General features: G+C 42.4%; 1 protein-coding gene across 1 annotated transcript; it reads left to right on the forward strand.

Moving 5' to 3' along the window:
- The first annotated feature begins 3,740 nt into the window (after positions 1–3,740).
- On the forward strand, positions 3,741–49,788 carry LOC125439504 (nardilysin-like). The gene is made up of 31 exons (XM_048508602.1): positions 3,741–3,931; positions 4,639–4,954; positions 6,002–6,083; positions 7,422–7,575; positions 8,763–8,836; positions 12,376–12,471; positions 14,103–14,225; positions 15,295–15,352; positions 17,137–17,210; positions 18,372–18,441; positions 19,780–19,857; positions 21,271–21,391; positions 23,002–23,060; positions 24,083–24,137; positions 25,233–25,337; positions 26,822–26,945; positions 27,306–27,392; positions 28,868–28,987; positions 30,702–30,753; positions 31,243–31,393; positions 33,149–33,276; positions 34,154–34,316; positions 34,486–34,517; positions 37,126–37,264; positions 38,604–38,651; positions 38,833–38,885; positions 42,370–42,453; positions 45,090–45,180; positions 46,421–46,537; positions 48,232–48,321; positions 49,594–49,788. Exons 1-31 carry the CDS (start codon positions 3,741–3,743, stop codon positions 49,786–49,788), a joined length of 3,330 nt encoding a protein of 1,109 aa, XP_048364559.1.
- The last annotated feature ends 94,391 nt before the right edge of the window (positions 49,789–144,179 follow it).

Raw genomic sequence — 144,179 nt, forward strand, 5'->3', positions numbered from 1 at the left:
ACAAAGTGGGCCATTTCTGTCCTGGTGTCCTAAATGTCCAAAGAAATCGCTGGCAATGAGCTTTTGGTACATAAAAACTGAGTCATAAGTCAGTGGTAGATCAAATGCTCTGCATGCAAAAAGTCCCAGGTTCAAAATGTGGCATCTCCAGTTAACAGTAATAAAACAGAGCAACTAAGCCATCAAAATCAATGATTGGATTTCCTTCAACTGACTGTAGCCCAGAAGGCAATCTGAGTACATTCAAATGCTCATGTTTGGATCTTATCTAAGTAGTGGCATATGGTGAACATGCCGCAGTGATTGGTGGGCAATTCTGCCCCATGTTCCTTCCTTGTTTCAGATTCCCATGCCACATGGCCGTTTGTTCATGTAGGGGTCTCCCACTTTGTATAGTCATTTAAGAGAGGCTTCTGGAGAAGGAGAAGAAGAAGAAGAAGAAGAAGTAGTAGTAGTAGTAGTAGTAGTAGTAGTAGTAGTAGTAGTTGTTGTTGTTGTTGTTGTTTTAATACCCTCCCTTTCTTTTCTCTACCACAAGGAGACTCAAAGCAGCTTACAATCACCTTCCCTTTCCCCTCCACATAACAGGGTCCTTATGAGATAGGTGAAGCTGAGAGAGTTCAAAGAAACTGTGACCAGTCCACAGTCACCAAGTAGGATTCTTGCACAGGAGTAGGGAGGGAATCAAACCTAGTTCTCCAGATTATAGTCCACTGTTCTTAGCTACTACACCATGCTGGTGCAGACCAGGAAGAGTCATTTACAAATATTCTTTCTACTTGTGCTATCATGGGATCAAATGCCCAGAATGATCTGATTTATGGGATTGATTTATGGGATGCAGGTCAAGTCTCTGAAGTGTGATGATAATTTTAAAATACTGATTTTTGAACTAATAGTTCTATTGTATGCACATTTTCAAGCAGCCCCAAGATGCTTCAGAAACCAAAGAATGGGAAGCCACGAGAAAAAGATTTTAAACACATCCATGTCTCTTCTTCAGCACAAAAGGGGGGAATTGACCGTCCTTCACCTGAAAGAACAGATCTAAGGGGTAAAGCTGTCAAAGGAATTAATTCTGAAGGTGCTGACAGGATCCAACAGTGCAGGTATTAAAGACTAACTTGACTTTCTTTCCACGGTTACCCTTGACATATAGTAGATGTAATGAATAAAGCAGAATGAAACAGAAAAGGTTGAAAGTGACCTGATGAAAAATGAAAGCATGCTGTATATAAACCATTCAGAAGTGTGTTTCAGATATGACATAAATCAGTTAACAACAACATAGTAGTAGAAAAAACATAAACCTTGTTAAAATGTATATGAAAGTGGATCAGGAAATAAAATACCAAAACAAGGGGCACAGTCATCATTATTTATAGCAGAATATAGTCAACAAAGAAACTAACATAATGTACAGGACCATACTCAAGAAAAAGCTGTTTGGATGTTGTGGGTTTTCCAGGCTTTGTGGCTGTAATCTGGTAATTTTTGCTGCTAATGTTTTGCTCACATCTATAGCTGGCATCTTCAGAGGCATGTCACAGTGAAATGTGTCCTTTGTGGTACCAAATACATCTCAGCATGGCATGCCTCTGAAGATGCTAGCCATAGATGCAAGTGAAACAGAAGCAAAAACCACCAGACCATGGCTACACTTCCTGTTGATTCCGGCAGTGAAAGCCTTCGACAATGTAAAAAGCAACGTCTTGTCTTTTTCTTTTCACCCAGGAGATGAAATGTGAATGATATCATTGCTGTTAAAATTTATGGGGAGAACCTCCCACTGCTGAAGAAATGCAGCAGAGAAGGCTCTGCTTTTTTTAGCCACCCACATAACATGAGAATTTGGGGATATCCTGTCCTGAGTCTCTCATCATGGCTTCAGCTGAGGAGCAGGTTCGCATAGCCATGGAAGAACACAATTCGCAATGTAATTGCAGGGTTGGCAGTGAAGTGCAGGCAAGCAACAGAGATGCTGGGGAATGGGAGGTCCAACAAAATAGACGTTGTGCTGACACCATGACATCACCTCCAGCTAAAATTAGAAGTGACATCACAACAGTTGTGACATCACAGAGGTTCCAGTCCCCCTCCCCAGGAGTGGTGGGGACTGAGGTGAGAGATCTCCTGCCACCCTACAGAGATACTATCTTTATTATGTACAGATATGTGAGTTTATGAAGCTCTCCATTCATATTGGGCACCAGTCAGTCCAATGCCAGGTAAAACTTCATGCATGCGAAATGAATTTGATGACATTTTGATCTGTTGAAGTGAATAGTGGAATCCTGCCAGGTAAAAGGTTGGCCTTTCGGGCATTTAAAGGAATCTGGTTGATCTGTTTAGGTCTGCCTGTTGGGTCTTCCTTGGCGGTTTATGGATTTTTGTGATGCTTCATACCTGAAACTGCTTTTGATGGAGTCAGATCCTTGTTCATTCACTGTCAGTCTTGGCTAGCTGGATAGAGAGAGAGTGCTGTCCAGGGTCTCTATCGCCCATTACTCGATTTTTTTAAAACGAGAGAGGTCGGGGATTGAACTCGCAATCTTCTGCATATAAAGCAGATATGCTACCACTGATGTGTTTTATTTTGCTGCCTTCAGTGACTTATTTCACAGACTGGAAAATAAATTAAGTGATGCTGTTTTAGCCTACATAGGTAGAGATTCAATTGGACTCCACATGACCTTTCGGGCCCTAAGAACATAAGAACAAGCCAGCTGGATCAGACCAAAGTCCATCTAGTCCAGCTCTCTGCTACTCGCAGTGCCCTGGCAGCTCTGATTTTCAGCCAGCCTCTTATCATCCTTCAGCTCTCAACCCCTTCGTATGTGAAATGCCAATCAGTCCCCCAGTGGACATGGCTGCACATGATCAAACAGATTCATATATAGTGGCATACTATCCCTACAGTTAGATAGCTGCTGCTTCTTCTGGGCTTGAACTCCGTGCATTGTTGTGAACCTCAGAATGTCCGATCTGTTGTAAACTTTGGGGTCTATGCAGATTGCTCTGATGTATGATGTAATCTCCTAACCTTTTAATTTTAATCCCACTATCTGTTAAATGTTATTGATCATCATGGCCTCGCTTTCATGCCATTTTACTGGAACGAAACATAAGGGGATGCAAACAGTGTAGCCGGCCAAAAGCTATAAAAAGTTTGTACTGGGGGGCAGGGGGGGGGGATGTTGCATTAAAATGAACTTTGGCTCGGAGCCCTGCATAAAACAGGCTCTTATGCTTATTTTTTTCAAACATAAGCAAAATATAACGCGATCCATAATAGATAAATCAGGTTTTAAAATGGATTATCCTGTTCTATGGGAAGATGCATTAGTGATATAAATTACTCTGTGAACCTCGATTCCCTTGTTCCAGCTTTTGCAGTTGGCTCTTCCACTGTACTATGTATTCTTTGACATAAATAGATGTGATAATGGGACTGTAAACCTTCCCCGATTTGTTGCCAATGTTACTTACGGGTTGCTGTTTTACTTCTACTGCTTTCTTTGTTTCTCCTTTTCTTCCTCTCCTGGAATTCCGCTTTGCTTCTTTGTTTATGTCATAAATGGAATACTCTTTCCAAAGAATCTACAAAGCCAGGTGCAAACCCAGCAGGGAAGCTGATTTGAGCATGGAAATGTGACAGCTGCCACCCAGCAATCAAGGGGCTAAGCAAGAGGCTTTGGAGCTGCATGGTTGGCCTTGCAAATCACCTCAGAGCCTCTACAATGTCTCGAAAGTCAAGAATCATAGACGTGCCTAACTGCCCAGACTTATTCCGATGGATTCAGCAATATCCAAGCAGGGACCAGCAATCACAGGAAAATCTGGACAAAAGGGGCAAGAAGTACCAGGCCAGGAAGAAAAATGAGGGAGATCCAAATATTATCAAGTCGCCTAGTGATTACAAGGAATACAGGTACATGAACGGCCTAAGGGGAAATGGCTCTGTTAAGAGACTAAAGGCACTATAGTGAGCCTTGTCGAGAATCTAAATACCCGTAGGTTCTATTCAGAATTGGTTCTACTCAGCAAAAAACCAGAAGAATAAATGTATAGAAGTATCATGAAGGACTAATTCATGCATTATAAAATCTTCATGACTGCCAGATATGTTTCTATCAGATGTTCCCTGGGAGTTCCTTGCTGGAAACTTATTTCCCAGTTGCATGTGCATCTGATAGAAAGGCCATAGCTTGCATCTACTGCCTCTCAAACATTTGAAAGAGCACTAGTACATTTCTCCAGTGCAACAAATGGCAGCTGTCCAGAATCATTAAGTCAGGAGCAAGTGGGGGAGGGAAGGTTGAAAACCCTCTCTGTAGGGTTGCCAGGGCTACCAACCAGCAGGAGACTGCGAGCAGGGACATTGAAGGTCCCATCCCGTTTCTAAAGCAGACTGAAACAGGTTTAACTGCTAACTTTTCACTCCAGGGAACTATGGGAATTGTAGTTCAGTGACAGTGTCTGATACTCTCTAAATTTTTTCAGTAAACGACAGTTCCTGTGAGTCCTTTTGGAAAGACATGACAGCTTAAAAGCTGTTGAAAAAATAGAAGTTTATTTTGTTGAAGGATGTCTCCAGCCATCAGAGTGATCAAAATATTCGTGCAATTATTCTTGCAGGCACATTAAATTAACAAATGGCTTAAATGTTCTCTTAATATCTGACTTATTTGTTGATGATGAAAATTCATCTGATGAGGAGGAGGCAATGTTTGAAATTGATGAGCTAGAACATCATGGAGCAAAAAAATCCAGCAGACATGAAGTGAGGGATCGAGAAGACATTTCAGGTGAAGAGGAAGGCAAAGGAGCATCTAGTGATGGTACAATGGAAAGTGATATCAGTGAAGAAGAGCACCACATCAGAAACCTTGAAGAATATGAAGAACTGGTTGAAAAAGAAGATGCCAAGAAGATGGGGAGCACAGAAAGGCAGGTATAATACTTTTACTGCCTCAGTCCTCATAAAATATTTGGCCCTTCCACTTATCAAGCAGAGGCAAACATGTAATGTTCACTGTACAGGAAATGAAAGCCAAACACAGTTTATGTTCAGTGTACCTAGATGCACATTGTAAGTCTGAGTTCATGCAGCAGGTCTTCAATAGATTCAGCCTTGGGGAAAAAATCAATTCACTGGGATCTATTTTGTTCCATGATGGAGACTCAAATACAAGCTTTATTTATTTATTTAGGTTTTTTTTTACATGGCACTCTCTATGGAAGCTCCCTGAAGTGCCTTACAACATAAAACATAATAAAAACAAGATGTTTGAAGTTATTAATTAAAACTCAGCATTAAAAACAAAGCCAAAACTGTAAAAATGCAGGCCACTGAGCAGCTTAAAATCAGCTAGTTGGAGCAAGGACATGGAGAGTTGCCATCAGAGTGATAGCATGGCATCACTTCTGGGATGAACCTGGATGTGACGTCATTGCATCAACGGGACATTCTAGGAATCACTGGAAACTCTAATTTTATCGTAAAGCTTCCAGGAAATCCTAAAGTGTTGCACTGATGCAATGACATTACTTCTGGGTTCAATCCAAAAGTGTTATCACACTGTTACTGTGACAGCAATTTTCAACACATTAAAGTAACAGAAGTAGGAACCTATTGTCAGTGTAAGTGCATCAATGTTGAGGCACCATGCAGCAAACACCATCTGCCACTTCACACACTACAACTGCTGAGATATATTTTGAACTTCTGATGACTTCTATCTGTTATATGTTTCTATTATATGTTGAAGCAATAGAATAACACCCTCTGGCAGAAGGCAGGCAATTGCAGTGTAGATGAGTATCCCATACAGAAGACACAGCATAATTCCTGGTTATATGTTGGGGAAAGGCCTTGGGCATTGAAGGTAGCAATGAGAAGAGGGTCTTGCAGCTATGCCCCTAGTTTCATCTGTAAAATGTTGAGGAGATGGGGGATATATACTAATGTGTTATTTATATACTTACATTTTGATTGCAGTCTGCAGCTGCCCTTGCCATTTGCGTTGGCAGTTTCTGTGATCCTGACAAGTTACCTGGACTAGCCCATTTGTTGGAACACAGTATGTAGCTCTGCAACTAATTGGTTTTATGTGAAAATAAAAATGTGACAAAAAGGGTGTATATCAATGACCCCTAATATGGGATCTAAGGACCCCATGGAGCTAACAGTGTGTTTCCTGAGCCACTTGATTCCCCTGAAAGGGTCTCCTCTGCAAAGGAAACATCAATCCTGGTATTTCTCCACCTTGTGGGAGGAGGAGGCATTTCAGAAGAACAGAAGAGGCAATCACCTTTGTTCCATGGTATCTGCAGGGGGCATCCATTTTGAAACACCGCATCCAGCATAGGTCAATGCTTGTCTTAAAACACCTGAGCATTTTCTGGAATCTTTCAGTGCTTTTTAAGACTGGGCTGGATTCTTTTTCTTCCTCTTTTTTTTGGCCAACAAGTCACAACCAACATATGGTGACCTCATGGGGTTTTCAAGGCAAGAGGTGTTCAGGGGTGGATTTCCCATTGCCTTTGTGTAACAACCCTCATATTCCTTAGAGGTCTCCCCATCCAAATACTAATCAGGGCCAATCCTGCTTAGCTCCTGAGATCTTACAAGATCTCAGCTATCAAGTCAGGGTGGACACTCACTACTACTTAAATTCCAAAAGTAACCACAGTCTCAACAAGCTGGAGAGCCCTAGTCTATATTACCCAATATAGTGGTTTAGAAAACAGATTTCTAAAATTATCAAAATGTTATTATCTTTTTTCATTGGGTGGGGGGGGAGCAGTGTTGGTTAGAAAAATCCTATTCATAACATTCAATTAATACACCAGATCAATTAATTAATGGTCTGTACAGTAGCTCACAAACCATAGAGAAATTTTGTCTAGTTAAGAAGAGGGACCTGTATTATCTTCATGCTATGCAATATCTAACAAAATCTAGGGTTGGATCTTGCCAGATTTTTCACTCACTTTCACCCAATCCTCTTCTTTTCCTTATTACAGCCCTTATTCCATACAGCTTTGTCCATGAAGGTTCCATGATCCTCAGCACTGTATCTTTTTTGTTAAAGGGAATCCCATTTTCCCTTTTTACCAGTGGAAAACTTGGTTGAATCCAACCCACAAGGTAGATCCTTCTTTATAATATCTTCAGTTTTCTGGAAACTGAAGCTGAAGCCTGTCAAAGTTGTGCTATAGACCTTAGAAGGATTTAAAACCCTGGGTCACAGCACAACATTTTCCATGCCTATGCAGAGGTCCCAGAGAAGTGGATTAATTTAGGTTGGAAAAATTCATAACACCACTATCCCATGCATGTATCTTAGCATAAAAGCATCCATTAATTAGGGTTCATATATTTTAAATGATCAACCTTTATTGATTTTTTATTTCAGTGGTATTTATGGGTAGTAAAAAATACCCCGAGGAAAATGGGTTTGATGCATTCTTAAAGACCCACGGAGGTACAGACAATGCTTCGACTGGCACAGAGCAAACGGTCTTCCAGTTTGAGGTCCAGAAGAAACATTTTAAAGAAGCTCTCGACAGGTAACTCAGCAACTGATCAAGATTTGATGACTGATCTGTGAAATTAATGTCATAAGCCTAAATTGGACAGATTTGGTCCAGCTCTTCTGGCTGCTGTTGGCATATATGCTGCTGGGGAGGGGGAGAGAAAATGTCATGTCTACATGAACATAATAAGAGGTCTGAAGTGCACAGAAAAAAGCATATGAGATCCCAGTTTGTTACATGCTTTGCTTCTTTACTCATCTATAGCACACTCTTCTATTATGATTTGCCTTTTTGTACTTAGGGATTGTGAGAATACATTTTCTGATGTAGGTAAGCTTGCCATTGTATCTAAGGCCCTTTCCGCACGGGTGAAATACAGTGACCCAGGGATGGCAAAAACACCGACCCTGGGCTGTTGTTCACACAGCAACACTGCTCTGGCCACCCCAGAGCGGCACGAAGCCACTGTTGTAAACCTTGCTCATTGAATGAGGTTTTTGCAAAGCGGCATCTTCCCGTCGGTGTGGTGCAAACCGCACCACTGGGAAGACACCGCTTTTCCCATCCCCTCCACTGCCCTCTTCTTCCAGCGTCACTCTGGAGGGCTGCAGAGACCCACCCACACTGCCCTCCAACCCCTAGAGGTTGGAGGGCAGCATAGGCGGGTCCCTGCAGCCCTCCATGGCGACGTTGGAAGAAGAGGTCAGTGGAGGGGACCGGAGGAGAGGCGGCTCTGTGCAGAGCTGCCTCTCCGGCTGGGGAGGAAGTTGGGACTGCTCGCATGCTACAGTGCGAACAGTCCTGGAGCATAAATTATGCTGGTGGAGGTTTGTTTCCACTGCCATGAGGAAAGGGCCTAAATCCCATGGAAAATAATATAATATATGGGAATACTCTGGAAGACATACTGGATATCAGGTTTGGCTGATCCAAAAGTTATGGAACCTCAATGATCTCTCCTCATTTTATGGGAAGTCTAACAGTCCACTATTGATGCATCCAGATGCTTTTTAAAATAGAGCATAGGTGTCACTCGTGGCCCTCCAGATGTTATGGACTACAGTTCTCATCATCCCCTGCCAGCTGGCAGGGGATGATGGGAACTGTATTCCATAACATCTGGAGGGCCGTGAGTTTGACACCTATGAAATAGAGCATTATTATCCTGCTTTTCAACAGAGGATAACAAAAGTCTGTGTTGCTATTGTTCTTTCTTATAGATGGGCACAATTCTTCATTCACCCACTGATGATTCAAGATGCAATTCATCGGGAAATTGAAGCTGTGGACAGTGGTAAAACCAATATGCTTCGTCTTCCTCTTTCTCATTTTTCTGGAAATGTTGTAGCACTCATGACAGTTGGATGACCTGTCTTTTATAAAGCATCACGTCATTAAAGCAATATTATTTAAATACAATGGACACAATCCAACACAGTTTGAAGCATGCTTAAATATACTGAAATCAAGGAATGTGATTTTATTGATTCCCAGAGCCTACAAAATTAATAATTGTGAAGTTTCAATTTTAAGCACATATATATGATGTAAAGCCCATTAAACCCAGAGGGAGATAAGTACTGAGTAAAGATGTTTAGGATCAACTATAAGTCATGAAATGTAGATGCTCTTGGGTAAATTCTGAGTATTTTGGGAAGTTGAGTGGCAAGCAGAACCAAAAAAGGAAAGTATACTCCTATTTCTAACTCCAGTCGATTCTACCTCAGGATAGAATAGCAATAGTAATTGTGATCTATTTTTCTAGGCTATGTAGTAGCCTGTAACCTCCAGTGCAGCGTAGTTTAAATCCTTAGCTAGTCATGACAATTTAAAAATGTGATTCCCCTTCCCCATTTACGTAAAAAGATATTGTGCATTCTGGCTGCAAAAATCCAACTAATTTTTAAAACACCCATCCACAATGTGTTTACGTTTTCTATCTCCAATCTAACGGATGAACAGCTGGAGTCAAATCCTTTCTTAATTATGAAGGTTTGGTGCAAAGCTCTAACTCTTTGCTCTCATTCTCCATTTATAAAAGAGTAAGCAACCTCATGGGCTTTACAAAAATGCTAAGCGTTTTTTGCACTAATTCTGAACCTAAACAAAGTTATACCCTTCTAAAGTCCATTAAATCAAAGCCCTTTGAAGGGTGTGTCTCTAACTGGAATGCACTGGGGCAGCCTGGTCAAATGTCCTATAGTACCATGGGAAGGTTCAACCAGATCTTATGACAGGTGCCCAGTAGATCGCATTCAGTCGTGTAACACTGAATGCTAGTGCACAAGATTCTGTTTTATGTTCCCAAAATTCCATCACTAACCAAAAGTACTCAAGACTGAACATGCCAGATAAAGGATGGCTTGGTTTTCAGTTCCTGTGGACACCATAAGGAGAGTATACATTTACTCTCCCTGCACAATTGCATCTGTGGGTACACCACCATACTTTCACTCACCTAGTGAGAAGCTGACATTCACTCTTATGAATGAAGAACTAACTACTGAACTTTATGCCTCTTACGCTGACTAGCATGACTTCACTGAAAGGGATTCTACGGGGTGCAAAGATGCAGTGCACCTCCCCTCATACAAACAGACATTTCTGGAATAAATCTAACACATTTCTTGTTATTGGAATGATGGCTTCCGAATGCTAAGACCCAGTCTCTGCCCCATACATGTTCTTATCTGCCCAGCAGCTTTATATCTGATTCACTTTGCTTGATATTCAACATTGGGCCAACAATTTATGTTCTCAAAAATGCACCAGTCCTGCAGCAACTTTGCACAATTATATAGAGTCCAAGGTCCAAAACATCTTCTTAATAGATATTCCAGGTAATATGGATGCTTAGATCTCCACTTTCATATGTTTACCCTGTCTGATTCTTCATCTTGTCTTATTCATCTCTGCTCCACTATTCCACCTGCCTCCTGCTACCACCATAGCCTGTTTTGTCTCACTTTCTCTCACCCTTCACCTTTAAACTTTAGCCTCTGTTTTTTCCATGCAGCAATCCATCCCTAAAATAAATGACATGCTTGGGCTTTCAAGTGTGGATATTACTCTGATTTTGGAAGAAAAAAGGCACTAGACAATTTTTGAGAAGGAAGAGAGTGAAACAGAAAAAGATACTCATAGCCCATATTGGTGTATTACAGGGCCATCTGGGAAGCCTTTTTTTTTGTGCTAGTGCAACATTGTGCTAGCACATGTGTGCAATATATTTAAATGCTAGATTTCAATCAGGAAGCCCTACCCTCCTGTAAAAGATGCTGCCATCATTTCACAACCTAAGGTGGTTTGTGCCAACAAAACCAAAGTAGTAGTGAATAGGAACTGAGGCCCCTTCCGCACACGCAAAATAATGTGTTTTCAAACCACTTTCACAACTGTTTGCAAGTGGATTTTGCCATTCCGCACAGCTTCAAAGAGCACTGAAAGCAGTTTGAAAGTGCATTATTCTGCATGTGCGGAATGAGCCTGAATCTTAGCAGTGCTATATGAATGACCATGGGAGTAAGTTCCTTGGCTTCTACTACTGGGTTGCCTTTAGCTTCTAATGTTTAATAACTATCTGTCATCTAGTGCTCACACATCATCCAGAAGGCCCGTGGTGACCAAGAGCTTTCTCTTCCATCTCCAGATCCTCCTATTTAAGGCTATCGTAATAACATAAGTTGTTCTATAAGGGATTTGGGAGTTGTGTTGCTGCCTGTGTTACTGTTGTTGTGTTGCTGCCTGTATTACTGCTGTTAAACACACAGTTCTGCTGAGTCCTCTAAAGCAGCTGGTCTTCCCAAATTCATCACATCAATTTTACAGAAAAACAACAGCAATGTATTTCACTCCATCATTTCCATTTGTATTACTAATAAAAGAGCGGCCGCGAATTACCGCGGCCGCCATTGCTGGTGGGGAAGGGACAGCCTCCTAGGAAGCTGCCAGGTCTCTCCCATTAAGCCTCTCTTGAGCTGGCTGGGGAGATCAGCTGAGGTGCAGACTCCTACAGGTGCCATACAGAGCGTGGCTGGCAGGCCTCCGAGGAACTCCAGGCAGTGGCGGCTGAAGCCCTGGCACGTCCACAGGGAGGTGGGGCCAGGGTGGCTTCTATTTTAGGCCAGGCCTGGCCTAATGTCCCCATCTTTGCCGGAGAAAACACGTTCCCACCCACTCTCTCCTGTTTTTCTTTCTTTGTTAATGCATGTTACTTGTCTGAGGGTTCCATGGCGGTTGGCGATGGGGACTGATCTTTAGCTTGAGACGGCGGGCAAAGGCTCGGCGTGGAAAACTCCTTATGAGGATTAGGGGTGGAACAAGCCAAGGGGTAACCTGCCCAGACGCAATTTATATGGCTTATGAAACTGGCACCCTGGCAGCAAAGAGCGTCTTCAGGAAGTGGCTGTCAGCCCATCTGGGAAACTCACAGCTGCTCCCAGAAGCCGAGTGAATTTTTTCATCGGCAGAGCGCGCTGAGAAAATCGAAATTTGGAGTGTCTGGGGGGACAGCACTTTCGGGCTGCCCCAAGTAGCACACAGGCTACCTCAAGATCAGACCCCCATGCTGCGCCTTATGCTTTGTTTGACCTTGAACCAATTTTGTTAATAAATAATATTTTACCACACAGAGAGTGCCGTGTTATTTTACAGTGATTCTAGGAAAGACTAGGAGGGTTATCATCTACTTCCCTCAGGCAGCAAATGAAGTACAACCCATATTTCACTTCTGCTTCATATGTGTTTGTGTTATGCAGTCTCCTTTAACAATGGCATATTTCAGAAATGGTGCTCTAAATTTTGTTGCTTAACATGTTCTTTTAAAACAAACAGAATATCAACTAGCAAAGCCTTCTGATGAGAACAGAAGGGAGTTGCTGCTTGGAAGCCTTGCAAAACCAGGACATCCTATGAGAAAATTCTTTTGGGGTAAGTATTATATCCTGAGATTCCCTTAATAGGACGTTACAGATTTAGCAAAGTTTGAGGAATGGGCAATTTGGGGGGCATTGTACCCAATACTTCAAAATGTTCACAAACAGCACTAACCAATTTGGATTCTGCTGTATGGCTTAACAATATGGAGAGAGGGTTTCTTTAGAAAGAAAATTGTTGTTTGGCCCTGCATTTACTATGTAATGTACAACTTGGTTCACACAGAATACAAGCAGGTAAAACTGGTTCTGGAGTATCTCATTTCTTTCTCTATGCAGGGGCTAATGTGGGATGCTTCCCAATTGAAACAAATTTCATTCGCATGATTTTTTCACACATTCAATATGGGTAGAATGAACATACAGATGAAAGATTGTAGCAGGAAGCCTCTGATTTCTGGTCAGCTACCTGCCTGGGATCACATATTTATGGGAGAAAGTTATAAATGTTTGATTTATAAATACAAATAAGAAGGGTTCATGCATTTCCATATTCCAAAGAATGGTCAAGTGGTGAGTCCAGCGTGGTTTAGTGGTCAAAAGCAGTGGACTCTAATCTAAAGAACTGGGTTTGATTCCCCGCTCCTGTATGTGAAGCCTGCTGAGTGACCTTGGGCTAGTCACAGTTCTCTCAGAATGCATCTACTTCACAACGTGTCTTTTGTGAGGGGGGAAGGAAAGGTGATTGCAATCCACTGAGACATCTTAAAAATAGACAAAAGTGGAATATAAATTCATATCCTCTTCTTGTTCTTCTTCATGTTCTTCTTCTTCTTTGTGTCTACAAGAGTATGCCACTGCAGTGCCATTCCCTTCCACTCACGTATATTCATTTTACCCACACTGGATATTTAAATGAGGCTCACAAAACTTGTATGTCAGAGAGAAGGCTAAGCTACATCTCATCTCCATGACTGATAGCTTCTACAGAGAGAACAGTTCAAGGGCACAGTGCCACGCTGCTGTCTGACACGCAGGTCAGGAACAGTTTTATCAGCAATCATTTGCTGATTATGAAAAATATGCTTCAGTCTTACAAACTTCTGTGGACATAAAGACATGCACACTTATGGTGTCTATTTTTGAGTTCATAATGTGTGAGTTCATTAAACATGGCAAGGTAATAGGGGTGGGTAGGGAGAATCCATGAATGAAAGAAAAATCTAGGGACATCTTGACATCATTTCTAAGGTTATCCTTCAATGGCTAATCTGGTGCTAGTTCTTTGAGTGTATTGAATATAAATTCCTTTTGGATACAGTACAGCAGACAGAATGCATAAATGTTTTGTAACAAGTTGCTATTCCTTACTGGATTTTTTTTTATTGCCATCAAGTCACAGCCAATTTATGGTGACCCCATGGGATTTTTTAAGGCAGAGATGGTTTGTCATTGCCTGCCTCTACGCAAAATCCTGTATTTCCTTCATGGCCTCCCATCGAAATACTAACTAAAACTGGGCCTGCTTAGCTTCCCAGATCAGACAAGATTGGCTATCCAGGTTAGAACACTGATGGACTAATTTATATTTTAGAAATGGTTGGTTCCTCTAGAAACTATCTGATCCTATAAGCTAGATTGTTTAAGGATCTTGGAGGCTTTTTTAAAGCAAACTTTAAATTACAGGTAATGCAGAGACCTTGAAATACCAACCACAGAAGAACAGAATAGATACTTATGCAAGGCTGAGGGATTTCTACAAGCGGCACTACTCTGCACACTACATGAATCTTGTTGTCCAGTCTAGAGGTATAAAACCACCTTTTGCTTTACAACAAGTCATAATAACAGTGATGGATAGGCAGATATATTAGGTTAAATTTCAGGAGTCCTGTAATTGTTGGCAAATGTCTTCATTTAGGGGTGCCGTTTGATGGTGCCAGATGCAGTGCCATTACTGTGGTTGAAAACTATGGGTCCTGCCATGAGGCAGAATTTAGTCTGTGCCTACACAGAGCCACAGGAATGAACAATAGCCCATCTGAGACAGTTAAGAGATGCTTGGCTACATTGCTGACTCAGTGGAATTATGAAGGAAGAGTTGAAGTGGAAAATGATGGGCAAATTTCACATACAAGACAGTCATCTGTTCATCTTGGAGTAGTTGCATGATGAATGTATATGTGTGAACTCATGCAGGGTTTGGACACACAGATGTCTCCCCCAGGGACTGACAAACAGATCTGAAAACCTCTTCCTATGTCCAGATGTGCATTGGGAAGAGAAGTTACTGGCATGTTATTCCACACAATGCCACAGAGATAATCACATCTTGCTGTGTGACATGCCTCTTAGGTGCCAGTCATAGAAGTATGTCAAATGTTAGGAGCAAAAAGTACCAGACCATGGCCACCCAGCCTGGAAAACCCACAATAGCCAGTTACTGGCTTGCCATTTTCACATTGTCTTCCCATTGAGGAGCTGCGTGGCATAGTGGTTAAATGCTTGCACTGCCACTCACACAGTCAGGAATTCAAGCCCCCTGTGGGTCAGATATCCTGGCAGCTGGTTCATGGTCAACTCAGCCATCCATCCATTTCTTGGTCGGTAAATGAGTACCTAGCTCATGGCTAGTGGGTAAAGAATAGCCGGGGAAAGCAATGGCAAACTACCCCACAAAAGAGGCTTGCCTACGAAATCACTGCTTGTAGGTGGTACCCCAGGGTCGAACACGACTGAAGGGGAAACTTTACTTTTACCTCATTTTCACATTGTAAAATATACAGAGGGTTGGATCCAGCCTAACACCTTAACTTTGTATTAGCAAGATCATTTTTCTTTCTATCTTTCCATTTTGTTTTTCCATCTTCCATTTTAGAAACCCTGGATACCTTGGAAAAATGGGTGACAGAAATCTTCTCACAGATCCCCAATAAGTGAGCTACTTAATATTTTTTTTTTGGAAGACATATGTGAGCCTGCAAAGTTTCATACACATGCCATTTGTTCCATTAGAAATATGAATAAGAAAGAACGTTTTCAATTTCAGTGCTTTCAGAAGGTATCATTGTAAGACAGTTTATAAGTTCCTGTGGCTTTTAACTAATCTTATCTTTTTAATAATAGGATGTGTCTTTTCCGTGTCCTATTTTTTGGATTTTTGCAGTGCCAAGGAATAAAACCTAAGGAAGATAATATAGGAGTGAAAACATTAGATGTTCAAGATACCAGGGAAAGTACCGATGGAAATTGCAGATGCTAGGCTTTCTTTTAATTAAAAATGTTATAGAATTACAGTCAGACTAATATAATTTGTTCCATTCTATATTTGTTCCATAGTTTTTGCAGCCCCAAGTATTCATTTAACATCCTTCCACTGAGCTGTTGGGAATTTCTATGAACTCTTTTTGCATGACTGTACCATGATGCACATTTCACTATGTATGTTGTACAGAGGTGTATCTAGGGAAAATATAGCCTGTGCAAAATCTGAGTTTTCCACACACACCCACACACACACCCACACACACCCATATAGGCAGCTGCCCTCCCCCACCATGACCAAACAACTTTTTTGTACCAGGTGAAGTCAGTGTATGAACGGGGGGGAGAGGTGTGGGGGGCCATTTTCCACTCCCCGCGTGACTAAATGGCTGCAGCCCAGGACTTTTGACCCCATATGTCCCCCTAGGCGGTACCCCCCTGATGTTATATATGTTTGTGTGTATTTGCTACAAATTGCAATCTGTGTTTCCATAGTATTTCCATAACAATAATGTGTACCCAACATATACCAACTACTGAATCAGACTATTGGTTCATCATGGTCAGTACTGCTACCAACACTTCCAACTGTTCTCTAGTGTGTCCACTGTATGAAACAGAATGTCAGGCTGGATGGACCACTGGTCTGAAACAGCTGGACACCTCTTACAACATACAATTTGCAATGCTAGTGGTGAAGCTAGAGAAGTGAGCTATATTTGTCATGTTCTGATGTTCTGAAATAATCAGTTCTAGGACAGATGTGTGTGTATATATGTGTGTCGTCAAGCCACAGCTGACATGGCGACGCCGTAAGATTTCAAGTCAGCAGACATTTAGAGGAGAAGTCGATTTATGGCTACCAATCTTGATCCTCTTTGATCTGAGAATGCAAATGCCTTAACAGACCAGGTGATCGGGAGCAACAGCCGCAGGAGGCCATTGCTTTCACATCCTGCATGTGAGCTCCCAAAGGCACCTGGTGGGCCACTGCGAGTAGCAGAGAACTGGACTAGATGGACTCTGGTCTGATCCAGCTGGCTTGTTCTTATGTTCTTATATTCTTATGTGTTTTGCCTTTGCTTGCCTCTGCATAGTGTCTAAGGTCAGTGAAGGAAACACAATTCATGATTCAAGGAGTTTTAATAGGGCAGGGCTGATATCTATCATGTTGAGCATCAGACTGCAGTTCTAAAAATACATTCCTCACAGTAATTCCTTCTTAATACATTGGGACTTACTTCTGAGTAGATCTGCCCAGGATTTCCCCCTAAAAACCAAGTTGATCAGTCATATGAAAGTGCCTTGAATGTACTACAAGTGGATTCTGGTTTCCTACAGACCTGCCTATTTTTGCACAATGGAACTGTGAACAGCATATATGTTTTGCTTTGCTATTCATGATTTTAAGGTATAAACCCTGAACATAAAACTTCATAAATATATATGTTTTAAGTGGTATGCCCAGACCAACTTTCAATCATCTGCTGGACCCTTTTGACACGCCTGAATTTCACAAGCTTTACAAAGGTAAGCATATTTGGTCATATTTTCGGTATTGTTCAGAGAATCCTGAAGGGATATTTTGTATCAAATTGTAGTCTTAATTCTTTTTACGATGTTGTGTAATGACTAAAAAGCAAGCAGGAAGTCCCTAGGTTAAATGTGTCAGTCATAAACTCGTTGGCTGTGCTCAGACATCACGAGGAGCCATCAAGTAATTAAATTAATTAAATATATAATTGTCTAAATATTGGCCTCTCTACTGACTATCCAGCAAACCCAGATTTTTGGCAATGTCTGAATACAGGCACCTTGATTTGTTTCCTAGCACCATTGTTACAAATACACATGTAAAGGCAATAATATTACAGCTACTGAGGCAAACTGGGATATGAATCTGTGAGCCATATGCTGGTTTCACAAATTAAAATAAGACATATTTTCATACTTTTTCTGAAGTGGCTGTGTGGTTCAGGCAAAACACTCTGAGGTCCCTTCCGCACATGCAGAATAATGCACTTTCAATCCACAATCAATGCACTTTGCAGCTGGATTTTATTGTGTCGAATAACAAAATCCACTTGCAAACAATTGTGAAAGTGGATTGAAAGTGCATTATTCTGCATGGGCAGAAAGATCTAGATTTTGTTCCCTGCCTGCCAGTGGAGAATAATCATATTGCCTCACTTTATTGGGATACTGAAAAGATCAATGTAATCATAGAATGCTTGAGACTACAGTGTTGTGTAGTGGTAAGAGTGCCTGAACAGGATCTGGGAGACCCAGGTTTGATCTCCCATTCTGCCATGAAAACTTGTTGACTGATCTTGGGACAGTCATACACACTTAGCCTAACCTAGTTCATGGGGTTGTTGTAAGGGTAAAATGTAAGGTTGTTGTAAGGGTAAAATGGAGAAGGGGTTATTAACCGACTTAACTGGTTACTAACCATCCCCACTGGGAAGAAAAGTGGAGTATACGTGAAGTAAATAAATTACAGCACATAGAAAAGTATTATTTGACAAAAAAAATGCTGATATGGCATTGCTGGTGTTGTGGGTTTAGAACATTTAGCATGCTTACTCCCATCGTTGCCTCTCTGACTCCTTGCTTTTGTCAATTTTACCAGTACTGCAAAAATGTATATATGTTTGAATAACTACAACTGACATATTGCTTCCTGTTCAGTTGTTCCAGTCAAAGAAGTCCATTGTTTGAGTATCACTTGGGCTCTTCCACCACAAGAAAAGCATTACAGGTAAGGAGCCATATTAAAGGAAAGAGCCCTTGACATGGTCCTGTAAGCAAATATCAGAATCCATCTAATGAGCTGCAATCTTAATGACCTTTCATCAGAGGTGTTCCTCCCATTTTGGCCTGCAGAGGGTGCATTTTTAGGCTAGCAGCACCAAAATTTCAGGGATGTTTTTGGAGACTCTCCTGATGCTATCACCCAGGTTTGGTGAGGTTTGGTTCAGGGAGTCCATTGTTATGGACTCCCAAAGGGGGTGCCCCATCCCCCATTGTTTCCAATGGGAGCTAATAGGAGATGAGGCTACACATTTGAGGGTCGATAACTTTGGACCCCCTGAACCAAACTTCACCAAACCTGGGAGGTATCTTCAGGAGAATCTTTTACTGATACCACCCAGGTTTTGTGAAGTTTGGTCCAAGGGGTTCAAAATTATGGACTCCCAAAGGGGGTGCTCCATCATCCATTGTTTCCAATGGGAGCTAACAGAAGATGGGGGCTAGGGGGGAAGGGCAAGGAGATTGTAATCCCCTTTGAGTCTTCTACAGGAGAGAAAGGGGGTTATAAATCCAAATTCTTCCTCTTCTTCTATTAGAAGAATTCATATAATCTGGAATTGGGACATGGACTGCAAAAGTTTCCATTTCCATTTTACTTTCCAGTTTTCCTCTTTTCCTTATCCTGTAATTTCAGGCTTTGTGAACCTTTGGAATCTGTCCCATCCCTCGTGACTTCCCTGAGAATTTTTAACTAGAGATATCAAGGATTTAATATGGGGCTTCCTACATGGCAAGCATGTGCCCTGCCGCTAAACTACAAGCCCACCCCAAAAGGTCGAAGTCAGGATTTAACTCCCTGCACCAATCTACTAGATTTTCTGCAAAAAATTAAAAAATAACCCTCAACACATTAATTGGTAGACACATAAGGCACTTTCACACATGTTGAAAAATGCACTTTCAGTACACTTTTGAAAGTGGACTTTTAATGCACTTTTGGAAGTGCAAGGGGATTTTACCATTTCACATAGTAAAATCCAACTGCAAAATAGAGTGAAGGTGCATTAATAAGCGTGTGTGAACGTGCTAATAATAAATATAAGGGGATTATTGTCCTGTCACATTTGTCCCAGCCTGCGTATTTATTGCCAGAATTCCCCACTTGGAACAATTGCCTGTCCCAGCCTGTGTATTTATTGCCAGAATTCCCCATTGGGAACATTCTCTCATAACCTTTTATTCAAAGCACACATTTTGAAGAGGAAAACAGACCCTGCTTGTTTGGCATGTTACTTCTACATTTACTTGGGAGATTTTGTTTTCAAAAATCTTTTGATATTTTTAGGGTGAAGCCTCTTCATTACATCTCTTGGCTGATAGGACATGAGGGCAAAGGCAGTGTTCTTTCTCTCCTCCGGAAAAAGTATGTCCAGCGGCATGTGGCATTAAAGGGTGAAAGGGAAAGCCACTGTTTTGATTGTTATATCCTGTTTTATTGCAGCTCAAAGCAATTCGGAATGAAACTTAAAGCTGTTACCTTAAAAATACTGTGAAATAATAACAGAAACAACCCAAGTCTAAAAGTCTATACTTGCCACTATTTCTGCTTATCTCCTACCACTCTGCTACAGGGGCATATCTGCAGAAAAGGTCACTTGGGGCAAGCTTTCGAACTGCACCTCTCCAAACCTCTTGCGATGTGATGTTATGCCCCAAGATCTCATTAGCCTTTTTTGCTGCTGTATCACACTGTCTGTTCTTATTTAATTTATTGTCCACCTGAACCCCAAGATCTTCTCACACGCTAGAACTCAGTAGTGTATCCTCCATCCAGAGAGAAAGGGGGAGAGCAAGAGAGACAAGGAGGGAGGAAAGAGAGACAAAAGAGAAAGAAGGAGAGAGGAGAGAGAGGGGGAAAGGGGTGGGAGGTAGGGGGAAGACACAGACATGGGGAAGAGAGAGTTTTGATGGGGAGGCTAAGGAAACGTTGCCCACATTCTTCCATACCACTGCTGCTGTCACTGCCACAAAAGCCTTTGGTTGCTTTAAAATTAAACTCAATTTGCTTCCAGGAGAACAGCACCAAGCCTGGGAAGAGATTTGGGACAGGGGCAAGGCCAAAGAGGGCACTCCTTCCCTGGCCTTGTCCCCATCCCCAGTTTTCATTCATAAAACTCCCTGCCCAGGGAGCTCTTCTTTTCCCCCTTGCTTTTAAGCATTCTAGAAGCAAGGTAATTAAGAGTCTTTTTGTTGTTTTTCTAGCTTTTGAATTATTTTATTCATGATTTATTTGCTATTGTCTTTATTCTGTGGTTTGGTTGCTGCTCATATACTGCTTAAGTTAGGGTTCTCGGCTTTTTTTTCTTGCTAGTTGTTATGACTTCTTGCTTTTGCGTGGTGTAGTGGTGAAGAGCAGGTGCACTCTAATATGGAGAACCGGGTTTGATTCCCCACTCTGCCACTTGAGCTGTGGAGGCTTATCTGGTGAACCAGATTAGCTTGGCACTCCAACACATGTCAGTTGGGCGACCTTGGGCTAGTCACAGTTCTTCAGAGCTTTCTCAGTCCCACCCACCTCACAGGGTGTTTGCTTTATAGGGGGAGGGAGAAGGGAAAGGAGATTGTAAGCCCTTTGAGTCTCCTTACAGGAGAAAAAGTGGGATATAAATCCAAATTCTTCTTCTTTTGTTGTTTTTTAAAATTCATTTCACTGTTTTAATACCATTTGGAATGTATTTGTGTAAACCACTTTGCCTGCCATGTTATAAGCAAAAAGCAAGATATAAATTTTCTAAAATGAAATAAGGAAACTAAAATGTATTTTATTTTCTATTAGTTTTTTAGCCTTATCTCTATATGGAGGAAATAATGAGACCGCATTTGAACAGAACTCAACATATTCCATCTTCAGCATTTCTGTCACTTTGACAGACAAAGGTTTTGAATATTTCTATGAGGTAATGATCTTGACACTGAATTATGATGAAAAATCAAACATGTTTGCATAACTGGCATACAAAACACAGATTTATTAATGCATTATTAATTCAAATCCAACCACATTAGCATTATTAATTCAAATCCAACCACATAAAAGAGTGATTCAGTAACAAAATGATTCAGTAATCATTTCCTTCAGTATATACTGCAGGCACCACCATTAGTCTACTGAGATCTCATAAGGATCAAGTCTTGAGAGGTACTTTGGAATAAGTTTAATTATATACATCTGTTCCCCTATGTTAGAGCCATTCAGTTTTGGATGAAGCTCTGAGCTTTCACATCTGGCATATGTCCTCCCTGCAGCTACCAGTACATTTAGTGTTATCTTTTATAAACCATGCTGCTATTATGGGTTGGATCCTACAAACTGTGAACAGAAAAAGTCCATGGAACAGATCTATCTCCTCCATCTACTACACCATCCCAAATTTCTGCTCCAGAAACAAAGAGAAATATGTAGTGATTTCTTGCTCTATTTCTGGAAGAGATTGTAGAAGAGGGAAATGGTTGATTTGTCTCAGTTTCCCCTCAAGCAACACCTTCGTGCTGTGTTCCAATCTGTTAGTTTATGGTCTCCTAACTCCTGTGAGCAGCTTTTAGGGGGATCTTTGAGGCTTCAGGGGAACAGAGAAGGGAATGAGTTTCTTTTCATTAATTCCTTTTGTGAATGGTTTGTAATATCCAGCCCTATACAGTTTACAAACATTATAAGGATGTATGTTTGGATTACAAGGTTCCACCTCAGTCCTGGAATCTGGCCCTTGTTCACCACATTCTAATGAAGTCCTGTTTACCTTGATACAGGGTTAGATCCAACCAACTTTTCCACTACAACAAAAAGAGGTAGGGTCCTAGCTGACCACCAGAATAGCTATGCTATAGCTATGGGACAAAAGTCAAGTTGACTGGGGACTAGGGACAACAGGTGTGATTAGGGGAAAGGACCAGCTGGATTCAACCTGTTGCTTGTAAAGTTTTGATATTTTCCTGTCAGGGAATGCACCCAAATCATATGTGCCCTAGAAGTGTGGCAATGTGTAAGTGGTTTACTTTAGTACAAATTTATACTGTGGGGCCCTAAGCAAAAGGAAAATATCTTTTATTGCCTTAAGATGGAAAGTGAAAGACAAAAATGGAGGCTGATTATGAAATCATATAGGCTGATTCCGCATTGGCCAAAAAAAGGTAGTGTGAAAATGGTGTGAAAACAGTGCAAAGCCTTTTACACCATTTAAAACCTTTTACACTATTTTCACACAGCTGGTTTTGGCCCATGCAGAATCCACATCATGACTAGAGTGTCAGACTAGGATCTGAGAGCCCCCCAGGTTCACCTGATGCTGCCATGGAAGGTTATTTTCTCTCATAATCTACCTGACATGGTTATTGTGGGAATAAGATGGTGAAGCTGCCTCAGGTCCTTATTGAGGAGGTAAACAGGGCGTAAATAAACAAATAAATAAATAATAGGTGCATTCTGCAACAAGGTGAATTTATAGAAGCTTTTTTCGCCGGTTTGTCATGGGTTAAAAGAGATAAATAAGTCTATTTCTTCTGTCATCAGGTTACTCATCTTGTTTTCCAGTATCTGAAGATGCTACAAAGAACAGGGCCTGTGAAAAGGTGATTTATTTAAAAAATCTTTTTAAATGTGTGGTAAAACTTAATTGGCATTTTCCTCTTTCTATAGTGAAGAATTTTCATTTCCCCTGCAATATACTGAAGATGGCGTATAAGTAAAAAGTAAGATATGTACATATCTTTTCCACATTTCTTTGGAAAAAAGTAACCAGTCCACAGTTGTCAACATGAGGTGCTGATTTCCCTTAGGATCTGTCTAAATATACAAGCTTACCTATTTGATTGTAGAGTGAAATGATGTCTGGTGCTGTTGTAAATCTAACATTGTAGACAGAATTTTGATAAGAGCTGAGAGGCAATACTTTTTCATAAACTCTATTTGCACAGCTGACCGTTGACTGACCGTAGCTTGCTTTTTTCAGTTATACAAGTACAAATTTGTTTTCGTGCTTTCACTTACAATTAATCATAGATTGTCTCTAGACCGATCAAAGTTGTCTTCACAATGTCATGGGCCACCTCCTGGAGAGCAGTGAGTCTTTCCCATCACCCATTACTTTATCCTTTTCAGTGGAGATTGTGGGAATTGAATCTGGACCCTTCCCTACACACCACAAGGCTCAAGAAGTTCTACCCTGCAATCTTCATGCATATTTTACCTAGAGCCAGGGCAAAACCATTCCCACATGCAGGCACTGGTGGAGATTGAGCTGCTTTTGTAGAGTTTGCCACTATTGCAAGATTTCCCATTCCTTCTCTGTTCAACAATGCCAATAGTTACTTAGGAAAACTATCCGTTGATGTTACTTTGTGCTACCTTTTCAATTTGGTTGTTTTTTATTTATTTTTTATTTATTTATATTTATATTTCGAACTTGTAGGCCGCCTCTTCCCCAAGGGGCTCGAGGCGGCTTCCAACATGGCTGTTCTCCGACAGCAAACTCAACAACACAATTTAACACTCTTAAAACCAGCAGCAGTCACATAATTTAAAACAACTTAACAATATAGCTGTTTTTGAGAAGCAAAACATAAAAGCATTGTGATTTTCTTTTCCCTCACAGAATATGGGAAGAGATCCAAAAGATTGAAAGCATTGGGTTTTGTTTCCAAGAACAGGTATTGTTTGAACTCTCCCCATGTTTTCTCTTGTGTCCAGATGGAAATACTGACGTTTTCATTGTCTAGCTTGGTTGAGATTTCTCTCTCTTCCTCTGCACTCCCCACCCTCTCTTGTTAGAACATTGAAATATGACATTCTCCTGGAGACGATCTCGGGCATCTTGGATGGGTGATTTCCAACCTATACTCACTTCCTGTGCCAGGCTTGGCATCCATCTTAGGTCCTCAGTATTGTTCCTGCCTCAGACAGGGAGGGCAGTGCTTGTCAGGGGCTCCAAGCCTTTAGACTGAAATACCACATTCTAGTAATATCCCCACCACCACTCAAGAGGCAGCTTACAATGCTGTACAAATCTTAAAGAAAGAGAACTGCAGTTTTAAAAAATGAGTCCATTCTGCTCTTCTAAATTTTTTGCAGCACAAACAAGAGAATCTTGTGGGCAGATTTGGCCCAAGTTGTTATCCAGGTCCTCAGGTGGTCAAGATGCCACAGAGGACCTTTCTAGAGGATGTTTGGAACCATAGTTTATTTATTCATTTAATGTATGCCTTGCTTTTCTTTTTAAAAACAAACACTCAAGATGGCTTACAATATTAAAGTTCATACAGAACAAGTTAAGAATAGATGACAGCTGTTAAAAATTAACCATCACTGGGAACAGGTTTAACTTAAACAGGCCTTCCATAATGCTAATACTGGCAAGAAGGAACCATTTGAATTAGGGATGATTTTTTGCTTGGTCAGCAAACCTTCTTTTGTCCTCTCCCAGCTGTTCCCAAGCATCCATAAACATCTGGGGGCAGAATTTCAGGGGGCATGGCAGGTGGTAATGGAAGAAAGGAGGTCCAACAATTCCTTTCAGCAAGCACCACGGAGCTTTTTAATTTTATTTCCTTCATTTATATTCCATACTTTTCTCTCTAGTGGGACCCAAAGTGGCCAATCTTGTCACCTGCTCCATTTTATGTAGCATGTGATCCAAAGTGTAAACTAAATGGCCCAAGCCCACCAAAGGCTTCAAAGTAAACTCACAGGTACATCTTTCCTTCAGTTTTTTGGTGACGTCTACACTATGTTTTCCTTGCCTTCAGACTGGCCCAATTGAATACGTAGAAAATATTTGTGAAAACATGCATTTCTTACAGAAGGAGGATTTGTTAACAGGAGATCAGCTCTTGACTGAATACAATCCAGAAGTAAGTGGGCCCTATCTCTGTTTGGTAGGAAAAAAGTTACACACAAAAATTGCCATAGTACTGTAACAAAAAAAAATCAGTCTTGGTGAACTTGCACATATCTAGATCTTTTTCGACCTAGAAATGGGTCTCAATGTTTGTCTTTTGCTCTTTTAGAACATGCCCACGTCCTTCCAGTTTCCTGCCTTATTTCACACTCAGAAATGCAGTAAGGCCAGTGGAAAGGTGCATGGTTTGCATGTGACTGATCCCAGATCTAGTATTTGATAACTCCACATGAGGAAACACCACAAAATGCACATGCAGTAATATTAAATTAATATTAATAATGCTAAAATATGATGAAAATCGTCCTGGAAGAAACCTCTACAGTCTGAAAGTAAAAGTCCAGTCTCTGTGTAGTCTGTACTCCTGAAACTGCACATTGTAAATATGGGCATTGCTATGGAGCTTAACATTCAAACTGCCCCAATGTCTGGGATATCTCAAGCCTGTTTTTGGAAAACCAGAGGATGAGGGTTTTGCAGAATTAAAAAGGAGGTAGCTAGTGAAAACTGTATCAAACATGTATTTCTTAACTTAAATTAGAACAGACAGATTTAAATCCAGTAGCACTTTAAGACAGATTTAAGTCCAGAGATTTTTAGAGTGTAAGCTTTCAAGAGACAAAGGTCCATTTCTCAGATACCTAATCTAGCTCTTCAACATGGCTACCCTGTCCAATCAACTTAATTTTTTAAATGCAGCTGTAAGCAGACTTATACCTGTCTCCATCCATTGAAATCAATGTTTCCATGGCTGAAACTCAGTTCAGGGCTGTATTATTAAACTTTAGAACTGATTTTTTTTCTTGGTGCACAAATTAGACAGGCAGCATTGGCCCAGCTTTTGAGAGTGTTTATTTTACGCAGAATCCCTACAGTCTTAAGAAGAGTTTGAAGAAGAGTTTGGATTTATATCCCCCCTTTCTCTCCTGTAGGAGACTCAAAGGGGCTTACAATCTCCTTGCCCTTCCCCCCTCACAACAAACACCCTGTGAGGTAGTTGGGGCTGAGAGAGCTCTGAGAAGTTGTGACTAGCCCAAGATCACCCAGCTGGCATGTGTGGAAGTCTACAGGCTAATCTGAATTCCCCAGATAAACCTCCACAGCTCAGGCGGCAGAGCAGAGAATCAAACCCAGTTCCTCCAGATTAGATACACGAGCTTTTAACCTCCTACGCCACTGCTGCTCCTGTAACCTCTCTATGTAGCGATAAAACCTCCAGAACATTATTAAGAATTGCCCTTAGAGGTATAAGTTGTGCAAGCAAAGCAATGTATTCTGGCAGGAAAACAATAAACATATCTCCATGTTAATTTCCCATCTCGAGTTGTGTGATGACTTGAGAAGGGAGAAAGGCCGATCCACGATACTATAGAGGATGGAACTAGTTTTTCCTAAGTCTTGCTAAAGTAAAAATGAGACATTGTTTTACATTTCTAGGTAATTGCTGATGCTATTAACTATCTCATCCCCCAAAAAGTCAACCTTTTCCTGCTATCGCCAGCCCATGAGGGTCAGTGTCCTCTGAGGGAAAAATGGTTTGGAACTCAATATTCTGTGTCAGGTAAAACAAAGGGTTATGTTTACTTCTGTAGTTGTAAAAAAAAGGTGGTGAGGGATCTAATGATCTCATAGTGAGGGCTCATTTTTAATTCAAGGCAAAATGTTAAAAGTTGGGATCAATGTATTCCTCTATAATGCCCCATACACATATTAGAAGAGAGTCACAGAAATTCTTCTGCCTTGAAAGTTATATGGGAGGGTGTATAGCTTTAACCTCTTCCACCCAGCTAGGATTTCAGTGGGCTTGTTTACATGTAAAATGGTAGCTTTGAGTCATCTTTGTTTCTTGACATTAACCATTCTATGCTAAGTGACTCATTGAGTGTTGGGCAGCTAAGTACATATTCTCTTATGTCTACAGACATTGATGGATCTTGGAGCAACCTGTGGAATACTGACTTCCCATTAAATCCAGATTTACATCTGCCTGAAGAGAACAAATATATAGGTTGGTGCTGTTCAGAGAATATTTTGTCCTATTATACTCTGTTCCACATAAAGATATTAGTACAGTCAGTTGAGATGCAGTGGCTAGGAAAATTGTATGCTTCTGCATTAGAATATAGTTCTAAACAAATATGAGAATTATCATTCATTTTTATATACTGCCTTTGTCAAAACCATTATTTTGTGCATTATTGAAGATGGCACTTTGACAGAAGAGCATTTATAGTTCATTGAACAAAATGTATTTTCACTTTCAAACAGATGTGGGGAGCACAACTAGGTAGACACTAGGACAGGCAGAGCATTCTATAACAAAGAAGTTCAGCATGTTTTGTTCTGTGGCAGAAGAATATACGATCTACTAACATCTTTATGAGAAGTATAGTTGAGTCATTGTGAGTACATTGATGGAATCAAAGCTGGAAGACAAAATCAGACTCCAGCTCCACCATTAAGCAATGAGATAGTTTTGGATGAATCATTTCATATGTTGGTACCCCCCACCCCATTCCATCTGCACAATTGTGACATCAAGTTTTTCATGTATATAGTACTCTGAAAATACCATAGATTAATGGACAGTTTTGCACATGTTATTATGTGACACATAAGGACCCCACCAGGCATGGCAGTTCTCACCACAGCCCTCCCAAAGGTATGAGGTTTTCTTACTATGGTTTTCTCTGGGTAGGTTACAGGATAGAGAAGTAAGCTCAGTTAACCAATACATTTGGTTAATAGGCACCACCTATTTCTGGTGTCAATATTTAACATGCGGTCCATGTTTCCCATTGCTGAAGATGCAGCAGACAAGTCTTTTCCAGTGGTGGCACCAAGGTTTTTGAATTCTCCTTCTGGGGAGGTCCATCCTTTAACCTTTTATGGTGGTGGAAAGTTCCATCAAGTTGCAGCTGATGTACGGTGACCCTAAAGGGTTTTCATGGCAAGAGATGTTCAGAGGTGCTTTGCCATTGTCTGCCCCTGCATCACAACCCTGGATTTCCTTGGTGGTTTCCCATTCAAGTCCTAACCAGAGCCAACCCTGGTTAGCTTCCTAGATCTTATGAGACTGAGCTAGCCTAGGCCAGCCACTCAGGTCAACCTTTACACATTTCCCTGAGGAACGGTCTCCAGGTTGAGTGCTTCATCCTCTTCAGTTGCTGTTGTTATATTTTCCCAGTTGTATTTAAATACTGAATGGATTTCAGTTTTATGTAAGCCATTTTATGGACCAGAGACATAAAAAAAATAGCAATATACATATTTTAAACAGGAAAAAATAATTTGGTTTGGATATCCTTATAATAATTCTTGTATACAGAAGCAAGACAATAGTTTTGTAGATTTGGAGCAGTTATTTGCAACTCTGCATTTTCTCCAAAGATGTAGGAATTAGCAGCTTCCTTTATACTTAGTAATGTAAGATGAGCATGGGTGTCAAATTTATCAATGTTTCTAACTTTACCCTTACACTAGCCACAGATTTCTCTTTGAAGAAATCATCTGATCATGGTACTAAATATCCACACAAGATTTTGGATACACCCCGAGGCTGCTTGTGGTACAAAAGGGACAATAAATTTCTCATCCCTAAAGGTAAATTAATACATGTGCGTAACAAACGCTTACATCTGCAAGTGTAGTAGTAGAGCAACTACAAAGAAGTCACCCTTTTCCATATTAGCTTGAAAGGGCAGCCAAGGCTTTGGTTTCATATGGAAGCAATCAGCACTCTGGAGAGCTCTTACGGTTACGAACAGACTTTAGCAGGAACTGCAAGGCGGGAGTTAGAACATAGGAGTTCCAGTTGACACACAGGGGGTACAAGACGAAGGCTCAGCAAAAAGTTAAAAGACAAGTAACTACACCCGAAACTTTGCTCTGGGAGGGCGGGAGGACTGTGTAAGCTCTGACTTCTCCATGGATATCTGATGAAGTTAATCTGATCTATTACACTGTGCTGGCATTAACATGTATTTATATTTTGCTACTTGTTAGTCAATCTAGAGCCAATGTTTCTATTATCCAGAACACAATGGGTGTCAACTTAGCCAAGACTGCCCCTACAGCATCCTAGGCCAGGGGTGTCAAATATGCAGCCTGGGGGCTGGATTCAGCCCCTTGAGCGTGTTATCAGCCCACCTGAGCTAGCTGAGGCACACACACCCCGCTCCCGATCTGGCCTGCTTTGGGCTTGTCAGGCCAAATTGAGAGTGTGGGAGGAAGTTGCCTCAGCTGGCTCACAGGCCTGATAGGGGGCTCTGATCTGGGCTGGTTAGCCTGCCATGAAGTCCCTAGCCAAAGCAGCCACACACACACCCTTCCCAGTGCTGATCTGGGCTGGCGAGCTTGCTAGGGGCTTATCAGCTGAGGCAGCCTGACCAAGTCACATTTATGTCATATCCAGCCCTCATAACAAATGAGTTCGACCCCTCTGCCCCATGCAATATGTATAATTTATGCCCACATGATCAGATCTAGCCCGTCCTTGAGGGGTGTGGCTTTGGTATACTATGTAACCATGTGATCCACCATAAGTTTGATATACCCACTTGGAATCCACTTCCTATGATGCAGTTCCATACCACTGTGGAGTGCCTGTAGATGGCACCCCTAAATAGGAAAGAAGGGTCTCGCCCTCTTAACTAACACCCATCACGAGGAAGTATGTCAGTTGCACGGGTTGCTTTACTCACAAACTATACAGGGCATAACATCCAACTAAGATATATGAAGTTGAATGTACTGAATAGTGCACTTTCAACCTATTTAACACACTTTCAATCTACGTGTGGTGTAGTGGTTAAGAGCGGGAGCACTCTAATCTGGGAATATCCACTTGCAAATGATTGCTAAAGTGCACTGAAAGTGGATTGAAAGCACTCTATTCATCTGTGAAAGTACCTTTGAATTGCAATAGAAATATCAAACATTAGAGTAGAGTAAATATTTCTGCACAGAACCCAGAATATCCCAATTGTTTTGGGAGCAGATGAAGCACTTTCCTTTTTTAAACGAGCTTCTATTTTGAGTGGTTCTTTATATATTTTAGATTTAATGACGTCTATAGTATCTATGGTGAGTTTTGAGGAGGAATTCGAAGGTATGAAAGAGGGTACAGCCACCTAAGTGTTCTGATAGGAATCATGGGCATAAGGGCCAGCAAGTGTGAATAATCAAAAACCATGTAAAGGAACACAACTATGTGTCATCTTATCAAAACAAGTCTGTTGATGCAGACCACCAGGAGCAAGCTGTTTGTGCAGCTATGATTCTTCTGCTCTTTTCCATCCCATTTCTTTTTCTTCAGCTTTCATCTGTTTCCACCTTGTGTCTCCACTGATACGGCTGTCTGCAACAAAGTAAGCATTGCTTTCCCCCTTTTTTACACTATTGTAAATTTATGGAAAAATTGCAAACCCTATTGTCTGAATCATAGAAATGTGAGGTAGATAAAACTCTGTCAACATTCCAAATGATTTAGGAGAACAGGGAAAATAGTAGAAAATACCTGTACCATTTGGGTAGGTCTGGATGAACTAATTTGTTTAATAAATTGAGGTTTCTGTGACCAAATAGACTGTGGCTAGTGCCGTGGAGAAACCACTTAAGAAACTTGCAGTATGCTACCTGAATCGATAATATTAGTTACCGCTATGTCCCTTCGATGTTTTCTTTTTGATATTATAGGAAACAGGAGTAACTATAGATAGACTTTTGTAGTGTTCAAAGTTCTGTCTGTGCAATGAACTGGCACTGTACTGTTAGCCATGTCTATGTTTGTCTACTACCCCATCGATGTTCTTTGGCCTCTGTTGTTATGCCATTAGTCACCTTTTTCCTGTTTCCAGTATGGTGCTTTTCGATACTTTTGAAAGTATCCTTATTCACAATCTTGCCGAACTTGCATATGAAGCAGATCTTGCACAACTGGAATACAAAGTTGTAGTAAAAGAACATGGCCTGGTCATTCGCGTGCAAGGCTTTAATCACAAGCTACCAGTAAGTACTCTGCTGATCCCTCTTAATTCCATTGAATGGCACTGTAGGGGGAGGAATAAGACACAGAGGATATTCTTCGGGCATTTCCAGTGTTCCTAGATGAATGATATCATAGATAAATAGATGAAACTGTTCTCTTCTCATATGGTTGAACCAGAATTGTTTATTCTCCAAGACCACCCATCCACTAGGTAGACCTATGCAATCATCTAGGGTACCAGGGCAGAGGAAACCAACCCACTCTGTCACTATCCCATTCCAGCATGGCTCATGTTCTCTCAGGCAGCTCGATTCAGAGGCGGAGAGGTGAACGCACCATAGGACTTAGTGCACCATAGGACTCAGCACCAATGCAAGTGTCCAACCTGCCAGTGCAAGAGGCAAACGCCCCGCAAAGGAGGAAGATATGCAGGCGGGCAGGTGCTGCATGGTTTCTCGGCACCTAACATTGGAAGCCGCCACCATTTTCCAACCCTGCCAATGCAGAAATATGTCTCGGAGTGGCAAGAGACATTCTGGCAGAGTTCCAAGGGATGGAGCCAACTTCAGCTGGCTTCCCAGCTTCCAATGCCCTCCCAGCCCCTGTGCACCTACAGAGCTGACTTTGGATGCATGCTTCATTTTTTGTGGTGTACATCTATTATTCCCTTTGGTGGGGAGGGGGGTTGTTAGCTGGCTGGTGTTTTCATGTCATTTTTGGGCTTCCTGTGTCACAAGAAGCCCTTTGGAAGTGGCGCTGTAGTGATGCTGTCCCCACCCTCGCAGGAGATCTGGACTGAGCTGTAAGTCACCCTTATGACAATCTCTCATGTAATCAACAAGGTAGATACATGAGAATGCTGCCTTTTGATGGAGTTTGGATGAGAGGGAGGATCAGAGGTGGGATCCAGCAGGTTCTCACAGGTTCCCAAGAGTAGGTTACTAATTATTTGTGTGTGCCGAGAGGGGGTTACTAATTGGTGATTTTGCTGTGTGATTTCTGCCTTAGTTACGCCCTCCTCTCAGCAGTAGCATGCAGAACTTGAAGCAGTCTAGCAGGAGGTGCACCAGCGTGCGTGGCAGCCTGCGCCTGCGTGCACTCGTTTCCCGCCCAAGGACCGGTGCAGCGGCTGCGTCCTTGCCACAGCCCTGCCCCGGAATGCCCTGCCCCCAGAATGCCTGGCCACGCCCCCACCATGCCCCGCCCAGCCCCACTGGCGCTACGCCACAGTTTGAATCCCACCACCATGGGAACCTGTTACTAAAATTTTTGGATCCCACCACTGGGGAGGATAGCAAGTTTTCTTAAGGTTTACTCCTATATTTCAGTCCAATCGAGGGCCTTAGATACCAACAAGGTTTGGGGGAGTATTAAGATTTTGAGAATCAAAGCTCCCTTCTTCTGATACCTTGACTCTCAAAAGCTGATAACCCCTCTCCCACTTTTTTCGGTTAATTTCTAAGGTTCTCCTGGACTGGGATCTAGCTGTTGTATTGCAAACCAACACGACTACTCTCTGAAACTATCTTTAAAGTTTACTGGTAAATGTCAGAACATTCTGACATTTCTTCCTTTCTAAAGATTATTACTAAATGTCAGGATTCATTGTCTTTGTGTAGCCTACTTCAGCATATGGCTCCTCTGCATTTGGGGGTCGTCTATTTCTGCTTATTTTCATGAATTTTAGAGGACCTATGAGGAGATATGTGTTAGTCTTTTACTGGGCCAAAATGATTTTATTAATGTTAACGATATGTCCATTTCCCCCCTCCCAGTTACTTTTTCAGTTGATTATTGACCGCATAGCTGACTTCAGTGTTACGCTATCAGCCTTCCAGATGATAACTGACCAACTGAAAAAGTCATATTTTAACCTTCTCATCAATGCAGAAACACTGGCAAAGTGAGTGTCTTTGTGGTGATAAGAAATTATCATCGTCAAGAATAATAAGAATTATCATTATGAAGAACCCAGTGATATACATTTGTTTCTCTACAGAATATATGCAGAATGAGCCATACTGGGTCACATCAAAAGACTATCTAGTCAAGCATCGTTTCCCCAATAATAGCTAACCTGAGGCCATTACGAAGACTACAGGCAGGATCCTCTCCTACTACTTTGGGGAGGATCCAAAGGTGCTCTGCTGTTGTCATAATAGAATAGTGCCATGGTAGGGACAATTTTGCCAGTCCTTCCCACTACAGGCCTACCTTTGTCCTCCATTCTGCTGGAGAGATACCCTAAGCAGATTGCCATGGGGCACAGTGAGAAAGGGGAGTGGGGAAGTTCTGTTCCATGCACTGTGAGCTCTGCTTTAGGTCCAACTCACTACAGACCTACCCCGAAAATAAGCCCTATCATGATTTTTCAGGATGTTTGGAGGAGGCTTAAAATATAAGCCCTACTCCAGAAATAAGTCCTACTGGTAGTTACCGATCAGGATGGTGTGATCCAACAGGGTGCTCCCTGCCAATGAGGATGCAGCTTGCATCACAGGTGATAGGGAAACAACAGGGCTGCCGAGAGCCCGCCTTAATAAATTGTGACGGTACCGTATTTCCCCTAAAATAAACCCTACCCTGAAAATAAGCCCTAATGCATGTTTTGGTGCAAAAATTAATATAAAACGCTGTCTTATTTTCTGGAAAACATGGTACCTTCCAAGTACTTTAATTCTTCAGTATGATGATAATACTTAAGAGCTCAGGGTGATTTTTTATGAATGTTCAAGCCTTTACTTTACTTTACTGTTCAAGCCTTTCTCCTGGGTTCGCAGAGATCTACGACTGACAGTACTGGAACATGGCAGATGGTCTTTGCTAGACAAATATGAGGTTGTAAACAATGGTCTTTCTATGGAAGCTCTGGTAACATTTGTGAATGCTTTCAAATCTCGCTTGTGGGTCGAGGGACTTGTCCAAGGAAATTTCACTAGCAATGTAAGTATAGAGTTTGGATTGTATTTTCATTGAAGGTGAACACTTAGCATTTGTGTGCATCATTTGAATTTCATTGTACTCCAAAAGGCTTTCCGCTATTTTGTTTTTGTGCATGGAAGAAAGTCTTTTTCACCTTAATAAAACTCACTGTTTACCATTTATCTCATAGGAATCAAAGGAGTTTCTGAACTATATTGCCGAGTAAGTATTTGTGAATGACCCTTTCACTTTTAGATAATGCCAATCAGTCCCTCCCCCCCACCCACCCCTGCCACACACACTTATTCTTTGTGATGTTTTATTCATACTTACTTAAACAGTTTTACATCTCAAAAGGGACAAAAAAAATCACCAAAAACAAGTACATTTTCGGTAAGGGTTCCCAAGTGTGTCTGCACCAAGTATTAACACTAAAAAAATAAAAATACAATACAAAACACATTACCACTTGTTTATTCATTTCATTTATTATTTGATTTATATGCCACTTGTCCTCAAAATGGTTCAGGACAGCTTACAGAAAAAAAACAATTCAAAACTCCATGCAATTAAAAAGTTGAAATGGCCCCATAAAATAATTCTAGCTAAGGAGAATGAAGGCAATAGGAAGGGAAATGGGAAAAAGGAAAGGCCTGGCAAAATAGCCCCATCTTAGTGGCCCTGCATGGACAAAGGCCCATTCCACTCCTAAATTCTGTTTTGACAGCTTGATCTTGTAGCTTGATGGAATTCACCAGCAGAGTACCACCAGCAGAGAGCCAGCATGGTGAAGTGGTTAAGAGCAGGTGCACTCTAATCTGGAGAACAGGGTTTGATTCCCTACTCTGCCACTTGAGCTGTGGAGGCTTAACTTGTGAACCAGATTAGCTTGTGCACTCCAACACATGCCAGCTGGATGACCTTGAACTAGTCACAGTCCTTCAGGGCTCTCTCAGCCCCACCCACTGCACAGGGTGTTTGTTGTAGGTGGGGGGAAGGGAAAGGAGATGTAAGCCCCTTTGAGTCTCCTTACAGGAGAGAAAGGGGGATATAAATCCAAACTCCTCCTCTTCTTCTTCTCTTCGAGCCTCTGAGTTTGACCAAAGGGGGCTCTTTCCTTGCTCTATAACAACATAGGTAAAATTGGGTCTTTAAAGATCACACTGATCTCTATTACATCTTACTTTAATAAGTCCCTAGCCTTTGAAACCAGTAAACATCAATTTATTTTATTTTCTGTTTTATCTCAATAACCTATCAAGGGTTTTCAGTTGTCCAAGAATTTCGCTAAATTCTTTTCTTTATTGGCGAGTTTGACCATCTTGGCCAACTCTAATACCTTCGCCCACTATTTGTCAATTGTAGGTATAGCTGGATTTTCCATTTCTGCGCATATTCTTGCTCCTGCTGTCATATATAAAAACAAAGTTCCATATTTCTTTTCCAAAGATCTATCCATACATCACAAGAGATAAGCCTCAGGTTTCATTTGTAGATTAGTCATTAAATCTTAATTATTGCATGTATTAAGCTTCAAAATTCCTTATCTTTTCCACAAATCCACTACAAACTATGAAACATCTATTCTTGATGATCACATTTCCAGCAGTTATTTGAAACATTTTTATACTTATTTTTTCAGTTTATCTAGTGTCACATACCATTGGTACATCATATAATACATTTGAACTTAATGTATTTTAAGCCCCTTTGATTGCATATTCTCCCACTGTTTAAATTGGACATCATACCTAAAGTTGGCAGCCCATTTTGTCATACATTCTTTCCCCTGTTATCCTTCTGTTTCCAATTTCAACAAAAGTTTATACATTTTAAAAATAACACGTTCATCATTTGTACATAATTCCTTTTCAAATTCTGTCTTGATGTCATCAAAAACACACAATTTTTTAGCTAAGTGGTAATGCAAGGGGAGAGAAATACCATGGTGTAATTGCTGAAATGTTTTGAAAAACTCTTCCCTTTCTAAATTTTAATAAAAGGTAAAGGTAACTTGAGATGTAAAAAGTGAATTTAAACAATTAATTTTGCTTTTGAAATTTTATTGACATGATAGGTAAATGGAGATTCCATGTTCAGAGGCTAAGTACATCACAAGTATTACAAACATCTTTAAATGCTTTGCCACTTACAGTTTTGTTTTTCGTAACCAGTTAAATTTAGTATTACAAAGCATTTTTTTGAATAAATAAAATCATCTTCAGAATTTCACAATAAATAATTGATCAGCTTTGGGACATAATGTAGGCAAACTTAAGAAATGAAGTCACATTACCTTTAAATAGTGAGAATTAATTTTAGGCTTGGAAGTTAAGCGTCGGATTAATTTTTACCATTGAAATCAATAGACTCCAAAGAGCATAACTTGTGTTGTCATATGTCATTATTTGTTTTTCAAACATAAATATAAGGGCCATGATCTAGCAAAAATAGGCACTTTTACACTCCATTGACGTCAATAAGAGAAAGAGAACTCTCACATTTAAATCAGCAGTATTTAAAGGTACTTAATTTGGCCTAGATCATGTTCAAAATACTTTTCTCCTTCAGCTTCAGTGCTGAAGTATGTGTGATATTGATCATGTCAATAATCTGATTAGAACTCTGACTAGTGGTTAGTGGCTGGGTAACTCTGGTTAGTGGCTGGGCAAGAGATCTTCTGAGAGCCTTTAGTTTCATGAAGAAAGAAAAGTGGAGATATGAAATAAATAAGTGCTAGTGTGAACGGTGGGACTGGAATAAGTCTTTCTATTTTGCTTTGAAGAACCAGTGGTTGTTCACCCCTATGCATGTTATTATTCTCTTCAAGTAAACTGCAATTCGTTCCACTTGGACACCCATGTCCTGTACAATTCCGGGTGATAGATCTGCCAGTTAATCACTTCCTGTGTAAAGTGAAATCCCTTCATGTAGGAGATGCAAACTCCATTGTCACTGTCTACTACCAGGTAATGTGTTGCTAATCTGGGCCTATTAAACTTGTATTTCGGATTTGGAGAGTTTTGCAATGAATTCTCCCAGTTTGTGCCTCTGTTAAGTCACTCTTAGCCCAACTCTTGTACAAAATGTGACTGATACGTTCTTGCGCCAACCTTCTCTGCCATGAAAGCTTGCTTGGTGACCTTGAGCCAGTTACACATTCTCAGCCTAATCTACCTCACAAGATTGTTGTGAGAATAAGATGGAGGAGAGGAGAAAAATGGGATATAAATAAAACAAAAATTAAAATTAACACCAAAGATCCCAGCCTTTCCAGAAACAATGGAGGCTTAGCAATATCCTCAATAACAGTGGTTCTCAACCTGTGGGTCGCGACCCCTTTGGGGTCAAACAACCCTTTCACAGGGGTCACCTAAGACTCTCTGCATCAGTGTTTTCCATCTGTAAAATGGATAAATGTTAGGGTTGGGAGTCACCACAACATCAGGAACTGTATTAAAGGGTCGTGGCATTAGGAAGGTTGAGAACCACTGCTCAATAGCTTAATTTTCATCACCACAAACAATGGGATGTTAAAGATGGACCCCATTGCTCTGTCCAGCTTTCCTGGCATTCAGTTCTTCTACTGCCTTTGCAAAACAAGTTTGGAAAAGGAGGAGAGGAGGAACACTGGTGGCAGGAAAGGCTGGAGAGAATGGATAGTTAGCAGGGAATCACTCTCAGAATTTCAGAGAACTCAGGAAAAAGGTTCAAGAATCTTCTGGAAGAACTTGGAAAAATGGGACATATTTAAATAGGGGCTTTGGCCATTTCTAGCAGAGGGATGCTTATTCAAGTTTATCTTTTTTGTTTCCTCCCTCACTCAGTTTTGTAAAATGTCCTAGTAATTCCTGGAATTATAATGCACCTCCTGGAGTAAGCATGCAAAATATATTCTAGACCATATAGTCAACAGTCTGTGTGAGACAAAAGTGATACTCCACGAATTTTACTGCTCAATGGAACTGACATTATGGCCTAGAAAATAAAAGTTCCTCAGAGAATGTATAATTGTGGAAGCAATTTTCTGAAGGCAGGTAGCTTGAAAATAATAGCCCTCAGAACTATTTGCACGTTACAAAATTTTCATGTCTCCTGTGAGTCCTGTTGATGAAATGTGATCTGCATACCTCCTGCTCAGGTATTCCCAGGTGTGCAGGGTCCAATTCAGATCAAGACCGCAGTATATATGCAGAAGGGCTTGTGCCTTTCTCCTAAATTTACTTTTCTAGATTCATTATTATGGCGGCTATGAAACTTTGTGCTTCACAGAAAAATCATTAACCTCTCACGTCTTTTTTTTTTTAGACTGGTCCGAGGAGTATAAAAGAATCTGCACTCATGGAACTACTTGTGGTATGCTTTGATGCTCTCTTTAATGTGCACCTTCAGAATTTAAGTGTTCAATGTTTATATCTCACCTTAGGATCATGACCATCAGAGAGCTTTGAGGTGGTTCTTTGAGATTTGTTGTTGTCTTGATGTGTGTTGTATGGCTCAAGCTAAATGTTCACATAGAAATCATACTGCATTTCAGATGCACATGGAGGAGCCATGCTTTGATTACCTGAGAACCAAGCAAACCCTGGGGTGAGTTTGCTGCTTGCAGAAAGCCTTGAAGTTAACATGAGGATCACTGGGTACTTAATTGGTGTGAGCATTCCCCATCATTTCGTAATGGATATATATGAAGCAACTTTTCAAATCGAGGTTGCCAGCTTCTCAGGTCACTTTATTTTCCAGATACCAATTTGTAGAACACAAAACAACTCAAATCTTATGGACTATTGGGCTCTAGAACAAAGACATCATCACACAGAAAGAACTTCAGTTATATGGAGCACTTGAGATTGGATAGTATCAGATCCCTGACAAAATGTGTTTTCAGAAAGCCTGACAAAATGTGTTTTCTGAAAGAAGCAGTTTTTGGTCCTTTGAATATCCTGAATGCATAGAAAGAAGCTATACAGTACATGTGTGTAAAGCATGTTCCTTAGCTTAAATCCAGCACAGTGCTTCCACAGGTGGAAGGACTTCTGCCCGTGGAACACAGCTTCCTTACCTCTTCCCTTCCATTGTTGCCTGAAGTGGCCCCTGAAAACAGTGCTCCTGAGTATTTTGCGCTCCAGCAGAACTCTGTGTTTGTGTGTGTGTGTGTGTGTGTGAGTGAGAGAGAGAGAGAGAGAGAGAGAGAGAGAGAGAGAGAGAGAGAGAGAACTGTGTACAACAGGAAAAAATCCATCTACCCAAGGAAATGCTATATTTTTAATCTAATCTTAGGCCCCTTCCACACACGCAAAATAATGCATTTTCAAACCACTTTCACAACTGTTTGAAGGTGGATTTTGCTATTACGCACAGCTTCAAAGAGCACTGAAAGAAGTTTGAAAGTGCATTATTCTGCATGTGCGGGATGAGCCTTACAGTAAATCTATGGGTTTAAAAAAAACTATACTGATTAAAAATCGGGAGAAAAATTGTACTAGGGGGATTGAGGTAAAGGTATTTGGAAACCAGGTGTTTGTTTTTACTGACTGCCAATTGGATTTCTTTTTAAAAACTCGATTTCTTTTTTTAAAAAAGACTCTGCCCACCTAACAAAATATCTCACAGCAGTTCCAGAGCCAAAGAGTAAAAATGTTGAAGTCTATTTTACCCGCATATGAATATAATAATGTCAGTGGTGGGACATCTGAAGAGTCAGCACAATAATATGGCATATGACAGTATTGTTTACTTTTTATTTTATTTTTGGCTGTCAACATCATGGGATTTTCAAGGCATGAGACATTCAGGGATGGTTTGCCATTGCCTTCCTCTACATGTCATGACAACAAATATCTGCATAATGACAAATATCTGCAACTGGTTGTCTGCTTCAAACAGCTGGTTGTATATAATAATGAATAATAGATGAAAAAGATACATGTGATATAATAAATGAAAAAATTGGTTGGACCTAGTGAAATATTATCATATTGTTGCTGATTTTTTAAAAAAGGGATCAAAATGGCTACCTGCAATTTTTACTTATTTACTGAAATTACAGTATTTATTATCATTATAGTTGTAATTAATTAACAAGTGACTTAAATTTATGTTAAGTCCTTGAATGAAATCAAAGAGATTTTTCTGATAAGGGTATAACTTAAAAGGAAGAGAGCCAATGGACAAAAGAGGAACTCAACTGAATTCAGAGCTCAGGTACGATCACTCTATAAATGACAAGACAGAATGGCCACAAGTTCATCTATTTGTTTGGTACGTTTGTATTCCACCATTCCTCCAAGCAACCGAGAGCAGTAAAAATGGTGTTCTCTTTACCATTTTATCATCAGAATAACCAGTTGAGATAAGTTAGGCTGAGGGAATGTGACTGCACAAATGTTACTGTGTTACTATGATGAACCTCCTTTTGTATTATTCATTTTTCCTCATGAACCACCACTATAACTCCAGAAACTTATGAATGGACACTTGGGGTTGTTGTTTTTCTGTCCCACAGTTAAGATTATGAGGAATCTGCCAAAACTGTATATATAAGGCAGAATATGGCATGAGAAGCTTAATGAAATAAAAATTGAAACTCTTTTGGGGGAAATGGTAAAGTCAGGTTGTCAGGGAGGTTTCAAAAATAAAGTTGGCAGGCAGCACAGCAGGAATGAGGAAACTTAGGATTCTTATAGATATTTTGTGTTTAGAATGTAGCTGATGTATTTCAAAGACAGGTGCTAATACTTTTGTGAGATAGAAACACTTGGCAGCCACTGCTTAGTTGAACAGACATTAGTTTCTTGGCAACAATATTTGTAACGTTGGTGTAATCAGGAACAGAGCACACAATGTACCAGTTTTCATCCTTAAAACTGGCTAGGGACCGTCCCTTTTCTTTGGAACTATTTACCTTAGGCGGGTTTCCGCCGACGTTGCCAGTGCGGCTGAATCCATCGTGCTGGGGGCGGTAAAAACGCCGCTTAGCCAGGCCGCTAGTTACACTCAAGATATACGCCTTTGCTGCTGCAATGCAGCAAGCTGGCTACCTGAGATCGCGCTTCACTCCCAGGGCGGCCTCAGGCCGCCCAGCCTCTAAAACAACTACCGCTTTAAAGGGGTTGTTGTTAGAGGAAGCTGCTCTTCCAGCCGCAGCCTTGCTGTCGCGAGGCACCAAGGGCCGGGCTGGGGAAGACGGCTGTCCTCCGTCTCCGCCCTCGCAGTGTCCTCGACTGGTAGCCTGCTGGGTGCGTGCGCAGCCCCGCCCACACTGTCCTCCGACCTCCAGGGGCTCGGAGGGCAGCGTGGCGCATGAGCTGCGACGCCCAGCAGGCTAATGCGGCGAGGGACACCGCGTGACGTGGGTCAGCGGGAAAGTGGGGCGTAGAAGCTGGCGGCTCCGCCAGCGGAGCCGCCTGCCATCTGCCCCGGCTCTCGCCGCGCTCCGCCCGTTCATGCGAGAGCGGAAGCATTTCTATCGCCACCCGCTATACTCTTTGGCGGCGTGAAAACGCCGGAGTGCCGTAATCGCGAAACGGCCTTAGAGAAGTACACTCAATTAACTTCTCTTACTCAGGATCCAACTGGTGGCCTCTAACAGTCAGTTTCTGTCATTCTCCAGCTACAACCTGTAGGTTTTTTTTCTTGGAGCATTCTGTCTCTTAAAGTTCCATGACTGGGACAACACACTAGTATTCAACTGTTCACCACAGTTAGGTATCCAGAAGATTGGAATTTGAACTATTGTCTCCCAAGTCCTGGTCTGATGCTCTACTGCTACACAACACTAGAACACTGTTTGGAAGGAATTAAGATCTCAGTGGCATTTGGTTCTGACCAGAATGATAAGAGGGTTAGACTTTCCCTCTCCCCTGTCGTCAGGTTTTATGGCTATAATGACATCGTTTAGGCAATAATTCTAATGGTGCTGTCCACCAGTTTATTAAGCCTGGCTTCCATATGTGTTAAATCGGCATGAGGGGAAATAGATTTTGACAAATAGCTCCCATATAGTAATTAGTAGTTACAGTGAAAATAGGATCATTTGTGCTAGAGGAATGTTATTCTTCTCCTTTGGTTTAAGGTATCATGTCTACCCTGCCACAAGAAACACATCTGGGATCTTGGGTTTTTCTGTTACTGTAGCAACACAGGCAACCAAATATAAGTAAGTCTAATAATTGTTTTTAAGAGCACAAACTTTACTGTTATTATTTCCACCCTCCGAGCTCTATGAATACTAATGCTTTTTATTGCCAAGACCACCGTCAATCTAGGATGACTCCATAGGATTTTCAAGAGCAAAAACATTCAAAGGTGGTTTGCCATTGCCTGACTCTTCCTTGGAGGTTTCCCTTTCAAGTACTAACCAGGGCTGACCCTACTTAGCTTCTGGGATCTCATGAGATCTGGCTAGCCTGGACCATCTGTTTAAATTGTACAAACTTGGAGTCCATAAAATATCACTGGAGAATGGTAGTTTATTGTTGGGAAATCCTCTCCATCCAGATCCCCTACTCTTATGCTTGTAAATCTTTTTAATTTTTTTTAAAAAAATAGAAATATCAAAGCAGAAAAAAAAGAAACTGGAATCAAATATGGTTAGAGTTATTTCTAGAGATGAAACCAAATTTATATATATATATATGCACACACACACACAATACACAAACACACATATACATACATATATACATACACACACATATACACACACACACACACACACACACACACACACACACACACACACACACACACACACATAATCCAATTGTGGCTATTCTTAATATAAATGAGAAATGGCTTCCATTATAGCTACAAGCTATAATATAGCTACAGGCTAATTTCTCTTTCTCTTTTAGAGCTTTCCCCCTTTTCACCAACTCTCAACTACACTCAACATGTTATGCCTCCTATAGAATGTTCATCAAGTCATTTTAAGGAGAGTTTTGGATAGCAGAGTTTATTTATGCCATGTTTCTCACTGCTCAGTAAGATACAGAGAGCTACAATATGCAAAATCTATCTGAGAGATGCCTGAATTAAGAAAGCATAAAACCTATCTTTCACTAGGCCTATTGACCTTTTTATTTAATCAAAACTATTATTTTATTTTATTAAAACTCCTTGAAAGATTCCCTTAAGAAGGAACTTCTACATTTGCCTTGAAATTTTGCTTTAGGGGATTTGGTAGCCACTCTAATGTACCCAAAATTTCAAACATCCCAACTTCCAGCCGCTGCAATATAATAGGATGTGAGTGGCCAACGCCTGGTGGCATGTGTTTCTTGCGTATTTGGGTACTTGCTTCTCCCCTGAAAAAAATTAACATCTTAAGGGATGATCATCTTCTGTTCATTCTAAGGCCTCTTCTGCACAGGCCAATAAACCCAGGCTGGCGACAGGAAAAAACTCATTTTGGGGGGCAACTTCGCACAGCTCTCACCCCTAAAGCAAGGCTGCCCTGTGTCCCCCCCGCCAAAAAAATGGGTTTTCCAAGAATCATACTATTTGCAATTCTTTTTGAATAGCCCGGTTTGCAGCCATTCCCTAGTGCAGTGGTGGCGAACCTTTGGCACTCCAGAAGTTATGGACTACAATTCCCATCAGCCCCTGCCAGCATGGCCAATTGGTTCACCACCATGGCTGAATTGCCAGGCAGGAGGCACATGTAAAGGGGCTGTGCAGTTCATCTTGTTTTTTTCTCCTGCTGGGCATCTGCATAGCCATGGGACATGACGTCTGGCAGCATGGCTGTGGAGGTCCAGCCATGCATGCCTACATGGCTACACATTGGTGGGAGGTAGGTGTACAAACAAAGTGCCTCTGTGCAAAGGTGCACCAGCAACTCGCATTGCTCCCATGGGCTCCGTTCACTGACTTCATGGAGGCATGCAAATACGCCAACTGGGAACCAATTTGCTTTCTCCCAACCTCAACCCGCTGTACTTCTGTTGTGCAGAAGGGGCCTAAGTGACACTAGGACCTAAATCTAAGTCTGAATCATGTCTTTGAAATAGTCTCAGCTGAGAAAGGGCCTGTTGCTACTCATACCACACATCTTAAGAAATAAAGCTCTGGATAGAGCATCTTTTCATCTATTTTTGTTAACATTCTGGAAGATATAAAAACTCAGTGTCAGACATACAGTTATCCATTACAGAATTTAAAACACCTGCTTCCTCTATGTGTTCTTAAAGCTTTAATCGAGTAGCTTTTGTAATTAATCAATTAACCGAACAAAAACTAATAGTATAGGATCTTTCCTCTGGAAATGTGTTCAGTAGTGGAAATTTTTAAAAAAATCTAAGTGTCTTTATAGTCAGGCAATGCAATTAAGATGCATCTTCAAGTGATACATTTTTAAAATGAAATCTGGGAATTTGAGATGGGGGCATGGCCCCCACTTATCACCTGTAGTTATAGTTCTGCTTTAACCCCTTCCTACTACTGCTGCAACTCAAAACCAAATTTTCCCTCCACAGTTGCTTTGTAACATTCAAAAGTACATTGGGAGCTTAAGTTCCATGACACCAATTTCATTTGCACAAACTTCACATAATGACAGGCTGGAAATCTGTCACACCATATGCACAAAAATCTTTCTGCTCAGATGAGTTTCAGTACAGTGAGCCTGTGTCTCCAATCTGAAACAAAACAACTATTCTATACATTTCTATGCACTAATATAGCATTTTATCACTTCATTAGTTAAAAGCGGCAGTTAATCCAAGACAAGAATCTTTGTTTATATCCTTAAAAATTACTGATTTTCTTAATGATGAACTTTAATTTGTTCAGCTCTGAATTAGTTGACAGAAAAATAGAAGAGTTCCTTTTCCACTTTGAAGAAAAACTCCAGAATTTATCCCATGAGCAATTTAAGACTCAGGTAGGGTCCTTGGCTTCTTTATATTCTGTGTTGCTTCCTTGAGGGTGATTTAGCTAGAAGCTGACCTACATTTTTTACATTCAGGAAGTCATAGTGGGTTTGCATGTAAGGCTGAGTTTGCATGCTTTAAGCGGCCTGATTTGAAAGAGGTAAAATGCCCCCAGTAAAATATAAGAGGGATGTGTACAAATGGAAACTGTGAACAGTGAATTCAGTGTTCTGCTGTTGTGCTTGGTCTATCCATTTGCCTTCTGCTGCCATATATTCTACCACTCTGCTCAGCAAAGTTAGAAGTCTTTCTATGTCTTAAGGAGCCTTTCTCTGACAGAAAAGTCTCATCCACTGGTATTTCTGTCAGAGGAATGCTTCATTGGCAGGAGGAAGTCTTCTACATTTGTTATGAAGCAGTAGAATACAAACTGCCATCTTTGCTTTTGGTGTAGCAAGAAATTGCATACCTTATGCACCCCAAAATACCCTGAGAAGTGAGCCATTCTAGAGGAAAATTATCCTGGCCTCATTTATTTCAAAGGGAAAAGCACCACAGACTTCTGGTCTCGTAGTATTTGCATTGCCTACAAATACAGAGCATGTGTGGGGACTTCAGGAACATTCCTGCAAAGTAGCTATTATATATCACATTTCTTGCAAGGGTGACTCTGAACCTTGGGATCCATCACTTCTCAGTCCATCCATAAGTTTACCCCTCTGCTTCTCTACCTTTCAAGCTGTTGTTTAAGTGCATGGCTTAAACTCAAAATCACCTAATTACCTGCCTCACCACAGTCCCCATCCCATGTAGCTTTGTCCTCACATATACTATGATCCACAGCATAGCCACTTTGGCTGTCAAAGAGGAACATCAATCTCCCCTTCATCAGTGCAAAAGTCCATTCCTCTTTCCTGCAGTATTGTTGAATCTCAGTGAAATGTTTCGCTGGCATTTGTTATTCTGGTACTCTGTTCCTAATCTGTGACTACACATTAGTGCTCCTGCTTATGGGCCACAACTTTTGCCCACCTACATGGCTGATTGTACTAAAAAGAAAGTACACGCATTCTAGTTCAATAAGCAGTAAATCCATCCATGTTGGAAATAAATGTCAACTCAAGCATGCATGGAGTAGACATTAAGCCAACGTTGTTTGCTGTGAGATATACTATGATACTGAAACCTTTTAAAATCAGAATGTTGTTGCTCTCTTGTAGACAGAAGCTTTCTTATGACATATTTTACCAGGTCTCCTCTCTAGTAAAGCTCAAACAAGCTGATGATGCCCATCTCGGCGAAGAGGTGGAAAGAAACTGGATTGAAGTACTCAGTCAGCAGTATTTGTTTGACAGATTTGCCCGAGAGGTAGTAAATTAAAAACACAACTTTTGAGGGGGGGCGGGTTGTTTTGTTCTCTGGATAACAGTGTGTAACCTCTGATGTACAGGTTTTTCTTTCTTTTTATGATTAAACTTTAGCTATTGAATGGCTTTGATTCTGGCTCACAAACCAGATTAAATGGAAAACAGGAATTGAACCTATGGTGTTGGCTCAGTAGTAACTCCATGGAACTAAATCAGCTTGAATCTAAGTGTTCCACCAGAATCGATTTGTTCCACAGTGACAACATTGTAAAATGGAAAGAACTGAGTTTACTGAATCATGTTATTACAGCAAAATGCATATTCAGGCCACTCTTCACAAGTGACGGTGAAGTCTCCCACTCCCACACAGGGATTATCTCTGGGCAGAAACAACATGTGTGAGGAGTTGTTAGTGAGGCCTTCAAATGAAACTGTAGTTTCTGCAAAATAAGAATCTCTTTTGATCAGATTTTCTCTTCCATAGGGATTGTGGGAATAAGAGTCTACTCTGTTCTCCTTTTGCAGCACAAAACTAGGGAGGCAGTTTTGGCAAGCCCAGTGCCTCTCCTGTTCTTTTGTTATTTATCAAAGCTGTAATCGGTGAGAGCTCCACGTCAGAACCCTAAATGTGTTTACCAGGGTTTGTTTATTCATGAGATTATCTAGTACAGAAAGGGAGCAAAAGAAATTGTTGTTTTGAGTCCATAAAATGCAAACATATTTAAGTGAAGAGGGTCCATAAGTTGTCATGGGTGAACAACCCCACCACTCAAATCATATTTTTGTTGGTAATTTATGAGCTTATCCAGTGGATCAGTGAAAGGTAATGGAGAAAAATGTTGTTCATTCAGCCCATGGTGGGAATTGTTAAGGTCTCATGCTGTTTCTAGGAATTGGAAGCCTCACCTCCCAGAAGCCTGGGGCAATCACATGGCCAAAAACAAACAACCCCCCACAATACAAACAAGTGCCCTCCCAAGCCCTCAAAAAGAAAAAAACACTCAATCCCTCAGAAACACACACAGTTAAAGATTTAGCTTTATGGATAACCCCCCAAAACTGAGGTCACCTTTTGCTCTCTGTTCTGCTCCCTGCTGCTGCCTCTCAGAGATTACGTCATGTGCTGCAGAGAGCCCTCAAAAGAGCTCGGTGACAGTTAAACAGTTGGTAACTCACCAGAAGCCCCACCTGGGCCAAGCACAGGGCCAAAAACCAAGAAAACCCCCACACAAACAAAAGCCCACCCAAGCCCTCAAAAAACACAGTTGAAGATTTAGGTTCAAGGATACCCCCCCCCCCCAAAAAAAAAAGAAAAGAAACAGGTCGCCTTTTGCTCTCTGTTCTGCTCCTTTCTGCTGCCTCTCAGAGATTACGGTGCATGTTGCTGCCTCTGAGAGCTTAGAATGTAATGGAACTAAATGGCTTGTATGGAGTGGGAGTTGATGCACCTATTGTATGGAGTTGATGCCCCTATTATTTAATATGGGCATTCTAAACTTACAACCAAATCAGGGTTTATATTTTTTATTATTTTCTGTTTCTCACATACAACATTTGGAGATGTAAAGTTAAAAGTCACTGCACAATACTTCAAAATAAAAAAGAGGAAATTAGTGTATGTTTGTGTGGGTTAAAGCTACTGCATTGGTCCTTGGGAATCTTTGGAAAACATTTTTTTGTTTCCCTGGTTGATAGATTGTTGCACTGAAGAGCCTTTCCAGAAAGGATCTGGTTGACTGGTTCCTGTGGCATAGGACCAAGACCCGAAAGGTGTTGAGCACCCATGTGAGTATGTCTGATATTAGGGCTCTTTCTCTCTCTATAGCGCATATATAACAACATTGATACTTGTTAAGGGCATAGCCTGCGGTTTCAGACCATAAAACCACCTGCCTTTTAATCTTGAACATGGTTTCTTGGCGTCTGCTTTAGGGGCGTCATTTGTCTACCCTTTTTTCATTCCTCTGTGAGTGAATACTCCACAATGCTCATGTAAGAACAAGTAGGGACAGTTTCTGGCATTTTCCTGAGTGTCCCCACTGAATTTCAGGAACAGTTTTTGGAGGGAATGTAGCTGGGGTGATTGCTGTTGGAAGAAGAAAGTGTGTGTGTGGGGGGGGGGGACCCATCCATACACTTGTTCCATTTATGAAGGATTCAGTTTAATCTCTGATCATTATAATGTTCAAAGCGGAACAGCTAATGTATATTCCTGACAGAAGCTTTGCCTCCGGATGAAAAAAAACCCCACATCACACTAGTAGGATGGAAGTGGAAAGACTGGCAGTTTTAACCATTAAAAACAACTAACAAGAGTGGAGAGTGGTCACCAAAATTCATTACTAAACCTCACCACACAGACAAATATTCCTTCTGCTCAAAAAAGAGTGGAGTTTAAAATCAGACCTGGCAATGCACATTGTTCGTTTCCCTCTAAGGAGTCCCTTGAGAGATGTCCATATTTAAAATTTCCCCCTTCTTGTCATGGCCTTTTGACAAATGTGTTTAAAAGTCAGAGCTGGGAAAACCTATATAGAATTCTCTTTATCCTGAAACCCATACCAAAACATTCTTTTTTATCTCTAAATTTTGCTGAGGAAAGCATGTAGTATACTAGAAGTAAATGTCAAAATATGGAAGTGGAAGACAGCCTACATTTAAAGACCTCTTTATACACAAACGGTTGAGGTCAAATAAATATAACACAGGTGCTTGCAGTAGTGAAGGCTAGATGTATTTAAACACACTGGCAAACAGCTTTGCAGTGCAAAAACCCGAGGCTAACCTGTGTCCCGTTTGCAAACATGTTCTGTTACCGTTAAATGTATACACCATGAAATCAGTGTAGGGCAACCCAAGTATTGGGAACTGACTTGTGATGTATGAGGGTCTACTTTAAGTGTTCTCTTGAGGAACCATCTGTTTGTGGAAAGTTAGACAGAAAAGCCATAATTAAAATAATGTGAGGATTCTATTTGAAAGAAATCAAGCTTTGTCCAAATGTTTAAAATGTGGGCATTTGCTGACTTGGTAACTGTTTGACCTTTGAATTTCCAGGTGGTTGGATATGGTCAACAGGAAGGGGACTCAGGAGTTAAATTTACCTCTGCTGTTCAGGAATCCTTATTCAGTCAAGCACCTGAACTAACATTTTTACCATCGTCTCCTATCATGAATTGCTCTGCTATTATGGACATCCGAGCTTTCACCTTAGCTCTGAATTTTCATCCTTATCATAAGATAATAAAATAAACCTTCATCAACTGTATCTTGAAGTTTGTTTATATCACATATTTTAATGGGATTTTACCCATGGCATCTCTAGTACCTTCCATGTAGGGGTGTCAGCTCAGGGATGAGGAATTCCTGGAGATTTGAGAGTTGAATCTGGAAAGGGCAGTGTTTGGGGTGTAGAGGGACCTCAGTGTGGTATAATACCATATTGTTCTCCCTCCAAAGCAGTTGTTTTCTTCAGGGGAATAGTCCTTTGTTATCTGGAGACCAGTTGTAAGTCCAAGAGATCTTCAGGCTCCCTGGAGGTTGGCAAGGGCACATGGAGCCTGATTGAGGCACCAGGATTAAGATATGTAATGTCATGCGTATGTCACTATAATTTTTTGGTCTAGATTGCTTGGGCCACTCAGAGAGGCAAATGCTGTAGAAATGGCCATACATTATAAAATACATTTATAATTTGATTTCTAGCCCATTGTTCCCCTTAATAGGGTCAGGGTGGATTGAAAATGTTTTCTTGATGGAATGCTGTCTGTCTGATTGAAGCTACCAGAAGTTTACTTTGGGAGTGTAAAGGTTTCTTTGATGATACGTTTGTTGGCTAATCAGCTGTCTGAAGCTGGTTAGCTTGTAGATACTTGCATCATGTTGATTGAAGACATTTTCCTTAAGTGCTATTAAACTGAAGCGATGCTGACACCGCTTGAGATGTTGTCACATATGGCTGTTTTAGTTTACATTGGAATGTCTCATCATTTAGTTTAGAGGTTACAGTAGTTATTATAGAGTATATTATTATCTGTTGTGTCTGTTACTTTAGGTTTTATATGGATTGAAATTGCAATGAGACAAGATGAATTACACTGAAATAACCTTGTATTTTTTCTTATGATCAGATGTTATGTCCTTTTTAATGAGATATATGTTGTGATGATAAAATAATACAAATGTAGTTTTAATTCATACAATATCGATGTATTGCTTAAGTAAACTCTATGAAGGGTAGTTGATCAGACACCCAGATTGTTTTTGTTGGTGCGTTATTTATTTGGGATTTGCTTTTTGCGCTTTCCCCTGTTTTTTTTTCTTACAATAAATTGGCAGATTAAAATATGTGATAATACTTTATTAAAGGTCAGTTCTTCACTATCCAAGGGGAATAAATTAAAGGAAGAAGAGAAGGAAAGAGGGAAAAGGAAGAAAGGAGAAGGGAAAGGGGAGAAAGGGAGGCCAGCTAAGATGGAATGCCATTGCTGCCATCAACAGCTCCATCTTACAGACCCTGGGGAACTGTGATAGGTCCTGCAGGGTCTGGGTCTCTACTAGGCTACCTGGCCAAGGACAGTTGGATATCTTTCAGGGATCACCAACATGTTGTTATCTGTAGAGCAAAGTGCTTTCTTGGGGGTGTATTTAGAGAGTTCTCCAAGTTAGATCTGAGGACCTTTTGACATCTTCCAACTTAATCATTCTATAACTTCCACATAATCCTCTTTCAATCTTATTAGAGGTAGGAAGTACAACTATGCTAATAGAATGTTCTCCTGGTTTGCAATTATAGAAGGGATGGGGTTGCTGCTTCCTAGTGCTTTCATTGTATACCCCTCCAGTAACATTTGGACTTCATAGGTTACGTGAGAGGTGGGAAACAGCCATAGACTGCACCTGGGATGAATGGAAACAATGCTGTTTTAGTGATCTTATGAACCACAAACACAAATGCAGCCTGTATGTTGTCATTGTTGGGTCACCTGTGGTTTGATACACTTCTGGGAATAGGGATTTCTATCTGGAAAATGGAAGAGAGGTTAATGTTAAGAACTTGGCAGACCTTATATGGCTGGTTGGCTATATTCAGAATGGTCTCAAGATTTACAGGCTGGAGTTAGGGACTTCTTTGAGAAGGTTTGCAGGGAGACATCACACTTTGTTCTTGTTATTGTTCCTAGGGCTCTGCAGTAGGAAACCTAGAACCACAACTGGTTTGAGATCATACTGTTCTAAACCAGTTTGCAATTAAGTGGTGGAAGACTTTACTTCCTTGCTTTTCTACACTTAGCACATACAGCATACAGATGTCAGCAACAGCAATCAACTTTAGAGAAGTCTGTGAAGAAATGTCAAAATATGATATGCTGTTGCTCTGGTACTATTTCAGAAAGAACAATAGTCCGTGCCAAATGTTCTCAGTGCTATGCCCCCATGTAAGAATGTAATTTAAAACTTGGGGGGGGGGATTGATTCCATTTCCCCCCTAATGTAATACTAGTACATTGTATAAAAAGGAGTGATAAGAATATTAGATATTTCCATTCCAACTTAATTCTTTTCTCACATAGTATAATAACGATGATGTCACTTAGCCTTCTCAGCTAACAGTAAATCATAATATAGCATGGTACAATGGAAAGCAAAACCCTATTCCTTCAAAATGTAATTTTCTTTTGAATAAGAAGCTCTATGGTTGCAGATTCTATTATGAAATGGGGGGGACATATCTTATTGTATTTTTTTCTTTTTGTTACATTACTGAACAACCAGTTCTACAGCTATGGTAAGGAGAAAATTATTGAAAAGGAGGACAAAAAAGGATAAATAGATAACCAAGTGGAAAGGGAGGAAGGGAAGAAAAAAACCAGGAGAACAAAAAGATGCAAACCCTAGTGATTATGTACAGGTTTTTATCCTTTGAGCTCTGTGAAGGAAGGATGGGATAAATTCCAAATAAATATTATCTTGCCAAGTGGAGCAGAGTCTTCAGCTGGAAAGCTTGCACACTGTTTTGTGTCATAAGTCTGACTTGCAGGCTTTTCCCCTCACTCTGGATACATGAAGGCTGGCTAAGGCTCAGGCGTTGTGGAGAGTAGAGTCACCAACCTCCAGGTGCTGGCTGGAGATCTCATGCTACTACAACTGATCTCCAGGCAACAGAGATCATTTCCCCTGAAGAAAATGGCCGCTTTGGAACATAGACTCAATGGCATTATGCATTAAAGTCCCTCCCCTTGCCAACCTCAACCCTGCTCAGGATCCACCCTCAAAATCTGCATGTGTTTCCCAACCTGAAGCTGTCAACCCTAGCAGGGGGAGACAACTTTACGTGCTTAGTCAAAGGTTTATATTTATAGTTATACATTTATTATTGCTTCAGAGGATAGCTGTGTTTGCAGAAGAATAGCTAGATTCAAGTCTAGTAGCTCCTTAGAGACCGAGATGATGGAAGTTTACAGTTTGATTAAGGATTAAAAATAATAAAATCACTTAAAAGCTGCAAACACAGAGGTGGATTCCGCATGGGCCCAAAACAGCAGTGTGAAAACAGTGTGAAGACGGTGTAAACCCTTTTACACTGTTTTAAACCGTTTTACACCATTTTCACGCTGTTTTTGCACCACTGTTTTTGGCCCATGCGGAATCTGCCAGAGAGAGAGTTTTGATGCCTAGTATAGATAGTGAAAGAAAGAGGAAAATAAATGAGAGCTTTGAGAGGGTGATATTTACCATTCCTAAAGTGAAGAGGTACAAAGAACAAGAGACACCAGCCAGCACTGCTCACGGGCACAAGGGAGGACAACCAAGTACAAACAGACAAGGATTTTTGGGGGGTCTAATTATAGGAAAAGTTAACCCTCTGGCAATGATAAAAGGGGCTACTTTCCAGAGTAGAACAATGCTATGGAGAAAGCTTGATTGTGTTAAAACCTGGATGTACCCAGTTTCTAATTAGATCTGGGCTGAATTGATGATATGGGAACCAGGAACATTCTAAATCAGAACAAACCTGGAAGGCTGAACAAAGAAACTTTGGAGGGTTGATGGTTGTTTGATTGTTGGACTGGGGGTTTAAGAATAAATTAATGCTTGGGAAGGAGGGTTCAGGATGAGGTAGCTAGAATCAGGGTGAGACATCTGCATGTTCTTTATGAGGTCAAGGCAGGTATGCCTGTTCAGGGCTTTGTTGTAGTTATCCAGACCCGGTCTGCTGAGCCTTCAGGGAAGGCACTGTCTGATGCTATGCATACTTAAGTGGGAGGGGGAAAGCATGTCTCAGGCAATCCCCTCTTAATATCAGTCTTCAAGAATTATTCCATCTCTGTCTCAACTGTCTATGATACCAAGATATGACTGGTAGAGTATTTTACCACCACCCCCAGTGTGCTTTGGGCCTGCATGCCAACAGTATCAATGGGAAATTACACTACATTGGTTATCTGAAACCCAAGCTGTTTTAATTCATGCTGGAAATGTTAAGTATCTTACCTTTTGGTACTGTCCTCAGCCTCAATTTTTTTGACATATTTTTTTTCAATTCAATTCAAAAACCTTTATTAGATATCAAGAGAAAATACAGATAAAACTGTGCAGTAGTATGATCCAGAGTTTAACCGAGTAAAACAACTGCTCATAGTTCATACATTACAAACTTCAAGAAAATAAGTGAATAAAAGGAGAGCCGGAGACTTATTTCACAATATCGAGCAGGAACTTGGCCACCATTTTCAACTGCCTGGGATCCTCATTGTTCAAGAGGCGGTTCAATTTGGAATATGGAGGGCATAAGTAAGTCGGTGTTGAAAAAACAACTAGGTCTGAGATCTATGAATTTTGGGCAGACTACTAAAACATGCTCCAATGATTCCTCAGAGGTTGAGCAATATGGACATGTACGCTTTTTCTTTGAGTATGCCGTGAATCTCTCCAGGGAAAAGGTAAGAGGGAATGTGTTTGTTCTTGCTCTGGTGAATAACCACCTAGACTTAGGGTTGAGCAAGATGTTTAAGTAAGCAGCTGTCCTGCAGGTCCCAGGCATGATTTCCTTCTCCTAACATAACAGAGTAAAATTCTTTGGGGATTTATAAGTGATATAAATCCCCAAAGAATTTTACTCTATTATGTTAAAAAAAGTTGGTTGAGTAATCCAATTTTCAAGGCACTAGTCTTTCAAAAATGGTTTGCCATTGCCTGTGTGGGCTGAGAGAGTTCTGAGAGAACTGTGACTAGCCCAAGGTCACCCCTCAGGCTTCATGTGGAGTAGAAGATTGGGAAATTGAATCTGGTTCTCCAGATTAGAGTCTGCCACTCTTAAACTCTAGACCATTGTGGCCTTCGCCAGGAGAGATAGATGTGTCTTTTTAAAGGAGTCAAATATATCTTTTTTTGACTAATTATTCTTAATCATTAAAACCTCTTTTTTGTTTTTTAAAGTGTTTCTGAATTTAGTTCAAAGGGAAAATATAACTTCAGGCAATGCTGGTCCAAGGGAAGGGCTGACTTCAGCATTTTATGAAGCAAGTCAGATGAAGCTGGTGCAAAGGAGTATTTAAACCAAGCTGAGAAAACTATGGTATAGCAAATAATATTTCCTTGCTTGAGCCATGACCTAGAGGAGTGTATATTTGGTTATGCTCATGCTTTGGGGAAAAAATCTGCCTGAAGTCATTTTTTAGTCCTTATTTTCAAAGTCAACCAAGTTAAACAAAGAAAAGTATATTGGCACAGCCTCTCTCTGGCAGATTCCGCATGGGCCAAAAAAAGTGTTGTGAAAACAGTGTAAACCCTTTTACACCATTTTATACCAGTTTCACACCGTTTTCACACTGCTGTTTTTGGCCCGTGCAGAATCTGCCTCTGTTTCTCACTGTCCTGCACACCCAAAGGGTAAAATGTCACCTTTTTGTGACCCCACTAATAACTCTCTCCCATCTTTGTGGCAAAGAAATTATTTGCACTAGGGCATACCTCACTCAGTCTGAGAAGCAAATGCTTTGCTTGTAGCACAAGCTATCACGTTAGCACCATGCTCCTCCAGTTTTGTGAAGCATTCTGCAGCAGATGTAGCACTGCCTTGACCTGATTAGTTCCCATAAGGCTAAGCCTCCCATTGAAAAGTGAACCCTTGTTTTCTTTAGCCCTTCTGTAAACTTTAATTTCCATGCATACCTATAGAAGTTCAGCCCTGGGCCTACCGTTTCATTCTTATCTATCTCACACACATCAACATAACCACTACAGTCTACTTCATTTTGTCTTTCTTGTGCTCAAAATTCCTTTCCTTCTTATGTTCCAGCTTCCAGGTGAAGAGAACTCAGTTGTGGTTGGAGATTTATAGAGGCCTGTGCATACCTCTCAAAAACATGGGGCAAGTCTGTCAACTGGCACAATCTGTACCCACATATGCACAACACATGTTGTGATGGAACCAGTAGAGGGATCAAATGCACTCTCCTGGATTGCACTCTGATGCAAACGCCGCACAGAGCACCACTTATTACATGTAGCAGGAGGCTGCCTCCCATATATCCATTAAGCTATATGTTTCCTCCTCAGGGCAAACAGAAGCAATATATGCCAATACTCTAAGCATGGAGAGGGAAGGCTGCTTGAATATCCAGGAATATCCTGGTCTCATGTTGCTATCAGTGATTATGTTAGGTCTATGATTCTTTCCCAGTAAACAGACTCTGATTTTGGTCACAAAAGTCTTTATTATTGGACCAGGCATTGAGAACCTAAGTTTCTTCCAGCCAGTTCTAAGGGGCACAAACAAGTGTTGCAATTTATCAGCTATGAGCCTGCTCCCCCTCTTTCTCTTTCATGCCAGTGGGAACTGCTTAATTGTGTCTAGTGCAGACATCTGTCTTATCTCGCTGCCTGGAAGCCTGACCTTGCAGTACTCCTCAATGGGGCCAGTATGACGTCATGCCCTTAAGCTTACCAACCTCCAGCTAGGGGGGTGCCTAATTACCTACAAAGCAGCAAGCAGCAAGCATGATCCACTGCATACATACTGTCATGTAAATGAAGCAGGATACAGTATTGAAACCTGAGACTCTGACAATATCTTGGAAGACAAAAAGGTCCATTCCAATAAGTGCATTTGCATCTATGGGGGAGACCATTCCCTTTCTACAAATATGGGGTTGGATCTTATGACCTTTTCTACCTGACCTTACTCAATTCCCACCCTAACCACTCCATTATCTTATGAGCAGTGGTGGGATTCAGCCGGTTCGCACCACTTTGGCAGAACCGGTTGTTAAAATGATGCTTGTAAACAATCAGTTGTTGTTTGAATCCCACCACTGCCTATGAGACTTTTGTTCATGATCCCTAGCATAGCCTTTTCAGTGATCAAAAGGGGATTGGTGTTTCATCAACAGAAAAGCTGGTAGGATCCAATCCATGGAAAACGTTGCAATCCATAGAAAACGATGCATTGTTTCTTCAGCCCCTTTTCACCTAATTTTCATGGCTGGCCCTTTCCTATTTTCTTCCCTGAACATTTTTCCACACACCTCTGCCTCTTTTGTTACCCCCATTGCCTTCTATATTATTATGTATACAGTACCATCAATGTGCACAGTGCTTTCAGAAGGACTGACTCCTGCCGCTGGTAGCTTATTTGTCTACTGAAAGAACATGTGTATTAATTTCAATTCATTACTGTGTAATTGCATAAGAAATGTGTGTGAGTAGCAATCACTGATATATCTACTTCTGGAGAATCAAAGCAAGGACGTCCCCTTTAATCTCTTCATTTACCTCTAAGAGAAGATTCTACAACTGGAAGAAGAGCTTGTGAAGCCTCATCTTGTTAGGGATGGCATTTTTTCCCTCATCAACAGATATTTGCATCATTATTAATGGGAAAATGTTGTCCCAATTTAAGGATGAATGGACGAAGTTGACAAATTACCTTGAAAATATATACAAGAATAAATTAATGTTGGTTTGATGAGCAGAGAAGAAGAGGAAAGTTAAGAGATAAGCTATAGGAAAAAATGGTTTCTAAAAATTGTTATGATTGGATTATATAAGACATACCTGCATTTGGAAAAGTAATTGATGTTGAGTTATTAAGCTAAGAATAAGTGGGGCAAATAGTAAAAGGTATGTCTCTTGACAGTTTGGTGGGAAGTTCAAGTGTGCAACAAATGAATATGATGAGTTGCTTTGTGAATATGTTGTACCGTTTTGAGTTTGATAAGTTAGTGATCAATTGTAATTGTATTAATGACTTTTAAGATGCATCAATAAAACCATTATTTTAACAAAAAAACTAACATTTGCACTGTGTTTGTTCTACAGCATCCATATTCTGCGTATTTACGTTGAAACACAAATCAGAATTTGCAGATCTTTTCAGCTAGAAAAAGCCATTGATTAGAAAATAATTACTGGCTTGCTGGATAGGACCAAGGGTCTCTCCAGGCCAGACTCCAAAATGGCTGCTTCAATATCCCTGGGAAGATGACAGGCAGCCTGTTACAGAGATAATCATCTGCCCTGTTGTTTGTCCCCAGCATCTGGTAATCAGAGAGATACTGGCTCTGAAGATGGAAAGTGTATTTTAGTTCTGGTGGCTATTAGCCTTTGGCAGACCTGACTTCCATGAGCCTGTCTAATCTTTTAAAAGCTATATATAAGCTGTCACCCCATCTTATGACAATGAATTCCATACATATGATAATGTTGCACACTTTCTTCTCGCATATTCTGTTTTCAATCTGCTTCAAATATATTTGGCAGGGCTGTAGCTTGACGGCAGAGCATCTGCTTGGCATACAAGAGGACCCAGGTTCAGTTCTCTGCATCTCCAGTTAAAAGAATCAGGTAATAGGTGATTTAAAAAAGCCTGAGTGAGAGCCAACGTGTGGTATAGTGGTGAACAGTGGCAGACTCTAGAGAAACGGGTTCAATTCCCCTGTCTTCCACATGAAGCCTGCTGGATGGCCAGTCACAGTTCTCTCAGAACTCTCTCATCCTGCATGGTGGCAGACAAATGGCAAACCACCTCTGAATTTCTCTTGCCTTGGGTTGCCATAAACCATAAGAACATAAGAACTAGCCTGCTGGATCAGACCAGAGTCCATCTAGTCCAGCACTCTGCTACTCACAGTGGCCCACCAGGTGCCTTTGGGAGCTCACATGCAGGATGTGAAAGCAATGGCTGTGACTTGGTGACACATACCACCACCACCCCACCACCACACCACCCCACACACTAAAGTTCTAACAGATGTTAGACCCTGGAGAGCTACTGTCAGTTTGAGTAGACAGAACTGTCATTGATGGACCGGTGGTCTGCTTCAGTGCAAGGCAGCTTCATGCTTTCGCATCTGTTGGAAGAGCTCTTATTCTACTGTTTAAAAAAAGCAAATCCTCTCTGTGCAGCAATCACCACTACTAGGCTTCTTTCCGAATGGGGCCGGTCCACAAGGCAGGGCTTTAAATAAGCCCTAGACCAGCCCTCATACCAACGGTGGGCTCTTGTGCCTCACGAGAGCACGCCAGCCCCAATTCATGTCAATCTTGCCCTTCTCTGGGCAAGATGACTTCCTGGCGGCCAACTGTACATGAGCCAGAACGGCTGCACATGCACTTAAAGGGCCGCAATGTTGACTCTTCGACCCGGTGCCGAACAGACGGCTTCTCTGCCGGGCCTCCCCTCCTGCAATGGCGGCCGCATGTGAGGCGCGGCCACGCTTTATAATTGTGTTACCCCTGGAAGCTGGGAAGTTACTGGTTCAAATCTGCAGTATGGGAATAATAAACAGAGATCTTCTGAATGGGAAAGTGACTGCAGCATTGAAAAGTCACTATAATTCAGGGTTGTCAAACATGCGGTCCAGTGACTGGATCCAGCAGTTGGCTCACCAGGCCAGATCAGGAGCAGGGGGTGGGGGGCATACTTCAGCTGGTTTATGGGTCTGATAAGTCTTCTCAAGGCAGCCATAGTACCCCTCTGCACTAGTCCAGTCAGCACCACCTTTCCACAATGCCATTCTGGTGCCACCCAAGGCAGCCACACACACCCAGGGCCCGTCCCAACCAAGTCACATTTATGTCATATCCAGCCATTGTAATAAATTACACACCTGATATAGATCCTGTAATCAATGATGTTATCAATGTTAAAATTATCATTGTACTTCTGGTTTACCCTCTTCCTACTCACTGCCGGCTTCTGTGTCCTGAGAATTTTTGGCATTTCATTTTCAAAACTCATGATGTTAAAAAAAATTAACATTTGAAGGAAGTAGAATCAGTGGCTTGAATTCTAACAGAAACTATAAGCCATGCGGGAGGTTTTCAAGTCTACAGATGACATATAGGTTCTGTTGTAATGGTACATATGGGTTATGGCTAATTGTTTCATAGTAAAGTAAATGTTTGCATCTGAATTTGCATATAAATCTGTCAAAGAAGTTTTGAAATAACCTAAAGTGTTGCAAAGCAATATGTATACAAACTAATCTAACCTGCAGAAGTCATTTCAATTTGAAGTTGGGTATTTGAACAGAATATGTTCCAACTCACACCTTCCTTGAAAGTCTTCCTCCTCCTCCTCCTTCTAAAGAACAGGGCCCTTGCCAAAAATGATTAACAATTCAAACGTAATTTTGGTTATCAAACATCTGGGATTGATCAAAGTAACTTCAGTTGAAAGAATGTATACAATCAAATCCAGATGTTTTAATGCGGCATTGCCCTCCTAAACCCGCCACACCACAATGGGTAACAAATGAAAGATAAATGTTTCAAAATTAAAGGGCTAAGTGAGTGTACATGTAGGTGGATTGAAGGTGATGGAGATCGGTAGCAACTTTATAGTCAAATGGATCGGGCTTTAAAGAAATCCTAAAACTCTATTCAAAGACTGTTTATTTAAAAATATTAGAATGCTGTCTATAAGACTTAGCACATCTAGGAAGATTCTCAAAGAAGACACAGACCAGAAAATCTCTAATAGAAACATTTTGTTTTCATTTTGTCATATTTGAGTCCTGCTCTACCTCCAAGTAGGAATGAGGTTCTCTCCCAATTTTACATGAGCTCCCCCCGCCCTTCATCCTCATAATAATCCTGTCTGGTACATTAGGTGGACTCAATCCAATGTCATCCGGTCTGTTAAATGGTTGCCTGGAGTCTGAAGTCAACTCACTATCACTGCAGCACGATAGTTTTTGACAAATGGATCATCACGAAAAATTTCAGTGGTAAAGTGACAACCATAACTTTAAGCAGCAAAAGAGCTCATGCTAAGTGTTATCACTCCTTGCAGTAAGGTTTCTAGTTAAGCCATCCCACTTGTCCCGCAATTAGTTTTATATGTTTTATTTAAAATCCAACCAGCACCTTGTGAGACAGGTGGGGCTAAGCGAGTCCTGAGAAAACTGTGACTTTGTCACCCAGTAGGTTGCATGTGAAGTAGTGGGAAATCAGACCTGGTTCTCCAGATTGGTGTCCAATGTCCATCACTCATGTGAAGGAGTGGAGAATAAAACCTGGGTCTCTAGCGTAGATTCCGCCACTGTCAACCACTACACCAGTGGTGGCGAACCTATGGCACAGGTGCCAGAGGTGGCACTCAGAGCCTTCTCTGTGGGCACGCACAAACAGAGTTGCCCCCCACACACACACATCTAGGCTGGCCTGGGCTGCTGGGCTCGATTATTAGCATTAAACATGAGACCTAGTTTGGGGGAAGCAGTGTAGATAACCTTGTTAGGCGCTGTTAAACCCCACTGATTTTCATGCAAAGAACTAAAGCACGATCGTTTACCTGGGAGTAAGCTCAGTTGCTGGCAATGGGGCTTGCTTCTGAGCAAACCCTCCTAGAGTCGTGATTCACTCATTGGAAGAGTTGCATGGTTGCTTCAAAGCAAAGCCACTGACTATCACCAAGCTTTCTCCCGAGTAATGCACACCTCTGAGCCAACCGTTTTTTCTAATCTAAAACCTCTATATTAAGGTTAAATTGCCGTGTTGGCACTTTGCGATAAATAAGTGGGTTTTGGGTTGCAATTTGGGCACTTGGTCTCGAAAAGGTTTGCCACCATTGCACTACACTATGCTGGCTCTCTTTTTATAGACCAATGGACTATAATTTGTTCATATTTCATTCAGAAAGTTACCTAGTAGGATCCAATGCTGTCTCAGAGGAGGTTTCACACAGGAACCACGTAGTCTCATTCATTGAGGGCTGAGGAGCTTGACAGAGGGCTTTTCTCAAAGCCACATCTTTTAAACAGTGTATTTTAAACAGGGGGTTTCTCTTTTTTTCTCCTTGTCCTAGGGCTGCTGATTGGTGGAAGCGGCTGAAGGGTGGGGCTTCTCACATTTGTAAATCTTTTCAGTTAGTGCTGAAAGGGGTGGAACTTCTCACATTTTTAAATCTTTTCCAGTTAGTCTCTCTGGAACCAGCGGTAGCTACTTGGCAGCGCAGTGTTACTAAATAAAACATATTTTTAAAGGGATAGTAGAAGGTATGAGAAACCTTAAGAGGAGGCACTAAGGTAAAATTGGTATTTGAATATCTAAACAAAATTAGATATGAGACAGAGCCCAGCAGGGGATGGGGGCTTTCCAGTGTTTTTTTGCACTGGAGAGTGTATGTATATGACTGATCTGCCACTAGGGCAGAGAGTGCATTGAGTGTGCCCTCGCTGCAATGAGTTCCTCGGCACTCAAAGGAACATGTGCGTTCTCTTGAAGCCAAGAGGTGCTTGAGACCTGGAGAAAGCTGAGAGAGGCAGAGGAGGCAGCACAAGCAGGCTTCCGAGGGGACCTAGCAGCCAGGTCCCTCCCAAGGTGACATCTCTTCAAGATGTCATGGAGGAGAATGAAGTCTGGGTGGTGGAGGGTGCCAGTCTGAGGTGGTGGAAAGATGCTCCCTTAGATGGGACCCCTTCCTTAGCTGGTGGTCAGATATCCTCTACGCTGGGGATACCCCTCTGGGGAGGTGGGGGGGGGCTCCTTGTAGTGGGTGATTCGATCATTAGAATATAGAGAGTTGGGTTTGTGACAGGCATTATTGACCCCGCACTGGTGACTTGCCTACACCTGAGTGCGAGAAGGTTGCCGGATGTCACTTACGTCTAAGAATGAGCCTGTTAAAAGACAGTGCTGGGGTGGAGTCAGCAGTTGTAATCTTGGTCCCACAGCCTGGTACCAATGACATTGTTTGAAATGTGGCAAGGGTTCTGGAAGCCCGAAATTTAGGCTGCTAGGAAAAAGGTTAAAAATCAGGACCCCAAGGTGGCATTCTCGAGAAATGCTACTGTTCCACAACTCCAGGGAGAGCTAGCTTAGCAATGAGGAGATGTCCCAAGTCTCAATGTTCCGTGGATGAGAAGGTGGTGTAAGGACAGGGTTTCAGCTTTGTCAGGGAACTGGGGAACCTTTTGGGATAAGGCAAGGCCTGTACAAAAGGGGCCAGACTTCATCTTAACCAAAAGAGGAACCAGGCTGCTACAAGCTCAGGCATTAAAAGGTGGCAGAACAGCTTTTTAAACTGATCCTTGAGGGAAGCCGACAGGAGCTGAGAGTGACTTAGGGATTCCGAGAATACAGGAGTCCATGTAGGGAAGCAGACACAGAGACCGGGTTTTCTGAATCAACCACATACAAGCGAGGAGCATAGCAATGTGATAAGTGAGAGTGTCTACAAAAAAGGCTAGAGGGCAAAGCACATAAATCCCAGGTTAAGGACAGAGACAGAGTATACAGAGGTGTCTCTATGCTATGAAATGAGAAACGCATTAGACCCTAAAATGGGGAAGGCTGGAGTACAGGAAGTTTTGAAGGGAGGACATTGATATGGTGAGCATCCCACAGAGACATGGTGGAATGAGAGGAGAACCAATTGGGATGCTGTTATCCCAGGTTACACAGGCTCTACAGGAAGGGATAGGACAGGCGAAGTGTGGGGTGGGGTGGCCCTCTACATCCAAAGGACATAAGTGTCATCTATAAATAGACAATGCAGGGGGGAGCTGAGTTCCTCTACAGAAGCACTGTGGATATCAATACCAGGGGTGAAGCAAAGTTTAACTTTTATTAGGAATATATTATCGTCCCCTGACAAAGTGCACAAGAGGATTCTGAGATGGAAAAAGAAATTAGAGAGAGGCCAACAAAGCAAAATATGCATTGTTAATTAAGAGTGATTTTAACTATCCCCATAAACTGGAAAATGCATGTTCAGGTCATGGTAAGGAGAGAACATTCCTGGATATGCTAAATGACTGTGTGCTTAGAGCAGATGGTTTGTAGAACCAACCAGGGGAAGTCTTGATCCTAGATCTAATTCTATGTGGGACCCAGGACCTAGTGCTTGGGAAGTCAGTGTTGTTGAGCGATAGGGAACAGCGACCACAATATACTGTCCAGATTCAGTATCTCTACATGCAGACAAGTGACAGCTACTAATGTAGTTACATTTGCCTTCAGAAGGGGAAATTTCTCCAAGATGGGGGATGTGGCGGGAAGCTGAAAGGAAAATCAGAGAGAGTCAAAAAAATGTCCAAAGGTGCTTGGCAGGTTATTTAAAAAACACAGTCTTAAAAGCTCAGCTGGAATGTGAATTTCCATGGGTTAGGAAAGGCAGCGCCCAGTCCAAAGAAAGCCACCATGGTTAACAAAGGGAGGTTGAGGTGGTATTAGGAAAAAAAAGATGTCTTTTAGAAAATGGAAGTCCAGCAACTTAACTGATGAAGGAAGTACCAAGAGAGGAGAACACAAATGGTGTGGCAAAGAGAAGCAAGATTAGCTGTAAGGGAGGCTTAAAAAGGTTATGAGGCAGCATGGCTGCTGAACATCAAGACTAACAACAAACAGTTCTTCAAATTTACATCAAAAAGCAGGGAAGCCAGCTAGGGAAGCCCGGCAGGTCCGATTGGAAAGCGATGAAGGAACAAAAGGTGTGTGCTAAAAGGTGACAGCAGGAGATTGCAGAGAAGCTGAATGAATTCTTTGCATCTGTCTTCACCCAAAGAGGAGGAGTGAGAAAATTCCTGCACACTAGACCAAGCTTGCCAGGAGGTGAATCCGAGGAACTAGTGAAGTTAGTGGTAGACAAGGAAGAGAAGTTCTGGCCAGCCATTGATAAACTAAATGCTACCAAATCCTAGCTAGTGCATTCATCCAAAGAGTTCTTAAAAGAGCTCAAGCATGAAATTACTGATGTTCTCACATTAATATACAGCTTATCCCTGAAATCAGGCTCCATCCCTGGAGGCTGGGAGATGGCCGATGTCACACCAATCTTTAAAAAATGGTCTAGGGGGGGGGGGACGAGGAAGTACAGAGCCAGTCAGTTTGTTATCTGTTCCTGGTAAATTAGTAGAATCTATCATTAAAGATAAAATTATTAAACATGTAGAAAAGCAGAGACCTGCTGAGGAAGGAGTCAGCTATGGCTTTTGTAGAGAGCAAGTCCTGTCATACACAAACTTACTAGAGTTCTTTGAGGGTGGTGTAAACAGACATGTGGATAAGAGGGGAACCAGTGGACATTGTCTACTTGGGATTTCAAAGGCTTTTGACAAGAGTTCCCTCCCACCAGAGACAGTTGAGAAAGAAACTCAGCAATGAGAAGGAATAAGAGGGGAGATCCTCCTATGGATTAAGAGCTTTGGTTGGGGCAGGCAAGGTGGACATGTGGGAGTTCCTGGTGTGGAGGAGATTGGTGACTGTGCAGGACAGGACAGTGCTGCTTTGGAGGTGGGTGTGGGATGGAATGACACAGGTATAACAGGGTGGTACAAGAACCACAAAGGATTGCGAAAGAGCTCAAAAGCAGGACCTTGATAAGTAGGTGAAATTAGGCTAAAAATGGCAAATGCAGTTCAATGTGCTTGAAATGTAAGAGTGATGCATTAGGGGCAAAAAATCCAAACTTCACATATTACGCTACAGTCCAATTCTTATCAGTCTGAACCAGGAAAGGGATTTAGAGTGTAGTTGTTGAATTCCATGGGAATGTCAACTCAATGCATGTAGCGGTGAAAAGGCAAACTCTATACTGGGGATAGTGGGAAAGGAATTGAGAATAAAACTGCAAGATTGTCATGCCCTTATATAAAGCGTGAATGCGACCTTGCCTTGGGTACTGTGTTCAGTTCTGGTCGCCCACATCTCAAAGGATATCCGAAGAGATAGAAAAGAAAAGAGGTCTGCAGAGAGAAGGGCATGAGGATGATTGAAGGATTGGAGCACCTTCCTTATGAGGAGAGGCTGCAGCGTTTGGGACTCTTTAGTTTGGAAGGGAAGCGTCTGAGGGGATATGATTGAAGTCTATAAAATTATGCATGGGGTGAAAATGTTGACAGAGAAATTTTTCTCTCTTTCTCTGTCTTTTAAATTCAGGGGCATTCATTGAAAATGCTGGGAAAATTGGGACTAATAAGGAAACACTTCTTCCATAGCGTGTGGGTGGTGTTTGGAATATGCTACCACAGGAGGTGGTGATGGCCACTAACCTGGATAGCTTTAAAAAGGGCTTGGACAGATTTATGGAGGAGAAGTCAATCTATGGCTACCAATCTTGATCCTCCTTGATCTCAGATTGCAAATGCCTTAGCAGACCAGGTGCTCAGGAGCAGCAGCAGCAGAAGGCCATTGCTTTCACATCCTGCATGTGAGCTCCCAAAGGCACCTGGTGGGCCACTGCGAGTAGCAGAATGCTGGACTAGATGGACTCTGGTCTGATCCAGCAGGCTAGTTCTTATGTTCTTATGTTCTTATTGAAGTAATGTGGAAAAATTAATATTAAGCACTCCAGTTTCACTGCTAAATGTCCAGGTTGCAATGCTGAGAAACTAAGCCAAAATATAATATACAAATACAGCATCTAGCTGGAGATGTAAAATGTGTCATTGTGAGGAAACATGACAGCTTGGTCCTCTGACTCAGGGGTTCACATGGAATTGGCAACTCCCAGGGTGCCATTAAATTCATTATAAAACATCTAGTACAGCAAGCAAAATGAAGCTGGGTATATGTGCATGTTGGGATTTTTTTTTTAAGCCTCACATATCGTCATGACAAATGCAAGATCAAATGTTATCTCCTATCTGATTTGGACCAGAATGCACGAAGGATAAATTTCAAATTAGATTATAAACTTGATCCACATTCCAGGAAATTTAAAACCAGCATATTATAAAGCAAGCAAATCAATCATGGTAACACAAATAAAACAGAAACACTACAGACCATGCTCATGTCCACCAACTTTTAATACATCTATAAAGTACATTTTAAAAAATAATATTAATGAGCTAACCCAAACTGACAAAACCAAGATAATTGAGAGATATGCCTTTTAGTCAAGAATTTGTTTAATGCAGAATAATTTCACTTTGTTGTTTCAAGCCCCTTGGAATGGCAAATGATTTTAGGCAACTGCCAATGTGTTGCTTTATGATTGGGAGAGAAAATATAGGATAGCAATCGAAGCCGGAGGGTTGAATTTCCTTGTGAAGGATAAATTTACACTTTCAATGCCAAAGGCAAGTATGGAAATCTATACAGTAGAATATCACAAGTTCTTCTTTTTGTATAGCTCTTTATACAGTGACACAACCAGCAAAATCTAAACCCCAAAGCCCCTTAAACATGCATGTTCTAATAGAAGAGCCTATTTTTTGAAACCTCTTAAAATACTGAATGTCATGAATCAGTTGCTCCACAAGTTCATGGGAAAGGTTATTAAAAACCCCTCATGACACCCCCCCCCCACACCTTCTGTTCTCTGTGTGTGCCGCACTCCAAACGCAATTTACCTCATCGACAAGGTGGTTGTAAATAGGTACTGTTTTGGACCCAAACTAGGGATGCTCAGGTTCAAATTACCATTGCAGTATTAATCTAACAGAATGATGTTGGGCAAGTCACTTCCCTTCAGGGGAACCCATATTAAGCTGTGACAAGAATGAAACCTGTAGACGAACCTTTGTTCAAGTGGAAAAGTACAGGATTTTGTACAATGATGTTCCAAGGCTCAGTGTTTTGGTGCCATAACCAAAAAAGTCCTCTCTCAGATTGCCACACAGATGTGTAATCGAGGGGGCAGGGGGGACTCAAGCTCCAGGGGGAACTCTATCTCACCCCGATTGATCTGGCCCAGCCTTGCCATCTGGAAGTAAGTTAATCTTAATCTTAAAGTAACTAGAGGCTTTTGTGGGGGGAGGAGGTACGGAGAAGAAAAGTGGTCCACATTCCTCACCACCACCACCACAGTGGTGCAGCGACAAAAAGGCTCCTGCAGTCTTGAGGTGTATCCATATGGGCATAACATCCAGATTGCAAAAGGCTGGGGGGTGCAATTTGAGAATATGTCTGGGCGTATTTTCTGGAGCCCTGCTTTCACTTTCCATTCTCTCTGTGGCAAAAGAGAACACTCCTAGCATGACTTTCATTTGCTTTTCTAGCAGAGTGGAACAGATTTGCCCGTGAGCCCAGTTTTGCCCTGGACATTTCCTCCACCCACAGCCAGCCTACCTAGTTTCACCCTGCCATTCATGCTTTCCCCCTATTCCCCCCCTTGATATTGCCAGTTTCTTCCTGTTTCTCTCTAAATGCTTACATCAAAATATCGAGTTATCAATATAATAACACAATTTTTATAGAATAGTACAAGCAAATCGCTTTTTGGCTCCACCTCACCTCTCCACTTTACTGCCACCCTCCCTGGTCATTGGGAGGGCTTTTAAAAACTTTATTTCAAACCAGCCTTTCTTTTAAAACAAGCAGCAGTGGCAGGAAAAGCGGGGAAGAGGGGAGGGGAGAAATCCGTGACTTTGAGGTGCAGTTATGAGAACCAGGAACTGAGAGCCAGCAGAGTTCAGCAGAGAAACTGCACTGCATGTGGTCTGTTTCCTCGCATGTAAACAGAGAAATGCGAGGAGACCTCACTATAAGCCCACAGCGCAGTGAAGAGCCCCAAGGTAAGCCTTCCATGCAGAATGGGCCTGTGTTTGTAGAAACAGCAGTTTAAATTCTGGAAGAGACAGAGAGGGAAAGTGAGAGAGACAGACGGAGCAGTTCGTTGGTCAGACCTCTCTCTATGGAGCAGAATCTCTCTCTATGGAGATCTGTTGGCTGGGTGGCAGATCTGCGGCCTTGTAGGAGGGCATCTTTGTCCATTTGGGCACTATGTGTATACTTGTAAATAACATAAATACACAAGTCTCTGAGGGCTCTCTTCTCCAAAAAGTAAGTGTAACCCCTCAAGGAAGTCTATTATACATAACACTATACAGTGGAACCTCCGTTTTCATTGCCTTCGGTTTTCATCAGTTTTGGTTTTCATCGATTTTTTCAGTGAAAAATTTGTCTCAGTTTTCATCGATCTACTTCGGTTTTCATCGATTTGCAGTAAGGTGCAGGAGTTTGTGGAAAAAAATCACCTGGACAAAAATCACCCACCGATGTCTGCAACTTGTTTAATGACAATGTCTTCCCCCATTTCAGACAAATCTTAAAGAGGCATCAGAAACAGACCTCTTTGGACAGCTTTCTGGTGCAACATTGGTCCACTGGCTCTAAAGCTGGTCCTAGTGTTATTGTTTGTTACTATTTTCAGCATAAAACACTATGTTTATTCATCAAAAATGTATTTTTGGTATGTTTTTTGGAGTGCCTAGTACGGATTCATTGGATTGACATTGATTCCTATGGAAAAGTTTGCCTCAGTTTTCATCGGTTTCGGTTTTCATCTAATCTTTTCAGACGGATTACCAATGAAAACCGAGGTTCCACTGTATATTAATGAAAAGGGGAGAAATGGTATTTAAACAGTTCTGTATGTGGGTGGGATAAAAATAGCAATAATTAATAAAGTACTAATACTTAGTGCAAAATAGTCTGTTTTGTTTACTTCTAACGGTTTAAGCAGACCCTCTAGTTCTCCTTCTACTAGTTTCAAAGATTTTCACTAGTTAAATATTATTTTAATTAATTTAATTATTATATTTTATTTATTAGAATATTTATATCCCATCTTTCTTCAAGGTTCAAGGGAGCTTACAATGGTAGTTAGAACATCCCCAGCTAAAACCAAAGATGGAATCCCACACCCCAAATCCCCCACCCTTAAAAGATACTAGCCATGTAAAAAGCCCAGACTAACAGACAGACCTTGAAGAATCTCCTGAAGAATCTCCTGAAGAACGGGTCTTTCTCACCTCTTCAAAGAGCCCCTCACAGAGTCCACAACTGGTGAACCTGGTTTATCATAACTCGGTTTTCATCGATTCAGTTTTAAGCCAATTAAGCTGACGTTTTTTTTTTGTCTCGGTTTTTCACTACGCAGTTTGCGTAAATTCACGCTTCTTGTGTAAATTTGCTATGCCATTTGCATAAATTTACACTTTTTGGAAATTTACTACTCTGTTTGCGTAGGGCATGTGCAAACGGCGTAGCTTTGGTTTTCGCCAGTTTCGGTTTTCGCCGAACGTTGCCGGACAGATTACCGGCGAAAACCAAGGTTCCACTGTACAATGGAAAAGACTTAGAAACTGGCTAATGCCAGAGAGTCCGCCCTAGATGGCTGCCTGATTATAAGTCCTCCTTGTACACAACTTCAATTGGATCCAGATCATCAAATTTAGAAACAAAACCTTAATCGACAACAAAACCATAAACAAAAATCAGCTGTGGTCAGGACTATGAGTTTGAAGTCCATGTTTCCAGACTTCTGCACAAATGTAACTTACAGCTGGAAGCATGAGAGGGACTTACATCAATTTAGCAAAAGCGGGAACACTTACAACTCAAAATGTTTGAATGAGTGACTTAACGTCAGTTGGGTTATGTAGCCCTCCTTGTTATTGCAAATGGAGATGGGGGAAAACATAGAAATAAATTCAAGGAACATCTGCTGAAGAAAGTAGCCCAAGCCTTCAAAGGGAACATACAAAAATGGCCCTCTCACTCCCAGTACTCCCACCCATATAAAAATGTTTTATTCTAAACACACCCCGTTTTCCTCTTCTTCAAAAATGCAATAAATTTCTTCTCTGAAAAGATAAAGCTTTGCTTCAAACGATTTTAATGGCCCATGGGTAAAATTCAGTCAAAATACAGCTGGAGACTGACATAGCTCCTCATGGGAAACTTGCTTAACCCGTGGCTTAAGGTAAACATGTTTAATATTTCCAGAGGCTAAACATAAAAGGAAAAAGAAGGACACAGATACAGAAATGAAGAAATGACCCTGCAGTGCACCAGAAATGGAATGACGATCCCATTGAGACCCATCTTTTCTTATGGTTAACAATAACCAGCAATGACATTTTAGGAACCCGTTTGGTGTACCCATGAAGTTATCTTGAGAGAAAAAAACTTTCAAGGAGCAACAGACAATCATTACAGGGGAAACTTTAAGCAACACCACCAAACAGTTGGGGAAAGTATTTGATTTTTATCAAGCGCTCAAATGTGTTCTGCACTGTATTACAGATGTTCCGTACACGCATATTACCGATACTTGAATGCTTTCCCACAGTTGGGACATCCTTCCTCTCAAATGACCAAGCGGAGAAGAATATTTAACTTACAAAAGTGGTGTTTGCCTTGGATATCTGCAGGATCCCACTGCGGTGGTGGAGGTGAGGAAGCTTCAAGGATCATCTTTAAATAGTTTGCACACCCTCCAGTAACAATATAAAACATCAGGGCTCAGAGGCCGAGCAGATGCTTTGCATGATAAAGGTCCCATATTCAATCCCCAGCATCTCCAACTAAAAGAACTAGGTAGCAAATAATGTGAAAGATCTCTTCTTGAGACCCTGAAGAGCTGCTGTCTAATACTGGCCTTAATGGACCGAGGAACTGATTCAATATAGTGCTGTTTTGTGCATGTTCTTGTGTATACTCTAGGAACCTGTAATAATTCCTTCAATCCCAAGTCTGTGCAGAGTGGTAGTCAGTGTATCAAACTAGAATCTGGGAGACTTGGGTCCAGATCTCCCCGTTCCTTATGAGCAAGTCACACATTTTCAGATCAATCTACCTCGCTGGGCAAAATGTATGCCATTCTGAGGTGCTTGGAGGAAGTGTGGGATACAATGAATGAGATGTGACTTGGGACTCTTTAGTTTGGAGAGGAGACGTCTGAGGGGGGATATGATTGAAGTCTATAAAATTATGCATGGGGTAGAAAATGTTGACAGAGAGACATTTTTCTCTCTTTCTCACAATACTAGAACCAGGGGGCATTCATTGAAAATGCTGGGGGAAGAGTGGGACTAATAAAGAAACACTTCTTCGCATAGCGTGTGATTGGTGTTTTGGAATAATATATATACCACAGGAGGTGGTGATGGCCACTAACCTGGATAGCTTTAGGGGCTTGGACAGATTTATGGAGGGAGAAGTCAATCTATATGGCTACCGAAATCTTGATCCTCCCCTTGATCTCAGATTACAAATGTATATGAATAGGTGCTCAGGAGCAGCAGCAGCAGAAGGCCATTGCTTTCACATCCTGCATGTGAGCTCCCAAAGGCACCTGGTGGGCCACTGCGAGTAGCAGAATGCTGGACTAGATGGACTCTGGTCTGATCCAGCAGGCTAGTTCTTATGTTCTTATGTTCTTAAATCGTAACGAATGCTCTCGGGCATTAAGATTATGCTTGCCAAATGTTCAAATTGCACGAAGGGTTATAATGAGCAATGATATATTTCGCTAGAGGCTTAAATAAACATTAAGGTTGTAGTTTTAAATTTGTGGGAATCAGGGATGAGGAGCATTACTTGGGAGCGGGCTCTGAGAGTTGGGTGGCAAATTTGGATGGACTTTGGCTATGAACAGGGGCATATATATAATCACTTGGGGTGGGTGATTCCGAGGCATTTCTGTTCCTTTGCAGCTCCTGTTCAGGAGCAAACAAAAAAATAACCTCTTGTCACACCACAGTCTCACTGGTCAAGCATTTTTAAAAGAACCAAAACATTAACTTTGCTTTGGAAAAGTAAACTTAGAGTTAGTCTATTAAAACAGAAGGATCTCTGTCCCTTAGCATCAATGGATAAAGCCTGTTGGGAATGAATATGCCTTTGGGCTGCTAGTCTATGTCCTTCATCCTCGGGATATTTCTATGTGCACCCTGAAGGCAAACCCAGATGTATTGGATTAATACTACTGGAGCATGTCAGCATTAGATCATGTAATCAGGAGAGCTTGCCAATATTAGGCTAGGCTCAAAGTGAGACTATCAGGCTTATATTACTCCAATCATCCTCACTGCAGATATACATCTAGAATAGCCATGTGTATGTTACATATCACAGCTTGTTAATTGTAAAGGGAACAGGGCTTACCACCAGTTCCACCCCTACCAGAGATCAGAAAAGACCCAATTCCTTGTCCCATCTGGGAAACAGTCCTTATTAAAGCAAGGAATCCTGTTTTGAAAACGTACTTGGAGTAGTCATTTGTCTTCTGTGATTCCTGAAGAGTCTCATTTCACACTCGTGAGTCCAGGCTGATGCTCATTTAGAGATGCTGGATTTATGAAACTGTACCAAGGTTTGGTGTCTAGACCACTGTCTGGGATTTAATGCCTTTTAGAGGTCACACCCATCTCTGTGAAATTGGTTAATTGAACATTGTACACACACAAAGGCCTTTTCCGCACGCGCTAATTAAACTGGGATAACCCCGGGGGGGAAATCGGGCTCAGGGGGAACTTTGCACGGATCCCAATCCTAATGCGGATCCACTCTACATTCTGCCCCCCCCTCCCGGTTTTTGAAGAATAGCATTATGTGCAATTCTTTTGTTTTAAAATGCCTTGCAGCCATGGCCAAACGAACAGCTGCGGCTGTGAGGCATGTTTGAACAACAGAATGGCACATAACATGATTCTCGAAAAACCCTTCCCCGGCTCCCATCTGCAGAGCCACGCAGGGAAAAGGGGCCATATAATGGCCCAGGGGATCAGGCACGCAGGCAGGGAAGAAAAAAAAGGTCAGGCAGGGAAGAAAAAAAGATGCACCTTTGTGTGAAGGTGCCTGCCCCAGCCAGCCATGCGAAAGGGCAAGGGCGAGGGTGGGTTCATGTAACCCGCCTTTCCCCCGCTTTTATTGCCCCTTACATAAAGGGCCAAAGAAAGGCAATAGCCAAGCTAAATTCTCCAAGTTTGTAATATCCTCTCATAAGCTAATCATAATTGGAGAAGTGTATTCTAGCAACTATTGTGCCCATCAGTGTGTCATAGTAAGAAATATAATGGCCTGAGGAAAAAATTGTGTATCTGCACTGTCTCTCAACTTTTTTGGGGGCACAATTCCTGTTGCTGGGTTGCTGACCTTTAAAGCCCTATATAGCTTGGGACCAATATACCTGAAAATCTGCCTACTCCCTCATAAACCCCCTCACCCTGGACCACTGTAATTATCTTCTAAGGACCTGTGTTGGATGCCCTGCCCCTTCTGGGATTAGACAGGTAGCAACCCAGGAGAGGGCTTTCTCAGTTGTGCACCAAAACTCTATAATTCTCTCCCCAGGAAAAATATTTTCCACCAGTATATGAAGACTTTTTTGTGTTGTTGGCATTTCCTCAGTGATCCCTCTTTCCTACCCAATGTTTAATTGTTTTTTATGGTTTTATATGTATATTTTAGCTCTGGTTTTAATTGTTGTAATGATGTGTTTTATTGTTGATGTTAATAGTTTTTAAATATGTGATTTCACCGTGTATGTCTGGTGGCCTCTTTCATGGCCCTTATGAATGAATGAATGAATGAATGAATGAATGAATGAATGAATGAATGAAGCATCAAGTTTGCTATTAAAAGGAGTGACAATGTTGATATGTGTTACAGGGCTGTTGAATGAATCTCAGTAATAATGTATATTAAAAGTGTTGAACTCTTGAAATGTACTATATAGATCTTACGTATTTTGGATATTCTGCCCTGGTTAAACCAAACTGAAAAGCCAACCATCAGAATTACAATCTGTTCCATTATTTCAACTGGAGTCTATTAGAAGTGAAAAGAAAATAAGTACGGTATGCTCAATGTGATGGATCCTCTCTTTGAAACCGGGAGGCTCTGATTTACAAGGAGTCTTGTATAAATAAAAAATGAAAACAGAACATCTTCAAGAATATCTTGCTCTCCTTTCAGATCACAGTTTTTACTGATGATGTTCATTTATTGACCTCAGTGTAACATTTTGGAAGATAAAGATCTTCACCAAATAAGGCTAGTGGAACAGTAATAAAACACTTGGCATACCAATGGAGATGAAAGACCAGAAGCTGTAATTACATTAGATTCTATTTGCAGGCTTTAGGCTTCCAACAACAAATATTTGAACAGTAATTTCAAAAGGTGAGCGTTTGGAAGAGTTTTGCCCATCAACATGCAGACCACTAGACAAAAGTATAACAAAAAAGCAGCAATGGATCTTCAGTACCACACGTTGGGGCCAAGTTTAATTTCCCTTTCTCCTTCTCTATAACATTTAGTAGAAAATACTTTGTGATGTCATCGCATTCTGTGTTCGCACATAGCTAGTAGAGGTATGTGGAAATGTGAAAAGTCATGACATGGTTGCTATTATTCTAAACATGAACCGGCATTGCTGCTGTGATGGTTGCATGAGTTATTTGTTGTGCAAATCTCACATATGTTCACAGTTACATCATGGAGGTAATTAAACATTATTCCCTGATGTATGTATGGCTTTTCTGGGGCAATAATAGACAGTAAGCAATAGGCAGAAAGCCTCAAGTTGAAAGAATTTAATGAACACATTTATACTGCTTTCATAGACCAGCAGCCCCCAGTAAACTTTTAGGTCCAGAATTTTCATGAGTGCCCACAACACTACTATCTGTTTCTAAGTACAAAAATAATTCTTCTTGTTGGTAAGTTCTTTTTGGAAACCAGCAAAAGTTACAAAGTTACAATTGCATCTAGCTGGAAAATGGGGAGATTTCCTGATCATGAAAACTGGGAAGATTAAAATGAGAGAGTACTTCAACATGGCCAAATTGACTAGCTTTGTGAACAGAAGATCAGAACATGAATTCAGAGAGAAATGAGGATCAGACTTGAAATATTATATAACGGAAGGATCTAGTTAGGCATAGACATGGTAACACATGAGTCTCCCCACCTCCCCCCCATAAATGAAACCTTTCTCATACTGCACAGGGAGGTCATTATTTCAAATAACCATTAAGTAGCCATAGCAGGAGATCTCACTTCAACAACCCAGTCTTTCCTCCATCACTCCTATGAGCAGCCGGAAAAAAATGTTTAAAAAATCACTAGCATCTCATGTGATGAGACTTCCTGTTTGGTGGGAAAGCCTGAAAGTGACATCCCATTGCTCTGAGTGACATTCTAAGAACCACTGGGAAATCTATGGTAAAATCATAGGAATTCTTAGAACAATGATGGTGATTTCTAGAGCAATGTGGTACCAATTCCTAGGAAAACTGAAAGTGGCCACATGTTGCATGCAACACCAACTTCCTTCCCATGTCTCCTTTTCCCCATTACCGCCTCCTACTCTGCAGTTTTGGGAGCAAGATATAAACCTTCATGTTTGCTTAGAGGTCCACACTATGGGCAACTTTGCCACAGAATTCATATGCAATGCAAGGCCCATTTGTTCCAGCAACTGAACCTATTTATACCTCTGGCTTCTGCATCAGCTTGCTATGTGTTTCTTAATATGTCTAATAGTGAGGATCCAAATCAGCATTTTACAGCCTGTTTGGGCAACAATTTAGGACCAATTTATTGTTCTGGCATCCTGTGAGAATCAAAAAAAAAAAACAGATTACTGTTCCATGAGTTCTGTGTGACTCAAAAACTAGCTCATTACCTCCTGTTGTAGCTGGGATTATTTTCCTAACAGACTATGTGACATTATTTGACTCCAGTGAATATGGATGGTCTTCTGAATAAACATTCGTGAGTCCAAGCTGGAAGTTGTATTGATTTCAACCGCATGACTTCATCAGGCTTCGGACTATTGCTTTATAAATACTAAATGAAAACAGCTTTTTGTGGACAGTCTAGATGAATATTCTCTTGACGTTGTGGGAATCCATCAAAACGAGTCGGCAAGTGATAAAAATGAGCTTCGGTGCCAGGATGTGGATTTCAGTTGTTTTCACATCAGCATTTTAGAGAATGATAAATAATCCTGTCAGGGAAGAACAGAGAATGCCTCAGCATTTCCCTAAACCAATATTTTTGATTTATAACCGCTGCTGCAACCGCTACAATGGACTCAAGTATTCCAACTTTGCAGACGATCGCTGGGATGTTTTCCTACGGAAACAGGGTTCTGCTGTGGAGTTGGAATGGAGGACTTGCACATGGAAAACTCTCCTTGCATCTTGACTTTAACAATTAAGCAGATACACAACCGATGACAAGGTTTATATTTCAAATAACCGTTAAACAACCAAAGCAATTAAAATGCAATGTTGGCAATCTGTAACTCGATAAGGAAAAATGCACCGGAATCTCTTGCTGCCTTCTGGCGTCCACCTGCTGAGGCAGTCGGGTGCCAGATACCTGTGGGGAGTTTCTGAAATTTATTGAGACATGATTTCTAGATCTTCTTGACTGAGGTTTAATTAGTGCCAGGTTTCAGCAATGAAACATCGCCTTGGTGGGGGAAAACATCTGTTCCCTTTGTTATGTTAAAGTCACCATTTATGTCAGTTATTAACTACAGTCTGTAAGGTACTTTGGAGGGACAAGGAACAGCCAATCAAAGGCAGCCTGATCCTGGGTACTCCATTCATACACACAGCCATAAGTGAGGAGCAGCTGTAGTATAATTTTGTGCCCATAAAATATAGCAATGCATCATGTATTGTGTGTGTGTGTGTGTGTTTGCATGCCAGCCCAAGAATGCTGCGGCATAGACCCAAGTATAATTACAATGCCATCCCATACAGAGTTGCACCTTTTCAAACCCACTAACTTCCATTGACTTAGAAGGGTGTAACTCTATGTATTTCCTAGATTTACACAAATACACAAAATTGCTAGAAATCTGCACAGGCAACAGATTTAAATGTCACATATATTATTTATTTAGTTTACTTCATTTATACCCTGCCTTGCTCCCCCCAAAGGAGATTCAAAGCCGCTTACATCATTCTTCTCTCCTCTTTAATAACAACCTGAGAGGTATGTTAGGTTCAGAGGGTATATATGGCCCAAGGTCACCCTTCTGTGACAAAGTGGGGAATCGAACCTGGGTGTTCCAGATCCTAGTCAGACAGTCTAAGCAGTACACTGCACTGTCTATAACAGTGGTTCTCAACCTTCCTAATGCTGCGACCCTTTAATACAGTTCCTCATGTTGTGTTGACCCCCAACCCTAACATTTATCCATTTTACAGATGGAGAACACTGATGCAGAGAGTCTTAGGCAACCCCTGTGAAAGGGTTGTTTGACCCCCAAAGGGGTCCCGACCCTCAGGTTGAGAACCACTGAGTTAGAACAACCAAATTTATTTGTCTTGCCAACCCATCTCTCCATACAAAAGTAAATGTATTTAAATAAATACATATCCAGCAAAGGTATTTTACTATCATAGTCCACACAGTCCCAAATAAGAAATGCAAACTTTTTGTGTCCAAATGATAAATGAAAACCTTCAGAGCTACCCAAGAAAAATCAGTAAGTTCACCTAAGGCCCCTTCTGCACATGCAGAATAATGCACTTTCAATCCACTTTCAGTGCACAATGCACTGCAATGCACTTTGCAGCTAGATTTTACTGTGCGAAGTAGCAAAATCCAATTACAAACAATTTTGAAAGTGGATTGAGAGTGCATTATTCTGCAGGTGGAGAAGGGGCCTAGGAGATACTAACCAGAATGGGATTGGTATACAGAATGAAGCTTCAGGTCACAAATCAGAGTTTTGGAGTCTTGATATGTGTGGTCTAGGGTATCTGGAACGCGTCTTTCTACATTTTGGGGGTTACATTTGTGTGTTACATAGCAAGCAGACATAAATGGTTAACTGAAGATGGTTTGTGAGCTGGTATGGAGACTTGTGTTGATCAGATTGTTGGAAAATATGTAACAGGCTGTACTTTCTTTGCTTGAAAACTGAGACATGCTTGGAACACCCTAACTCCAAGGATCACTGCCTGACTCCTCCACCCCATACCTTTCTTATCAACATTCTTCAGTTGTTGTGGCATACAAAATGGCAGGCTACACATTTCAAGGTGCCTCAGTGATCCTACGTGTGCATTTACTTTCATGCACATTACAGACAAGATCCAGCCATTCCCCACCACCAGGGCACCTTTAAGACCATTTTTTTGGGAGTAAATCCCTCTAAAAAGACCTGAGTAAGAATCTGAACTGTTCTGGCACAGTTCTGGGGAGTGAGCTGAACATGGAAGGAGGACTGTGATAGACAGGAAGCTGTCCTGCCCCTGAAGAGAAAATCAGCCCTCACATGAGCCCATAGAAGTCCTGTTCCAGTATCCAGTCACCTTAGGCTCATTCCACACATGCAGAATAATGCACTTTCCCAAACTGCTTTCAGTGCTTTTTGAAGCTGTGCGGAATAGCAAAATCCACTTGCAAACAGTTGTCAAAGTGGTTTGAAAACGCATTATTTTGCATGTGAGGAAGGGGCCTTAGAGAAGGTGGGATGAAATGTTGGAGGGAAGAGAAGAGGGGGTTGAGTTCTGCCTCAGGAAAAGACCAGTGATACCTCAGGTCTGGCTCAAGAAAAAGAGCAGATAGAGGGAAAGAGTAGCTGTCTGTGGTAGTGCAGCAGAGCAGTTTAGCTCTAACTCTGGGAGGGAAAAGAGTGCTCAACTGTTAGGCTTGTCTGTGATGATGAGCAGACCTTGTATTAAATTTAATCTGACTGGGGGGCGGGGGGAAGCAGGTTGGTGTGGGTGGAACTCTGTGTGTGGGAGGGGATTCAACCTGGTCAATAAAAGTCTGTTTGTGCCTGAAAGCATTGTAGAAAAGTCTAACTACTCTCTGAAGTAATAACCAGTTTAAATTTTTGAGCTTCAGCCAGGTTTCTACTTTCTCGACCTGTGGAGGCCTGTGCTGCTGGTTTGTTCTTTTAAAACCAACCTGTAAATGAATAAATCTTCTCAGCTGTTTATATATTAATCCAGCCTCAGTGATCTCAATGATGTCCTTCTGTACCATAAAACCTACCTCACAACAGTGAACCCAAAGCCTCTGTACTCACTACCTGTGGAACATCTGGAAACTGAGGGGAAGGTTTATAGTTCCAAACCAACCCAGATCCCCAAAATTTTGGGAGGCTGTGTGGGTCCCCTAAGTAGGAAAAAAAAGGCTTGTCACAAGGATTATTCACACTTCCAATGTTCACACTACCAGCATTTTAAACATAGCACCCCCAAAAAGTAAGCATAAGGCACAATAGCAGCAGCTATGGGAACAAGTTCCATAAAAGAATGACTGTCCTAGTGTATAAATATAACTTGAATATAAGAATATGCCTGAACTGTTGCATAATATGTGAGTAGTGTGGAATGAAGCTCTGGTATTGTGTGAGCAGCCACAAGGTCCTGGTATGTTCTTGATAGACTGCTTATGTCTCCTCTCCCTCCCCCCCCCCCAAAAAAAACCCCTCAGCTGTACCTGTTAGAAATTTTAACCTTATTCCACTTTTGAAAATCCATGTCATTCGCACCCAAGTTCACATATTCTTATTCAGACTTAAAATAATTAACTCATCATGCATATTTACAGAATGACACAGTATAAAGCTGTTTCTGCACAGCTAAGGAAGAGAGCCTGCATGGGCATGAATCATGCTGATGCAGGCTCTGGGGCCGTTCGCACAAACGTCCCCATGGGATGCCCAGCTGTTGGAGCAAGCTCCGCACAGCCGCCTATTCCCCTCCCCAGCCCCAAATGCCTCCTTACCTTCTGCTGGCAGCCATCGCTCTGTCGTCACTCTGAGGAGGGAAGGGGACATTCCCAGAGGTGGGATCCAACCAGTTCTCACCCCTTCTCTAGAAGTGGTTACTAATTTTTTCTGAGTGTTGAGAAGGGGTTACTAAAGCAACCTCCCTGCCCAATAGGGACTGAAGATGCGTTTGTGCAGTGGCGCCACTGTTTGAATACCACCACCATCGGAACCTGTTATTAAAATTTTTGGATCCCACCACTGGACATGCCCCCATGGCCAGAGCGACGGCTGACGCACCAGAGGCCAGGGGGCATGCCCCCTTTCCTCCTCAGAGCGACGACTGAGCGATGGCTGCCAGCTGAAGGTAAGGAGGCGTTTGGGGCTGGGGAGGGGAGGGGAGGGGAAAATGCCGGCTTCCACCCTCTGCCGTTCGCATGGCAGCGGATGGAAGCCGGCGTTTGCAGGAAAACTCGCTCCCCAAGAGAGTTTTGAATACACCATTTGGGTGGGCACAGAGCGCTGCTGCATCAATTTGGCAGCGGCACCTGTGCGAAGGGTCCCTGCCCAAACGGTGTTTTACCGGGCTGAAGCCGTTGCTTTCAGCCCGTGCAGAAACCGCCTATGTGATTTGAGCAAAGTTGTTGGAAAAGGGAATTTCTATCATTTATAATCAAAACAGAAAGATTTATAGGTAGATGAATCTAGATCCCATTATGTAATTTTAAAAAATGAATTTTCATTTGCTATGGATACTAGCAAATGTTGTCTCTAAGAAACCAGGGAATAGAAGATGGTGTTCTAGATTGTTAAATTTCATATAAATTAAAACGGCCAAGTTTCATAATAGGCTCTCTCTCCAGTTTCTTAGTTCTCATAAAACAGATTATTCATTTCTGTTAAAGTTCAACTGTACAGTGAAAGCATTATTACACATTATAGTATAAGTTCTATGCAGCTTTGACTGAATCCAATGCTTTAAAGCATGTAAATACAATATCATTTTTAAATGGCTAGTGGAATATGAAGTCACTGTGCAAGTATATTTTAAGTGAATTTTGAGGAATAGCAAAATATAAATCACTAAATATTCCAAAGTCTTCTAAAAAAAGATACATTTCAGAAGATGGTGAAATACTAGAAAGGAACAGGCAAGACTATCTTCTGGACCCTGCCCAGGAACACCTCTAGAACCACCTACATGTCCATACATTTATGTCTTTGAGCCAATCCAGCAAGGCCCTTCTTAAATTGTATGGAGGTTCAAATTTATAGAATGACACAATATGTGCTTACTTAGGCAACACTGAACAATCATTTCCATCAACCAGCATGGAAATCACTGAAAGAAAGCCCCTTCCACACATACAGAATAATGCACTTTCAATCCACTTTCAATGCAGTTCGTAGCTGGATTTTACTGTGCGGAAAAGCAAAATCCACTTGCAATGATTGTGAAAGTGGATTGAATGTGCATTATTCTGCATGTGCGGAAGGGGCCTTATAAAGGTAAATGTAGATCCCAGTAAGGGAATCTTTTACAAATGTATTTTCGTTTGTGCAGTTACACAGAAGAAGACAGTACAATATGGGCAGATTTTTTCTTCTTCTCTGCACAACAATTATTTATATACTTATAATCCCCTCTTCCCTTAATGGGATCCAAAGTGACTTACAACACTGAACTCTGCTTCCCCATTATATCATCACAACAACACCCCATGATATAAGTTTGGGTGAGTGTGCAACTGGCCAAAGGTCACCTAGAAAATTTTCAAGGCAGAGTGGGGATTTGAACCTGGATCTGCTAGATCCTAGTCCACTATATCATGCTGAGACTTTTTTTAAAAAGAAAGTTGTTAGATACCAACTTTCCCTCTTCTGCCCAACTAGTAGGATATTGAAAATTTTACTCTCTCACAGAGGCAGAGCGCCAAGGGGGCGGGGGGTGCGTCGTGCATCGGGCGCACGCCTGGGGGGCGTGAAAATCACCCCCAGCCCCTCCCTCTTTTCCCCGCGCCCCCCGAATCCTCCCTGCAGCGCCCCCCAGTGCACACACACTGCCCCCCTTCCCACGCTTACCTACGTTCCTTTTCTTTTTTTAGTGCTTTTTAAGGCTGAAAAAAGCGGCCTATTTACAGTTCAGGCTAAAAATTGCCTGAGGAACTACAGTTCCCAGGAGACCTTGGGACTCACAAGGTCTCCTGGGAAGTATAGTTCGTCAGGCAGTTTTTCCCCTAAACTGTGAAGAGGCCGCTTTTTTCAGCCTCAAAAAGTACTAGAAATAGAAAAGGAACATAGGGAAGTGCGGGAAGGGGGGGCGGGAGGTGCCACGGGGGGTGGGTGGGCGGGGAGGCGGAAAAAACACACTGCGCACCAGGCGCAGTTTGGCCCAGCTGCGCCTCTGCTCTCTCAGCTTCAGATCGAACAGTGGGATTTGAGTCCAGTAGCACTTTAGGGACCAACAAGAATTTGGGGGTATCAGTTTTTGAGAATCAAAGCTCCTTTTGTCAAAAAGGGAGAGCTTCTACCCTGAAAATCTTATTGGTCTCCAAGGTGCTCCTGTACTCAGATCTAGCTCTTCTACTGCGGACCAACGCAGCTACCCTCATGTAAGTACTGCAGATTGTTCGTGCTAATAGCATATTAACAGTCTGCAATTGTGCTGTCATCCAAGAAGCCTCTTGCCTTGAACAACACTTCCGCTATCTCTGTTCCAAGTTTTGCAGCAGAGCAATCTGATTGCATCTTAGCAGAAACCACATGCGTGTCAGTTTCTTTTCAGAGCCATCATGGCAAGAGGACAGCTGCAATTGATTTTCCCCAATGAAGGCATCGATCACTCCAGCAGTTCCTGACACCTGCCTAAGTCTGCCACTCTTGATTATCATTATAGTCTGTCAAAGCCACCAAGGGAAAGGAACCTCCTCGAAAAAAAGGGAAAAAAAACGCTCCCTCCCCTTTCCCTTTATTGGAGCAGACGCCTCCACCAGAAAAAAAAACAGATTCTTTCAATTTATATGCACCATTAACTACACTTCATTCAAAGTACAAAATATCCAATTGCTTTTTAATCCCTTCTCTCTTAACAGGGATTTCCAAATGCTTTTCTTTCAACAATACTATCTTCTCCGCATCAGAAAGCACAGAAATTTGCAGCTAAATCCCAGGCTCAGAAATATCATCGAGCTTAATCATAGTGCAAAACACTGAACATCATCTCTGCCAGGACATCACACAATGTTCAGATGTCTAAGCCTACGAGACAGAAATCAAATAACTTTTATCTTATCTCAAGCAAATGCTGGACTGAAAAGTAAAACAGCAGAAGGCAGAAGTTGTGGGTGCAACAGGAGAGTTTTAGATGATTCAGTGGAAGAGATGTAAGCCTGTGGATTCTGGGGTAGATCTTTAAGAATGATTTGGGAGGGAAAGAGGCAATTTTCATTTTGGGAGGCACACTGCTAACATCTATCTATCAAGACTTGATTAAGTGATTATGGTTGATGCTTCCATCCAACCCTGCCTTCCCAAAAACTCAAACCCTGTTTTATTATATTGGGACCTCAGGATGACTTGATCTTAAAACACAGCTATGCAAAGGAGCAGTTTGAATGCTAGAACAGAGGGGTCAAATATTTTTTTTCACTATTTCCTAATAGAAATCCCTTCCAGATGCCACCCAGTCAAACTGCTGTTAGTCCACATCACACCTGGCTTTATTTTCCCAAGTAGGTTTGTAAAGGTTGTCAACTCCAGCTTGGAAAACTTTTTAGAGATTTTGGTCCATTTCCCCACTTACCTCTCCCAAAGGTTGCTGCGTGCTACTCCCAGCGTGCGTCATTTCTGGCGCGCTCCCGGGCTTCCCCACGACCCCGCAGGGTCATCAAAAGGCGCTGTTTCGAGGAGCGCCAGGAATGACACGCGCTGAGGGGGCGCGACAGCGGCAGCGTCGGGGCGGCTGCGTTGTCGCCGCCCCTGTAGTGGGGAGTGCCAGGGGACCCCACGCTACTTGGGGAGAGTAGCGTGCAGCAGCAGGTAAGTGGGGAAACAACCTTTTTTTGGGGGGTGCTTGCTAGAGATGTAGGGTGCAGGGATTTAATACCACAGAGTTTGCTTCTGAAGCTGCCATTTCCTCCAGAAGTGATCTCTGTAGACTGCATGTATGTTGCAACATTTCCAAGACAGCCTCATCTTGAGACTGGCAACCCTACTTGAGATTCATTCAGAATAGAAATGTTCTGTAATTTTTAAAAACAACTTTGGGTAGGTTGTTTTGTGTGTGTGGGTGGTAAAATTAATAAGGCAGAAGAGGTGAGAGGAGAACTCCTGTCTGTAAGAAATAAGGGCAGAGGAAGGCATGCCTGAATGGGTGTTTGCTGAGAATATCTAGATCCCGTTTAAAGAAGAAGAGTTTGGATTTATGCTCCACATTTCTCTCCTGTACGGAGTCTCAAAGCAGCTTGCAAACTCCTTTCCCTTCCTCTCCCCACGCCTTGTGAGGAAGGTGGGGCTGAGAGAGTTCTGAGAGAACTGTGACTAGGTCTCCCAGCAGACTTCATGTGTAGGAGTGGGGAAACGAATGTAGGTCACCTGACAAACGTCCACTGCTCGTGTGGAGGAGTGGAGACTCAAACCCAGTTCTCCAGATCCAGTGCTCTTAACCACTACACCACTCTGGAGATGGAAGAATTTCCCATCCTTTCCTTCCTGACTAAGCAACTGAGCTGAGGACACGACCAGGACCAATTAGTGAAAGTGAAGGGATTTTGGCTTAATGGCAGATCATCTGCTTTGCATACAGAAGCCCCTCCCCCTTTCAAATCATAGCATCTCAAGTTTGAAGGATCAGATAGCAGGTGATGTGAAAGATCTCAGCCCAAGATCCCAGAGAAATGCTGCCAGTTAGAGCAAATATTTACAGACCAATGGTTTGACCCAGTATTCAAAGAATTTGAGAAATGTGGGGAAATATATCCAGAGGAGAGAGAGGAAATGTATTAGGGAGGATACTTATATAGTAATTGTGATATTTATGGGTGAATTCTCATCCTTTCCTTTTTCTCCTTCTTCTCTCCTATGCTAGACAATCAGCTTGTGCCCACCCTTTTTGCTTACCCAACACAAAACATGTTTAAGGGAAAGGGACACTGGTTTCCCCCTTCTCATTTCTATAGCTTGGTGGTCCACCAGAAAAACTGACCAGAGTTTTTAATCTAGGCACTGCCCTTGTAATAGTTTTGCAGTGCAATCCTAACAGCAATGGCGTATCTAGTGGGGGACAGAGGGGAAATCTGAGCCTGGTGCCATTTTCCTGGGCCATGTAGGGGATGCATTTTGGCCACCAGCCCCATCCCCTCCCTCTCCTCCATCCCCTGCAGGTCAGGCCAGGCAAACTTTTCTTCAAGCATGCCAAGGCCAGCAATATACTGGAGGAAGAGACAAGGCCAGGGAAAGGGCGTGCCCTCCCTGGTCTTGTCCCTGATCTCATAAGAACATAAGAACATAAGAAAGAGCCTGCTGGATCAGAGCAGAGTTCATCTAGTCAGCACTCTGCAACTTGCAGTGCCCCACAAGGTGCCTTTGGGAGCTCACATGCAGGATGTGAAAGCAATGGCCTTCTGCTGCTCCCGAGCACCTGGTCTGCTAAGGCATTTGCAATCTCAGATCAAGATTGGTAGCCATAGATCAACTTCTCCTACATAAATCTGTCCAAGCCCTTTTTAAAGCTATCCAGGTTAGTGGCCATCACCACCTCCTGTGGCAGCATATTCCAAACACCAATCACACGTTGCATGAAGAAATGTTTCCTTTTATTAATCCTAATTCTTCCCCCCAGCATTTTCAATGTATGCCACCTGATTTTGGTATTGTGAGAAAGAGAAAAATTTATTTCTGTCGACATTTTCTATCCCATGCATAATTTTATAGACTTCAATCATATCCCCGCTCAGACGTCTCCTCTCCAAACTACAGAGTCCCAAATGCTGCAGCCTCTCCTCATAGGGAAGGTGCTCCAGTCCCTCAATCATCCTAGTTGCCCTTTTCTGTACCTTTTCTATCTCTTCGATATAAAAAGTGCAGAGAAGGGCAACTAGGATGATCTAGGATGGGGCCAGCAATATCTCATGGTGTTGCTGGCCCCAGCATGCTCAGCTTGAGGTTTGTTGCATTGTTGTGGGGAGTGCAGTGGGACAGGGCATTTCAGGAGGGCACTGATAAACAGCCTTACATACTACTAAGTCCATTGACTTAGAAGAGTGTAAATTTGCCTAGGATTCCACCACTAGCCTGACACTTTATGTTCTTCTAAAGAAAATATGAAGAGGTACATATATGTACCTATTATTGTATTTTCAAAGAAAATATGAAGAGGTACATAAATGTACCTATTATTTTATTGTCTGTGGCAGATACAGGTGAACAGTCAGGAACAAGATCTACCAGACCACAGCCACACAGCCCAGAAAACCCACAACAATCAGTACCTATCATTGTTGCTTTCTTTCTAAGAAATGTAATGGATAGGTTAAGTTACAAATTCTGAACACAGATGTACTGCGCTAGTTGGTTTTGTTCCAGTGCTACATGGAATATACAACATTCTGCCTCCAAATCAATCATGCTTTTAACGTGGCACATTTAAACATAGCTAATTCCCAACCCTGGAACAACCCCCTTCCCTTTACTTTACATCCTCTATCATAGGCAAGCTGATGGATCCCTCTGCCATGTGTATGTTGTCAAGGCTGGTTTACACAACATAAAAGAAGGTAAGTCAAATATAATTTGGGAAAGACAAGCCAGGAAGAGGATGCAGGCCTCTGCATGAGGCATTCCGAATTTTATTCTCACGAAATTGAAATCTGATTCCAAACAAGTAGAGATAGCCAAGTGGAGAAGGATGAGAGAGAAGAGCGAGAGACGGGGGGGGGGGGGGGGAGAGAAGAAAAACTGGATATATTTTATGTGAAGATGAGATAACCACAAAATCAGCCACATGAGACAAGAGCTGGCCATTGAGACACTTAAGCAAAAGAAGCCATATTCTAAGCCAACATCATCCTAGCTGTCTGGTACATAGCGCAAGCAAACATGTCCACCGTTCCTATTACACCCCCCCCCCTTCCCAAGGTGTAAAATCAGGCTCTTTGGGGAAGGCCAAACCTATCAGATGAGGGGTCAAGTCTACTTGTGGTCTTTGACAAACCCAAGCATAATACAGATCCCAGTTTTAAAGTGGCAGGGGGGAGGAAGAGAATAGCCCATCCTGTTCTTCTTCACCCAATTTGACTTCAGTTGCTCCAGGGCCTGCAGCAACTCAGTAGGGCCCAGCAGGTTCCTCAGAGCACAGCAGAGCACCTCAAGAGAGCCAACTACTTTATCTCTATGTTTGATACTTCAGGGCATGATGTTTTTGATGAAAGCAATACTTAAATGTGATTCTCTGAAACTAAAAGAGAATCGGAAGGGGGCGGCAAGCACCAGGACCCAGTGGAGCATTCAACATAAAGAAGACCCAGGAAGAAGTGAAAAATTAATTCCTACATCACCTTGGTCCTTTATGGCCCTTTCCCCACTCACTGTTTGCTGCGCGCTACTCTCGCCGAGTAGCACGGGGTCCAACTGCACTCCCCCTACAGGGTCGGCTACAACGCAGCCGCCCCGACTCTGCTGCTCTTGCATCCCCTCAGCGCGGGTCATTCTGGCGCTGCTCAAAATGGCACCTTTTGATGACCCCGCGTAGGGCGTGGGGCAGTGGAGAGGCCCGGGGAACAGGACCCTCGCGCTAAAAAGGTCCTGGACCAGACGAAACGGACGTCATTTTAAAAGTGGGGAAACGGCCCAGGTTGAACAGAGTACAGTTTGGAGAACTGGGTTTGATTCCTCACTCCCACACACACAAAGCCTGCTGGGTGACCTTGGGCTAGTCACAGTTCTTTCAGAACTCTCTCAGCCCCACCTACCTCACAAGGTGTCTGTTGTGGAAAGAGGAAGAGAAGGAGTTCGAGACTCCATACAAGAGAGAAAAGTGGGGTATAAATTCAAACCCCCCTCCTCCTCTTCTACTACTACTACTTCATCTTCTTCATAAGGCAGGGGATGGAAAAGAGGGGTGCTTCACCATTAATGGTCATCAGTCCCCAAAACTCTTTTCCTCCTGTGAATATTTAGAATATATCCTAAGCCGCCTTTCCAGAAATCTCACATGCCTAAAGCTGTCCACGGCCACTATCAACACATGGTGCTTGAAAGGGGGGGGGCACTAAGGAATTGGAAGGTCTTGCTGGTAGAAGAGTGGTGGCTGCCTAGATTGGGAGGAGGGAGATTAGTGAGGCTAAGGAAAGTAACTTGGGGGGTCTATATCTCCCACTGCTTAGAGCCTGACATCTTTTAACATCTCCTCAGGAACATTAGTTCTCCCTCCTCTTGGCTTGCCATAGACTTGCTTGACTTGGCTTGCCATAGACTTGCCATAGACTTGCTGCAGCTTTTGTCTTACCAAGGGTTATGATTCCACTCTGAAACCCAGGGTCTCCCTCTGCCTTATCTCCCATCTGCTAGAAGCAGCATTGGGGGGAACACTGCATATGTACTGCAGAATGAGCCATCTCTGCTTGGCAATTCAGCCTCCCCCACCTCCTAGCAGGAGCAGCCTATCAGGAGGAACGAAGAGCATGTGCCACAGAATAAGCCATCTTTTCCAGGTAATTGAGCCTCTCCCGCCTCTTGCCACTGCCCCCTGTCAGTCTACCACTTGGGGTACTTGTCTCCCCTTGCCCCCTAGATCCAGCCCTGTATGTGGAAGACTCTTTGTCACTGCACTTTATCTGCAGGCACATCAGCAGTGCAGAAACCACAGAGGATCCTCTGAAGATGCCAGCCACAAATGCAGGCGAAACGTCAGGAGAGAATGCTGCTAGAACAAGGCCATACAGCCGGAAACCACACAGCACCCAAGTGATTCCGGCCGTGAAAGCCTTCGACAATACAAATCCAACATCACTTGAAAAAAAGATGAGGTAACAAAAACCATGAGTGTAACTATATTACTCGTTATACAAAATATGTTATTTTGTTTCATTTCACTTCATTTGAAGATGAGAGAACAAGAGTTTCCCACAACACAAAGAAAAATGAAAAAACACATAAGATGGAACAATGAATGATTAAACTCAACCTGAAGCATAAATTGGTAGCAGTCCCTCATGTTTCAGGCATCTTCCATCTCAGGATAGAAGCCATAAATAGTGTGGCTGATTCCACAGGTTGAATAACTGTGTGCCATGTTTTATTTTATTTTTTTATTTATGCTACAATCAAGTGTTTTGGTGAGAAGTATTTCAAAATGTGCCAAATTCGCCTGCAGCAACTGAAACACGAAAATTTAAAAATCCAGCTTAGCCACTCCATGCAAGGCAAATTAAAACTACTATGACTGCCAAGACAGGGACTGTAGAAAGTTACCATGTTTGTAAAACGTCCCTCAGAAAATACAGTGCAAATAATTTGTTTTGTAATTAGAAAATAATATATAATACAAGGACACTTATTAAGCTGTCTTTTAAAACCAATTACCTGGCCAGTTACCAACATCTCATTATTTCATAAAATGAAGTGTAATTTTTGACCATTTCTCTTGGTAGACTCCAAGCAATGACTGGGTGTGGCATGATGTGTGTGTGTGTGGTGGGGGGGTAACATTGTGATCACATGCCCCCCACCTATCAAGCTATCCAGTCTTCTGCTAAACCAGGTGTCTCTAATTTGAGGGAAATGTCAAGCCTAACACAAGCTGCCAAGCTGTTTGCTTGGTTCTGCAATGAAAGGCATTATAATTGTTTAGATATGGTGTTTTCTGCCATCCAATATTGAAATGGTAACCATCTGTGGAGAATTCTAGTGCTGAGTCACATTACATTCTTCCACAGAGAAGATTCTTGCAATCCTTAGTAGGTTATATGGTTCTTCCTTTCCAGACCTTCCTTTCCAGACCTGAACACAAATCATTTAGTTATGTTGGAATACTGTCATTGCACAACATTAATAGGTTTAAGACAACCAGTCACTTGTGGTACCAAGGAAGCACTCTTTCCAGACATAAGATTCCATTTTTTAAAATTTTCAGAGGGTAATCATGCTGGTCTTCTAGATCTGAGTCCAATAGCACCTTAGAGACTTATTCCCTGAAAATCTTGCTGGTCCAAAAGGTGCTATTGGTCTCAAATCTAGCAGTTATTAAACATAAGCCCGATTATAACACTGGCACACCAATCCCTAATTACTCCCCAGGGTTCATCATCATCATCAACCTTTTTATTGGCATAAGTTTAAAATACAACAGGGAGGTTGAGGAGAATCAAGTTAAAATAAGTAGGTTCGGACATTTCCAGCAGTTAAAACAATAAATAAATAAATAAACTAAAGTCTGTGATGAATCTGCTGTGCCAGCGCCAGGAATTTGGCAATGTCTAGGGATCTCTGAGGAGAGTCTGGCAGACCCAGTTGAGGTATTATAACCCCACTGTACTTTTGCCACTTGATCCTATGCATGTTTATTTGGAAGTAAGCCCTGCTGTGAGTATTGAGGCTAACACACATACATTTTTACGTACTTCATTGTCAGTGCCCCTTTCTCACTGAGACTCAGAGACATCACACAGTTTTAAAATTATGCAAAAAAAAAAAGAACAGTAGAAAATATATACCTGACAATGAATAAAAAGTGGATTACAAAATTCAGGATCAGTGTGTTGAAGACAGCATAATATGTAGAAGTGATGTTAAAGGAGTTGAATTGCAAAACTGGCAAACAATGCCATAAAATTTCTTATGTTCTTAAACTGTAATCTATAGGAGGAACAAAGCAATGAAAACTGACTATATTTGGCAGATGTTAAGTGACCTTATTTCCTGTAATAAGGATTGCACCTTGGAGATTGGATCAGACAAGGACTCCTAACAGTCCAGAACACAAAAGATATAAGGGAATGGAATGTGACTTAGTGGCAGAGTATTCTTTTTATGAAAAAGGTCCCTACTTCTATCCCTATCCCTACTTCTATTCTATTTGAATTTATAGAATTATTTGAACTTACAGAATTATAGATTTTAGTCTAGTAGCACCTTCAAGACCAAGCAAGATTCGCACAGCCGCGTATTCCCCTCCCCGGCCCCAAATGCCTCCTTACCTTCTGCTGGCAGCTGCGTCGCTCTATCGTCGCTCTGAGGAAGGAAGGGGACACGCCCCCATGGCCACAGCAACGGCTGAAGCGGAGACCGGGGGGGTGTCCCCTTCCCTCCTCAGTGCGATGATAGAGTGACACGGCCGCCAGTAGAAGGTAAGGATGCGTTTGGGGCCAGGGAGGGGAGGGGAGGGGAAAACACCGGCTTCCACCCACTGCCATTCGCATGGCAGCGGATGGAAGCCAGCATTTGCAGGAAAACTTGCTCCCCAAGCGAGTTTTGAATACACCGTTTTGGCGTACACAGAGCGCTGCTGCATCGATTTGGCAGTGGCGCCTGTGTGAAGGGTCCCTGCCAAAACGGTGTTTTACCGGGCTGAAGCCATATAAGATGCACCTGAATAACCAGGGGCCATTATGCCGTGGTGACAACAGATAAGACACGTAGCCTGGTGGCAAGCTGCAGAACCCGGGTGCAATGATTGGCTCCCCGAAAAAAAGTGAGGAGAACCTGGGTATATCTAGAGCGCCTTCCCGGTCCAGCCCTTCCAGTAGCGAGAACCAGCAAAGTGCCCACCCTCACCTGTAATTTAGGGTTGGCGGTTTTGGGTCCTTACTGTCGCCCAGTCCTGGCGGGGTTTGCAGCGGTGTCGCACATCTGGGAGAGAACAAAGCCTTCGGCTGGGGCTCCCAGGCTTCTGCGCCCTATGAGGGCGGGGTAGAGGCGGGCAGGCTAACGAGCCGGCAGGCGGGCAGCTACCGACACCCAGGGAGTGGGGTTAGGTTGGGCGTTAAGCTGACCATGGGCTTAGCGGTGCCCGACACCCCAGCAAACGCAGGGAGGAAGAAGGCAGATACAGAGGCGGCCTTGGGGCTCAGCGGTGCCGATCTCCTCAGCAGGGGCAGGAAGTGTGGAAGCATTTAGGAGTATGATCTCTGGGCTTCCCTTCCCGCCAGTTTCCCATTCATTGGGATGTGATGTGCGACCCGTTTGCCGCCCAGCTCTGATGTATATAGTTCTTGTTTATATGTTTGTTGTTTAATAAACGGGCTGCAGCCCATTCCTTTCCAGCCTGTCGTTGTGGTGTACTTATTGAGCGAGGGAGTCTCACCATCTACAGCAATGCTTTCAGCCCATGCAGAAACCGCCTAACTCTTCTACTGCAGATCAACAGGGCTATTCTCTCAACTATCACTCACTGGTGAGCATTCTGCTAGCACATACTCAGAACTGATTGGATTGAACTACATTTCCAGGATTCAGTATAAGATCAGACAAATCAAATTAATATGAATGAACACACTCAGTGCTGGTAGTCAGACAGGGAGGCAAATGAACAGCCTGGAATGATGGAGAGGCAAGTTGTGAAGGTTCCCCCACTTCCCAGAAAGAGTGAGATAATGACGCAACCACTTCTTTTTAAAAATTCCTCTCAGCTGTTTTGCATAAACAAATAGATATGAGAGACAGCTATAGCAAAGTATTTGCAATTCAGGCTCAATTAATATTCAGTTAATTAGCATACATGTGTAATTGCTTGAGATTTTGTCCTTGTCAATAGTTACAACACATACATAATTATGAACCCAAGAAAGAGTGAGTCAGCCAGGCAAAATCGTTAATGCTAAAACCAAGAAACAAACCCATGGGCATGCCTTCCACCAAAGCAAGGTTGAAACACCTCTTCTAATTGATTTTCAAGCATATATGAAATAAGGTACAGAGATGGTCAAAGCCACCTAAGAATGTACATGTCACGGAGCATTTGCTAGCCAATTCAATCTCTCTCTCTCTCTCTCTCTCTCTCTCTCTCTCTCTCTCTCTCTCTCTCTCTTTTGATGCTCAAGGATCCTGCTCACAATATGTTAACAAATTGTGATCCAAACAGAAGGGTGAACAAGCATCCCATGTACTGGACTGGTGTTGCAAGCCTTTGGCCCTGAGATACTTCCTGAAAAAACATACAGCTCTATTTTGATAGAAATATAGTACTCCAGCACAGGTCTTCATTTTCCTTTCTAACATTTGCGACTAGGCCACAGAGAGAGAAAAAGGCAGAGACAGAGAGGGTGGATGGATGTTGTGATCAACATAGCAAATAAAAACAGTGCAATGAATACAAAGGGAAGACCTTACATTCTTGAACTTTGCGGAAAGCAACCTTTTGTTCCAGAAACTAAAGACGCCAACCAAGGAAAACGTAACTTTAGATTTGTACGTGACAAACAGGGAAATAAACTCTTTAAAAATCTGGAAACAAACTGCAATTGTAAAGGGTGATGCACGTTCACAAGCTGATTGAAAAAGTAAACTTTGAAGGTGTAGGTCTATTTTTAATTAAAGCGGTACACTGGAAAGGGAGCACCAAGAGCTTGGAAACCTGAAGCCCTACACTAGTGGTGGCGAACCTTTGGCACTCCAGATGTTATGGACTACAATTCCCATCAGCCCCTGCCAGCATGGCCAATTGACCATGCTGGCAGGGGCTGATGGGAATTGTAGTCCATAACATCTGGAGTGCCAAAGGTTCGCCACCACGGCCCTACACTGTCTGACAGGACCTGTAGGCAGTGGTGGGATTCAGCAGGTTCACACCACTTTGGCAGAACCAGTTGTTAAAATGGTGCTTGTAAACAACCAGTTGATAAATTATTTGAATCCCACCACCGGAACCGGTTGTTAAATTATTTGAATCCCACCACTGCCTGTATGTGATAATTGTCGCCCATATGTCTTGTTTCCAACCTAGGGGAGCTGCAGAGACTTCCTTCCTGTCTGGGAAGCTCTGCCTTTTCATACCAAATGTTTGGGCTAGTTCCCGGGGTAGTAACTCTAATACTTTAGCAACTGAAGAACCTCTACTTTGGTTGCAATGGTTTTTGAAGAAGCTCCACGTTCTCCCTTCTCTTAGCTGAATTTGCTTTGCACAACAAGATTAATTTCATTTTGATACTGGTGCAGGGTTTTGGAAACCAAATAGGGTTGCCAGCACTGATTGAGAGGTTTTGGGACCCCAGTGGGGTAAAATACCATAGAATCCACCCTTCAGTGCAGCCCCCTTTTCCTAGTGGAACTGGCCTCTGTCTTCTGGCCATTAGCTGTAATTCTGGAAGGTCTCCAGACCCCACCTGTAGGTTGGCAGATCTACTACCAGTCCACATTCTATTGGACAGTTTCAGTGAACTGTGATGAAAGTGAACTAACTCATCCATATGAACCCCAACCTTTTCATCATCTGTGAATGCAACAAGAATGCCTTTGTATATGTTTTTAAATCAAGAGGAAACTGTTTTGATCTTCCATTTTGATTACTGCTAACTAACTGCAATCACAGTTCTTGGTCTTTCCGCATATCCTGCCAACAGCTCTGTTCCTTCAGCTAGCCATAGGCAAATTATGCTGGAGACAGACTTCCTGCCTCCTGCACAATAACTGATAGAAACCTAGGTAGTTGAGTCAGCTCTCTGTTATGATATTGTTCTCAAAAGGTGGTCCACCAGAGAATGACGGCATCCTTGCAGCTGCTACGCAAGCATGGATTACACAGACTCCCTCCTGAATAAATTCTTTTAGAGGGAACTCTTGGAAGGCTAAAACAATAGAGCTCTTCCAGCACAGACTGGGCAGAAAACATCTGCTGAAAAAGATCTGGCAATAAACTGAACCACTACTAAACCAAACTCTGGAAATAAGTTGTGCCTCCAGCATCTCTGGCTCATTAGTCAAACATCTTTCCCCTTTTGGTTTATTGCTTTCCCTGTACCTTTTGTTTAACATCCATTTTGAGGTGGCTGCTACGTAAAATTCACAATCTGCCCTTGTTTTTACAAGCCTGGTTTGGCCCACGGAATATGTACCGTGCAAAATATTCTGTTAACAATTGGGAGTTTCATCTTCGACTTGCTGCCACACTTGATTTAACTTGATGGGTTGTTGTAAAAAAAGGAAGAAGAATACTATTGCAGTATAAGTGCTGAGTGATGTGGTAACTTTATGATGATCAGGACTTTATGGTTTTTCTCTCCTTCGCTATAGATCCCCCACCACTGACTTGCAGCAGGACTGAACACCCACACCCACAAATATAGTTGCTTACAGTGTCAGGCGATTGAACTACCAAGATCAGTATGACTTACATTCACTGGCAGTTGTTCAGCATGGTGTCAGGATCTTTTCCAACACAGCTACTTAGGAGCTTTTTAACTGGAGAAGCCAGGGATTGAACATGGGATCCTTTATCTAAAAGCATGCGTGCTACCACTGAGACAGCCCCAAGGAGCCTGATTCAAAGATGTAAACAAAAACACATTCCGGCGGGCTTGCCATGTGGTTGGCATATCATTTAAAACAGGCTGCTGAACCCTCCACTCAGGGACGGAGCGAGGGGGGAAAGCGCCTGGTGCACAGGTGCATCCTCCGCCCCTGCCATGCCCCCATCCACCCCTGCCCCATTTCATCCGCCACGCCATGCTCCAAAACATCCCCGCCATGCCCCCAGAATGCCCTTGCCACACCCTCGCAGGGGTGCGCGCCTGGTGCGTCTCTCCCCCGTCCCCTTGGAGCTATGCCTCTGCCTCACTTGCATACTCATGTTGACAAAGCTTATTAGGTGCAAAGATCCTTCATCCCTGATCTATCACTCCAGCCCTTAAGGCTATTTTGTATTGACAACTTCTAATATCTCTGTGCACAAGACAGGTTTTGCGTACACAAGACAGGGGTAAAGTTTATATAAGATGGACAACTTCCATGTAAGGCCCGAAGAACTCCCAGAATTACAACGAATCTTTCAAGCATCAGTTCTAGGGTTGCCAGATCATTCTTTTATACTCAACATGAACCCAAACTTGCCTGGTTCCACACTCACAATTGATAGTGGTATTGTAATAGTCATAAATAATGCTGATAATATGTGACCTGCTTGAAATGCTCAATTTCTCTTAAGCCAAACCTACTGTTAACATAATATGTTTGCATTTGTGCAGTAGGCAGCACTCATAATCTCATAGGCTGCTGGCCACTGTTGATGCATGCTCATACCCAGAGGTGGGATGCAGCCTATTCGCACCTATTCAGTACAACCGGTTACTAAAATTTTCTCAGTTCGGAGAACCGGTTATTAATGATTAACTCCACTAGGGACCAGGGGGCAACCTCTGTCCCTGGGTACAACAAATCTCGTCAAGTGCGAAATGCAAAATCACCTCCCAGGGCCCCCTGTGGCCCCCTGCCCCCTATGGCACCCCCCATGTGTGTATGAACTGTATGAAATAATACAATATATAATAATTCTATTTTTTTTTGTTCATTGGTATAAAGGTTGGGAAAGTATTATAGGTAAAGATTTTTCATTTTCTTTTTTCCCCTTGAAATTTATATTGGAAAGAGAGGAGTTTAAACTACTCTTTTAGATTAAGGATGTTGGATCTCTCCCTCTGTTAGTTTTCTTTCAAGTGGAATAGATAAAGTAGTTATAGGAATCTGAAGGGGAAGTAGAAAGTAGGGAGGGAGGGAAATATGGGAAGGAGGGAGGCAATATGGGATGTTTTAGTTGGGGGGGTTGAGAGAGATAGACAATTAGATATGTTTGTAATACGTTAACAATTGTAAACAGTTTTTGGTTTCTCTCCTTACTTATGTTATTATTTAAAATCAATCAATATAATTATATAAAAAAGAAATAATACACTACCATACAGTATATTGCTTTTTTAATACTTTAAACGGTCATTATTTGAATCTAGAGGCAGGGTGAAGGGGAACTGCACGTGGGGTGCGCATTCCCTGCATCCTTGCCACAGCCCCGCCCAGGAATGCCCCACCCCCGTAATGCCTGGCCACATCCTCGTCATGCCCCACCCAGCCCCATTGGTGCTACGCCATTGTTTGAATCCCACCACCATCAGAACCTGTTACTCAAATTTTTGAATCCCACCACTGCTCATACCGGTATGTATCTAGCACATACCATAATGCTGGAACTGGTTGTCATTTTCACTGCCTTCTGCTGTTGTTTTGGAAGCTGCAAACTACAGTTCCTATCAACCCTAGCAGAATTTCATGTCATGAGGACCAGAACAGTCTTTCTACCTACCTGTCTACCTTTGTTGAAAGAGTCATTTTCCATGGCCAGTTACTTCCCCTCCTGTTTGACAGGTTAGGCTTGTGACTCTGGAAGGGGAAAGCTGGCAAGAAGAGAGACACTGACAGGCAGGGATCTTTGCCTGTGTATGTACATGCATGCATTTTGCAAATCTTCTATTGAATGTTCTTGAGTAGTCAACAGAGAAACTTAAAAAATGTGAGCACTTGTGGGGAGGGGATGACCAGGTGCACATGATCTGAGTGATGCAGATCGACCTTCATCTCGACCATAAGCACCCTTTGGAAGCATGGGGAAAATATTGCCTTTTGTCACCATAATTGAGTGTCCAGAAGATGGATAAAAAGAAGCCTTGTTAAAACTATGGCTCAGGAAAACCATACGATGCTTCTGTTTAAACCTTTTGCCCATACAGTAGGTCTCTTGCCAAAAGGCCAGGACATCTTAAAGATCCAGAGGCGCAATTCCCAAAATAAACCACTGGGTGTTTATCATCTTAGATAAAGGGGATGCTGCTGTCCAGATGCTTTACAGTCACAGATATTTATTTGGGTAAGGTGCCCGTGCTGACAGCATCAGAACTGTAGGTGGTTCTGTGAAAGTGACCAGAGTACTGCCAAGAGAGGAAATAAAAACGAGCAAAATGCAAGGAATATTATTTTTCTCAATGCTTGATATAAAACTGTCAGTGCTCCAATAAAAAATGATAAATTCCAACTTTAATAGCATCCAGTCACTCCTACATAGTGTTGCCGTGAAAGCTGTTTTCTTTGGGAAGCTCAGTGACCCCACAGATGCAAGCTTAGAAGTTTTGGGAGAAAGAGTTTCACGCGAACTGCTCATAGAACCAGCATCTAAATTGCTTAAAAAGCAGCTAGCCTTTCAAAACATCAGGAGTATCAGAATTGAGTCAGAATTATAAAGAGAGCTTAGCCACATAACATCTTTGTTGTTATTATTATTATCCTTATCTTAAAATTGAAACTCCTCTGGGAAGATTTTCAGTTCTTAGGAAATTAAAAATAATGACAATCCCCAACCCTTCTGAAAGTTCCCTTTAGACTCCAGGGGTTGTATTGCAAAAGTTTGTGGTTAGAGTCAACTGACATTATACTTTGAAAGGAATTCAGCTGAATGTTTAGGGCACAATTCAACTACTTGTAAGCTTTATACATTGCTACTTTTAAGTTTTTTTAAAAAAAAACCATTAGGACCCTTCTGCACATGCCGAATAATGCACTTTCAATCCACTTTCACAATTGTTTGCAAGTGGATTTTGCTATTCCGCACAGCTACAAAGTACATTGAAAGTGGATTGAAAGTGCATTATTCGGCATGTGCGGAACAGGCTTTAATTTCAGTGAGAGAATTAAGCAAAAGGGGTTAAAATACTGAGCGTAGTTTATGAGAAGTATTAGGAAATGTAAGGAAACAAATCTGGAACATACCAATTTTGATTAAAGCTCGTAGGAAAACATGGTGTATTGGGAATTGTCTTTCCTGACCAGCCATGTTTCTTGATTGGCTCCTGCTCTACCTGTAAATGCTTTCAACTTAAAGACAAGACACTGTGTTGTTTCTCTCTTAAAGGGTAGGGAGCAATACATAAATTAAAACAAAGGCATGTCAGTAAACTTATAATTAGTCTGATTAAGGTAATGGTCTGATTACTGAGTATGCCTGAATTAGCAGGGCCTGTAAAAAGAAAAGAGATAGCACAGGGAAAAATCGGTTTTCAGAGGAAAAGAGGCTATTGTAAAACCACACGGTGGTTAAACAAATGATGGGTTTTACGTTCAAGCAGATTGTGGTTCAAGATCCAATTATATAACCAATTATATCTGTTATAACAAACACCAAGAAAGCATTGTGGATTCCAGTGTTACCCTGAAGGGGCCTCAAGGTCGGTTTGGCAAATCCCAATAAGGATTAAGCCAGATCAGATACAATTTTCCTGGCTTACTAGCAGCCCTTGATCTGGTCTGTAGCCAAGCATGTACCATCTCTATCTTTGGATTTATTTTATGTGACATGTAAAGGTTTGTAGGCCAGAATTGGTCTCACCGTCTGAAAGTTCTGGTTCTTTTTAGGGGTGGGTGGGAGGGGAATGTGTGAGACCACTGGAACTTGGATCAATGTAGCAATCCATATACTTGTGTCTGGTGTCTTCATTGCAGGGTATGATGACAATTTTGGCAAGAAGAAATCACCAGCCTGTGTGTCCAGCCTTTGATTGGCATGGAAAGTGCAAAATATATCAGTTTGGGTATCATTGCAAATATTACTAAACATTAAGCTGAATGTTAGGCTGTAAACTGAAGGAAAGGAAGGAAGGAAGGGACAGGGCATGCAATTATGGCATGACGTGCCTCAGACAATTTTTGTCGTCTCAGTTTTTTGTTGCATAGTGGCTTTTTACATTAGCAACTAAGGATAGGTTAGGCTTACTACTTGTTTTCCAGATCATGAGTTCTCAGTAGGCACCCTATGTGAATTAGCAGAGGTGCTGGACACACCTAAGAGTTGTGATTTGGTTAAGAACCTGAAAAAACCCGATATCGGCTTTTTTCCAGATTTCCTCTTTACTAAAGAGATTTCCTCTTTACCAAAACTCAGGGTATTCTGCAGAGCCAAATAGCCCTGGGGCTGAAAAAGCTAAACATTATTTGACTTTTTGGTTGGAGCTCAAGCCTTCACTCCCCCACCCCACTGCAATTTCCCAAGTCCACAGGGACTTGGGAAATGGTGGTGAGGTTAGAGAACTTCAACTGAACGTTGGACTGGAATCCAGCATTCAATTTAAGCTCTCCCTGCTATCATTTCCCAGGTTCACAGGGACTTGGGAGATGACAACGGGGGAGGAGTCCAACTACAGTCCAACTACAGTCTAACATTCAGTTGAAGCTCTGTCCACCATCATTTCTGAGATCTACAAGGACCTGGGAAAAGACTGTGGGGGAGGAAGAGCTGAATGCTCAGCTTGGCACTGCTGAGCTGAGCATTCAGTTGAAGTTCTCCCTTTCAAGACTTCTCAAGTCTATGTGGATTTCAGCAGGCGTAAGTGTCCTTAGTTCTGGGCCTAATAATTTGATTAAGGACAGTAGGATTAAGACCTATCTAGTTTCTTTCCAACAGCAGCCAACCAAATGTCTTTAGAACATCACTAGAAGAATATGGCGGTCTTCCCTTCTTATGTGTTACCAGCTTATGAAATTCAGGAATCTTTCTGTGGAGGTCCCATTTGGCTGTTGGACCCAACCAGCATTTTTATTTAATATCATCCAAATTCCATCTTAAACAGCTCCCATCCCACTTGGCTTTTATATGTGTAAATGTCATAATATCTAGCAATTTAGCATAGACTGACCCATGGTGGGTTGGGGGAACCTGCTTTCCAGCTCTATCCTTCCTGTCAACCCTTGGGGTGCCTAGTAGTGCAGTGTGAAAGTGGAGAGCCCATTCTCTACATTGGCTAGTGTACCCACAAGGACAGAAATCTTGTCTGGACTTGCCTTGCCCTTATCTGCCTTGCAAAATAACTTGCTGCTTTCTTCCTAAAGGGATTAAAGCAAAGGCAATACTTCTGACCTGGAAGCCCACTTTCTTCCTCCAGCCATGGACTAGCTGCCCCACTAAGACAAAGAACACTCTAATGCGGTTGTTCCAAGTGTTCCTGCTGGTACAATCTTAATTTCTTCCTCTGACTCACATCTCTTAAACAACCTTTATTTGCATTCCAATTGTCTTGCAGCTGTGATTGAGTCAGTTCGGGCACTCCCTAACTTATCCCATTAACGCCAAGAGCCAAACATTAATTTTAAGTCCTTCACACATCAACTTGAGCATCGCCACCCAAATTGATTACTTCTCTCTTGTTTTTTCCCTAGAAGGCAAGGCTCCTCTTTGTCTTGGGAAATTAAGGGTCGCTGTGCATAACCCTGAGTGTCCCTTTTCCCCTATAAACAGTCTCCTCACCCAGTGTTCAATTTCTCTAGACGCCTCTCTGTCTGTTGATATTGTCCCCAATGTTTTTGTTTCTTCTTAAACCAGAGTTACCATTGTCTGCTCAGCTGGGTTCATTGGATCTAAAGCCATTTCAGGATTTGGTAAAGTATTATCCCTAAAAATTCCCAGTTCCCTCCGTCTAGCTCCAAATCTGTACTCACAACTCTATATACATTATGGGCCATTTCTGCACAGTCAAAATATCCTGGATTGAGCAAGAAAAATATCCCTGTGCAGCCAAGAATACTGCACAGTTCCTGGTGCTAAAGAGGGCCTGTCCCGGTGTTGCCCCACGATATTCCCTTACCCCAGGATTTTCAAAAATCACCAGTTTGGAGGTTCTTTTTTTAAAATCCCGGTGTACCCTTGCTTGTGCCTGCTATTGTGTGAAAACCAATCGGGAGCAGGACCAGTTTATTTTTCCCACCCAGCCACTTGATCTCCCTGACTGACAGTCATTCAAGCTGCCACTCAAAAACAACAGTCAATCAGAATGCAGGACACCAGGCATGCTTAGATATGCTTCTGAAAAAATTACAGAAGTCCCGGGCTCCTGTGAAAGAAATTGGAGGATTTCCTCCTGGTTTTCAATGGATCCCCTCAAAAATCGGGCTGCCATGCAGACAGACACTCCAGGATAAAATTAACTCAGGTTAAAAAAATGGTGGTTCACAGGTATGATTTTGCAGTGCAGAAACAATCCTAAAATTGTGTGTGTGTTCTGCTGCTTAGATTTTTGTGTGCTTGTACATTTATTACTTTTCCTTTAATAAAATTGTTAAACTTTACATCGCTCTTCCGCGGATTTCTTGCTTAAATAGCTCTCTATAAAAGTTGGCAACCAAGATTCTGAGCTTACCTCAGCACTTTGCTCAGCAAAATACCTGCTCTGTCTAATTCCCCAGCTTTAAAAGGGACAGATTCCCTCTACTTCAGACAACGTTTTGGTGGCCAAAGGAACTCCTCTCCCTTTTCATCAGTACAAAAAGTGGTTGGATCCAGCCCATTGATCCTCTGTAAAGTTGTGGCATGAATTTTTATAAGCTGCAAAACACAAATGCATGAAGTAGCTCAGAAGACTGCTTTTATTTATCTGGATATTTCAATGGCACTTTTCTCCCCAAAAGAAGGCAAAGCAGCTTTCAGAAAAAATCCCAAAAGTACATTTGATACAATCACATTGAACAAGGTAATGTAACTATACCACACAGAAAAAAACACAAACATATCCTGCGTCAGTCCTGGTTCACTGTCTTAGAAAGGCCTCAGTCCGCAAGCCACAGTCTAATCCAAGGGCCAAGAATCCTTGGGGATATTATCTTCAGCTCATACCCATGTGTTTTGCTGGCTATACCCAGGCATCAAGTTCCTGCAAGCAGAGAAACATTTTAATGCAAAAGAGGAGCTGTTTTTTAAAAGCAAATCTAAAAGAAAAAACCTGATCAGGTTTAATATTTGATTAAGCAAGGAGCGGGATCCAGTGTTATTTGACATGCCATAAAGCTACCTGGTTTCTTTTAATCCTTACACATTATAAAAACCACTGGTTCTGAGGCAACTGTTTGCCAGAAAATGTTAGACAAACTCTGTGCCAAGATGATTAGACAATAACTTGGGCAATTATCATCAGTCTATGATTTATAATTACCATTATTATTGCATTACCATTATTATTGCATCACAATAAAGAATGGGTGCCGCTATAAAAATAACACTCACAATTTCTGTTGTGAGACATGAGGAAATGGTTCTAGTCTCTCACCAGCTCTCCAACTATTGGTGCCATTTGACATTTTAACCCGTAGGATTACACTGGTTAATTCTTTGCAATAGTTAAAACGAAAACAAGATCACAACATCGATCAAAAACTGGGTTTTTTCTAACATTTTAGTAAAGATGGACGCTAACTGGAGGAAGCTGGTTTTCTTTAGACCTTTAAACCAAGATATTATTTGAGTCACAATTTTGTTTATCCAGTGGACCAAGGCCTCAAAATTCTGCCGCCTAAAAACAACCCTATTCCCGCTGAATTTTGCCGAGTGAGAAATACAAACATTAGAACACATGTGGTAATTAAGGACAGATGTGATTATTTGACAAATAATCATAACAAATAATTGTCACTTCCTTGTTTAGAAAGTACTAATTTAAAACATGTGCCTGCTGACCTAACCTTACTAAGCCCTTTCTTCTCATGTCGGGCGTCTTGGTAGACATTCCAAATTGTTATCTTTTCAGCAACAACTAACCCTTCATTCTCTCCTTGTAACTTTCCATTTCAAACATTCACTATTCTCAGAAGTGTATTCCAAACTGGCTCCTGTTTTTCCAACACTTGTGGAGCCATTTTAGCAAAGGAGATTGGGAGAAAACAGACCTGGGTTGACAATTGAACTTTTCAGTTCCGTTGACCGTAGTTTGAAGTATGAGGATTACATTTCTCCAAATGCAGAGGTCACTGTTATTTTATGCAAGAGCAAACTTAGGGGAAAGCTGTGCAGGATGTAAGCAAAGTCTCCACCTCATGACATAGTGTTTGTATTAAGAAAACAATATACAGGAAAAGTTTAAAGAAGGCAGAGAGTATAGAAGAAGAAGTGTTTGAATTTATACCCTGCTTTTCTCAACCATAAGGAGTCTGAAAGTGACTTAAAAACTCCTTTCCCTTCCTCTCCCTCCAACAGGCACCTTGTGAGGCAGGTGGAGCTAAGAGAGTTTGAAAAGAACTGTGACAGGCCCAAGGTCACCCAGCAGGCTTCATGTGGAGAAGTGGAAAAACAAAATCCAGTTCACCAAATAAGAGTCCACCACTCATGTAGAGGAGTGGGAATCACATCCTGTTCTCCGGATCCGAGTCCACCGCTCTTAACAACTACACCATGCTGGCTCTTTCAGTACTGCCTGCATCTTGCAACATGGAAGTATTGATGTATTATACTGTGCATGTTTAGTTAATAATGTGTTTCAGTATTTCTGGCCACTACCTTGTGTAAACTAGGGGTGTTTTCTAGATCCTCTCCCAGAATTCCTGCAATGTGGATTCCTTCTAGATCCTTTTTCTAGATCAGGGGTAGGGAACCTGCGGCTCTCCAGATGTTCAGGAACTACAATTCCCATCAGCCTCTGTCAGCATGGCCAATTGGCCATGCTGGTAGGGGCTGATGGGAATTGTAGTTCCTGAACATCTGGAGAGCCGCAGGTTCCCTACCCCTGTTCTAGATCCTCTCCCAGAATTCCTGCAAATCTGCACGGAAAGTGTTTTTGAAGATAGACTTCCACAAACATATAACTCTGGTTTAGAGGGAATTTGGGGGGGGGGGGGTTTCTAGTTCACAAAAGCCTATGCCAAAATAAATCCATTAAAGATGCCACTCAACTCCTTTATAGCATTACTGCAGCACATTAAAAGAGCAACTACTTTAGAATTAATGGCAGATGCAAGTTTATTAATCTTACAAATGCTTTCCAGACACTGCATACTTAAATTTTTAAAATAATTATTCAACTAAATATTTAAACAGATTAATTTAGGGTCTTAATTAGCACTTTTCTGCTAAGAAAACAAGCTTCTTGGCAAGTGTTTATATCTTTTTCTTTTAAGAAAAGGAGTTTACTTTCCACTTCCTTTCAGAATCAACAACATCATTGTTTAGAGTGGATGGTCAGCAGGTTGTACAACTTCCTGATTATGAAAAATAAGCAATGCAATTAGTGTCTACCACTGTGTGTGATGCTAATAGTGCCAAGTGAAGACAGAGATGTCTGACTGGCAATCATTAAAATGTTGAACCACAGCGGTCCCCTTGATGTACTTGTGGGCATCCTTTCAGGAAAATTCAGAAACTGGGAATGAGGAACCAAAAGACCATTTTACTCTAAAAACAAGGCCTTCCTTATTGGGTTTTGATAGGATTGATGGCTTCTTTGAGGTCCAGCATCTGGAGATTTAAAATCTTTTCATGGGCCCCTTCCGCACACGCAAAATAATGCGTTTTGAAACCACTTTCACAACTGTATTGCAAGTGGATTTTGCCATTCCGCACAGCTTCAAAGAGCACTGAAAGCAGTTTGAAAGTGCATTATTCTGCATGTACGGAATGAGCCATGGTCTTGGGAGTCATAGAAGTGGTTTGAATCCAGTATAAAAGTCAAGAATGGGTGTAGCCTAGTTGGAAATACACATGCATACACTCCAAAGACTGATTTAGAAATTCCAATATGAGAAGGAAGATTAGATATAGCTTTAAAATGTTTTGGAATAATATTGTGGTACTGGTGCTGTTAATTTTCACTGTTGCCAGACAATCGTTTTTAACTGGAACTCCAGTAGGCAGTCTGAGGTATTAGAAGTGATCGCTGTGCCATAGCCATGCTTACACGACAACCCTATGTCTTACTTACTCTCAGTGAAGTGTGAGTAGGATTGTATGTGTAGAAGTATTCAGCAATAGCCTAGCACTTCTCAATGGAAAGGTTCATTTTGTTGTTGTTCTTAGTTGGGCAATGTGGAGAAGGAACTAAAGAAACTATGTTATATAGAGATTGTAATCATTTTAGCCTATTATGCTGAAGAGGTGATAAAATATGAATACTCTTTCCATGCTTCCAAGTGGGAGAACTTGCATATTCTTGCTATAGGGAAATGTGTGCACTCTTGAGAAAAAACTCAAACACCTCCATGCAATTTCTTAGAGATCTCAAATGAATTTCAAGGCAGCGTGTGACTTGCAGATGTATGCTTCTAAGCAGAGCTCCTTAACCGTCTCAAATCTAGCACCTGCCCTGCAGACCAACATGTTTCTAAATTCACAGAGCTTAAAAAGAGGTAACCTCAGTTTAAAATTGTGATGCTATTGCTTTATCCTCCTTCCTGGCTCTCACATCATGCACACAGTCAATTTCTTGTAGGCGTTAGAACTTAGAAGGAGGTAGCCTCTCTTTAAAAATTGTAATATTATTACCCTATCCTGGCTCACACATCATGTGCAAAGCAATCTTCTTGTAGGTGCTGTTTTCAAGCGCAACAAGATTTACTAAGAACATAAGAACTAGCCTGCTGGATCAGACCAGAGTCCATCTAGTCCAGCACTCTGCTATTTGCAGTGGCCCACCAGGTGCCTTTGGGAGCTCACATGCAGGATGTGAAAGCAATGGCCTTCTGCTGCTGCTGCTCCTGAGCACCTGGTCTGCTAAGGCAGACGTCTCCTCTCCAAACTAAAGAGCCCCAAATGCTGCAGCCTCTCCTCATAAGGAAGGTGCTCTAATCCTTCGATCATCCTCGTTGTCCTCTGCACTTTCCCATGGAACTATCTGCACATTCCCATGGAACTCGTTGTCCTCTGCACTTTCCCATGGAACCTCTGCACATTCCCATGGAACTATCAACTAAGACGCCCAAATCCCTTTCCTGGTCTGTGACTGAAGAGAGGAGAAATGAAGGACTACATTACTAACTAAAGGGACAGGATATGTTTCCATGAAGCTCTTTGCTTTAGCATCCATCCATAGAGCTTTTTCTTTAAGTCATTACAATCGCCAAGGAGATCCATGAGACTGGATTTTCATTGTGTTCTCCCCTACTTACCTTTCTCCAGCCTTCATAAAGGACTACTGGGATTTCTTCTCTCAGATGAATGTTGCCATTTATTAATTTGTTACTGTGCTTGGCTATTTATTTAAAAGCTAGTGAAGACCCACACTAAGAGAACGGACTATTGGTCAATGGTAGTGCATCCAGAAGACCCCAGGTCCAATCAAAAGAATAGCAAGTGATGTGAAAGACCTCTACCTGAGAACCTGGATATCTGCTGTCAGTCAGAGGAGACAATACTGACCATCACAGGTCAATGTCTGCCGCAGTCTCAGGTAGTTTCAGGTGTTAAAGGGTTGATCCTATAGAGATAGTGCATTGATGCTTGCCTAGTTCTTCTCATCACTGTAGCCACCCTTCTTGAACCACGTGGCTTTTCATCTGTGATAGTCCCCTGACTCAAACAAGACCTTTTCAGAGTATACAGCAACTATTGGAGTGAGGGAAAGGTGGGAAAATATCCACTTCCATCAGAAGAACATCTATAAGCCAGAACTGTCAGTCTGGTACTGCTTGGATGACATACATTAAGCAGAGGCACATTCCATTTTGCCAGGTGTGCATCAAGAGAGAACTGGAGCTAATTACAGTCTCTAATGGATGAACATGTGTGGTGCATATATCTGCAAAGGTATTTATCACATTCTCACTTCAGATTTACACTTAAACACTTAAGCGCTCACCATATTATCCTGTAGAATGAGCGAGAAAGTTGTGTTCAGAGTGAAAATAACAAGGAAATCTTGATTCTGACACTGTACCATAGTTCAAGTCCCCAGTGTTTACATTCTGGATAACTAAGATGGACTCTTCATTAAAATCCTTCCCAACAGGAGACAAGTTATATGGGCTGGCCTGATTCTCTGCTGACGTAACACATCCCACATCTCCAACTTGAAAGAAGCTATAACAAATTTACGGCAGCTGGGAAACAGGCCCAATTGAGACAGCTGGGGGTTCACGTTTTGTTATACTTTGTTCAAAAACTGATGCCTAATTGTTCTGTTATCGTTGCTGAGACATCATCATTTTATTTCCCCCCAACTTTCTTTTACATTAGAGGGCTTAAGTTTCCATAACAATTTTATGTGTTTCCAAATGTGTCATTTAAATATGTCCACTGGGAGGTAGTCTTTCATCCCATTATTTCTACTGAGACCATTCTAATCTCTGCATAAAGCGGATGATATTTCACGTTAATCAGGTTTTACGTTCCATAAGACATTATGTGCATACCTAAGAGTAAGACTTGTGACAAGTTGGATGCACCCTGCTGCTACAGGGAGCAAATGGCATTGAGAGTTGAAGTGTCAGTCTTGGCCTACAATAAAGCAGAAGAGATGCACCAGGCAGAATGACTGGAATGTAATGTGAAACCTTGGAGACAAAGATCCAGTTCAAATGTGCTCGATCAACTGGCATGGTCCTGAGGGAAGCATAACTCAACTTTGATTCTCACATATGAGCATTTGCCCGAAAACAGTAATGAGTATGTTGTCGCTGTCGAGAAAAGCTCACCATCTCAAAGTGAAGGATAATTTTCAAGACCTCTCACTAAAGTATAATTTTCATATGAGGACATTTGTGCACATAATGGATAGCATCAGCATTGTACTATAGGCAGCCAAGACAGTGCTTAATTTTTTTACCTTTATGACTGGAGTTTGCCATTGTTAGAGAGCTTCAGCAAGCATTTGTCTAGGGTTCAAAAACAAATTGAATTATTCACTGGTCAATAGCTGTAATGGCTGTGTAAGGGGAACTATGGAATCAGCAGACATGCAATGCAACAAGCAGGCTAGAAGCCAGACAAGCAGTGTCTATCCCACAGGTGTCAAACTCGCGGCCCTCCATATGTTATGGACTACAGTTCCCATCATCCCCTGCCAGCATGATGCTAGCTTGGGGATGATAAGGAACATGTAGTCTGTAACATCTGGAGGGCCACGAGTTTGACACCTATGGTCTATCCTAAATCAAGCAAGAACCCATTCTTACATACCTCCAGGTCGGGTTCAGGGTTCTTCTAGAACTATAGCTGATCTCCAGACAAAAGTAGGGTTCCCAGCTCTGAGATAGGAAATACCTGGAGGTTTCGGTAATGGATCCTGAGGAGGGTGGGGATTGGAGAGGGGAGGGACTCCAATGGGGCATAATGGCATAGAGTGCACCTTCCAACATGGCCGTTTTCTCCAGGCAAACTAATCTTTGTCACCTGTAGATCAGCTGTGATTCCAAGAGATGTCAAGCCACCACCTAGAGGTTGGTAGCCCTAGACCCGTGGCGGCAAACCTTTGGCACTCCAGATGTTATGGACTACAATTCCCATCAGCCCCTGCCAGCATGGCCCATTGGTCATGCTAGCAGGGGCTGATGGGAATTGTAGTCCATAACATCTGGAGTGCCAAAGGTTCGCCACCACTGCCCTAGACTATAGACATCAACTCCCCTGAAGGAAGTGGTAGCGTTGGACAGCAGACAGTATCACATGCCAGCTTAGCTCCCCCAAAACTCCCTCTTCCCCACCATCCCCAATTCTCCAGAAATTTTCCATTCTGGTGCCAGCAACACTAGTTGATGTGAAAGTATAGATAGCTAACCTGGGTCAAGGAAAAAAACAGATAATTTCTTGAGGATGGGGCCAGAAAAGGAAATACTGATTATTTTGCTCTCCAGTCTACAACCTTCTGTGGCACGCTACAAATGGTTCTAGCATGCATATGATTAGGATGCTACTTCCTGAACTTAACAGATGGAAGAATGAATAGGTTGATACTGAGATATAGCTCACTACACCACTTAGTAGCTAATAGAAGAATAGAGTTGTAGTCTCTCTGTGTGTCTCTCTCTCTGAAACATAAGATTTAAATCAATATTTTCTCTCTCTGAGAATTCAACCAGTGCATTAGCTACCCTTAAGGATGCATGACAAATGCTAATACCGCATATTAATACCACAGTGGGACCATCCACCATAACAAGAAGGCAAGTTTTGCAAAGCCTGCAAAACCCAGTCTGCATTTTCAGGGTTGACAGCAACAAAGACCAGTTCTTTGGCATCCCACCCTGTACCTGATTCCATACAGCATTAGTTGTGTCTGTCACAGGTTGTCAGCAAAGTGTTAAGAATGAACCACTTCGTCTCACTTTCCCTCCATTCTCCCATTAAAGAGAAACCAAAAGACCTGCCCAGCTGGAATTAAAGTATCCCAGCTTGAGAACAAAAGAGAATCTTAACTTGATTCAGTATCACATGGATTTTTCAGTCCCTGGTGTTATTTTGCCAATGGTCTCCTGTTAATGTTTCAGATACTTGTGAGAACCTTTTTCAAAGCAGACAAATAATGAATGACATGTGAAAACAACACAACAAATAGTCAAAGAACGAAGTCACAAATGCGCTCGTTCTCCCTGAAGCAAATACCTTTGTTTGTGCACAAATATGCATTCTTGAGTGAAGTGTAGGCCATTCATTTGACATTCCTGCAACAAAGAGTACCAGTGAATGAGTGTTGAGCAAGTGGAACTGTTCTCAACACTCAGTCACAGATACTTTATTTTTCCCACTAGTTGACCATCTCTTAACAAACAGGAATCAGAATGCGGAAAGTGCCCGGTGGAAAACAACCACTGGGAATTCCATATATGGAATAACTTACCTGATTAACTAAATCTGAAAAAAAGATGGAGAGTGACTCTGGTGTTTCTAACTCTACCAACTCCTCGCTATTGTCGAAGGTATCTTTGCTCACAAAGCTCTCACTGTATGCCAGAACTGTTGCAGAGTTCCCCTCTGGTCAAATAACAGGGAGACTGATTTTTTTAGAGAGAAAAATTGGAAGAATATCCCTTTCTACTGGAATATTCTTAAACCATAATCTAATTTGAGATCTACATAGTATGTGCTTATTCTTCATAATTTTGACTGGCGGTTGGACACAGCACTTCAGTACCACCTGCTGCTGATACAAACAGCTCAATGGGTCTGCATACATGACCAGCACCGGCACAGCAGCCTATGCATTCCAAAAAGGATGGATTCTCTGATACCCTTTGTATAGTCATTTGGAAGTGCAAGAGGGCTCGAAGGACAGCTCTTAAAACAAACTACATTTCTGAATTTAATAGCTTCAAACCCCAAATGTAGCAATAAAACTCTGGCAGTTAAAAAATTACAGTGGCCAATACTGCAGTTCAGTATTACTAAAACAATTGCTGACATTATTTTCAGCAAATACTTTACTGTGTTTTGCTGATGGTATTGCAATAGAGGGGGTTCTCCTGGTAACTATCCTACTGTCCTTCTGAAGCTGATTCTTAAATCTAGCCACAAATCTCTTTAGAGATCTGAAATGATACACATTTTTCATCTTTGTGTCTCCATTGGGGAGAAAGGACGGATATAAATCAATTTAAAATTTGCAAATGAAATTTTAACTCTCCTTAATTGTCACATTGGTATTCTGCCTGTCTCCCACAGCAGTATTCTTTTATCTTGTTTTATTCCAACCATCTGCTATAAAGAAGGTTCCGTGGGAAGACAACAAGTGGTCTAAGATCATCCAGCAAGTTAGATTTTGAAATGTGATTTCCTTAGGACTGACATACTGTTCACTGCAATCATGCTTGCTCTCTCATACCTTCAGGTGATGTTCGACCGTCAGTTAAGCTTCTAATATTTCCCTTAGGTCAGGTTGACATTAAATATTTCCTGGTCAAAGATGATCTCTGACCTCTTGTTGCCTCCTCCATCCACCCACAGAACAGTTGATGATGGACAGCTTTTCATCTCCCTTTGCTCTCTTAGTCTTGTGCATATCTGAAGTCGCCTCTAACCAGAGGTGGGATGTAGCCTATTCGCACCTATTCGGTAGAACTGGTTACTAAAATTTTCTCAGTTCGGAGAACCGGTTATTAATGATTAACTCCACTAGGGACAAGGTGGTAATCTCTGTTCCTGGGTACAACAAATCTCGTCAAGTGCGGAATGCAAAATTGCCCCCCAGGGCCCCCTGCCCCCATGGCACCCCCATGTGTGTATGAACTGTATGAAATAATACATTATATAGTAATTGTATTTTTTTGTTCATTGGTATAAAGGTTGGGAAAGTATTATAGGTAAAGATTTTTCATTTTCTTTTTTCCCCTTGACATTTATATTGGAAAGAGAGGAGTTTAAACTACTCTTTTAGATTAAGGATGTTGGATCTCTCCCTCTGTTAGTTTTCTTTCAAGTGGAATAGATAAAGTAGTTATAGGACTCTGAAGGGGAAGTAGAAAGTAGGGAGGGAGGGAAATATGGGAAGGAGGGAGGCAATATGGGATGTTTTAGTTGGGGGGGTTGAGAGAGATAGACAATTAGATATGTTTGTAATATGTTAGCAATTGTAAACAGTTTTTGGTTTCTCTCCTTACTTATGTTATTATTTAAAATCAATCAATATAATTATAAAAAAAGAAATAATACACTACCACATGGTATGTTGCTTTTTTAATAGTCATTATTTGAATCTAGAGGCGGGGCGAAGGGGAATTGTACCTGGGGCACACGCACCCTGCGTCCTTGCCAAAGCCCCGCCCAGGAATGCCCCACCCCCGTAATGCCTGACCATGCCCCCGTCATGCCCTGCCCAGCCCCATTGGTGCTACACCACTGTTTGAATCCCACCACCATTGGACCCTGTTACTCAAATTTTTGAATCCCACCACTGCCTCTAACCCATAGTGACTCTATGAACCAACATCCTCCAAAACATCCTATCCAAAACAGCCATGCTCAGGTCTTGCAGGCTGAAGTTCATAGCTTCCCTTATAGAGTCAATCCATCTCGTGTTGGGTTTTCCTCTTTTCCTGCTGCCTTCAGCTTTTCCTAGCATTATTGTCTTTTCAAGTGACCCATCTTCTCATAATGTGACCATCACCAAAGTCACACAGCCTCAGTGCAGTCATTTTAGCTTCCAGGGAATGTTCAGGCTTGAGTTGGTAGCAATTTATGAGCATAAAGATTGCTTTCAACACTTCCAAGTTAGCAGGTACAGCATTACAGAGGAGGAGCAGATGGATCTCTGCAGGGAAATGCACTTCTACACAACACAGTTCAGATGGGTTTTTCTGAATATCAGTACTCCCTCTCTCCTCTCCCCCCCCCCCTTGTATTTCTAATAAAAACAAACCAGTCACTCTCAGTAGCAATTTAAATACCAATAAAACTTCCAGGATGAAAGCTTCTGAGAGTTAAAGTTCTCTTGGTATCTACAAAGAAAATCTTGTCGATTGTTAAGGGCTACTGGATTCACATCTTGCTCTTTTACTGCAGATCAGAATGGATATCCATCTGAAACTACTACTATCACCAGTAACAAATGATTGGCACTGGGATATTTCAGTTTTAAAAAACCTGTTATAGGTGCACCAATCACCCCTTAACTACACTGATAGGTGTCAGATTGTCGTAACATGGCAAAAAACCTGTTTTGTCATCCATGGTTTCCTCCCATATCATGTTGTTGAATCCTATTAAGGGAGGACTTACCTTGATCAAAAGGCCTCCAAGAAGTGTTCACATGTGTGTATTTGATGCTTTGTTTAGTGGCAGGAATAGAAGACCAACTTTCTTAGTTTGGTTCCAGATACAATATGTTAGGAATATGTTAGGATTTAAAACTTCCAAAATTGACATTTCGGTGCCTAAATTGTACAAAACTCAAAAATAGACAATGTTTGTGGTACCCAAGTAAACAATGTACTAGACATTGGAAGATCTATCAAAGGTCTCCAGAACGGTTTCTAACAGTCAGTAGCCATGGCAAAGTTTTCTCTGCCCATGCTCCCAAAGAAGTGGAAAATTGAACTTTTTCATTGCATGTATTTTCTGATATGTATCAGTCCCTTGGAGCTTTTATTAACCCACGGAAGGGGGAAAATATAGGGACCTCTGTGGTGCTGGTATGATTCCACTGCAAGGCAAACATCATGTGCAGGGACCCAAAACAGTGACAAAAGGACAAGGCTACACTGGAGAGGGGCTGTGAGTCTGTGGTATGGTTTCTGAGGTGCTTGCGCAAAGTCCCAACTTCAATCTGTGGCATTTCTAGCAAAAGGTAGTAAGGGATATAGAAGACCTCTGCCTGAGATTTTGGGGGACCACAGTCTGTCACAGTAGATAATACTTATTTCGATCAACTGAGGGTTTGACGCAGTATAAAGCAGCTTCATATATGCAATTCAAATCAGGAACCACTACCCCAATATCATCCACAAAGATGATATTTTGAATCTATCAATTTGATAGAAGGGGAAGAACCAAATTAAATGTTTGAAAGTTTTAGCAAAAGAAGTGCAATGTAATCAACTACATATCAAAAGTTCTGCCTCCAGTGGTGATCCCTCCTATCTTCTCCCCCATCTTTTATGGATCTTTGTGCCAGTAAAATTCCCAAGGGAGAATCCAAATTAGAGTAGGCTGCAGTGTTGTGGGTTGCACCTTAAGTGGGGGAAAAAACCCATCATCCCTTGCAGAAGCAGAAAACATCCATAAAATCCCTTCCTTTACAATATCTAAGGAGCCTATAAACTTTGCCTGTTAGAAACTAGTCTTTTCTTTGGTTGGCAGTTGAAATATGTGGTAGTGGAATGGGCCATCAAGTCACAGCAGACTTATGGTGACTCCATAAGGTTTTCAAGGCAATAAATGGTCAGAGGTGGTTTGCCATAGCTTGTCTCAGTGTAGCAACCCTGGAATTACTTGGAGATCTTCTATCCGATTGGTAAATTTAGGTCAATTCTGCTAAGCTTTCAATGGCCAATAACACATGGTGTCTGCTGCACGATGAGGGTGAATGTCCATCACAGCGAGATTTCTTGTACAGATGTATTTCCTCAAGCCCTGCTTTCACTTTCCATTTTCTCTGTGGCGAATGAGACCACTTGTAGAATTACTTTTCTTCATCACCAGAGTGTGACAGATTTGCTAGTGAGCACAGGTTTGCCCTGGACCTCTTCACTTTGCCCACAGCCAGCTTCATCCCTCCCACTTCCTTGCGCTGCTTTGCACACTTTCCCCCTCGCAGCTCACCCCCTTCTTGTTGCTGACTCCTTCCTGCTTCTTGTCCTGCTGGATCGTTTTTATTGCTTGGGACCTTCCCTTTCCTGTATATCTTTAGATCTTTTTTAATTTTTTATTTCTCATATCAGTATCTCGCTGCAAAAAATAATAACACTAGACGATCCCTCCAAACACCTCATTTGCCTGTGCATTGTCCTCCATTGTCCCTATTCCTTCTCATGGATCAACAGACTGAGATGTCTCCAGCCCTCCTAGTTTTAAACACAAGCAATCAGGGATTCAAGACCACCCCAGGTCGATATGAGAATTTAAAAATTAAATTAAATAAAAAATCTAAGCATGCATGCTCGATAGAAAACCCACGTAAACCAGCAGAGATTGCGGAGATCGCTCTCCCTTGGACACAAGCAAAAAGCCAGCCAAGGGGTAATGCCTGCCCCGCTGCAAACAGGGCAGTGGGTAATAACACCAAGCATGCACAATCAAAAACTCTGCAGTGAATTCTCTTTGGGGTTGCAGGAAGCTCACTCTGCAAAATCGATCAGTATCTCACAGCATTCAGCTAGGCTAGACCATCCAGGTCACGGCTGAAACTCGTATGGTGCGGCAAATCTTTTCTGTAACCTGTTTTTAAACTGTTGCACTTTTTATATTTGCTTTGCATGGACCCATATTCTAAATAGGCTGAAATTGGGAAGGCAAGGTATAACTCTCTGTTTAAAATAAATAAATGAATGACGAAGACGAACCTGAGCAGAAAAATCTGAACTCTGTAGACTTAATTTTAGAAATCCTGTAAGTGAAATGAATTCCCTCTTCCCTTATCAAATATAATCTAAGCATGCCTAATTTTGCTTAGCAAAATTTAGAGAGTATGGATTACAATAGGCCCACTGGCTCTTGACTATGTGTAAGATTTCTTGCAACAATGGAAGGGGAAAAGGAAATGACTTCTTGGGTAACTTCATTCTTTAAGAGACAAGGAGTGGAAATATGAGTTGCTGGATATCTTGAGGAGAGACTTATTTGCTGCCAGGTAGTTTGCTCTCCAGCCATGGAGCACTTACATCATTAGCATAATCAGGCCCTACCAATCGCAAGATAAAATATGAATTTCTTATACTGCAATGCATATTATTATTATTAGTATTATTATTATTATTATTATTATTATTATTATTATTATTATTTATTTATTTATTAAACTTGCTATACCGCCCTATCCCCGGAGGGCTCAGGGCGGTGAACAACATAAAGTCATACAAAAAACATAAAAAATCTTAAAACAGGTACATTCTACAATAGGGCCCGCGAGACCCATATACCACCCTCTTCCAAAAATGAGGAGGGGTCCCAATGATGTTAGGGGACCCTACTAACAGGGCGGGCATTATCGGCGGCTGGACTCTCCAAAGGCCCGGTGGAATAATTCGGTTTTACAGGCCCTGCGGAACTCTCCAAGGTCCCGCAGGGCCCGAATAGCTGGTGGTAATGTGTTCCACCAGGCCGGTGCCAGGGCTGTGAAGGCCCTGGCCCGTGTGGAGGCCAGCCGCGTCATCAAGGGGCCAGGGATCTCCAGTAGATTCGCCTCTGCTGATCGCAGAGGACGAGCCGGGACATATGGGGTAATGCGGTCCCGAAGGTACGAGGGTCCCGGGCCGCGTAAGGCCTTAAAGGTCAACACCCACACCTTGAACATGATTCGGAATTCGATAGGTAACCAATGCAGGCGGCGCAACACAGGGGAGATGTGTTCACGAAAGGCACCCCCTGTGAGCAACCGGGCCGCCTGTATGTTGGACCAATTTCAGTTTCCGGATCAGGCGCAAGGGAAGGCCCGCGTAGAGCAAGTTACAATAGTCCAGTCTGGAGGTGACCGTTGCATGGATCACAGTGGCTAGGTCAGTGTTGGAGAGAAAGGGGGCCAGCCGACGGGCCTGTCGAAGATGGAAAAACGCAACCCGGGTTATATGGGCCACCTGGGTCTCCATTGAAAGAGACGAATCCAGGTGGACCCCCAGGCTGCGAACGGAGGGGGTCGGTGCCAATATGGCCCCCTCCCACACCGGCGGCTGGAAATCCCCAATCTCACCCCCACGACCAAGCCAAAGGATCTCCGTCTTCGATGGATTAAGTTTTAACCTGCTCTGTTGTAACCAACCAGCGACCGCCTCCAAACATTGCTGTAGAGCTGCAGGGGCAGCGGCAGCTCCCCCCTCCATCAACAGAATGAGCTGAGTGTCATCAGCGTACTGATGGCAGATCAGCCCAAAGCTCCGTACCAGCTGAGCAAGTGGTCGCATATAGATGTTAAATAACAGTGGGGACAGCAATGCCCCCTGAGGCACACCGCAATGAAGCGGGCACCTCCGGGAAGCTTTGTCCCCACACCACACTTGCTGACTACGCCCCCGGAGGAACGAGGCAATCCACTGAAGGACAGTGCCCCGAACCCTTCCCACTTTTAAGCATATATGCAAACCCTTCCCACTTTTAAGCATTTCAGGTATATTTTCAAATATTTTGATTTGATTTCTCATAAAAATATCTCACTGTAAAAAAATAATAACCTTAGATTATCCCTCCGAACACCTTATTTGTCTGTGCATTGTCCTCCATTTTCCTACTCCTTCTCACAGATCAATAGACTGGGACGCCTCCAGCCTTCCTAGTTTTAAACACAAACAATCAGTGATTCAAGACCATACCAGGTCAGTATGAGAATTGTAAAATGAAATGAAATTAAACATTAAAGCGTGCATGCCCGACAGAAAACCCAGCAGAGATTTTGATTTCTCATATCAATATCTCGCTGCAAAAACATATTTTCAAATATTTATTGCCACCTGTTGAACATCTATTATACAATGTTCGGTGTCACAGTATTACTGTTTTTAATGTTTGTATTGATAATTTTATATTTTAAAGTTTGAATAACTATTACTGATTTTGTGTGTGTGTTGTGACCAGCCCTGAGCCCTGTGGGGATAGGGTGGGATATAAATCAAATCAAATCAAATCGAAGAACTTTACAATTGCTGAAGGTATAGATGCATAATCTCCAATATATGCAGTTTGTTAACATTGGAGAGATAAGCAAGTGAGACTGATGGTCCCCTACACATTCGAACATGAATTGTTTCAAGTTGCTTGGCTGATACAGGACAGCAGCACTTTAACAGTCAAATACGCTGGAAAGGAAGAGATGAGTATTAAACTTATTTGATGTAGTGCCACACAGCGGCCGTCAGTCAGTACTGCAGCTTCTTTACGGAATTGAAGCATCAGATGATTCTTAATAAGACATTACTTTTTCATTTGCTTCTCTTCTACTTCTGTGTATCTTTGGGGGGGCTGGAATAGTTTTGTTTAATCCAAATGATCTAACTGCCTCAGTTAGAAGCTAGAAACACCAGAGCCCAATTTTTGGTTGCTACGTTGGGGGTCAAAACTTGAATTCTAATGAGAAATAAAGAACAAATAACAGAGCAGAACAGAACAAATAACAGAGCCTCCAAGCAGCACACAAGTTTAATGAAGTGTGAAAAGAAATAGAAATTGATTTTTTCTATGTTTAGGCTTAGGAAATGCCTCTATGTTTCAGTCACAGGCTAGAAACAATCACAGAAGCAGCAATGATGTTTTTGAAGCCTGAGGTCCTGCTGGCATAGCTATGCTGCCATCCCTTTGCCCCTCCGTAGCTACACAGCAGAGAATCAGGGACTGAAAAAAAGGGAAGTACGGCCAAGTAATGTGCTTCCCGGGGCAGCCGTTCACTCTGCCATGGTTGCAATCCACGTTAAAACTAAAGAATCAATGATAGTGCGATTCTTGAAAAATCAGGGTTGGGTTGGGGACCACAGAGGGGACGTGTTAGGAGCAGGATCCACATGAAGTTCCCCCCAATACGGGTTTTATACCTTTGTTAGCCTACGTTTATTGGCCCATGCAGAAGGGGCCACAGACAGGTTACCACTGCTGCAGGCAGGAAAAGGTGGCATCAGAGCCCTCTGAAAGTGGAGGAAACACAGATATGTCCGGAACAGTGCCTCCCTGCGAAGGCATGACAGCAATCCGCATTGCCTCCACGGGCTCCATTCACTGCCTGCATGAATGCCCCGATGGCAACGCAGGTTACTTAACCCTGACTACAACCTGCTGTACTTTGCCCATGCGGAAAGGGCCTGTGTTGGAAACCAGAAGAGCTGACACTGAACTTGGAGCCTTTCAAATGTCAGTTGAGACCCAGATGTGGCCCTCTTTTTAAGTCTACCAATGTCCCGCTGCTCCCAAGTCATCTACCAATTTTTCAGGGGTATCGGCCCATCAGCTGAGCTGATGCTTCTCACAAATTGTTAAACATTCTTTATTTGTCCAGGACATTTGCCCATCCCATTGTAAGAAGTCAAAGCACTTTACAGTTCAGTAATATTTCCAACCTCAAGTCCTTCTGTTTCCAAATGGGCTTCAAGAATTCAGCTGATAGTTTGAAGAGAGTCATCTGGAGACCTACAAACCTCTAATATGAGGGAATGGCATTACTAATTTCATCAGGCAATAGTTTCAGTGCTTGACTCCTTCCCTTGTGCAGGCTGTGCTGAGAACTGTACAGGAGTGAGAGCAAATGCCATATAGTGGTTGGAGTATGCACTTAGGACCGAAGAAAGCCAAGTTCAAATCCCCACTTGCCCACGAAATTTACTGGACAAATTTTAGGCTAGGCACACTCTTATAGCCCGAACTATCTTGAAGGACTGTTATCAAGGTAAAACTAGGGAGGACAGAAGCATATATATCACTCTGAACTCCTTAGAGGAAAATTAGGATTAAAATGTGATAAACAGATCCCCCTTTGGGGAAGAGCGGTTTATTGTCGAATAAATAATAATATACTCCCCATCCCATATAACTTTTGCTCAAGGAAGTCCCACGATTCCCAGCATAGCCTTTTGGCTTATCCAAATGACCCCTTGCCTTCCCTTATTACCAGTAGAAAAGCCGGTTAGATTCAGCTACCTAGCTCTGTTGCACATCTTTGCTTCTACAAGATTTCTGCTGCATACAACTCCTTCTTTACAGCCTGGATGAAAGTATTTTGCCTTCTGCTAAATCTTCTCCTGTTCAGCTGACTTCCCAGGGATTGCAGGGACAGAAAGCTACCTGAGGTACAACATTAAAACAGAGCACTCCTGCATGTTTTTAGAAAAATGGAGGGGAGGGGGTGATGATTTCTGAAATCTGCATAAAATTAATAGGCATGAGTTAGACTTCTGAAATAACTTGAATTGTAACATAACAAGCACTTGTCTATGGACTTCAAATAAGTAGTCAGCCCAGGTGCACTCCAATTTGTTTACTTAAAACCTCTGGTTACTACCAACATTATGGAATAAATCATGTCTACATCTGAATGGTCCATTGTACTTTGTAAACTTCTGAGCTTTACACCAACATGTCAAAGATTCTCCCTTTGACGCTCTATTAGCTTTACTGTTCACTTCACACATCAGATGAAGTGGGCTGTAACCCACATCGTTTTTATGCTTTTAAAAACCCAGAATGCCATGGCTTGACTAGTAGCAGGAGCTAGATGGAGAGTGCATATTACTCCCATTTGGCAAATGTTCTATTGGCTGCCCATTTGTTACCAAGCTCAGTTTAAGGTATCAGTTATCCCAGTGGCTCTCAACTTTCCTAATGCCGCAACCCTTTAATACAGTTCCTCATGTTGTGGTGACCCCCAGCCCTAACATTTATCCATTGTACAGATGATGCAGAGAGTCTTAGGCGACCCCTGTGAAAGGATCGTTCGATCCCCGAAGGGGTCGCAACCCACAGGTTGAGAACCGCTGGGTTATCCCATACAAATCTCTTCAGGGCCTTAGCCCCTCTTATTGGCCAGGTTGCCTCTATCTTGATGCTTCACCAGGGCAACTTTGCTTACGCCAGCAGGAGCTTTTGCTGAGGCCAGCCTAGAAGTGGGCAAAATCATCTGCCCAGGCAGGTAATTTCTTTGCTTTGGCTCCCGCCTTGTGGAGTGGCCTGAGGAGGTCAAGAAAGCTCCCACTCTCCTGGCCTCTTGCAAAATATGCAGAACTAAACTATTCAAGAGGGTTGTTCTGCACAGATAATAGGGTTACGCTGCACAAAATCGTTCACTTGGAAAAATGATTAAGGACTGTGGTTTATACTGCTGTCGTGTTTTCCCGAAAATAAGATCTACCCCAAAAATAAGCCCTTTAATATTTTTTCAGGATTTTTGGAGGAGGCTTAAAATGTAAGCCTTACTCCAAAAATAAGCCCTATTGGTAGTTGCAGATCAGGATGGTGTGATCCAGCAGGGTGCTCCCTGCCAATGAGGATGCAGCTTGCATCACGCGTGACAGGGAAGCAACAGGGCTGCCAAGAGCCCGCCTTACTGAATTGTGAAGGTACCGTATTTCCCCTAAAACAATAGTTCTCAACCATTCTAATGCTGCAACCGTTTAATACAGTTCCTCATGTTTTGGTGACCCCCAACCCTAACAATTATCCATTTTACAGATGGAGAACACTGATGCAGAGAGTCTTAGGCGACCCCTGGGAAAGGGTCCTTCGACCCCCAAAGGGGTCCTGACCCACAGGTTGAGAACCACTGCCCTAAAATAAGCCCTAATCTGAAAATAAGCCCTATGCATATCTTTTGGTGCAAAAATTAATATAAGACCCTGTCTTATTTTCAGGGAAACATGGTATGTATGGCTAATTGTAAGTAGGTTCATATCATGTAATGTTTGTACCACTTAATGTGTCATGTAAATACTTATGCCATGCTTCAGTTCTTTCTGGTGACTCCAGACTTCTAAAATCCTAATGCACTGTCTGATTGTATTGATTGTTCTGGCTCACTATGTGTAACCTGCCTCAAGCCCCTGTGAGAAAAGTAGAACATATATAGCATAAATAAAATACTACAGTAAAGTTGCTAGGCTTTGAGTTACGACCAGGCTCTTTTATGTTTTGACCTGGAAAATGAAGAAATGGCTGTCTTGGAAGAGTTTTTAAATACTTGATGTGTTGTCCCTTGCTTTCTGTTTTTCTTAAAAACAAACACAACTATTATAGAAACATAGAGGCAGCTTGTATATATATCCCATTATGTGTTGGTGGAGCAGCGGAACGTTACACATAGTGAGAACCAAGGCCAAAAGGAATGGAGGAACTTCCACCTTATCTTAATGATAATTTATCACAGTAAAATGCAGAAGCCACTAGATGTCAGTCTAAGACAAAAAATGCAGAGCAATCTACACGTATTCCAGGGATCTTTGGGAATGATGGTTAAGGTGATTGACAGATTTGGCTAGAAATTGGCTTTTCAATTGAACATGGAAATACACACTTAAATGCACTTTTTGCCAAAGCAATTTAAAAAAAAAGGTCTCAGTTCAATCTACTACTTGCTAACAGAACTGTACAGACTTTGGGTTTTTCCCCACTTCAAAAGTGAAAGTGGAGGGGCCCCCTGCTCCGTGTTTGGTGTGCGGTTTCAAAAAGGTGTACTTCCGACCAGGATCCAAAATGACGCGTGCTGAGGGGTAGGAGGAGCGGCAGAGTCGGGGTGACTGCGTTGTCACTGCTGGTGTAGTGGGGAGTGCTGCAGGACCCCCGGGGTATTTGCTGTGAGGAGCGTGCATCTAATGGTGGGTGGGGAATCGACCTTTGACACATCTTTATCCTTACTTTCCTTCAAGGAGTCAGAATAGCATACATGATTTCCCTGCATTCTGTTTTATCCACATAATAGTCATGTGAGGTAGGTTACTTTGAAGATGATTAATTGGCCCAACAACAGCCAATGAGATTCATAGCTAAGTGGAAAATTGAACCTAAGTTAGTACTGGTCCAAAACTCTCACCGCTATATCACACTACCCTCCATGACATATCCAAGATGCCATATTCAAGACGGATTGTCATATTTGATCTAATAACTAAGATCTTAAGCTCAGAGCAGAATTGTAGAAGAATGCAATTAGGAAAGGCACGATCAGCCAAATATATGGCTCTGATTCAAATTTCACAGTCACCGTGGGAAATGTAATTTCTAGGGTTGGTCAATACTAAAAAAATTCGTTAAAATTCGGATTTGGGTATTTTGGGGCATAAAATGATTTGTATACCCGAATCTGAATCATAGCTGATTCGGATATGCCTGAAAATTCGGGTAAAATCCGAAAAGAATTCTGGGTCCGTTTTATGACATTATTTTTGAATTTTTTGGTGTTTTACATTCTGGCCTGCAGGGGACGTACCTTTAAAAGGCGTCTTTAAACTTTCAAGGATATCATCATCCTGGTAACTGTCCCGATGATTCTCCTTAAGTTTAGGTGTGGTTTTAGTTCAGGGGCAAGTTATTGATCCTCAAAAGGGTGCCCCATCCCCCCATTGTTTCTAATGGAAGCTAACAGGAGATGGGGGCTACACTTTTGAAGCTGTCCATAACTTTGACCTCGAACCAAACTTCACTAAACTTGGGGAGTAATTATAGGAACAGTAATTTGTATGATCACCCTGAAATTTTGGTGACAGTAGTGTTTAAAGTGCACCCTCACAGTCACCCAAAGAAATTTCCCCAGATTCTGTGCTCTGTAGTGGCTCACTATTGGCTCTTATTGTAGGCCAATGGGGAATTTCTGTGGGAGGGCTGTGGAGTGCATATTTCTCATGGTAAACCCACAAAACTTCTCAAAGGGTGTCTTCAGGAGAGAGTCTCTTCAACTGACACCATCCAGGTTTTGGTGACTGCTGCTTCAAGGGGTTCAGTGTTATGGGTAGGGTCCATCTCCCACCTTTATGCCCCCCATAGGCAAAGTTCCCTCAAACCTGGATGGTGCTGGTCTAGAGACTTTCTCCTGAAGATTACCTGAACATTTTGTGACTGTACCTGATAAATGTGCACCTACAGCCCTCCACCAGAAATTCCCATTGACAGCAAATGCAGAGAGTCACTGCAGAAAAAAGAATTGTGGGCAAATTTTTGGGGGTGCTACTACCCAAGCAGGCGCATTTTAGACATATCAGCACCAAAAAATCATCATGAGTATCATCAGGAGACTTGTCCTGATGACACCCCCCCCAAGCTTGGTGCAGTTTGGTTTAGGGGGCCAAAGCATGGACCCTCAAAATGGTAGCCACCATCTCCTGTAAGCTCCCCATTGGAAACAATGGGGGAATAGGAGGCTTGCCCTTGAGGGGGGTCCATAACTTTGGCCCCTGATAGACCAAACTAAAACAAACTTTGGGGTGCCATCAGGACAGTCTCCTGATGATACCCTGAAATTCGGTGCCACTAGCTTAAAAAATTCTGGTTTTCATGTTTCACTGGCTCTCCTGCTGCACATGAAGTCTGTTGAGGAGGTGAGCCGGTGAAACACTTAAAACCAGCATTTTAAGCTAGTGACACTAAGCTTTCAGAGGTATCGATCAGGGACTGTCCTGATAGCCTCACAGTTTGGTGCAGTTTGGTCTAGGGGAGCTAAAGCATGGGACTCCTCAAAGGTGTAGTCCCATCCCCATCAGCTCCCCATTGGAAACAATGGGGATAGTTGCACACCCTTTTGAGGGTCCTCAGGACTGAACCAAACTGCACTGAATCCAGTGGCAAAAGCATCAGGACAGCCACCTGATGATACCCTCTGATAATAATTTGGTGTCGATACATCTCAAACAAGCGTCTCTGTAGGTATCTCTCAGGAATTTGCTCTAAAGATTCTTAGGCCCAGTGACTTGGCTGTATTGCTTAAGCCAATGAGGGATTTCTGGTAGAGGGCTGTGAGGTGCACATTCTCATAGGGTATGGTCACAAAACTTTGGGGGTATCAGACAGAGTTCGATTTGACACCATCCAGGTTTAGGGGGAATTTTGCTTCAGGGGGTTTAATTCTATGGGACCCCAAAAGGGTAGGCCCATCTCCCACTGCCCCTGAAGCAAAAGTTCCCAAAACCCAGATGGTCGTCATCCAGAGACTCCTCCTGAAGATACCCCTGAAAGTCTTGTGGTTTACCATGAAAAATGTGCACTCCACAGCCCCCCATCCAGAAATTCCCTATTGACAGTAATGCAGCTAAGTCACCTGCAGAACAAAGAATCTTGTGCAAATTTCAGTGTCTGGTGGGGTGCATTTGTAGAATGTATCAGTATCAATATTAGTGTATCATCAGGAGACTGTCCCATGATGTTCTACGGACTGTTTGCAGCTTGTTAGGGAACAAAGCTGTGGACCCTCAAAAGGGTAGCCTCATCTCCTTAGTTCCCATTGGAAAGAATGGGGATAGGGACACCCTTTTGGTGGTCCATAACTTCGGCCCCTAAACTAAACTGCACTAGAAACTTGGAGGGGTATCACTGTGGACAGTTTCCTGATGATACCCTGAAATTTTGGTACCAATATGTTTAAAAATGCGCCCCCTGCAGGCCGAAACGTGAAAAAACACCCAAAGAAACTAAAACTCACACTCAGGCAAGTGATCCGAGATCCCATGGATTCGAGGATCTGTTAGATTCGGCTAGCTCAGATTCGGTCTCTGCCTGTCCGAACTGGTCTGACTCAGTGCAGATTCGGTAAAAATCCAGATTTGGACTGTCCGAATCTCCAACCCTAGTAATTTCTTTTTTTAATAAAGTTCTTGGCTTCTATTTTAGTCATTAAGGTGGAAGATAATGCCATCAAGTCATAGTTAGCTTATGGTGACCCTGTGAGTTTCCAAGGCAAGAGATAAACAGATGTTTGGTAGTTTGCCATTGCCTGCCTCTATGCAACAACTCTGAATTTTCTTGGTGGCCTGAGACTGACCTTGTTTTGCTTCTGACATCCAACAAGATTAGGCTTTCTTCTCATTATGTAACTTCAGGTGTCTACTTGATCAGATTGTGTAAAGAACTGGCTCTGAGGACAGGCTGAGTTTTAATCTCCTGAAGGAATGTCTTTATTATCTGCTACCCTCACAGTAATTCATGAGGACATGGTCATCAGCGAACAATATGGAGCTATGCCAACATCATTTAGATGCAATGACAACATGGATGGGGTAACAGAGAAACGAGGTCAAGATAATTGGCCTGAGGAGGATAGTCTGCTCTCTCTCACAGCAAGAACTTCTGGTTCTTGGGTCTCACTCTCAGCATAAATTATATGCAGTTTGTTAAGGAGAGCAGCAGAAGGCTAAAAGCTAGTGTCCTGCAGGAGCACTCATGTTCTATTTGCTTTCAGTTAAATGTTGAAGCATCAGGGTGGTACAGCTTGGTGTCAGAAAAGAAAGGACAACTAATAAATGCATTCCACTCTGAACTAATAGGAATCTCTTTGAGTACCACTGAGGGAATTATTGTTTCAGTCAACCATTTTTTTTACTATAAATAAATTAGGATTCCTGTCATATGTCCAGGCCATTTTATTTATTCTCAGTTTGTTGAAACATCTCTAATTAATGAGAATGTGAAATTCCACTTCACAACTCCCACACAATGTAGTGGTTCTAAAAGCCTTTGCAATTGACAGTTGCTTACGCAAACAAGGCAACTAAAAATTAAAATGTTGTACACTGAAGATGCTATCAGAAGAAAAGATCCCCCCCCAGAGAGACTTTATATGTGCTTCATACAAAAGTTTGGTTTTCAAAGCAAAACTCAATTTCTAATTATAATTATTGAGGTATGTGTACCTCAACGATATTTTGGTTCAAAAAATAGTTTTGTTTCCATGATAATATATAGATTAAATCCTACTTTTAGATGCAAAATCCCATTACAGCCACAATGGCTATGTCTGGATAGATACTGGAGGTCATAGGACAGTCTTTTCCCCACTCACGTGCTTGAATCACAGTTTTCAAACAAATAGGCTGGATTCTAGGGTTCCATTCTGTTAAGTGAGGTGTTTTTCATTTGAACTAAAGAGTCTTAAATGTGAAAGGAAATCTTTGAGTCCAATCCAAATAGTTTGTAGATGCGTCAGAAAACAGATAATAATTTGACATTCCAACAGTTCCCCCACCCCACCCCACCCCACCCCACCCCACCCCCACCCCACCCCATCCCTTAAACATATAGATTAAAGGACCATAGGCTGGAACTAAATAGTTGCAAAGTTTTGTTCCTCGCATGATTGATTGATTGATTGATTGATTGATTGATTGATTGATTGATTGATTGTTTCGATTTATAAACCGCCCCATCCCCTAGGGGCTCTGGGTGGTGTACAACATTCACATATACAATTAATTAAATCAATAACAACAATATAATACTAAAATCCATTAAAAGCTACTTAAAACAGCGATTAATATCACCATGACAGGTGCCCTATAATCCAGTTCATTAAGATCACCCCAGCAAAAAGAAAAGGGAGGGGCCAGGCTCCTCTCTAGGAGGATAATAAGGTGGTAAAGTGCATCAGATGGTATGTGCAAAAAAGCAAGGGAGGAAGGAGAGGGGGGAGGGAAGGGGAAGGGGGCGCCACTTAGCGACTGGACACTCCAAAGGCCCGGAGGAACAACTCGGTCTTACAGGCCCTGCGGAATTCACCAAGATCCCGCAGGGCCCGGACAGCTGGAGGAAGAGTGTTTCCACTGAGGGCTGGGAGCCAGGGGGGCCGTAAAGGTCCTTGGCTCCCTTGTGGGAAGGCTCAGCAGTGAGAACGCAGAGGCCGAGTAGGGGCATATGGGGTAATGCGGTTTACCACGTTGTGCCTTTAAATCACTCTGTTGTGAAGATTTTCTGGGATCCAAAAACATATACACAAGATCCCACATCACAGCCACAACAACCATTTCAGATTTTGATGGGGAGACAAGATGGTTGGAAAGATCTGAAGAAAAGAAGGAAAAAAGGCAGCACCAAGCAAAATGAAGGAAAAACAAAAAACAATGGGGCTTGAGAGAAAATGTTTACTGGGGTATATTGACTACATTTTCTGTCAAGCACCTTTTCCTCCCTTACCTTTGGAAAGAACTGAAGGCCATCTCTCTTCCATTCCTGTGGTGAAAACTTCTAGCATTGAAGAGATTCGTTTCACTTTGAGGAAAGTTCTCTAGGGCCTTTCCCGCACACAGCGTTTATTCCATTTTGAAGGTGTTTTCAATCCCATCACTTACCTCAATGTTTGTCTTTACTCCCCTCCTCAAAATGTTATCTCGCTCCCATAATTTCCACCTCCCCACTTTTTCCATGCATGTGCTGCAGTGATGCGACATATCTTCACTGATTCGAAGGTCCAGAAAAACTAGAAAACACACAAAATGGGAGGAGAGGGGGAGAGGAGTGAAGCTGGGGACCAAAACATTGTGGAGCAAGAGCCAAAGGGAAGGTTTGATGACCACACAGGGGACATGGAAAATGGTATGTTGTTTTGGCAGGAAATAAACAGTGTTTCACTGTGATAGCACTGTGAGGGAAGTTAGCTTGGAAACATTTCAGCAAGAAACATTTTCAGAAATGACAGAGAAAAAGGTGGCTGGAAAGGTTTTCACGACCAAATGGGAGAAAGACAGTACGGAACTCCACAGGGGAAACATTTTATTATTTTTCCTGAAAATGTTGTAAATGTCTTATATGACAAAGGCCTAGGACACTTAAGTCTCAACATCACATGCACTGACAGCATCACCTGTTTTGTTGTGATTTCCCTCTATGGCTAAAAATAATTTACCAATCTGAAAAACCTGAATCCAGGATAATTATAACTTGTTCTTTGTAAATAAAGTGTTGCTTAATATTCCTTAGAATAGCAAAATTTCTTGAGTTGAATAAATTGATTCCTCCTGACAAACGCATAATTCCACTATTGTTTCTTTTTGTTAATATTCTTATTCACCTGTTTTTACCTGGCTTCAGTATATATTTAAATAGTTAGCATGACCAATGGGGGGGGGGGGGGAAACCAAAATATTGCAGACATGTATTCCTCCATCATTCTCACAAATTAGCCGGAGTTCAGAATTCTTTGTTGCCTTGGAAACTGCTGATGACATCAGAAAGGGTGATGAGGACAGGAAAGAAGAAACAAATAATGATGGCAAATTACTAACCAGAAACTTTTAAAAGGCTTGCAGGGAGATAGAAAAAGAACAAATAAACAACCACGGAGGTAGTCGTAATGTATGTGTCAAAGAGAGAGCCAGCCTGTGAAATTTGAAATTCTCTTCCAGTTTCCTTATGTTTCTCTGCTATGTGCTAAATCTTGCATCCGCAGCTATGGAGAACATGGGTGAGTATACATGTTTAATCTTTCAGTGGTCCCAGTGATAAGCAACGACTGGCATGTTTAGAGCAACCACAACAGAATCAGCATCACTGTGGAGCAGCAGTAGCATAGGAGGTTAAGAGCTCGTATACCTAATCTGGAGGAACCGGGTTTGATTCCCCGCTCTGCCGCCTGAGCTGTGGAGGCTTATCTGGGGAATTCAGATTAGCCTGTACACTCCCACACATGCCAGCTGGGTGACCTTGGGCTAGTCACAGCTTCTCGGAGCTCTCTCAGCCCCACCCACCTCACAAGGTGAGGGGGGAAGGGCAAGGAGATTGTAAGCCCCTTTGAGTCTCCTCCAGGAGAGAAAGGGGGGATATAAATCCAAACTCTTCCTCTTCTTCTTCTACATCCCATGCATTATAGAATTACCAACTTCCAGGTGGGGCCTGGAGTTCTCCTGGGATTACAGGGATCAGTTGCCTGGAAGGAATGGCAGCTCCACAGGACAGACTCTATGACAACACATCCATGTTGAGTTCCCTTCCCCACCCCCCAGTCACTGCTCCATAATCTCTCAGAATTCCCCAAGCTACACTTGCCAATCAAACATATATCTCAACCAAAATGTTTGTAAAGAAAACTTTTGGCATCTCTCCCATCTCTGAAGAAGAAGCATAGACGAATGTACATATGGTTATGTGATATTAGAAAAAAAATGGCCTTTTAAAAGTAGAGAGCTGACATGTGAGAAAAATACATCTGTGTATATTTGTTCATTCTATTTTGTTTCTATACTCAAATAATTCTGTTTCCCTTTTTGGTCCATAGCAAGGTATGCAAGTCAGTGATTCTGCTTGACAGGCAAATCCACCCAAGTTTTGTTCTGCGGTGAGATGGCAGTCGTCATTGCTCCAATCATGGAAGAAAAAATATGGGTGGGTGGGTGATTTAATGCATCAAAGTGAAATCACGCAACCCATAGACCTTTAAACTGTCACTAAATAAACCCTTCATAAACGGCAATAATTTGGATACTAACAGTTATCCAAATGGAATCCAGAGGTCTGAGCATCACTCTCATCTGGTGTTCTTGCATACTACTTGAAAAGAACACACACGCTTAAATCAAATGCCGACTGCAAAATAACTCCAGGCAAACAACCTTCATGCTTCTTGTAGGAGTTCTCTAGGACAGAAAAATACCTTTGTTGTGGTCTTCACAGTGCACCTTCTTCGCAATTAATGCATGTGATATGATTATAGTTGTTGTATACAAACACTTTTATAAAGATCAATAAAACTCCTACACACATGCACTGCAGACTCACAAAGCAGTCTTTTTATTGTAAGCATAAACACTGGGCAGAAACTTAAAAGAACCGGAAGGGCCAGTCTAAAGGGTGAAGATTTTCTGCAGCCCATAATATTAGAGATTCTAAAATTAACCCTGTGATGATCCAGCAGTTACAATCCAGCAGTGGCATAATGGTTAAGAGCAGGTGCATTCTAATCTGGAGGAACCGGGTTTTATTCCCCACTCTGCTGCTTGAGCTGTGGAGACTTATCTAGGGAATTCAGATTAGCCTGTGCATTCCAACACCCCGGCTGGGTGACCTTGGGCTAGTCACAGTTCTTCGGAGCTCTCTTAGCCCCACCTACCTCACAGGTTGTTTCTTGTGAGTGGTGAAGGAAAAGGAGATTGTAAGCCCCTTTGAGTCTCCTTACAGGAGAGAAAGGGAGGGATATAAATCCAACTCTTCTTCTTCTTCTTCTTCTTCTTCTTCTTCTTCTTCTTCTTCTTCTTATGTCTGCCATGAGACAGTTAGTACATTAAGACTGCCAACTGCCTGGAGAAAAAAATGCCTTGTCCCTTTAATAGAAGTGTCATATGTGGAAATGGGCAGTTGAAGCCTTTCATGGTGTGACCCATTTTTGTTTATTTATTTTATTTACTAATTGCACATTATGCCGCCCACCCTCGAAGGGTTTTGGGTGGTGTACAGGGGATAAAACCAATAAAAAGATAAATAACAATCTAACAATTAAAACTAAATTAATCAAATTAAATACAGCATCAACAAGTGTAGAAAAAAAACCTAATATCAGATGGCAACCCGAAGAACCTCCTATCCCCCGGGAGGGGACCCGGCACAGCACAAGACAGCCAGTTATGATAGTTTGTGGGGGTTAGATAGGATTTTGTTTCTATTAAAAGGTTAGGGTTTAGGATAATGGTTCCAGTCAGCTTGGACCCAGGGGGAAAAGGTCACAGAGGTGAATTCTGCACGGTATATTTATAACGAGTTGCAGTTGTTATAAAAGAACCTGTTTTCCTTTTTTTTCCATTCGTATGTGTGCTGTTTACACGTTCAGGGAGTGATCTGAGCTCATGAACACCATTCAGATTGGTTTCGTGCCTTTGCATGTAAACACTTCTCTTTATTTTATTTTTGTTTACAACACACGTATAGCTGTGAAGGCATACAGAAGTGAACCCTCGCAGCCATGCTGATTTTCCTATGACCCGATTGGCTGCAACTGCATAGCTTCACATGTTCAACACACAACATTTTAAAAAAAGAAAGGAAAAGGGATTTTCTTGCAATAGTCAGGCAATACTGACTGTGTTGCTGTAGATCTATGAGTGAAATGGTGGTCATACTCACTGCCACAGGTAGAAAAGATGCTCAGGGAACTTGTGAAATGGCAGGCGCTCAGAGAATCTGCCTGCAATGGGCTGGGCAAACTGCACAAAATGGCGGGTGGGCAGATTCTTCCTGAAATGGCAGATGGCGGCGAAGCTAAAGTGAAAGGGGGGCAGGGAGGGAAATACAGCATCTCCTGTCTGTTGTGTTCATGCGGGAGCGCCTTCAAAACAGGATTTTGCAAAAAGATTGCTAGTGAAATGATTTTTGCTTTGCTAGATCTGGTCAATTTCATATCACACGTTTAAAGGGGAAAAAAGAAAGCCTTCTGATCATTCGGAAATGATGGACCAAAGAGTGCGAGAAACTGCTGTGGTGTGGTTTCCCTCAGGGAAAGGCAGGGAGGAGTGAGAAAGTCTGAATAAAGTTTAACACATAGTGATCTTTTTCACTTTCTCGCAAAGGGAGATTAAAAAAATTCTCACTTTAACAGGCTTTGGAAACTGCAGGGCTAGTCTGATCTGACAGTGTGGTAAGTTCCGAAAAGCGGGAAACTGGTGCATGCCTGAGAATCCAACCCAGAGGGATATACACACTCAATGCAAAGGAGACCACAAACCTTTGTTTATACTGTATCCCCTGAATAAGTCTGGACTGCAGCAGAAGAGAGAAGGCCTAAAGCTTGATTGAGAAAACTGCTAATTTCTTTACAATGCTTCCCATAGGCAAACACCATTACCCACCACTTCTCTGTTGACTGGTGGGAGAAAAATAATGTTTAAAATTGTGATTGGCACAACAATGTTAGATCACTCTAGGAATCGCCTAGAGTGGCATGATGTCACTTCTCGATTTTCCCCAGAAGTGATGTAATTCCTGCATGCTGTGGGCCCCACCCCATGTTTTTCCTGACTCCCACCAGTTTTCATCTACTGGCAATTTTATTACAGGCCAAAAACAGAGAAAGAAAGCATCAATAGCAGCAGGAAGGAGGAGAAGGAGGAGACATTGAGGAACATCCAGGGGAAGAAGCTCTGCGCTTCTTTAAATTAGACTTCCCTCTTCTTTAGGTTGCTGAGTACAACCTGTTTGGATATGTCTCCGTACTCTGAACAGAGTACCCTTCCTGACGATCTTGAAGCAATTTCATAATTGCTGGTCAAGCCATGGGGTGCTGTCATTTGTTGATTTGAACTATCTCCAACTGGAACTATCCCCAAGTGGGAAAAAAGCGGCATATAATGAGATAATTAGCATAACTCTGTAAATAACATTCCAAGCAACTTCTATTAAAGGTGCAGGAGTTTTTCCAGGAAATTGGCAACTCTAATGCACGTTCTATGCTAGTTCATGTAAATTAGAAGGAAAACAACTCAGGTACAATTTGTGCTGCCAGAAGAGTATCTTGTGTTTTTTGCCGTTGGCTAAGAGAATAAGAACAGTTATCTTCAGAGGTCTGGTACAAATAACCTAAATAGATGCATTTGAGGTCCACAAAATTGGATTAAGGGTGTGCAAATTTTTAAAAAATCAAGTTTGTGTCTAATAGACCTGAATTATTTGGGTAAACCCAGATATTCCCAATTCTCCATATCAGAAATATCCAGATTCCTGGGGGGAAAGGGGCCAATTAGATCCAAATCAAAATTTTACATGAAACCTGGAGCTGGTGGACAGGCTGCGCAGAGCTGCCCTACCCACTGTCTCCAAGCCCCATGTGGAGTCCAGGGTCCCATGTGAACCCAGCGAGCAGCTTTCACAGAGCTCCATGCCAGGCTTGGATAGGCCAAGTCTGACACGTGGCCCTACATCAATGGTTCTCAACTTGGGGGTCAGGACCCCTTTGGGGGTCGAATGACCCTTTCACAGGGGTCGCCTAAGACTGTCTGCATCAGTGTTCTCCATCTGTCAAATGGATAAATGTTAGGGTTGGGGGTCACCACAACATGAGGAACTGCATTAAAGGGTCGCGGCATTAGGAAGGTTGAGAACCACTGCTCTACATTGTCATCTCCAAGCCCCATGTGGAGCCGGGGTGGGGGGAGGTGGCCTGCCCAGAGCTGCATGCTCAGCCTGCAGCTCTGCACCCCCTGCCATCGATGAGTCCCACATGGAGCTTGGAGCTGGCAGCAGCAGAAGAGTTCTGCACCAGCCTCAGTGAGCAGGTAAGTAAGGGAGGCAGGAGAAGGGATTCCCCTCCCCAGTCTTCATTACTAAAATAGTGGTGGACTGCTTGCAGCTATGTCACCCACTGGCTCTGCGCTCAATGTGGGCAGCTTGCACAGAGCAGCATGCTGGGCTCAGCTGGCCCTAGCCTGGCTTGCAGCTCTGCCTCACCCACAACCCCCAAGACCCACATGGAACTAGAGCCAACCCACAGCAGGGGAGTTCTACAGAGGACTAGGCTAGCAGATGCGTAAAGAAGAGGGGAGGAGGGAGGAGGGGAGGGTATCCCCCCCAGTCTTCTTTACTATAATGGTGACAGCCTGAACAATAAAAAAAACTGCTCTTCATTTTCCTTTAAATTGCTGCTATTAGTGGGGCGGAGGTGGGGGGGAGGAAAAAAACTAAAACAATTCTGGTAAGGTATTTGGGGTTTTTTTCCCCATTCACCTTTGTCTAACTACCCACCACATTGTCAGTTCTGAGGATCAATTATGATCAGCAATGATGGGTGGAAAGCAGTGAAAGCCATCCACTAGTAACAACTGGCTCAATTGTAAGGATTTTCAACAACACCTTGGTTTGGCCCTTGTTCTGATCACCAGCTGTGAGCAGGGAGATGATTTTCATTGGATTTTTGGCTATTTGTGAACAACTTGAGTTTCTTCACATTTTACATTCTATGCGTTCAAACAATGTAGTAGTGGGATTCAGCAGGTTCGCACCACTCTGGCAGAACCGGTTGTTAAAATGGTGCTTGTATGCAACCAGTTGTTAAATTATTTGAATCCCGCCACTAGAACCGGTTGTTAAATTATTTGAATCCCACCAACAATCACATATGCCTGCCCGCCTGCCTTCACACAGCTTCAGGGGAGACCCAGTCCCCCACCCCTTTGACCTGTCACCGCTTCATACCAGTCTGCAAAGAGGGATCAGACAAGTCAGTCATTTATTTAGAAGCAAACATTTACCATTCGGTGTTCATTAACAGCTGCCAACATACACATCTATTGCTGTGGCTGCATGTAAATTCCGTTCAGTAACTGGAATGCTACTGACTTGAGATTTATTGACTTCCCTTTCTAAAGAAATCATGGATTAAGTTCCCACACTGTTTTTAAACCGCATCATTTCAAACATTTCAGATGTGTAAATCACATATTTGATAACTCCATATAAAAAGATTCCAATGTAATTTTTTTTAAAAAACCACACACGCACACACATTAGCCTATTAGAAAAAAGTTGTACTGAAAATCTTTTTGACATAATTTTCTTCTTTTTTGACACAGTGCAGGAATTTTTTGTTTATAAATGGGAAGAACACTCTAAATTTTTTTTGGTTCAGACTATTTTTATCTCCTTTTTCTCCCACGGTATGAACTCAAAGCAGCTTGCAAAATGGATGAAACATTTAAAAAGTATAAATGGGCCATCAACTGACATACGGCAACCCCAGTCAAGGGGCTTTCAAGACAAGTGAGAAACAGAAGTGCTTTCCCATTGCCCTCCTCTGCAGTCTTAATTAGTGGTCTCCCATCTGAACATCATAAGAACAAGCCAGCTGGATCAGACCAGAGTCCATCTAGTCCAGCTCTCTGCTACTCGCAGTGGCCCACCAGGTGCCTTTGGGAGCTCACATGCAGGTTGTGAAAGCTATGGCCTTCTGCGGCTGTTGCTCCCGATCAACTGGTCTGTTAAGGCATTTGTAATCTCAGATCAAAGAGGATCAAGATTGGTAGCCATAAATCGACTTCTCCTCCATAAATCTGTCCAAGCTAAATCAATCCCATTTAGCTTCTGAGCTCTGACCAGATAGGTCTAGATCAGGGGTAGGGAACCTGCGGCTCGAGAGCAGCATGCGGCTCTTTTGCCCTTGCACTGTGGCTCCATGAGTCGAGCTGCCGGCTTCATCCTTGCCTGCCCTGCAGGCAGCAGGGTGGGCGCACCAACTGCCCGCGGACGGCTGGGCTGTGCCACGGGCTTCCCCTCTCGCCCACCCCGTTCAAGCGGGGGGGGGTGCTTTCCCGGCAGCTGGCAAGGTCAAGCTGCTGGCCCCATCCTTGCCCTCCCTGCAGGCAGCAGGGCGGGTGCATCCATGCACTTCTCAGAATGAGCAGAGTAAAAGGTAAAAAAACCCCAATATATATAGTGTTATCTTTATTTTAAATGTCAAAAATTATTTGCAGCTCCAAGTGTTTTCTTTTCCCGTGGAAAACGGGTCCAAGTGGCTCTTTGAGTGTTAAAGGTTCCCTACCCCTGGTCTAGATCATACCATTTCTTATTCCAAACATGAAAAACATGAAAAAATAACATATACATCAAAAGTTGCCCCCCTCTCCCTTACAATTGTCAAGGAGGCAATGAATCATAAGCAGAGGTGTTTCTTGGCAAACTGGAGCCCGGGGACAAAACCTGAGTTTGGCGCCCCCCCCCCCCCGTTTTGGCCGGCCATCCTCCCCCACCACAACCAAACAATGTTTTTTGCACCAGCTCACAAAACACCTCCTACCCCCAGCAAAACATACATGGTTCTCTCCCCACCAGTTCTCTTTACTAATTTTGTCCTCACACCAACCCTATGAGGTAGGCTGTTAGCCTGAGAAACAGCTCCAAGCCAGTGCAAGCGGGTATTAAGAATGTAAATCTCTCATAAATCACCCCCAACACAGCTCTACTACAGCTGACAAGGTTGAGTGGTGTCGCCAATCTGCCAAATGTTTCATGCTTGACATGAGACAGGCTTAATTATCAATTAACATTTATTATGTCAAAGCTAGGCCTTACAACAGAACTTCAACAAGAAAGGAAAGATTCTGAGAATTAACAAAGCTTGGCTACCAGTATTTAAAAACACAATCCAATACTATCAACCACATCTTTGCATAGGAAGTTCCACCCAAACACTTACTGATTTGTTCCCCTCCCTGGGACATGGACAATATATACCCCACTAAAACATTTCCTTCTCACTGGACACAGTGTGTAACAGACTTCTATTTCAGGTTCCTCTTCAAACCTTCTGTTGAACTTAGTAGCCTTACACATTTTTGCTGGTTTAATTTTTCCATTTTTATATTAAAATTAACATCAACATCTTCCACTCTAGTCTTACTAATCAGGTTACAAATGATAAACAACATTAGTTGGCTCTAATTACAGGGTCTTCATATTGTCACACAAATCAACTTCATCCACTCTAGGTACAACAGTGTACCTGACTCAACCTCAGGGACACCTCTGCCATTTTACCTGATAGGAGGTGCCTACCTAAATGCTGCAAGCAGGCGACCTGATCCTGATGATCAGGACTGCTGCAGTGAAGGGAGGAGCTCACCCTTGACATTTTCAGTAGACCAAATCACTGGCCCATGAGCTTTAGAAAATGTTGGGGGGGGGAACCAAGCTGTGTCCTCCCCTTCTTTGTGGGTTCAATCAAGTTTTAAATATGGGTGGGCTGTGTCCAGATTTTTTTAGTTCCTTTGCAGAAACAGAAACACTTAAATAAACAAGTACATTAAAAAGAATAGAAGGGTACAGAAGGTCCAAGCCTTTGCTTGATACTGGACCCTGATATATCAACTGTAGCTGATTAACTCATACATTCTGAACAATAACATGAAAAGGTAAAACTACTTGCATCAAACAAAGATGCAAATTCTGTTCTAGTATTCTTGTTTAATTGGTATAGGAGAATATCTCTCTTTGGACAATCCTGGCTCATCCCTCAGCTTTTATGTAGTTCTACAAGAAGCAAGAGACCTGTTCACTTGCTTTTAAGTGGCAAGGTGAGGACACTGAGATGCAAATTATGTTGGCTGGAACTGGAGGCCAGATCAGCTGAAAAGAAACAGGACAGACCAGGCCAAGTGAAGAAAAGTAAAGATTTGAGAAAACAGTATGTGGATGGAAAAAGGACTGACAAAGAGAAGGTTTATGACCAAACTTCACTGGGATCCAACAAGCTAGGGGGTGCTACATCTTTTAAGTAAAATCTTTGTGCCTTTAATTTATTACACTGCTTTCCCAAAAAGTACAGCTTACAAATCTACTAAATTGAAAATTCCAGGAGGTGAGCGCTGGAGCTTGTAAGCCTCTCCTCAGCTTGGCTTACCCGCCGCCTCACCCACTGCAAGCACCACTGGCCCTTGGAATGGGTTTTCCAGAAGCAAGCGTCACTGGCAGCGGATGAGGCAGTGGGTTGCAACTTGATGGCACTCAACACACACACACACACACACACACACACACACACACACACACACACACACACACACACACACACACACACTTGCCGATTGCATTGCTTACTGGATATCCCATCCTGTTGATGGCACTGTTTGGCCTTGGGTAATCCACCTCCAGCCTTAGTGAGAAAGGGGGAACATAAACTTTGCCAATAAATACATGAATGAATAAAACAGCAAGCCAAATTGCACAAGGTAAGAAGCTGACAACACTTCCCCGTCACTGCTTGAATTGTGGTGGCAAATGTGTGTGTGGGGGGTGGTGGTGGTGGAGGCTTTCACCATAGGGCCTTTATGAAAACCCTGGGGTGAGTCAACAGCCAGGGGGAGATTGGCTTTCTAACATACCAGGATCTCTGATGGGCCACTGCCCCGGGAACCTTCCAGTGGTCAAGAGCTGAGCTGAGTGGATCCCTGAGGAGCTGACTGGACCACAGGGGGCTAAAGATGCCATTGCCAGACCCCAGGTGGGACCTGGAGATCCCCTGGAATGACAGCTCCTCTCCAGACCACGGAGATCAGTTCTCCAGGAGAAAACAGATGCTTTGGAGCATTGCAACCCACTGTGGGGCATTGCAACCCACTGAGACCCCCATCCTCCCCAAATCTCCTGGAACTTGCAACCCTACCTCACCCCCCAATGGTCTGGTGGGAGGGCAACACTACTGGGGGGGGCGCTGTGTCCAGGGCTGCTTGAAACACCAGCCCTGTTCCCAGCTTTCTGCAAAGGCTTAGCAGCTGAAGAGATGTGGGTTCCCTTCCTGAAAGCTCGCTGCCCACCCCGTCTGCCCATTTCAGCTGGCAAGAAGAAAGAGGAGGGGAGGGAGTGAGAGAGAGAGAGAGAGAGAGAAAGCAGCCAAACAGGCTCTGACAGAGAATACAGGTCGGCCTCCTCCTCCCTCCACAAGGACAAAGAGCTGTAGATCCCTGCAGCGTAATCCAGCCTTGCACCTGCCCACACCTGCCTTGCTAGAGTCAGGCTTGGCCTGCCTGCGAGGAGGAGAGGGAGGAGCGGTGGACCAGCCCAGCCATCGAGCTGGCAAACCCTCTCCTCCCGTTAGCTGTGGCTGCCCCTTGGAGTGCGTCAAAGGGGCGCCCGTCAGCTCTCTAGGCTCATGCCAGCCAGGCTTGGTGAGCGACCCGCCCAGGTTAGGCTTCCTGCTTCTCCGGAGAAGAAGCGGCACCCGGTTTTGAAAGGAAGGTGGCAGCCCGAAAAAGCACCAGGGAAGGGCCGAGGGGGGGGAGGGCATGGCGGCTGGCGGAGTGCCCTCCACCCCTCGATGCCAGGCCAGTCTTCCACTTACCTGCAGGTCAGCAGCCAAGCGCACCAGCTGGCCTCCAACACTTATGTCCCGAGGTGGAAACATTTTAAAAGCGGGGCAGAAGAGCGAGCGAGGAAGAAAGGAGGCTGCAAGGTGTGTGTGGGGGAGGCGGGCTGAAGTCTGCAGGAAGCAAAAGCCTGCTACTTCTTCTTGATGCCCCTGTGCTGCTGCTGCGCCAGGCTCAGGGGGGCGACTCGACTTCCACCCTGTGCAGGCTCCAGTCAGCCCGAGGAGAAGGCAAGGCATGCTGGAGTAGGAGGGAGGCGGAGCTCCCCGGCTTGCTGGGAGCTGGGACTTGGAGCACACTACACAATGGGACTGGGCCAGTGGGCCACGGTCCAGAGTGGGCGGGGCTGAGGCAGCCTGAGCCGACTGGTGGTGTAAAGCTTGCTGGCAAAATGCTGCAGTTTGTGGGGGGACATTTTGGCGCCCCCCACATGACAGAAATTGTTGCGCCCAGGGAAAAGGGGTACCCCACGTCCCTAGGCAAATTCGCCACTGATCATAAGGATATCCCAAGCACAGTTTCACTGGAACAGTACACACAGGCCCGCAGTGTGAGACCTTTTGCCCTCAAGGACCTTGAATATGTGGTCACATTCAGGCTTTACATTCCCTGCAGAAAAGCAGGAACAAATCCTCATCCCCGAGACAATGTTCCCCAATTCCTTATATTCTTGTACTTTGCCACACCCAAGCTTTGCATATAGGGAGGTGAAACAGTAGTCTTGTTTAGCAAGCCTTTGTATTCCCAGTTCCCTCTCTCCTACGCTCTAGGAAGAGCTTTGTCGCTTCATTTGTGGCTGTGAGAACAAGGCACACACTCTAGGAAGAGCTTTGTCGCTTCATTTGTGGCTGTGAGAACAAGGCACCAAATTCTATTTCTGGATTCATCAAAATTGGCAAGTGTGGCTGAGACGGTTTCACCACTCCAGAGTGCTGGCCTCTGCTCCTTAATGGTTACAAATATGGACGAGAAGCCATTGCTAAGTGGCCGGCTAATCTCACATGGAATACACACTGTTCAGCCCAAATATACATGGTCTGCTCGCCAAAAAGCTGACGGGGCCATGGCCAAATTAAAAGAGGAAGTAATACAATATCGTTAGATATTCTCCCGGCAGCCCAAGGCCAACGTGTTAGACAGGAAAAACCTATGGACCTTAATTCTCCATTTATGCAAAATGCAGCAGCTGAGAATCTGGGCTTCAGAGCATCAGGGCTCTGGAATGCATTTCATTAAGATCACAGCATGAAAGGTGGCAGCTGGTATTTGTGATTCTGAGTAATTGCCAAGCCAGCCGGCCCAATACACTTGCCAAGCGCCCATGAGCCTTGGCTAAGCTTCTGACATAGCAGCAGTAAATATTCTGGAGGTGGCATGACTGTGCTGAAGTCAGACCACAGCTCCTATTTCACAGCCACCATTTGAAGGGATGAAGTCATTCTCTGTCCTTTGTTTCCTAGCAAATGCAGCCTGAAGCATTTTACCACTGTTTTATTCTAGTGCAGATGTAATGCTTCTCTACTCTCCTAATCATAGTTGGAATACAGGGAGAACAATTCAGACTTGTTGTTGCACTGGTCTTTTCATTGACCACAGTTGTCTCCTGAGTACAACAGGCAACTGTGGTTAAATACGTATTTAGAAACTGTGATTTGAGCTTATCGCGCTTAGGGGAAGTGCTAACAGAGATGCAGGGAAACTTGAAAACGGGTTGCCTGCACATGAAAAGCAATGATTGTCAAATGTTTAAAAAAATGAAGATACTAATTTCTAAAAAAAAAAAAAAAGAATTGTGCAGATGATCCTCTAAAGAGAAAATCAATATGATCATCATAGTTAAAGTGCTGGACCAGGATGTGGGAAATCCAGATTTGAATCCCCACTCTGCCATGGAAACTTGTTGAATGACCTTGGGCCAATCACTCACTCAGTTTCAACCCTGACAAGTATTTAGATGGGAGACCTCCAAGGAATACCAGGGGTGTGATACAGATGCAGGGAATAGCCAACCACCTCTGAAAGTCCCTGGCAAAGATATCTTTTACACTACGAAGCCAATTCTTACCTTAATAAAGAAGAACATGGTGTCTAGTTGCAAATGACTCACGGCAATCCCACCTATGGGGTGACGCAGAGTTGTTTGGCCCTTTCTGCACTAACCTTTTAAAGGGTTTTGAGGCAGGAAATAAAACATTTCTTCCCTAGAGTTGCACATTGTTTTTTAAAAACCCCCCTCCCAATGTTTTATTTACAGCCTCAAAACATTTCAAATGAATCCCCTCCTAAAACGATTCTCTGGCTGAAACGTTTTAAAAACTTCAGTTGCTGTGCAATCTATTTACTTTGTTCCCCATGCTTCTCTGCTTCCCAGAATTTCCTCCTCGATGCTGTTTTCTGAGCTCGCTCTGTTCCCCTTTCCCGTTTTATTTCAATCATTTATTTTTTTTTAATTTTGTGGAGGGGGCCTAATCTTTGATGGTTCGAGTATATGAAGAATAGAGAATCTTGGCAAGAAGCTTTGATGCACTGAAGCATCAATTCAACACAGAACTAACAAAAAAGAGCTCCAGCCGTAGTCAAAAGTCTTCTTTTATGCCTTTTCCAATCCTCCATTTTATTCTTCCAACTGTTAAGTGGGTTAGGCTGAATGCATGTGACTGGCCCAGGGTCCTCCAACCAGCATTCGAGTAACAGTGATATTTCAGGCCTGGGTTTCCAGATTCCACTCTGACCATGCTGTTATGCCGAATTATATATTTATTTTCAGGGCCATGGTTTCTGGAGCTTCTCCCCTTCTAATCCCTATTACAACACTGCAATGGCAGGGGGCCAAAACAAGCCAGGAGGCAGTTGTGCAACACACAGTGAATTGCGTTAATGGATCACTAAATGATGGAATCATTGAACTTTCCCTACACTTTTATGTACATTAAACACTAGCAATGGGCATGAAGCGTAACACAGGAAAGAAGTCACTGTGCCTTAAGGAACATGAAAGGTCAAATTTGAAAAAAAAGGAAAGATAATAAAAGAAGTGGGAGACGGAAACAGGAATGAATAGGAGAAAATGTGCATAATTTCAGTTCAAACTATTTTGGTAGGGAAATGGAATGAAGAGACTGCCAAAGGCTTCAAGGAAAAGGTGAATTTTGAGGAAAGGCTGGAAAGAAGTGAAATAATCGAGGAATTATATTGATCTCTCCATGAGCTCATTTGTGCACAGTCCTGCGCAAGCTGTAAATACATAACTTGGTCTGGAACCGCTAGCCAGACTTTCCCTTTGAAAATATTTCTGTACGTCTCCTGTTTTGGAAAGAAACGATTCCATTTGTAAATCTCTCTCCTTGGCAGATGAGTTTGGAAAGAATTTAAAGGCAAAGCCCACCGAAGAGGTTTCACATGAAGGGCACGGCATGTCTTACAGGGGTATAAATGCCAAGATAGTCAGTAAAAATGGTTTTGGGTTACCAAGCAGTTGAAAAGGTTGCTGCTGGATTTGCAAGATATGTCTTTCCAGGAGTCGACTTAAGGTCTTGCCTGTGGTATCAAACCTATCAAGAATGCTGATGTGGCGTGACCTCCTTAACCCTTTGACTCCTGAACTCTCCATTATGGACAAGTCACTGAAACATTTGGAAAGCCCTTGACGTCGCCCAGGCTGCTGGAGTAATTTATTTATTTAGTCATGTCAGAAAAATCCGCCTATGTCAACTGCCCAGTCAGTGCCTCCATTTAGTCACAACCGCTTATAGAAAAAGATGACCGACTGCTTTGTTCATATGTGTTTTTTTGGAACGAACCTCATTTCTATGTCCATATGAGTCACATGTTTGCATTGCAGAAGGAGGAAACTCTACGTGGGAAAGGAAGAAGGTTGAGATGAAAGTTTCCAAATCACAATGCACTTTCTTTTTTCACATTCCGCACCCTGCGCTTACAATGTCCTTCAAGTCACCAAACAAAGGGACTTCCAATTCTGTTTTCCGTAAACATACTTTTAATTGCGTTCGTGAGCAATGCATAGATTCATTTTAGGTTCCCTGGTAGGACAGGATCTGTGGGTTGTTCTGACATCACATGATGCATCAGGTTTGCTAAATCTAAATAGGGATGTTCAAATTCCTCCAGAAGCTGCCCGGGCAAA

This window comes from Sphaerodactylus townsendi, linkage group LG09 (genome assembly GCF_021028975.2).
Source record: "Sphaerodactylus townsendi isolate TG3544 linkage group LG09, MPM_Stown_v2.3, whole genome shotgun sequence".
NCBI lineage: Eukaryota > Metazoa > Chordata > Lepidosauria > Squamata > Sphaerodactylidae > Sphaerodactylus > Sphaerodactylus townsendi.

Coding starts and splice junctions, on each gene's coding strand:
- LOC125439504 (XM_048508602.1), top strand. CDS start 3,741: ATGTCTCGAAAGTCAAGAATCATAGACGTGCCTAACTGCCCAGACTTA. Junction 6,084..7,421: donor AGCCCATTTGTTGGAACACA/GTATGTAGCTCT, acceptor TTTTTATTTCAG/TGGTATTTATGGGTAGTAAA. Junction 8,837..12,375: donor AATTGAAGCTGTGGACAGTG/GTAAAACCAATA, acceptor TAAAACAAACAG/AATATCAACTAGCAAAGCCT.